We start from the raw sequence: 144,179 nt of genomic DNA, 5'->3' as shown, positions 1-144,179 counted from the left end.
GCTACACGCACGACCGGTCGTACGACCAGATTTCGGTCGTGGATGTTCGTTATCAATATCATATATGCTTAGGACTACAGTAATAAATACCCGGATGTTCGTTTGACCTCGGACACTAAATTTATTCTAGATCGTCTGTCGATCCTAAATTCAGGGGAGACAGAAAAACTCGAACAACTGAGCAAAAATTGGCAGAATCCTCCTTGATTCCTTTCTCGAATGACAACCCGCGTACCCGCTGAGCACCACCGACTGCGAGCTGCGGGCCGCCATTTTGAATAAGAAATCTCGCGCAAAGGATTGTAGGGGCAAAATTAATTCGACACATACACAAAATTAATTCGTGACATACACAAAATTAATTCAGCACATACACAAAGTTAATTCGTGACATACACAAAATAAATTCAGCACATACACAAAATTAATTCGGGACATACACAAAATTAATTCAGCACATACAAAAAATTAATTCAGGACAAATAAAAATAATTCGGCACATACATATAAAAATAATTCGGCACATACATAAAATTAATTCGTGACAGAAATAAAAATAATTCGGCACATACATAAAAATAATTCGGGGCATACATAAATCAATTCTAGACAACATGAAATTAATTCCAGGAATGCATAAAATTAATTCAAGGAATACATAAAATTAATTCAAGACTACATAAAATTAAGACCGGTGTATAGAATTAATCAAAAGACATTTAAGTAATTCAAGGAATACATAATATTAATTACAGCAGTAGTTTTATTATTAGTACATAATTGTGACCAGAACGGGCCCCCATACATTAACACTTAGCCAACATAGAACATTAAACAAATACATCCTCTACTGCTGTTGGTTACAAGTACGACTCGAGTAGGAGATCCAGTACTTTCTTGGTTGTTTTTATAGCATGGCATATAGCCCAGTTTCACTAAGACCGAAAAAAGGTGTTTTGGTTTCGGTTACCCGACCTCACCTAGGATTTCACGTCAACCGTGAACTTGTTTTTGAAAATTCGAGAAAAAATATTAAAATCGCGAAAATTGTGAAGTCGCGCAGGAAACAGTGGATGCGGAAACTGACAGCAACTTAAAAAGACATTATAAAACTCTTATGGCTGTACATCTGATGAGAATAAACTAATAACACAGTGACCATATGGAAAATGATGATAAAAATAACTACCTGAACAACACACACACACACACACACACACACACACAACTATATATATATACATATATATATATATATATATATATATATATATATATATATATATATATATAATAATAATAATAAATTTAAAAATCTGCCTACCCCAATATCTTTTCTTACGATGTCTTTTATCCTTTCCGTAAGATTCAAAGGCTTGTAGTTGTCTGCCGTCTTGATGTCGATTATTAAACAATGGAGTTTTTGCATTTGCTCCGATTTGGCTTTTACAGATTTAGTCATGTTGTTAAAAGCAAGAACTCTTTGGTCACAGTTTTGCAACAATTCTGTTACAAACTTCGGAGCGCTTTCCAGAAAACTCGTCAAACTAACACTTTCATCTTCTAGCTGATCTCCTCTGGTGAATAGCACGATCGCGTGACGATACAAGGGTGTTCCGAACAAATGATACAGCAAACGAAGAGCTGCGATTGCTTCCTCCGTCAGTCGTTCATCGGCGTTTAGAACAAGTATTATGCAAGCTATGCCACCGGATTGGCTTATTGCAAATGCGACTGCTTTACTGATTTCCTTTAACACGAATTCTTGCTCGACCTCTTCTCGCGTGCCAGGCGTGTCAATTACAACAAATTGGTCATCTGAGCTCTTTGCCCACTCAGCATACGTCGTCCCTGCGCCACCAGCTTGGGCCACATAAAAGCTGTCTCTCCCCAAGATTGTATTGGCGGTTTTACTCTTTCCACTTCCAGCCTTACCAACCAAGACAATGTTAGTTGGGTTTTCATCGAATTGTTTGTACGCCATCACCTGGTAATATGTAAAATATTTTGGTTACATTGCAGATATTAACACATGCCTACATGTACATCAACATCTCCTGACGAGTGATTTACTCACGAAACAGGCTTGTAGAGACGAAAAACCCGACTTGATTTTCTTCTACCCTCAATATATATATATATATATATATATATATATATATATATATATATATATATATATATATATATATATATATATATTTGCCAACATAGAAACAATGTTTGCGATAGCTTACCTTTGAAGATCTAACAGTATGTATCACCTAAATTATTCAAGTATTCTTTGTTGTTGTTTGCACAAATACGTTCGGAATGATAACCTTACGAGCCCTTATATATTGTATAATGTTAGACACCCGGTATAGAGCACTATCTTAGCAGATTGATACTCACCGAGTTATATATATATATGTATGATGATCGCACCATGCGTGAAACTCCGAGTTACAACCAAGAAAGAGTTCCAGTACTACCAAAACTATTACGCTCTGCCACTGCGGTATGGAGCACTGTCTTAGCAGATTGATACTCACCGAGTTATATATATATATATATATATATATATATATATATATATATATATATATATATATATATATATATATATATATATATATATATATACCACCTATACTTAAACTGAGCGTAATCGGAACCACACAATTTTTCTTGTTAGGCCTAATGATGTCTATTCATAGTGAAATGAAAAAGACCACAACTCAGTCATCCTTTATAAGCGGAATATCACAAATTCCAAGGCAGTTACAGGCACAATGATTTAACCGTATTTGCCAACATAGAAACAATGTTTGCGATAGCTTACCTTTGAAGATCTAACAGTATGTATCACCTAAATTATTCAAGTATTCTTTGTTGTTGTTTGCACAAATACGTTCGGAATGATAACCTTACGAGCCCTTATATATTGTATAATGTTAGACACCCGGTATAGAGCACTATCTTAGCAGATTGATACTCACCGAGTTATATATATATATGTATGATGATCGCACCATGCGTGAAACTCCGAGTTACAACCAAGAAAGAGTTCCAGTACTACCAAAACTATTACGCTCTGCCACTGCGGTATGGAGCACTGTCTTAGCAGATTGATATATATATATATATATATATATATATATATATATATATATATATATATATATATATATATATATATATATATATATATATATATATACCACCTATACTTAAACTGAGCGTAATCGGAACCACACAATTTTTCTTGTTAGGCCTAATGATGTCTATTCATAGTGAAATGAAAAAGACCACAACTCAGTCATCCTTTATAAGCGGAATATCACAAATTCCAAGGCAGTTACAGGCACAATGATTTAACCGTATTTGCCAACATAGAAACAATGTTTGCGATAGCTTACCTTTGAAGATCTAACAGTATGTATCACCTAAATTATTCAAGTATTCTTTGTTGTTGTTTGCACAAATACGTTCGGAATGATAACCTTACGAGCCCTGAGCTCTTTATATGGAAGGGCTGGTTTATATATTCCAGATCAGGGCCCACGCAAGACCCCCTGCTGCTTTGACCAATCAAGAAACAGCCTTTTATGTCAAGGAGACTCTGAACTTCTATGCTTCATTGTTTTTAATGGGCAAAATACCAACCCATTTGTATACAGGATTATCATTATTAATAAATTCATTGTATAATGTTAGACACCCTTAATGGGATAAATGATACATACACTCGCGCGAAAAAATTTCAATTTATTCATACCTACAGCGTGCGTGGCAAATTAAATAATTTAAAACCATGAAAAAATTCAAATCAACAACGACAACAACCGGAAAAAATAACATTAAGCACGTTTTGAATAGTATAAAATGCATCTGTAACTCAAGTACATGTAGTTAGTTTGCCCCGACCAACAACGCAGATATCCACAGCTGCTCCGGTTTTCTCCCACTTTACCCTTTCAACACTACAGTTGCACTGTAACGACAATGATTTATTGAAACATGGCATGCGAAGGCAAACATGGCTTTTAGTCCACTAATGACTTTGATTAATTTTATCGAACATGACTTATTGTCTTGACATTGACAAACAATTAAAGGTTCAATATATTAAATAGTAAATCAGCTTGACAGTAAATGACAATTACTTTACATTGCAGATAAAAGTGATTACGTTAGTACAATTATTCCTCATTCACTTGGGGGAGGGTCATATTTTGCATTACAATGTGTGGGGGAGGGTCACATTTTACAATCCGTAGTTTTATAACCAAATTGAAGAATCAATTATTGTCAATTTGTTTTGTGTGTTTTGAGATGTAAACGTGAGATGAGCTCTCAACATTTATTTTTACGAGTACTTTAAATGCAAAAATACAAAAATTTAAATACATATATTGTAAGAAAATTGTTTATTAATAAAATGATGCATTTTGTTGAGTGTACCCATCTCACCTTATCACTCACACTGTCCGTGAATGTTGTTGTTAAAATATGATGGTGATGGTAGCAGTGATGATGATGATGATGATGATGATGATGATTTAATTTTGAATGCCATAGAGAACACGGATAGTGATACATGTACTGACTCAAGTAGTACCAGTGAGTCAGATAAGAGTGACACTGATAATGGCAATACTGAAGGTGAACGTGATGATGATGACAATGATATCACGGAGCTTTTACAAGTGACCAAATCAGACAGAGTATGCACAACATGGAAAGCACGTTTTAGATACTAACTAGATTGTGTATGATTATAAGAGAAAGGTGACTAGCCAGTCTTTCACTGTTTGTCACTTTATATGTAGAAATATTGCTTTCTAACAAAGAGTCAAAATCATTTAATTTGTATGTGTCACGGTTGTTTGCCAATAAACTTGGTTTTCAGGCCGTGCAGTATAATGGTCAAACGTAGCTTTATTACATATATCTGAAAATGTACAAAGAGATACGAGTGAAGCCGTGCTGGCCACGTCTGCCATACTAACACTAACCTAAATACAATAAATATAAATATAGTAAAAGTAAAGATACAAATGACACAATAACTGAAAGACATAACTAACCTGAAAATGTACAGAGAGATACGAGTGAAGCCGTGCTGGCCACGTCTGCAGTACTAAAACAGTCGTGCGTAATTATATAGGAAAAGTCATGTGATAGAAAGAAGAAAGTGATTGGATGAAGAGATGTTAACAGATGGAGCCAGGTGATTAGAGATAGAAATGAATATTTATGAACACAACAACAAAGGAATACGTTACGGTAACTCACAAAACGACATACTAATAATGAGACTGACACAAGTAATTTAATTAACGTACTTTTATTATAGACGACTGTGACATATGTATACATATAATGGGAATATTGATTAACGTTCAGTATATGCAATTGTCATGGGGAGGGTCATGTTTTACAAAATAGGACAAATAAAGGGAAGGTTCACTTTTTACAAATGGAGAATGGGGGGGGGGGGTCATGTTTTACTTAACAGACCATGTGTGATTTCTTCCGGCCCTCCCCCCTTGTAAATACTGAAGGCTCCCTAACACTAAGATATTTCTTTATAAATAGACGTGGGCTTTACAAAAAAGGTATCACTTAGGGCTGTAACCTGTACATGTACTTGAAGATGCTTATCCAGCAAGGGTTTCTTTTTCAATCTTGATTTTGGGCATAAATAGCATCCCAATGATAGCTATTTAGGTGGGTGTGGGAGAGGGGTGGCCCCTCCCACGGTGATGAATTGTTTGAAAATAAGGATTTGCAGGATGCCATTTAACCTTACATATTATTGAAAGCCATAGAGTACTTGAAAACTGTCTTCAATACCCCAATTTTACTCGCAATAGTACAATTAGAACAGAGAGAGCGAGAGACAGAGACAGAAACAGAGACAGAGACAGACAGAGAGAGACATACATACATACATAAACAGGGGGTGAGACAACAGGAAGGAGAGACAGGTACATAGACGGAAAGCGTTGGAGAATCAGAGAAAGAAAGACATAGACAGACAGACAGACAGACAGACAGACAGACAGATAGACAGACAGACAAACAGACATACATACATACATACATACATACAAATAGACAAGTCTACAGGTAGTCTAAACCAGCGTATTTGTCTGAATCTTAATTAAGTCAAAATCAACTGTGATCTTTCTTGATGTTTCTTTTTGTTTTGTTTTTTGTATTTTAACTTGTATTGAAGTTGTAACTTTTGATCTTACTTTCGGGGCAAGATCAATGAAGGATAAACAGCAAAATTCTTTTTAGTTAGGACTCAGACTACCATCCCCACCACCTCCCCTTCTGACTAAATGGGCCAAAATTGAAAATGTTTGACACAGCACAATCAATCTCAAACCAGGTATGTACTGATATGAATACAAAGCCAGTATGTAGTGAGGAAAAATAGTTCTTTTCTTGACATTTTATTTTTACTTTTATTTAAAACTTCTTCCATTTCTCAATATGACGAATAATTTATTTAGGGGTACAAAATATTCATTAAAAGTAAAGTAGTTTTTGTAGGATGAGAACTTAAATGGTTCAAATGCCCTCCTCACCCAAAAGTAAACATTTTTATCCTATATTAATACCCCCCCCCCCCTTACTCTATTAGTAGTCTGAGGTTTTATTAGATCAGCCTCAAATTCTTCAGTACAGATAATAACTTATTTACTAGTGGTTACATGAAATCCTACAGTAATTGTAACATAATGGATAAAAGAATGATACTTTGCTATGTTTGTCTCAAAAACATTTGCTTATACTCAAATCTATACTGTTCCTCGACGACAAGCAGTGTCTACTTTACTTTAGTCACTCTCATTCACGCCAACATACGTACAGTCAATTCTATTCACATGTCTGGGATCAATCAAACATTTGTGGGAATTAACCGAGTTTGTTAAACAGTCAAATTTTGTCAAGCCAAAGTTACTTCTCAGACGTCGGGCTCAGATCTTTAACTAGTTTTCAACAGTTTCCATTTAGGTCCACTCTAAAGTCAAGTTCAAATATAGTTCATGTCTAGATCCACTCCAGCCCGATTTCTAGTTCTTCCTTATCATTAATTACGCATAACATATTCAAATAATTTTACCTATCTTAATCTCTAGTGGTTCAATAAAATCATACAGTAATTATATGAAAATGAATGAAATGAGCAATACCGAAAGATAACCATATCACATCTGTCTCGTAAAAACTGTGAATATTTTGTCCCCATAAAGGTATATCATGTTTTGCAATCATAACATAGGAAATGTTGTGGTTTGTTGTCTTAATAAAAGTGTTTGTCACACAAACAAACGTGCTAATTAAACTTGAAAGGAGTAAAACTTAAACTATTATTAAAAGTAATGGGAATTAGCCATGTAATAATACTTTGTGCGATAATAGTCATGATAACATAGCAAATTAAATTCAAAATATGTCAGTTAAAACTTAACAGCGACCGTAAATAAATACGTAAACACTATCCTAGCAATATGACTCGGGGAACTTTTTGATTTCTTGTTTTTAATTTTCTTTAATGGTGGGAACTATCTGTCGGAGCTACTTCGGAAAGTAATGTGCCATTATTTTCGTATCATGTTTACGGGACTAGAACCTTGAAAACTGATGTCGCTATTTTTTTTATACCACATAGCACGGCTTTTATCTTTGGCAAAATGCCCCCCTTCTCATTCTTTACGTCTTCACTCTGGGCATCAGTTCGATGATTTGGATCAATATGAGAGTAGTTTTCTCGCTTATCTTCCTCCACCAAAACTGCTATCCTTTCCGTTAGATCATTGGTAAACGGCCTGTAGTTATTCGCGGTCTTAATTGTGTCGATTTGCCTCATGAGAATGCCCATTTGAGATTTCCTTTCATCTTCTTTCTCGACCTTATTGTTAAACGCAATTACCCTATTACCGCATTGCTTGAGCAAATCGGAAATAAACTGTGGGGCACTACTCAAGAAAGTGTGGATACTAACGTTCTCTTCATCGAGTAGATCTTTTCTAGTGAATAACAGGATAGCATGTCTATACATGGCGTCCCCAAACATTTCAACAAGGAGGCGAAGAGTTGCGATACCTTCTGCCGTCAGCCGTTCATCGGCGTTTAAGACGAGAATAATGCAATCGAGCCCACCAGATTGGCTTGTCGCAATTGTGACTGATTTACTGATTTCATTTAGTACGTATTCATTGTCGATGCTGGTGTTCGAATCGAACAAACCGGGGGTATCGATCACGACGAAACGGCTGTCTTTTGTCTTTGCCCAATCGGTTTTCTTTGTTCCTGAAGCAAAACCTCGATGCACGCCAAATTTGTTCTCCCCTAGAATTATATTACCAGTTCTACTTTTACCACTTCCGGTTTTACCAACCAATACGACACTGGTTGGAATTGCATCATACACTTGGCTAGCCATTACCTGTGATACAGACAAACAGCCTGTCGTAATGTTTAACAAACACAGAAGATCGTAGTGCTGGCCTTATTTACAGTTTCGCCAAAAGTTATAAAAGTATTGTTGAAACTTATGAAAGCTGTAATATTTTGCGAAAGAAAACGACTCAGTATGAAAATGTAATGAACACTATTGATATCAAACCTTTTATCACCAGAGGCACTTAATATCAATAGGTGTATACATATATGTACGTCACTTCTGTAGGCTAGGCTCTTGTGCATTGACGATCTCTCTCTCTCTCTCTCTCTCTCTCTCTCTCTCTCTCTCTCTCTCTCTCTCTCTCTCTCTCTCTCTCTCTCTCTCTCTCTCTCTCTCTCTCTCTCTCTCTCTCTCTCTCTCTCTCTCTCTCTCTCTCTCTCTCTCTCTCTCTCTCTCTCTCGTGTGTGTGAAAACGAACGACGCATAGCTATAGCATTTTTCAATCTATTTTGATGATGTCATTTGACATTTATATATCTTGCACTGAGATATCTATGCTTGATTTGGAAAAAACGCACAATGCATGAAATGACACTTTATAAAAGGTTACTTAAAATAGAATATATAGATTTTGATACACGTACCTTTTTGACTTCAAAGTATACTCAAAATTGGATTCGTGTGACTGTCAGAGTTCTTCTTTAACAGTGAAAACTTCCGTCGCCAATTTTATGTTGGAATGACTACTAGATACGGCAAACATTACACTACTCCAAAACAGGATCGAGGCAATGCTTAATTATAGCTCAAACTGATCATATTGATTACCGAAAATACCGTGATATCATTATGAGTTTGGACAAAACATTGGGTACTTTGGCAAGTATCCAAGTAAATTTCCCTTGGATTCCTTGGATACTTGCCAAAGCATCTAGATTGTTTATGTGGCAAGAGAAGTCTGGTACAGTAATTCTCTGATACTGAACATGTAATAAATTGTGCCATGACTGACCTTTGCATCTTAGTTACACCATTACAATTTCCATGTTTCTTGATGCTAGCTACCATCGAGACACGTAAACAATCTTATTTTACAAGCAGTTAGCTAAAAGCTAGTCTTCCAGAGGGCCCTCTAAACTATCACTTTGCTTTCTATTATCAGGGGCTTAATATGGTAGGATCTTCTCTGTTTTGTAATACAAATTGTGAGGATTGTGCAGTGATCCGTTTTAAATCTGCAACTGAGCAGAAGATATTTCGTATCGTACAGACCTTAACGTATATACATGGGGTGTACGTAAACTCGGTTAAGAAACGGGACAGTACGGGTAGTACTATTCTAGCAACCAGAGCTTTTATTTCTTCCGCCATACGAAATAATGGAACGGCGCGTTAAGAACGGTGCCGTAAAACAGGCCGTGGTTTGCGACGATGGGGTAGCAACAATAGGAAAATTTGACAAATTATTGTTATCCGGGAGTCATTTCATGGCACCAAAATAACACACCGATGTGCGGTAGAGATATTTTTCAAAAGTAGACACACACAACACTTCGAGTGTTCTTTACGAAAATGACCCCACCCCACTTTAATTGACGATTTTCAAAGTTCTATGTTTAATTTTTATTTTATCAAATTATACGTGATTACATACTAGTTATCACCAGAATGTCTTGTGTTGTTAATTCTTATCATATCAGTTGTTTGTTTTCCGTCGTCTTGTATCACCAGCCACGATATTTCATGATATTGAAAACGATGACAACAGGGATTACACGTGCACTGATTTCTTTAATATTTGCGTCATTACTTCACGTAAAAGTAATTGTCAGATTATAGACTTGTACAGACTACATAGAGTCCATGTATTTAGTTTGGAACTAAAATTGTAATATTTGAGACTGTGTTTTGTCTTCTATTTTCCTGTTGGCCACATGCCAAACTATAATACCTCTATCCCAATGTGTCAGTGTACGCAACTGGAATGTTCACCATTGTATGTAAATTAATAGATTAAATTCTTATCATTACACAGTGAAATTTCACCCAACACCTTTATACAGAGTAGTGTGCCTTGTAACTTTTCCATCATACCATTAGATAGGCTTTTATTAGATACGCCGTGTCGCTCTGCCCTCAACGGCCTTTTTATTTGGATTGATTGAGGGCGCTCCGTCATGGCGCACCTTCCAGATCGAACAGCAAATGTAAGCAGTACAATACAACCACTTCGTGAAGAGTCTTTATGGTATTGCAGTTTGCTACACAAATGAATGCAGTAATAACTAAAGCAAAAATATAACTTAAAGTTAGTGAAACGATATTTATGTTGGTGGTTACATAATTGTCTTTAGAAATCTTTTACTACATTACTAAAATCTTATAAATAATACGTTGACGTACAGGCAGCCAATATAATTCCTGTAGAAGTGGCGTGATGACATTTCGAACGTGTAATAATTCTGGCTGCAACATTGTGTACATGCTGGATGTGATTTATAGAGTATTTGATCCTGAAGTTAATAATGTATAATTATTTTGAGCACTTATATTGAGTTATGTATATATAGGTGTAAGCATATTTGTTTGTTTGTTTGTTTGTTTGTTTGTTTGTTTGTTTGTGTATGTATGTGTGTGTGTGTGTGTGTGTGTAATTTGGTTCACTTTTCTTCTGAAAGTTCGTTGCGTCCCATTATCGATTTGAAATGTAGAAAAATGTACGGGCCATGGACAAGACTAGTTCCGCTGAACTATTTCCATGGTCCACATTAGATATTAGTTGTCTATTTCTTTTGTATTCATTTTGTATATTTGTATCATATATTTCTTTGAAAGTGTAGCTTATTTTTGTTATCTGACGAAATAAATTTCATTCATTCATTCATTCAATCATTCATTCATTCATTCATTCATCCATCCATCCATCCATCCATCCATCCATCCATCCATAAAAGTATGCTGAAACTGCATATATATATATATATATATATATATATATATATATATATATATATATATATATATATATATATATATATATATATATATGCAGTGTTGCTGATTATTTCTGATATTGTATAGGTCAATAATTATATACCATAAACGTAAGGTAAATTGGAAATTAACGCGACGTTTCGATCTGTCTACTTCGGACCTTGATCACGCAATGATTATTTAATTAAAACCAAAATTTCGCGTTCGTTTTCAATTTACCAGTTCAAAGTAACTATATTGTCATGTCCATAAAATTAATTTGTTTATATTGTCAATGTCATTATCAAACAATGCGAATAGAGAATGTCAACTTGGCCGACTGAAACACCAATTTAAACGTCTTAATATCAACATAAATTCATACTTTCCCCAGTGTCTGCCGAGCACTTTCATATGTTATGTTACTGTTAATCCATGTTGCTAATTTAAAATCGAAATTTGGTAAATACTACAACCAGATAATTCTGCAAACACAACAACATAAATGTAATCTTGCTAGGGCTGTGGTAGACGAAAAACGAAGGAACCTATCGAGCTAAACAGAGAGTGTGCTATAACAATTTACTTTCGGGGATTGTACTGAGTGTGGATGGGATGCTGCACAACAAAAGAAAGCATGGCATATGGTCAGCCACAAATGAAAAGAATTGTAATTTTTAGATTGAAAATTGGAACTATTATCGCGGTGCTTTTGCTTTGAAGAACACTATCCTTACGACAAAGATGTAAGTCAAAAAGTCACATTTAACCATTCCAGAGTGTAATTCGACTTGAAAAGTTTCCATACCGTTTAAAGTTTATCAGATACAGCATGGAAGGAGACTGCAATCGATGTTAAAAATTTTACATTTTTCAAAAAATATCAATATGCTATTGATTTATTTCCGAACACAAATTTAAAGGTAATTAAAATTATAACTCTTAATGTCACACTAAAACTAATTCGGTTTCAAATTTTTTTCTGTACTGGAAAAGTTTGAGATCATAGTACAGGTGACATTAATAAAGGACTATGCTCAAATATTTTAGTAACGACATAACATAAGAATCATCTCCTTCACCCTAGACTCCACAGCCCTCATTGGCTTCCCTAATTAGTAAACGTCTTTGACCAAAATTCTAGTCTAATCCCGGCCCCTTTGTAGTGTGCTCGCTCATCCGAGATAGGCAATGCAAACCACTAAACACCCTGGACAATCTTGCGAAGCCAGTGAATACTGGGCAAAAACATACAATTAAACGTTAAAACAGACAATTTGGCAAAGCCAGTGAAGGCTGCGAGAGTCCACTTTCACCCAGGAATCAGCATCTTAGTAAACAACGCCGTCTATCGGCGAATAAAGCTTTGCAGTTTACTGAAAGTTCTCAGCTTATAAGAGGACGAGTGTAGTGATTGGATTTCTTAATGAATTCATATTTTACTTGATATTTACTTACCACTTTAAACTTAAAATAACCGAATATTTTGTAAGGAATGTATTATGATATTAGACCACCCTAAATTACAATTGCAGAATGTAGTATTTCATTTGAGTATTTTATATTTTATTACCCATTAATCTCCTCTTAATTGTTTTTTTTCAAAACTTTAAAAAAGTGAAAGTTGGCCACGTGACATTAGAATAATTACTGGAGTTCTAACTTCGCATCAGCTGACAGTGAGCGAAAGAGCTTCAACAGCTGGAACTGACACATGTGCCAAATGAATTACGCCCGCCACGGCCAAAAAAACCGTTCCGGGTTTTGTGTGTGTGTGTGTGTGTGTCACTAATCTTGTTGCATCAAAAAACTTATGGCACCGTCGTAGTAATTCATTGTCAATTGTATATACGGCCACCTAGTTAAACAGACCAAACATTACCTTTCAAAAGCCAAAGTTCGTTTAGGGACCGGTCAGTTTCTTCAGCCTGGGGTGGGGGGGGGGGTGGATTCTTAAATTGTCAAAGTCACTGACCCCCCCCCCCTCTATCTGTAAAACCAAACAGACTGACACCCCCCCCCCCATCACTTAATTCTAAAACATGATGACCCCCCCCCCATATATATATATATAATATTCACATGACCGGTATTTTTTTTATCGTGACTCAGTGTGGACTGCTTGACTGTCTTGCATCTTGCATTTATAAGATCCTGGGTTAGCACTATCATAATTATAATTGACTGCACAGGGTAAATATATTCCAAAAGGAATTTAATAGCATCTTGGCAGTGAAAGGTATGGGAATGCTTTTAGCAGGTAATATGCATATATCTTATAGGGGTCCTAGGCAGTCTCCCCCCTTGAAGTCCTGGAAGTTTTTTACTCTGAAAAGTCAATTTTGAGACTATTCAGACCTTTTCAGACAATAATTTCCAAGCTTTACAAGACAGTACCAATGTAAACAGCAACTACACAGGGTTGGAATACTTTTGAAATATACTTTGATAGCATCTTGACAGTAAGAGGGAAGAGCTTGAGACTGGATGATGTCCACCTCATGTGGGGGTCCAAGGGGGCATCATTATATACATGTAGTAAAGGTCAGCACATCTACTGGTAGTATCATTAGTAGGGGAGATTTGGAGTTTAAGACAATTTTAGACTACAAACATTTCACATCTTTAAAAGACAATATCATCCCAAATTAAAATTGGGTGAAAATATTTAAGGAAATTTTAATACCATTATATGTCCAAAATAGAAAGTGTATTAATCCCTTCTGACAAGTTCACAGTGTCGAGTAGGGAACATTTTAGATTAACTTCTTTTATAAACTATGAAGATTACCATTACGAAACCTTCAAGTTCACTTCTGCCCAAATTGCAATATAAGTGAAGCACTGGTTGTGAAACAGCCAAGTATTTATATGACATGTTCTGCAACTATATGTAGCTAGGTAATACATGTATATGTATATTTGTAGTTATGCTTGAACTAATAAGTAATATTAAAGAATTTATGTAAGAAACAGGGATAAGAACAAATATTTACATGTACCACATTTCAGACAAGGCTATATGCCATTGTAGAGAAAGGATTTTTTCTTCCATCACAATCCAAAACACAATGACCCCCCCTATCCACAATTTTCAAAACAGCATGACCTCACCCTGCCAATTTCAAAAACGGGGTGACCCCCCCCCCCCCGGCCGAAGAAACTGACCGGTCCCTTACTATTTGGTGTGCTTCCCGAATGAATCACCTACTGTACTGTAGGATTCTGAATATCGGTAAAACTGTTTATTGTATTTGGTGACGTTCGGTAGGGGTATTAAACAGAAAGGGTTGACACCCGGTGTTGGTGGACATAAAGCAGTGTACAAATTATATAGACTAGATAGTATTGAAGCATCATGTTTCTCTCACCACCAGTATCGGCATCTCCCCCCCCCCCTCCCCCCATCTTCCTTTATCGCACAGGGCTCCTCATGTAATCCTGTTGTAAAGAGTAATGCCTGACACTTCTCAATCTGAGTATAAAAAGAACGTTAGTCAATGGTACTAGCCTATAACATTGGTCCCAGATTTGCAGGGTTTTTTTAGTGTCACAACATCTATAAGCGCTTACGTGCATACATAAATAAATTGGAAATAAATTGTCTGGTGTCAATAATTTATTCCCATTAATAAAACAGACAAGACGTTACATTTAAAGGAAAAAATTATTCAAAAAGAATAATGTGACAATCTCTTATTCTCTGGTGTCACCATGGTTACAAAGCTTAAATGTAGATGACAACTTTGCATAAAATTAAATCAAATGAAAGCAAATCATACTTGAAACGTTCACAAATTATTCATGAAGATTTTCATTTAATTTATCTATTTTTGTGAGAATGTCAATTCATAAGTACATAAATCATTTAATTTTACATAAAAACATAATCGTTATTGGCCTATACTTGGTCTTTTAGACTGTTTTTTGAATTAATAAAACTTACTTAAATTTCATAAATAATCAACTTTAAATAAACATAATACATCAATGATGTAATAAATAAAAAAAGTAAAAACATTTTCAAATTAATGTTCTAAGTGTCCATTCATGATTATGTTCGCTTTTCATAAATTTGACATTTCCAATTTCTCTTTAATGTACTGACGTTTACCGGATTTCACCCTTCTTCGTATATTGTCTTTCAGATCTTGACGAATCGTCTCAAATCCTATTTTTCTTTTCTTGGTATCTTCGTCTCTATGATTGTCTGTATCTTCCGCTGTGGCCTGTCCGTTGTCAAATCCTGTTTTTGTTGCATCGTGCAATTCGTCCTGCAAGTTATCATTAGATCCGTGTTGCTCCACTTCGTCTCTTTTTCTATGTGTTTCTTTATTTCTCTGTTCTGGAATGCTTTCGTCATCAGTTCCTGTGGTATTGAAAAAGACATGCGATAGTTAGCAGCCAGCCAAATTTCCTATGGTTACGAGCAGTCTAATCATTAGGCCTAAAAAAAATAACTGTCGACCCTCAACGTTTTTTTAACGTATTCAAGAAAAAAATAATAAAATCGCAAAAACTGTGTGAAGTCTCACGAGAAATAGTGGATGTGGAAACTGCCATCAACTTAAAAAGATTATTTAAAACTGTTCTTCCAGTCTGTAATGGCTGTACATCTGATGGCAAGAAGTAACGTTTTCAGTAACTTGGATGTTAATGTTTTAGAAAATGTATATCGGTAATTGTTAAAGATACCATCTTAAGTTGGAGTAATCTACAAGGTGAAGGAATAGTGATTTTTATAAGCTGCATTAGCTGCAACTGGAACTTGTTTTGTTTTGTTAGATGCGATATATTACTCGTAATATCGTACACGGTGAAAAGTATTCCATCAACTGTGGGTAAGCGTATTTTTGTTCAGCTGTATGCACAATAAATCAAATTAAATAGATGTTTTTTGTTCACACCAAAACTTCAGCGCCATCAGGTGACAATGATTTCAACCCGTTTCTGTACTACTTATGGGCAATATTTACCATTGATTAACATTATCTAATTACTGGCATTTTAACAATTTATAGTGAATACATTGTGGTTGTCTGATCGGATAATGAATCTACAGTTGCACCATTAGTTTCAACTTGGCAGATTTAAAACTTGGCTTTCACCCAATATTTAAACTTGTGTCTTTGGTTATTTGATGAAGAAATGTCCCAGTTGTAGATAGTATAAATTTATTACTGACCTTGAATTGATGTACCACAGCTTTTCTCATCTTCACCATTTGGACAATCCAAGACACCATTACATATAACAGTCTTTTCTACACATGTGCCCGACCCAGTACATTTAAACTGTCCCTTTCGACAAACTGGCCCACATAAGTCAATACTTTCATCTTCTTCACCGGGACAGTCAGGAAATCCATTGCAGGATTTCCACAGGGGTATACAACCACCACTCAGACAAGTAAATTCACTGGCAGAACAACCACAGTCTATCTCGTCTTCTCCATTCAAACAGTCCTCAGCACTGTCGCACAGGTACGTAAATGGAATGCATTTTCCATCAGAACAAGCATACTGCGATGTCAAACATTTCTTCACACACCCTTTCTCGTCCTCTCCACTTGAACAATCATTAACATCATTACAGAAATCTTTGAGTGATATACATTCTCCGGTTGAACATTCATAATCATCGCATGTTGGTCCACAGAGGGTTACAGATTCGTCCATACCACCAGCACAATCGATTACGCCATTACAAACTTGCTTCTGTAGGATACACTTTCCCTCTGGACATGTAAACTGCGTTGCTGGACAACCACAAAGCGTCACTGTTTCATCCGTTCCACTAGGGCAGTCCCACACACCATTACAACATTTGGATAGAGGTAAACATTTGCCATTGGCACATTCAAATTCGGTATCTTTACATGGACATCCGTTCTCGTCTTCTCCACTTGCACAATCATTAACATCATTACAGAAATCACTTGGTAAAATGCATTCGCCAGTCGAACACTCATAACCATCACATTTTGGTCCACAGAGGGACACAGATTCATCTGCACCACCAGCGCAATCCATTATGTCATTGCACAACTTTGACTGCAGAATACAGTTTCCTTCTGGACATGTAAATTGTGTTGGTGGACAACCACAAAGTGCCACCGTTTCATCCGAACCACTGGGACAATCCCACACACCATTACATCTTTGAGATAGCGCTATACATTTGCCATTTACACATTCGAATTCTGTATCTTTACATGGGCATCCCTTCTCATCCTCTCCACTTGCACAATCATTAACATCATTACAGAAATCTTTCAGTGGTATGCATTCCCCGGTTGAACATTCATAATCATCGCATGTTGGTCCACAGAGGGTTACAGACTCGTCTATACCACCAGCACAATCGATTACGCCATTACAAACTTGCTTCTGTAGGATACACTTTCCCTCTGGACATGTAAATTGCGTTGGTGGACAACCACAGAGCGTCACTCTTTCATCCGTACCACTAGGGCAGTCCCACACACCATTACAACATTTGGATAGAGGTAAACATTTGCCATTGGCACATTCAAATTCGGTATCTTTACATGGACATCCTTTCTCGTCTTCTCCACTTGCACAATCATTAACATCATTACAGAAATCACTTGGTAAAATACATTCTCCGGTCGAACACTCATAACCATCACATTTTGGTCCACAGAGGGACACAGATTCATCTGCACCACCAGCGCAATCCATTATATCATTGCACAACTTTGACTGTAGAATACAGTTTCCCTCTGGACATGTAAATTGTGTTGGTGGACAACCACAAAGTGCCACCGTTTCATCCGAACCACTGGGACAATCCCACACTTCATTACATCTTTGAGATAACGGTATACATTTTCCATTTACACATTCGAATTCTGTATCTTTACATGGGCATCCCTTCTCATCCTCTCCACTTGCACAATCATTAACATCATTACAGAAATCTTTGCGTGATATACATTCCCCGGTAGAACATTCATAATCATCGCATGTTGGTCCACAGAGGGTTACAGATTCGTCTATACCACCAGCACAATCGATCACGCCATTACAAACTTGCTTCTGTAGGATACACTTTCCCTCTGGACATGTAAATTGCGTTGGTGGACAACCACAGAGCGTCACTGTTTCATCCGTACCACTAGGGCAGTCCCACACACCATTACAACATTTGGATAGAGGTAAACATTTGCCATTGGCACATTCAAATTCGGTATCTGTACATGGACATCCTTTCTCGTCTTCTCCACTTGCACAATCATTAACATCATTACAGAAATCACTTGGTAAAATACATTCGCCGGTCGAACACTCATAACCATCACATTTTGGTCCACAGAGGGACACAGATTCATCTGCACCTCCAGCGCAATCCATTATATCATTGCACAACTTTGACTGTAGAATACAGTTTCCCTCTGGACATGTAAATTGTGTTGATGGACAACCACAAAGTGCCACCGTTTCATCCGAACCACTGGGACAATCCCACACACCATTACATCTTTGAGATAGCGCTATACATTTGCCATTTACACATTCGAATTCCGTATCTTTACATGGGCATCCCTTCTCATCCTCTCCACTTGCACAATCATTAACATCATTACAGAAATCTTTGAGTGATATGCATTCCCCGGTTGAACATTCATAATCATCGCATGTTGGTCCACAGAGGGTTACAGATTCGTCTATACCACCAGCACAATCGATTACGCCATTACAAACTTGCTTCTGTAGGATACACTTTCCCTCTGGACATGTAAATTGCGTTGATGGACAACCACAGAGCGTCACTGTTTCATCCGTACCACTAGGGCAGTCCCACACACCATTACAACATTTGGATAGAGGTAAACATTTGCCATTGGCACATTCAAATTCGGTATCTTTACATGGACATCCTTTCTCGTCTTCTCCACTTGCACAATCATTAACGTCATTACAGAAATCACTTGGTAAAATACATTCGCCGGTCGAACACTCATAACCATCACATTTTGGTCCACAGAGGGACACAGATTCATCTGCACCTCCAGCACAATCCATTATATCATTGCACAACTTTGACTGTAGAATACAGTTTCCCTCTGGACATGTAAATTGTGTTGGTGGACAACCACAAAGTGCCACCGTTTCATCCGAACCACTGGGACAATCCCACACACCATTACATCTTTGAGATAGCGCTATACATTTGCCATTTACACATTCGAATTCTGTATCTTTACATGGGCATCCCTTCTCATCCTCTCCACTTGCACAATCATTAACATCATTACAGAAATCTTTTGGTGATATACATTCCCCGGTTGAACATTCATAATCATCGCATGTTGGTCCACAGAGGGTTACAGATTCGTCTATACCACCAGCACAATCGATTACGCCATTACAAACTTGCTTCTGTAGGATACACTTTCCCTCTGGACATGTAAATTGCGTTGATGGACAACCACAGAGCGTCACTGTTTCATCCGTACCACTAGGACAGTCCCACACACCATTACAACATTTGGATAGTGGTAAACATTTGCCATTGGCACATTCAAATTCGGTATCTTTACATGGACATCCTTTCTCGTCTTCTCCACTTGCACAATCATTAACATCATTACAGAAATCACTTGGTAAAATACATTCTCCGGTCGAACACTCATAACCATCACATTTTGGTCCACAGAGGGACACAGATTCATCTGCACCACCAGCGCAATCCATTATATCATTGCACAACTTTGACTGTAGAATACAGTTTCCCTCTGGACATGTAAATTGTGTTGATGGACAACCACAATGTGCCACCGTTTCATCCGAACCACTGGGACAATCCCACACACCATTACATCTTTGAGATAGCGCTATACATTTGCCATTTACACATTCGAATTCCGTATCTTTACATGGGCATCCCTTCTCATCCTCTCCACTTGCACAATCATTAACATCATTACAGAAATCTTTGCGTGATATACATTCCCCGGTTGAACATTCATAATCATCGCATGTTGGTCCACAGAGGGTTACAGATTCGTCTATACCACCAGCACAATCGATTACGCCATTACAAACTTGCTTCTGTAGGATACACTTTCCCTCTGGACATGTAAATTGCGTTGGTGGACAACCACAGAGCGTCACTGTTTCATCTGATCCACTAGGGCAGTCCCACACACCATTACAACATTTGGATAGAGGTAAACATTTGCCATTGGCACATTCAAATTCGGTATCTTTACATGGACATCCTTTCTCGTCTTCTCCACTTGCACAATCATTAACATCATTACAGAAATCACTTGGTAAAATACATTCTCCGGTCGAACACTCATAACCATCACATTTTGGTCCACAGAGGGACACAGATTCATCTGCACCACCAGCACAATCCATTATATCATTGCACAACTTTGACTGTAGAATACAGTTTCCCTCTGGACATGTAAATTGTGTTGATGGACAACCACAAAGTGCCACCGTTTCATCCGAACCACTGGGACAATCCCACACACCATTACATCTTTGAGATAGCGGTATACATTTGCCATTTACACATTCGAATTCTGTATCTTTACATGGGCATCCCTTCTCATCCTCTCCACTTGCACAATCATTAACATCATTACAGAAATCTTTGCGTGATATACATTCCCCGGTTGAACATTCATAATCATCGCATGTTGGTCCACAGAGGGTTACAGATTCGTCTATACCACCAGCACAATCGATTACGCCATTACAAACTTGCTTCTGTAGGATACACTTTCCCTCTGGACATGTGAATTGCGTTGATGGACAACCACAGAGCGTCACTGTTTCATCTGATCCACTAGGGCAGTCCCACACACCATTACAACATTTGGATAGAGGTAAACATTTGCCATTGGCACATTCAAATTCGGTATCTTTACATGGACATCCTTTCTCGTCTTCTCCACTTGCACAATCATTAACATCATTACAGAAATCACTTGGTAAAATACATTCTCCGGTCGAACACTCATAACCATCACATTTTGGTCCACAGAGGGACACAGATTCATCTGCACCTCCAGCACAATCCATTATATCATTGCACAACTTTGACTGTAGAATACAGTTTCCCTCTGGACATGTAAATTGTGTTGATGGACAACCACAAAGTGCCACCGTTTCATCCGAACCACTGGGACAATCCCACACACCATTACATCTTTGAGATAGCGCTATACATTTGCCATTTACACATTCGAATTCTGTATCTTTACATGGGCATCCCTTCTCATCCTCTCCACTTGCACAATCATTAACATCATTACAGAAATCTTTGAGTGATATACATTCCCCGGTTGAACATTCATAATCATCGCATGTTGGTCCACAGAGGGTTACAGATTCGTCTATACCACCAGCACAATCGATTACGCCATTACAAACTTGCTTCTGTAGGATGCACTTTCCCTCTGGACATGTGAATTGCGTTGGTGGACAACCACAGAGCGTCACTGTTTCATCTGATCCACTAGGGCAGTCCCACACACCATTACAACATTTGGATAGAGGTAAACATTTGCCATTGGCACATTCAAATTCGGTATCTTTACATGGACATCCTTTCTCGTCTTCTCCACTTGCACAATCATTAACGTCATTACAGAAATCACTTGGTAAAATACATTCGCCGGTCGAACACTCATAACCATCACATGTTGGTCCACAGAGGGACACAGATTCATCTGCACCACCAGCGCAATCCATTATATCATTGCACAACTTTGACTGCAGAATACAGTTTCCCTCTGGACATGTAAATTGTGTTGATGGACAACCACAAAGTGCCACCGTTTCATCCGAACCACTGGGACAATCCCACACACCATTACATCTTTGAGATAGCGCTATACATTTGCCATTTACACATTCGAATTCTGTATCTTTACATGGGCATCCCTTCTCATCCTCTCCACTTGCACAATCATTAACATCATTACAGAAATCTTTGAGTGATATACATTCCCCGGTTGAACATTCATAATCATCGCATGTTGGTCCACAGAGGGTTACAGATTCGTCTATACCACCAGCACAATCGATTACGCCATTACAAACTTGCTTCTGTAGGATGCACTTTCCCTCTGGACATGTGAATTGCGTTGGTGGACAACCACAGAGCGTCACTGTTTCATCTGATCCACTAGGGCAGTCCCACACACCATTACAACATTTGGATAGAGGTAAACATTTGCCATTGGCACATTCAAATTCGGTATCTTTACATGGACATCCTTTCTCGTCTTCTCCACTTGCACAATCATTAACGTCATTACAGAAATCACTTGGTAAAATACATTCGCCGGTCGAACACTCATAACCATCACATTTTGGTCCACAGAGGGACACAGATTCATCTGCACCACCAGCGCAATCCATTATATCATTGCACAACTTTGACTGCAGAATACAGTTTCCCTCTGGACATGTAAATTGTGTTGATGGACAACCACAAAGTGCCACCGTTTCATCCGAACCACTGGGACAATCCCACACACCATTACATCTTTGAGATAGCGCTATACATTTGCCATTTACACATTCGAATTCTGTATCTTTACATGGGCATCCCTTCTCATCCTCTCCACTTGCACAATCATTAACATCATTACAGAAATCTTTGCGTGATATACATTCCCCGGTTGAACATTCATAATCATCGCATGTTGGTCCACAGAGGGTTACAGATTCGTCTATACCACCAGCACAATCGATTACGCCATTACAAACTTGCTTCTGTAGGATACACTTTCCCTCTGGACATGTAAATTGCGTTGGTGGACAACCACAGAGCGTCACTGTTTCATCTGATCCACTAGGGCAGTCCCACACACCATTACAACATTTGGATAGAGGTAAACATTTGCCATTGGCACATTCAAATTCGGTATCTTTACATGGACATCCTTTCTCGTCTTCTCCACTTGCACAATCATTAACGTCATTACAGAAATCACTTGGTAAAATACATTCGCCGGTCGAACACTCATAACCATCACATTTTGGTCCACAGAGGGACACAGATTCATCTGCACCTCCAGCGCAATCCATTATATCATTGCACAACTTTGACTGCAGAATACAGTTTCCCTCTGGACATGTAAATTGTGTTGATGGACAACCACAAAGTGCCACCGTTTCATCCGAACCACTGGGACAATCCCACACACCATTACATCTTTGAGATAGCGCTATACATTTGCCATTTACACATTCGAATTCCGTATCTTTACATGGGCATCCCTTCTCATCCTCTCCACTTGCACAATCATTAACATCATTACAGAAATCTTTGCGTGATATACATTCCCCGGTTGAACATTCATAATCATCGCATGTTGGTCCACAGAGGGTTACAGATTCGTCTATACCACCAGCACAATCGATTACGCCATTACAAACTTGCTTCTGTAGGATACACTTTCCCTCTGGACATGTGAATTGCGTTGGTGGACAACCACAGAGCGTCACTGTTTCATCTGATCCACTAGGGCAGTCCCACACACCATTACAACATTTGGATAGAGGTAAACATTTGCCATTGGCACATTCAAATTCGGTATCTTTACATGGACATCCTTTCTCGTCTTCTCCACTTTCACAATCATTAACGTCATTACAGAAATCACTTGGTAAAATACATTCGCCGGTCGAACACTCATAACCATCACATTTTGGTCCACAGAGGGACACAGATTCATCTGCACCACCAGCGCAATCCATTATATCATTGCACAACTTTGACTGCAGAATACAGTTTCCCTCTGGACATGTAAATTGTGTTGATGGACAACCACAAAGTGCCACCGTTTCATCCGAACCACTGGGACAATCCCACACACCATTACATCTTTGAGATAGCGCTATACATTTGCCATTTACACATTCGAATTCTGTATCTTTACATGGGCATCCCTTCTCATCCTCTCCACTTGCACAATCATTAACATCATTACAGAAATCTTTTGGTGATATACATTCCCCGGTTGAACATTCATAATCATCGCATGTTGGTCCACAGAGGGTTACAGATTCGTCTATACCACCAGCACAATCGATTACGCCATTACAAACTAGCTTCTGTAGGATACACTTTCCCTCTGGACATGTAAATTGCGTTGGTGGACAACCACAGAGCGTCACTGTTTCATCTGATCCACTAGGGCAGTCCCACACACCATTACAACATTTGGATAGAGGTAAACATTTGCCATTGGCACATTCAAATTCGGTATCTTTACATGGACATCCTTTCTCGTCTTCTCCACTTGCACAATCATTAACGTCATTACAGAAATCACTTGGTAAAATACATTCGCCGGTCGAACACTCATAACCATCACATTTTGGTCCACAGAGGGACACAGATTCATCTGCACCACCAGCACAATCCATTATATCATTGCACAACTTTGACTGTAGAATACAGTTTCCCTCTGGACATGTAAATTGTGTCGATGGACAACCACAAAGTGCCACCGTTTCATCCGAACCACTGGGACAATCCCACACACCATTACATCTTTGAGATAGCGCTATACATTTGCCATTTACACATTCGAATTCCGTATCTTTACATGGGCATCCCTTCTCATCCTCTCCACTTGCACAATCATTAACATCATTACAGAAATCTTTTGGTGATATACATTCCCCGGTTGAACATTCATAATCATCGCATGTTGGTCCACAGAGGGTTACGGATTCGTCTATACCACCAGCACAATCGATTACGCCATTACAAACTTGCTTCTGTAGGATGCACTTTCCCTCAGGACATGTGAATTGTGTTGGTGGACAACCACAGAGCGTCACTGTTTCATCCGTACCACTAGGACAGTCCCACACACCATTACAACATTTGGATAGAGGTAAACATTTGCCATTGGCACATTCAAATTCGGTATCTTTACATGGACATCCTTTCTCGTCTTCTCCACTTGCACAATCATTAACATCATTACAGAAATCACTTGGTAAAATACATTCTCCGGTCGAACACTCATAACCATCACATTTTGGTCCACAGAGGGACACAGATTCATCTGCACCACCAGCACAATCCATTATATCATTGCACAACTTTGACTGTAGAATACAGTTTCCCTCAGGACATGTAAATTGTGTTGGTGGACAACCACAAAGTGCCACTGTTTCATCCGAACCACTGGGACAATCCCACACACCATTACATCTTTGAGATAGCGCTATACATTTGCCATTTACACATTCGAATTCCGTATCTTTACATGGGCATCCCTTCTCATCCTCTCCACTTGCACAATCATTAACATCATTACAGAAATCTTTGCGTGATATACATTCCCCGGTTGAACATTCATAATCATCGCATGTTGGTCCACAGAGGGTTACAGATTCGTCCATACCACCAGCACAATCGATTACGCCATTACAAACTTGCTTCTGTAGGATACACTTTCCCTCTAGACATGTGAATTGCGTTGGTGGACAACCACAGAGCGTCACTGTTTCATCCGTACCACTAGGACAGTCCCACACACCATTACAACATTTGGATAGAGGTAAACATTTGCCATTGGAACATTCAAATTCGGTATCTTTACATGGACATCCGTTCTCGTCTTCTCCACTTTCACAATCATTAACATCATTACAGAAATCACTTGGTAAAATACATTCTCCGGTCAAACATTCATAGCCATCACATATTGGTCCACAGAGTGTTACAGATTCGTCTATACCACCAGCACAATCGATTACGCCGTTACAAACTTGCTTCTGTAGGATGCATGTTTCTTCTGGACATGTAAATTGCGTCGCTGGACAACCACAAAGTGCAACTGTTTCATCCGAACCACTAGGGCAGTCCCACACACCATTACAAGACTTGGATAGAGGTATGCATTTGGTGTTCGCACATTCGAATTCTGTATCTTTACATTGACACCCTTTCTCGTCCTCTCCACTAAGGCAGTCGTGAATACCGTTGCAGAAAGCCCTTGGCATGATACATTCTCCTGTTGAACATACATGACCAGTGCAGGTTGGCCCACCACAAGAGGCTACAGCTTCATCTGCTCCACCAGGACAGTCATCAATGCCGTTACACACTTTATCCTGAGGGATGCAATTTCCTGTAGGGCACGTAAATTGTGTGGCAAGACACCCACAGAGATCTGAGGTTTCATCGGAGCCACTCGGACAGTCCCATACTCCATTACAGCTTTTTACCATGGGAATACACAAGCCACTTGCACATGTAAAATCGGTATGTTTGCATGGACAGTTAATCTCGTCATTTCCATTCTTGCAGTCTTCAATGCCATTACACATGGCACTATTTGGAACACATTCTCTAGATGAACATTTGAATGATCCAGGTGAACACTCGCACGATGTTTCATCATCACCATGGTGGCAATCAATTATTTTATCGCAAACAAAAGCAAGTGGAATACATTTTCCTTCTGGACACTTGAATTGTGATGAGGTACATTCAGATGGACATTTCATCTCGTCCTCGTTGTTTGGACAATTTTTAACCCCATCACACTTCTGTGAAAGTTGAATGCATTCACCACTGTCACATTTAAAACCGGTACACTCTTTACAATTTTTTTCGTCAGCTTTATCAGGACAGTCTTCGATGTTATCGCATACAAACGTTTGGGGAATACATTTACTAGATGTGGGACATTTGAACTCGTTTGCATTACACGAGCCTTTGGTACAAAGCACTTCGCTCTCATCAGCTTCTGAGGGACAGTCCATTATTCCATCACATTTAAAAGTCACTGGAATACATTTACCGTTTGGACAGGTGAACTCGCCTGTTTTACAGCTCGGATTTCCTGCACACACTGGTTGAGTTTCATCTTCTCCATCACCACAGTCATTTGTTCCATCACATAGCAAGTCCCGCGAGATACATATACCGGAAGAGGGACATTTGAACTCATTTGCGTTACATGTTCCGCTGGCGCAAAGTGAAGGATCTTCATCATATGCGGATGGACAGTCTGTTATCCCATCACATTTAAAAGTAATAGGTATGCATTTGCCATTCGGACAGGTGAATTGATTAGTATTGCAACTTTCTATACATTCTGGTAATTTCTCGTCCGCCCCATCACTACAGTCTTCTGTTTTATCACATAGCAAGTTCTGAGAAATGCATTTGTTTGTCGCGGGACATTTGAACTCATTAGCATGGCATTGTTGGCAAAGCGACAGACTTTCATCAGCACCTGAAATACAATCATTGACTCCATTGCAAATATATAACATTGGGATGCATTTTTCACCAGAACATTCATATTCGTCTGTTTCACAGTTTAGACAGGTTGGTGATTTCTCATCTGCACCATCATCACAGTCCTCAGATGAATCGCACACTGACGTTTGCAGAATACATTTACCGGATGGGCATTTAAACTCACCAGGTAAACATCCTCCATTTGCACAAGTTGTTCTACTTTCGTCTTCCCCTTTACTACAGTCAGACTTTCCATCGCACAGGGTTGATTTTGGAATACACGAATCGTCCACGCAAGTGAATTCTGTACTAAAACACGAGCAACCAGTTTCGTCATCTGGAAACCTCTTGCAGTCAACAATGCCATCGCAATGGTTTGTCCATTTGATGCAATCTCCATTACGGCAGGCGAATTCGTCATATTCACAGTCTGGGTCTGGGTCACAGTATTTGGAGTCTTCATCTATTCCGTCTTTACAGTCTTCGTTGCCATCGCAAACAAAGTCAACTGGGACACACTCATCTGACTTGCCAGTGGATTGACAATCAAAGAGGCCAGTGATATCACCACATGTTCTGCCACAAGTGTTCGTACTCTCGTCTTCCCCCATGGTACAGTGGGGCACATCATCACAGAGGTCTTTCAGGGGGATGCATGTACGATCGAGACAGGTAAATTCTGTATTAGAACATTTACAACCGATTTCATCCTCTCCTGATTTACAGTGTTCTATTCCATCACAGTGTAGTGTTGCTTCTATGCACTTTCCGCCAGCACATTTGTATTCATCGGCTCTGCATAGCCGTCTGCCAGTAAGCAAGTCGCAATCAGTTTCGTCACTTCCGTCTTGGCAATCATGGGTAAAATCGCACAGTTGAGATTCGTCTATGCATTTTCCATCTCCACAGTTAAAAGCAACATCGGGACATAATCCTTATGGAACAATTGACAGGGTATCCTATTTAGTTTCATGAATAATTGTTAATATGTATTTAACTTTTAAACAAATACTACATAGTTCACGTATGAAATGTTTTTTTCCCGACGTTGTTGACGTTTTTTTTAAAATTGGAACGATATTTGTTATTATGGACAGGTAAAAAGTCGTTGCCAGAACTAGGAAACTTAACTTTATATGGTTGAAACAAAAATTCGACTCATTTGAAGAAGTTGTCACATCAACTATGAGAATAGCAAATGGGAATGGATATGCAAGAAATGTTTTTATGGATTTGATGGACGCCCAATCGTGTGTTATATTGGCCAAATATTGTTTCTAAGAAAATTTAAAGACGTGTGCCAAATACAATCTCATTTTTTAAATATCTTGCTGAGCACGGATGGTAATTGGTATCTAACAGCCATAGGGAGGGTGACTCTGTTGAGCAGACTTTTCGTACCTTTGACGTTCTTGTAACATGAGGCTATAAAATGATATATTTGGAAGTAAAAGACAGGTCTTGTTAATTTATTACAGGCTGCGATACCACCAGAAAATAGTTGCCCGTCCCAATATACATCTCGGACAATAATGTAGAGTTGTGGAGGACTGTACAATAGGTATTTGTATTCAAGCGTGGGAGTAGAGAGTGTCGAGGAAATGTTGAATCACTAGATAAGACGAAATAAAAAACATTGTGTTTTTGCCGATAATCCGAACGACCCTGAACATTTTTTAAACATATATAACTAACAAAAATATAAGAAATTCTTGGTCTCCTTGACCTTCTCATGCACGCGTCGTTAGTGATGTATGTACAGATTTCATCAAAGTACCACTAACATGAGTTTTCTGACCGACATTTCGTTTGTTTTTGGGTCGAAGTAAAAAAATCTCGACCTACCTACCCTATTTTCTGAGGCCATGTTATCGGAAATACACAATTATTTTTTTCCGACTGATTTGAAGACAAACTCAACTGCACTTCATTATCATAATTATGCAAATAGCTGTAACCAATCAAGTGAATATTGCATATACATAGTTTAATCATACTACAGAAAAACGGACTGGTTGGATTTGTTAAGGTAATTGTAAAATGAGGCAAGAAAATGGTGTAATGAAAAAGAATACGGCTACCATGGTTCTCATCAAATGGTCCCTATTGTTTGCACCATAAAGACATTAACATGCCTTTACCCATGAAACGATTAGAATTAAACATTGGCCATGGATGCAAAACAAGTGCCCATGCTTTGCAGAATATACAAATCCAGGTTATGCTAGGGAGACTAATGAACTTATATCCCTATAATCAAACCTCATAACATTAACTCCTTAGTTTGAATACAAATGTGTAACTATTGCACAGGAAAGACGTCGCGATGTGAAGCTATTACAAGGTTTCGATCCACTGAAAACATACATATATTATCGCTCATTAATAATACAGCCAACAGATGTGCTTGTTTCCTAGCCGATCAGAATGAACCTTACAATGTTTCACATTATCTGGAAAGTCCACTGTTTTACATTACTGCCGGATGTAGACTATCAAAATCTACCGAATTCTACAGTTTGATACTTACCACATAATTCAAGGGATTCATCGTAATTATTATCACAGTCGTGAAGGATTCCATCACAAATCTGGTCTGCTGGTAAACACGCATCAGGCGAACATTGCACAGAACCAGGACTACAACCTACAAAGAAAGAACCACATTCATTAGAAAAACTATGCTATAAAGAATAAAATTTACCTACTCTTCCCAACTCGGGGATGGGGAGGGGCGCTTTTTTCTCATCTATAACAATTTGTATATGTAGAGATTATTTTGTGATCCATTCACAGAAATGATTGAAGACAATATGCAATACTGACAATACTAGTTCATGTTACTGTGCTAGTATTTAAGAGTCCCGGTCATCTAACTAGCCGTGGAGCAGGGGTGTGTTTTGGCTTTGAAAATGGGAGTTTCTTGGATGGAAATCTCTGGGTCCGATAACCAAAACCAAAGTGACCCCCTGTAAAATCATAAAGTAGTAAATGAAACAGTTCAGGGATTAAAATTCCTTAACGAGGCCTGGACTGTTTGATAGTTAACAATCACACTCCACCAGTGTCCAAACATTGTCTCCATGATAACATTCACTGATAGATACTATCTTGACCTACTCTCTACTTTACCTAGACCCAATGATGGAAATCCACAATTACAAAGCATAGAATGTACCCCATCGCCAAACATGATTTTTTGTGCCAACTTTCATTGACCTTTGATGTAACGTACATGTTAATCTCAGTTACCCAGGCTTGTCTTTGAGGGGCTCCTTCCCTGCAAGGAGGGGAGGTGAACCCCTCGGTTGCAAAAGTCTGAGTAACAGACTGTATATATATGTATCAGTATGTATCACATAAAACCAGGGATGTATACACAGACGTCCCTGATAAAACAGATAATCAGATTGAAAATAAGGCAGACTTTGAGATATTCTTATTATTACACATGATGTTACAATTGTTAAATTCTAACAACTATTACTACACATGTTATATCACCCACTGAATAACCTTTGACCTATTTATCTGGAACACATTCACCTCAACATGACATCTCAACAATAATCGTTTATCTTCAGGGACAAATATCCCAAGATGTTTTGTTCTTATTAAAAAAAAACTTCACTAAGCGAAGCTTTTTTCAGTAAATTCTTGTCCTAAACATATTGTAATGGTATATTTCAGTTGTGCATCCTGTGTTATCAATAAATACTAAAACTGTACGAAATGTGACTACTTTCCCATATATGAGGGTCTGCCATCTTTTTTGTTTCTCGTGTGCAACATTCTAAAAGTGTCTGCAATTGGCAAAACGTTTTTACTCTTGCATACACCCAGCATACGTACAAAATAAAATGCCACCAAAAATGTAATTCCTAGATAACAGATGGCGAATTCCTGAGAAATATAACCTGAAAACTAATATAATGATCTTTGGATCTCAACGTGAATCCATTAAAATATTCAGTCGAGACCTGATCTGGCCTGACCTGGCCTGGACGTGTTTTGTACCGACCGATCTAGTTGCAATATGTTTAAATGTTTTATTTCATATTAGATAAATGTAGCAAGAAATTGCAATCTTGCTATCTGAATGTAGAATATTCACTTTCTTATTGGTTTCTGTGCCGCCGTATCAAACAGAACCGTTGAACGATAATTTGAAAAGAGTTGTATGTAACCGACCATTCATAAATGCTATATACCAAACATTGTTTGTATTGATATTTTTAGTATGCATATTGGGAGTGTGCATATATAGTGTGCATATTGGGAGTGTGCATATATAGTGTGCATATTGGGAGTGTGCATATATTGTGCGCATATTGGGAGTGTGCATATATACTGTGCATATTGGGAGTGTGCATATATACTGTGCATATTGGGAGTGTGCATATATCGTGTGCATATTGGGAGTGTGCATATATAGTGTGCATATTGGGAGTGTGCATATATACTGTGCATATTGGGAGTGTGCATATATCGTGTGCATATTGGGAGTGTGCATATATAGTGTGCATATTGGGAGTGTGCATATATAGTGTGCATATTGGGAGTGTGCATATATACTGTGCATATTGGGAGTGTGTATATATAGTGTGCTTATTGGGAGTGAGTGTGCATATATACTGTGCATATTGGGAGTGTGCATATATCGTGTGCATATTGGGAGTGTGCATATATAGTGTGCATATTGGGAGTGTGCATATATAGTGTGCATGTTGGGAGTGTACATATATAGTGTGCATATTGGGAGTGTGCATATATACTGTGCATATTGGGAGTATGCATATATAGTGTGCATATTGGGAGTGTGCATATATAGTGTGCATATTGGGAGTGTGCATATATAGTGTGCATATTGGGAGTGTGCATATATAGTGTGCATATTGGGAGTGTGCATATATACTGTGCATATTGGGAGTATGCATATATAGTGTGCATATTGGGAGTGTGCATATATAGTGTGCATATTGGGAGTGTGCATATATCGTGTGCATATTGGGAGTGTGCATATATAGTGTGCATATTGGGAGTGTGCATATATAGTGTGCATATTGGGAGTGTGCATATATAGTGTGCATATTGGGAGTGTGCATATATAGTGTGCATATTGGCAGTGTGCATATATAGTGTGCATGTTGGGAGTGTACATATATAGTGTGCATATTGGGAGTATGTATATATAGTGTGCATATTGGGAGTATGTATATATAGTGTGCATATTGGCAGTGTGCATATATAGTGTGCATATATATGTAAACAGAGAGGGAGGGTACGGGATAGGGGTATGGGTACTGAGTGGCGTGAGGGGTACCCCCTCTCGCGGACAAATTTGACAAATTAAAGTTAATCCTAGTTCATTTCATGGCACCAAAATGACACTGATATTCTTTTTTGTACTTAAATTATATTACCTGTTGAGAGTTTTTTCAAAGATGAACGGAACACCCCCACCCCCCGCACTCACTTCTAGGATATTTTCCAAATAACATCCCCACCCGTTAAAATTGACCGGTTCCCTACACAGGCAAACCACATTAATATTGTACGTATAGTACCAGAGTGCATAACTTACTTCAGAAGAAGTGTTCAAATGTCTTACTAGTATTAGTTAAAAGAACGTGACCCCTTTTTGTAGCAAACGCTTCGTAGTTTGGTAACGTTTCGTAAGGGACAATCGCACAATTATAGTTCGTTTAGAAAAAACCCGCTTCCCCAAAACGTGTGGCATCACACGTTCAATTTATATACGATGTAAATCATGATGGAAAATGTAGCGGTCACAAAATTACGGTCGATAATATGTAAAAACACGATGGTAAACACGAAGTTCCAACCTGCTGAACCTGTTTACTGAGATGATGGTAAACACATCAAAATACTACCTGAATCCCAGCCATGCATCTCACATTAGGGACCGGTCAGTTTTTTTCGGCCGGGGGGGGGGGTGGATTTGTAGGGGGGTCACCCTGTTTTCGAAATTGGCAGTAGGGGGGGGGGTCATGCTGTTTTGAAAATTGTGGATAGGGGGGTCATTGTGTTTTGGATTGTGATGGAAGAAAAAAAATCCTTTTCTACAATGGCATATAGCCTTGTCTGAAATGTGGTACATGTAAATATTGTTCTTGTCCCGGTTTCTTACATGAATTCTTTAATATTACTCATTAGTTCAAACATAACTATACATTTACATGTATTACCTAGCTACCACACTAGTTACAGAACATGTCATGTAAATGTTTGGCTGTTTCACAATCAATGCTTCACTTATAAAGTTATATTGCACTTTGGGGCAAAAGTTAACTTGAAGATTTCGTAATGACAAAAAACTGACTCCCTCACCCCCAGATGTCACTCATGCATTCAACCAACAATCAGATGCACCAACAACCTTTTTACTGTCATAATGGTATTACAGTTTAATTCTTAAATATTTTCACCCTATTCTAATTTGAGATGATATTGTCTTTTACAGATGCGAAATGTTTGCCAACTTGAAGATAGTCTAAAACTCTATTAAACTCCAAATCTCACCTACCTACCAATGATACTACCATAAGATGTGCTGACCTTTACTGCATGTATATAATGATGCCATTTAACTCAGTTTTTAAGAACATATTTCAACCCTGTGTAAGTTATAAAGAATAGTTTCTGATACTTGATGGTGCTGTCTTGTAAAGCATGGGTTAAGTTATTGCTTGAAATGGTCTGAATAGCCTAGATATTTAATTGGCTTTAAGAGTAAAAATCTTCCAAGGTTCTAGAGAGTGACCCCCTCGGATCCCCCACATGAGGTGGACTCCATATCCCAGTCTCAAGCTCTTCCCCTCTTACTGTCAAGATGCTATCAAACTATATTTCAAAAATAGTTCCACCCTATATGTAGTTGCTTTTTACATATTGGTGCTGTCTTGTAAAGCTTGGAAATTATTTGGAAATTGACTTTTCGGAGTTAAAATCCTCTAGGGTTTCTAGGGGGAGACCCCCCTGGGACCCCCCCCCCCCTCCATAAGAGTTTTACATATTCTCAAGCTTTCTCCCTACCTTTCACTGTCAAGATACTATTAAACTCCTTTTGGAATATATGGACCCTGTGTAGTCAATAATTACAATTATGATAGTGCTAACCCAGGATCTTATAAAGTAGATGCAAGATAGTCAAGCAGTCCACACTCAGTCATGATAAAAAAATAACGGTCATGTGAATATTATATATATATATGGGGGGGGGGGGGTCATGATGTTTTAGAATTAAGTGATAGGGGGGTTAGCCTGTTTTTGGTTTTATAGATAGGGGGGTCAGAGACTTTTTGTCGGCCTGATTTAAGAATATAAACCCTCCACTATTTGAGTAACTGAGACATACTTACTGCCACATATGTCGTCTGACTCGTCTCTGGCGGAATCAGAGTCACTACAATCTGAAATATCATCACATACCCAATGGTTAGGAATACAGCGACCATCCGGGCACGGAAACTCCTTTCTACCACATTGTGCTGCCGTCGTGATAAGGAAAAAAAGACGTAATAAGTAAGTCCTCGTTGTCGTAAAAACTATGCCTCTTTGCGGCAACGATAGAGCAAACGCCCTAGAGACTTTATAGTTCGGATTAACGGTAACATTACTGTGGTTCACGAAAATGCAAGTTTGGGATTTGTGTTTATAATAATGCAAAGAGTCTGCAAAGTGCACATCGTGATGGATTGTTCCAAGTTACTGATGTATGCAGTGTTACAAGATCTAAAGTTCAAATGCATGAAATGGCTGCTAACGAAGCAAGACATTGAATTTCTGTCTTGGAAATGATTTTTTTTTGTTAATTGTTGTTACTTTGTTCATGAAAATTCGACCCACTTAAGTGAAGATCACGGAAAAATCGAGGGTGAAAGTAGTTTGGAATAAGTCAAAGATATTAAAGTCGTGCCATTTCAGAGTCCAATATTGCCTCGGTAGCTTATGACTACCTGTGGGGAAAATACATTACAAAAAATCTCGAAAACAACTGTGAACCAGAGTTCAAAGGGACCAGAGATATGGCAAATACTGGGGAGATTTTAAGAACTGGTTTTCTGAGACATTGGCCCAGACTGAGGTCTGACGGTCCAGAGTGGCATTCTTACGTCATACGGTTACACGACAATTGATTGTACAATGTCATCACCTCTAGCACGACTTTCGTGTCTGCAATTGTAATTCACTCAAAACAGTAACATTGTCAAAAGTATCCTCGTGGTGTCAAACCACAGAAACTTTTTAGCGGATCATTTGTTGACGTAAACACTTATCTTTGACTGTCGTTGAGGGCGACCCCACATGGGGGCAAAGTTACAATTCGAATACTTACAGCCACACAATGCAATCGACTCGTCATAGTTGTCTGGGCAATCATACTCGTAGCCATTACAAACAGCCAGGGATGAGAGACATTTACCGTTGGGTTGGCAGACGATGTCACACTTGTCACATTCTGTAAAGTCAAAGGGACAACTGATTTAGAATTGGAATATTTATATTTACCATGATCTCTACCTAAATCTCTACTAACCAGATGACATGTTAAAAGCGGATAAGTGGCGGTCAGTGGGAACGCACATTCGTTCTATATCCGTTGTTGAGGGCTAGTAGGAGCGATAAGCAGAACACTTATTAGTTTTGTTAAAAGTGGTGAACATATTGTTTTACTCAGTCTACCAATATATCAAGACATTTTGCTTCGATTGAAGTGATATTTGGCGAATTCGTTTAAAAATATGTAGTCAAAGCTAAATGTGACGCTGATGTGGTAAAAATATCGCGTTTTATGGAGTTACCATACTGCAAACAGCACTGGTGATTATGGCTAGCCGTTCAGGCCAAAAGTATTTTATTTTAGCTGTAGTATTTTATATTTTTCGTACTTACAAACTAATTTTAACCGTTTATGTACTTTTATTCCATGTTCACATTTTAATTGAAATAGGTTTTCATTTATTTGAGAATATTGTTTTATTTTTCGTCAAACCAGAATTTTTTTAAAAGATTGCATATAATTGAAAGTCAAAATATAGCGCACATGTTGTATACAGTGTAATTACATATAAATCTAAACCAGCATTTCTATATCACAATTGTAACGTTGTTATTATTGTTGTAAAGATTCAGTTTACTTCATCGTACATTGTAGTATACATTCTTTTAGTGGTCTGTACACATGTATCATGAAAAGTTAAGAACACCACGTCTACGTATGTAATACAGCAGGTCGACGTCAACATGTGCTAGAAGTAGTACCCTGACTGACCCATTGGAAATACGCGTTCACTTTTCCTAGATCCTCACGTTTTTGTTCCTAAAGCTATTTTGCTCACGCTCACAGTATAGTGTACCATCTTATTTCAGTTCTGGCCAGTTTCACAATAATGAATGTTATTGATGCAACAAACTTTAGTCGTTTTAGATTAACTACCTTTACCCGTTGCACATGGATCGTGTCCTACGTACTACATCATGTAATACATCATACATGCGGTCATGTGTGTACGTGGCTGAAGTCGTGGTTGTTGGAAAAACAGATACTATCACACGTAAATTAACAGTTTTGAGAACTGATATGTTTGAGCGATCAATTTCGAAATACGTCGTAATGGATGTTAGAGGTCACGCCTGTCACGAGCACGACGTACTCGTGACAGGCGCCGGGTACGAGCACGACGTGCTCGTGACCGGCGCCTGTCAGCAGACTTGGCCGTGAAAAAAAAGTTAGGGTGAAAAAAACACGTTTAACAAACAATTTTGACTTTCAAAAACAATTTCTGGTTTGACGAAAATTAAAACAATATTCTCAAATAAATGAAAACTTATTTCAATTAAAATAAAAGTACATAAACGGTTAAAATTAGTTTGCAAGTACGAAAAATGTAAAATACTGAAATAAAATCGAAAATAAAAGCTAAAATAAAATACTTTTGGCCCTAACGGCTTGCCATAGGTGATTGCTGGCTATTGCGACCTTTGTCAATGTGCATTTTCGTCTAGCTTGAGATATATTTTCAAATGACTTGCAATAACGTATTTACCAATAATATAACTTCATAATTATAATATCTGAAAATTGTAGAGGAGCTCTAAGATGGAAAGCTTAACACAATGTTTTCAGGTTGATATAAATGATTGAATTTCTGCTTTATTTTGGATTTGGCATTCATCAAGTCATGTCATTGTACGATATATCGGAGGGGCAATGTGACTTTTGGGCACATTTTCTGCGCATGTGTTTTTTTTCTTTTCATACATCACAGCGAGTTCCCGTTAGCACGTTGACTCCTTCACTGCGGTATTTCCTGAGCCAAGTGCACATAGGGGAAGATTTCGGCCGCTCGTATAAGCGTTTCCGTAGCAACAAGCCAAAATCAAAGTCAAAATTTCGCACCGATTTCGCACGCGATTTTTGTTAACCTTTCCGTCTTGAGCCCCACGGTATCAAAGAACACCGCGACCTGGGAGATTAATTAAGATGCCATCAATAGATGACAATTCAGAGAGGGGTGCGCTCCAAAAGTTCGCGTAATTGGGGAAGTTAAAAAATCAATGGTTTATCATACGATCGTGGGATTTCGTTTCTGAGCACAGATATCATCCAGAAAAAATCGTACCCGTGTGCTTTTTTATATGTGACAACTTAGTACGAGTCTAATTTATGTGAGGACGTCTTCAGATTTTCACAACGCAACGAACTCCCCCCCCCCTCCCCTCGGTGTATGGATGGAGAGAAATGTGCATGCGAATACCCACGTTGTGCGCAAGGAGAAGAATGGGATGCGCAACTGAACCATTCGTTCAATTCAATAAAGTATCGTTAAAATTAAAGGCCAACAAACGACAAAACTTAAGCCAGCATCCAATACTTGATTGTTTCATTTGCTGAGAGGTTATATCATAATTATAGCTAATATTATACAGTTACCATGGTAACATTGTAACTCAAGCGCACTTACCAACAAAGTTGCAAATCTGGTCAGATTCGTCAAATTCATCTTCACAGTCAACGTTACCATCACATAGAACACTGTTAGATAAACATCGACCACTGCCCGGACACTCGATTTCCCCTACACCACAGCCCCAGAGCGTTTTCGGAGTGAACTCCTCGTCAAAATTCTCGTTTCCAAAAGCTATTTTGAAACTGGCAGAACTTCCTTTGGAAAACTAAGATAAGAAAACAAGAATGTTACCTCTCTTTTCGGAGAAGCTTGCCCAAACTGTTAACGAACTATCAAGACCAGTGAGCTTGATCACAAGGTTTCAGGTCAAGATAGACGCAATATAAAGATAACACACAAACATCATGCCGGCAGTAATGCAAGAAACTGACTTGAGCAAAATGACAATATTCAATCGTAGAAAAATCTATATAGCGAGATATTATAGCGGCAATAATTGTAGCGTTTGATGTCATTATGAGGGCTTGTTCGTCTGTTTTTAACCCTAATCAAACGCTACAATCCCTCTTACGCAAATCATTAAAATTACTACCCATGTATCATCTGTATGGCCACTTTTAGAATTTAGTAACAATCGTGAAAAACTACAATATGAGCGAGTTCAGGATAAATGTTTTTTTTTCGATCCGTTAAGCCTAAAAAAATTGTTTGGTTCCGGTTACCCGACCCCACCTAGTTTTTTCACTGCCGACCCTAAAGTTGTTGTTTACGTATTCGACAAGAAAATCTCAAACTGTAAAGTCTCGCGAGAAATAGTGGCTGCGGAAACTGACATCAACTTAAAAAGACAATTTGAAACTGTTCTTCCAATCTGAAATGGCTGTACATCTGATAGGAAGAAATAAATAACAGATACCATTTGGGAAACAATGGGAAAACCAGAACTAAACACTCGCACATAAAAAAAAATGATAAAATAAAATGAAAAATCTACCTACCCCACCTAGTCCCTATTCTAAAATTGAGCGCAATGGGAACCACACACTGTTTTTTATTAGTCCTTAGCTTGAATGTCCACGGTGCAGTGCTGGAGCCGATTGTGCTAGCCCACGTCTACTACGAGAGCTAACACAGTTACAGCTCCAGTGACGTAGACATGCTAACTAACGGATACCAAGCATTTTTTTATCCTCAACTCGTCCAATAGCGTGAAGTGTCAGTACGATAATAGCTTAGAATCAACTTGGAAATGTTCTCGTGGAGCGATGACGTCACAACCACCTTGCGCAACATATAACGCGTGGAGAACCGTGTCCACACGTACCCATGAACGCGATGTAATAAGGGCGTCTGTTCCCCTTCCCATTCTACTACAAAGCCTAGTCCCCACTCCCTGGCTTGAATAGAAATGTGTATAGTCTGCCCAATGGTAATATTATGCATCATTGCAGGACAAATCTATAAAGTAAAATATTAAAGTTTAATCTGCCAAAGAATGGACTCGTCAAACAAATACAGAGGTAATATTGTCGACGGAACACACAATAGTAAATAGTAACATTGATAAAACGAGGGGCTTGGTTTCCATGTTTGATATATAACTGCCAAAGCCGCCATTTTAAAAGCGTTATTCATTACTTGAGTCGACAAATGTTTGACCAATATTTAACGAGTTTTGAATAAATTGCTGCTACGAATAAAATGTTGGAATGAAATTCAAAAATGGAAATACAATCCGTTCCAGAGCACTACGTTCTTACTTAGGAATTTCAGGTAAAATTGATAAAGGTTTTAAATGCTTTTCGATGACCAGTCATTAATGACTTTCAAATGACGTGGCAGAATGCGATGGAAGTAAAATTGCAGTGGATGTTCAAAATATAAAAGCGAAAAGCTAAGTTCGTTGCAAATATCAGTTTCCATCGGTCCAACTTTCAGTTTACACATTTACGGTAAAGGTTCTTGGCGGATATACATAAGATTCGGCCCATATCTAAGGCGAGTAATTGTTAGAACAGTTACCGCGTGTTTCATTTTGTTACTGTCCACTACTCTTTAAAAATAAGTAGTAAACCAGAAAGTATCATAATTAACAGGCTAAAATTATAGTGCTGTAAATCGCTTTTTTTAAACACGTACTATTCGCCTAACTAACGGGCATGTCTCGCAAAACTAAAACAGAAGAAAATGTTCACTGTCTTACCTGTCGTCTGCCATTATTCAACGTACGTAAACTTGTGTTCGACGTCTCAGTTTGCTGCTTTTGGGGCAATGACCTTTCCATTGGCCTCGACAATAACGAGTTTTCATGGTAGGAGCTGGCCACTAACACCAGAAATACCATCTGCAGAAAGCAAATTGCAAGAATTGACGGCATTTTATCCGCCAATTTTGTTCGCCTACCAACTTTCTGGAATTGGTACACTGATGCTTGTACACAAACGATCCGTACACGTCCACGCTCCGTCCTGTCTGTCTGCTGGGTGTAGTGGAAATGAGTGACTGTGTTCGGCGTGGTCTGTTCATAACTTGGTTTAACACGTGTTAACAGCAACATGTAAATCCGTATACATCATTTCAATTCGTCCATTGTCATCGTCTTAAATCGGATTGGAGCACCTTGTGTAAGATTATGTTAATTGCACCAATGAGGGTGAAACCTATTTTTCATAATATCCTTTTACCAGATGATGAATGAAGGAAGGAGAATATGCACCTTGTACGCTTTGACTACGTGCATAAAATCTATTTTCCGGCATACACATTGAGCTAGAGGTTCTCGGTTTGCGTTTGCATGTTCCTCACTCTCATTCTCGCAAACCAAATCTGATATTTCGTTCACACCACTGCGAAATATCCTTCGTCTTGAAGTGTGCCGTAAAAGAGGCTGTGGTTTACGACGATGCTCACTCTCAGAGTCCATTATTTTGGTGAAAGCTGGCTAAAGATTAAACGTAAACTAGTATTTCGAAAGGTTGATGAAATATAATAACATATATTCATTATTAGGCAGCATATCAAACTCTTACCAAAATTGTAGGCCTACCTTGAATACATAATTTTAGTGAAATAATGTTTGAAATGTGAAAAAAAAGATAATGCTACCAAATTTGAAAGTGATTAAGCAGTGATACTAAGTTGTGAACTAGACCATTGTATTAACAATACACAAACGCATAATATATTCATGTTTTAAGACCAATTAAGTCACACAGAGAAAATATTACATGTTAAACCTACACTATAGCTGTAAATGGGGTTGTATTTTTTTATCACACAAGTAACAATACATTTAATGAAAATTGTTGAAAGTCAAATAATAAAATGTTGTATATATTGATTGATGGTCGATTTTATCCATAAATAGTACAGTAAAAGGTTGAAATCGTGATTGCACTGCGTAACTGATTTTTTGGTGCGGACCACAAAATCAACTTGAATTTGATTGGATTATTGTACCATATTCACAGGTAATTGAGTACTGTTCAGGGTGTATTCTAAAGTATATTCTGAGTGAGTCATTATATCAGCTTTAATATAGAGAAAAACACGTTGTAAACTATTAGGAAAATATCAAGTCAAACACAAAATAATGATGCGTTAGTATTATTTGAATTGAACAATTTTGACATAGCCAAACAATGTAGGCCTAAACGGTTTCGTGTTATTGTACAACTGTACACTATTGAGCCTCGCCCAAAATAGATTTTGTAGAAAATATCGTAAAATTGAAAGCAGAGTGTCTTTTTCTTGTAAGTCAATGATTGAATTGAGTCGCGTTTTAATTTTCTTACAAACGCGGACGAGGATGGGTAGAACTTCTATATTTTTCTTTGCGTCGTTCGCGTTCTGTGGATTTTCAGTTTAAAAGCTTTGAACGAGGACGATTAGAACTTATTTTTTGTTCCAATCGCGTTTTGTTTATTATTCTACGGATGTCAACACATTGGTTTCTGTATCTGACAGAAGTGTTCTACACTGACTTAGATGTGCATGCTCTCCGTTCTCTTCTATGCAATAATCGTCAACATGATCGCAGGAAAAGTCGATAAGTATGACGACGGTGTCGAGGTTATTGACCTCAGTAAGTCACGTGAAACAAAGAGTTTTCCAAAGCCGAGCAGTTCCACCAAATATCGTGCATTTCAAAGCAGCAGCGACGTAAACTCAACAGAGACATTGATCGATGATTCCGGGATAGGAAGAGAACGTGAAGCTGTTACGAAAGACTTGAATGATAACAGAAAACATCAAAAGAACAGAAAGAGAAAGAGCAGACGAAAGGAAAGTTATGTAAATAAGAGAGAACATTTGACGAAAAGGGCCTTAGGGATTGAACTAGAGAAGAATTTGAACTTGACAAAGTCTTTGAATGTCACTGAAAGTTTCGAAAGACGCAGTGATGATGGAGATGAGCGACCATCTACTGGTTATGTAGGTTGTTTTAGAGCAATCGGTCAACGGTTTGCTGCACTGAAGGAGTGGTTTCATCTCAAACGTGGTCACGTAGTACCAATCGGTGATATATATCGTGATCATCATGATCGTAACCCGAAGAGATGCGGTTCCATGATCACTCTTGTAGGATCACGCCCTCAGTCGCCAGCACTCGGACATTTCGTCACCAAGACTACGCATGATAGTGGAGCCGGTGATCATACAAAACGGGCTCATGGTAGGCAGATGTTTATATATTTTTTTTAAGGATTTCACCTAATACAGACTGTGTAAGGAACACTTAAATGTAAACCTTGTGTGTGTGTGTGTGTGTGCTTTCATTCCTATCTTTTCATATAGTATAGCAAACGATGTAAAACAGTACTACAGTTCGCATTTCGAGCAATAATTCTTTATCAAAAATAAAGGTTACTAGATAGACAGCTAAAAAGACAACCAATCCTAACTTAAAATGGCCATATGGATGAGGATTGGATTTTTTTTAAATTATTAAACAATTTGATTATGGCCTCCTAACTTAAAAAATCAACGTGAAATAACATTGACAAAGTATGCGCTTGTAACTCAAATGCATTACAAAATGCTAAAAAGTGTGTAAGGAGGTTTGTTATTGTACGTACAATAACAACTATTTTACACATTTATTAATCTGTAACCAAATCCTCATCCATATGGTCACTATAACGTTCATGTTTGACCCTTCATGATACTATAATAGAAGAGAAGGATATATATATGATTTCTCGTTATTATCATATTTTGATTCCAGGTGACGACTATAAAACTAATCCACAGAACACTGCCGTCAACGGAGACCACAAAAACATTGCCTACAAAATCGACTTCGATATTTCAAAGCCTATCCGATTACCACCTTTGCGTGTACGCCAATCAAAATGTGCACCACTTCCACCTGTGAACGTCTTCGAACTAGAAGCCAAGCTTAAACGTGTAGAAGAAAGCCGGTTGGCAATGATTGCTCGGAAGAAAGAAAAGGCCGTTTCAATGCGTCAGCATCTGGATGAGTCTAAACTCAAAACTAATTATGTAGACACTAAGTCAGGATTGGAAGGTGACCAGACACAAGCTGCAGTGCGTCGCAGAGCACATTTTCAGAGTATCCGCGATAAAATACAACAACAAAAGCGACTTCGGAAAGTAGAATAGACAATCTACGTATGTGACATGGGGGATGGCAGAGTTCGGCGCCCAGATAGAAGTGGTTCACCCTTACAAGAAAATGAAACCAACTTGATGTTCCTCAGATGTATTGCAACCTGTTGTGACATTTTGAACTGTATATCTACAACATAACATAGTTCCCGTTGTTTTATGGAGACTGCTAAACCTGCATGGTACAACGAAAACGTATATATACCGATCAGTTATTAAGGCTAAGAAATCGTGATTTTATTACAAATTCCACAAGACAGAAATCAGACTTTAAATCAACATACGCACCGATAAAAAGCAGTTGAAAAATAACGAGATAGGGAAACGACAATATATTTATATCAAATGTAAACATAATAAATTATTGTGTTATTGATATGTAAATGAAACGCCATGGTCATACCGTCTACCGGTCTATTCCTGTATGTATTTGACAGTGAAGTAATTAAATGGATAAGAAAAGTATTTTGAAGCCAAATTGTTGTTCTCCCTTGTTCATACGTACTGGTGTGTATTTATTAACTGTAATAACGAGTAATGCAATCCAAATATCGAAAATAAATTATTAGTGTGAAGAATATGACACCAACGTCAAATTAATAAATAGATTTTACATATATGACTGATAACAAATTCAGGGATGTTTATCTATAAAATGTATATTCATCAGACCAACCGCAGATAATATATTGCCTTGGTTACTCAATCACTTTTTAAAATTTCTACAATATTTTATTGGCTGACGGACGGACGGATGGGTGGAAGGATTGATTGGTTGGTTGGTTGGTTGGTTGGTTTACCTGGCTGGCTGGCTGGCTTGTTGGTTGGTTGGTAAGTGATAGAATTGTAAGGAGGCGCTAACGTGTCTTATAATTCCTGCTATATACCGCGCCTCTGTGATCTGTTGCTATGACGACGAATCGATATGAATTATACATTCAACTGTATCCTCGTCTTTTATCAATTTTCACGTATACACTCACATTCAGGTCCCAGTGGTTGGTTGCCAGGAGCGACGTGGTATTTGGCATCTTATACTTTCTGCTGTACATGAAAATGGCTAATTAATACCTGGAGCTTGACTTAAAGCATCATACAATTGTCAAACGGAACTCGGTAAACTGAATCACTAATTGAAGAAAGTGACGAGATTAAATATCTGACGGTATTCTGAATAATTGTCAACCAGAAACACAGTATTGATTAATTATTAAATCGATGTTTGTTATTCAAATCTAACAAAGTAACCATACATGTTGTCATGTGGGCTGAATTTTAAACAATCAATATTTTAACATGTGACGGACCAAACTCAAACAACAGGCATCACAGAACAAACACACAGACACAGACACAGACACACACACACACACACACACACAAGGACAGCATACTGAAAAATCTATGATATCGATTTTCATATTTTTTGACAATAAACTGAAAACGATCGCGAGAGATTTGATTTCAGGACTATTTGATATAAGAAATAGGCTTATGTACAATTTTTTTTGACTTCGAGCAAATTTGTAGAAATTATAATTATAATTATAAGGATATTTGGCTCAACGAGAAATGTCAACATGATAATTTACAGACGTACGTTGTGCTCGAGTCGTTCAGTATTGCTATTTTCAATAAATGAACAGCTCAACAATGGACAGGCATATTGGCAATATGTTAATCTGGTACTGCACAGACTCAAACTTCAGACATGCGCTCCAGACAACGGTACCACTTTAAACACACCGCCAGACCCTGAAGTAATAACATTCTTCTTCGGGGGGGGGGGGGGGGCTTTATATTCACTTAACTGGAAAATTTCACAATATATAAGAAATCAATGCTCTACGTACGTATATTCATAATGGTAGGCAATGTGATTCATATACAACCTCTCTTCTTCAACTTGGGATCTAGAAACACATGTTTCGAAGAGACAATCTGTCCTTCTTTCGTGTCCACAATAGGTCTGACAGAATAATATGAAAAACATACATGTAATTCTATCAGATCTATTGTGGACAGTGTAGATGGATGAGTGATTTGTTGTAACATGGCTTTCTAAATTCCAAGTGGAAGAAGAGAATTTGCTGAAGTAGTCATGATTTTTAAGTAGGTGCTTCTGTCTCCATCCATCACCCAGACAGTGAAACAGGAACATCATATCTGTTTATTTTGAATTAAAATGACATAGGATAAAATAGTCATCGCAAAATACATACATTTAGGAGAAATAAACAATTGAATATAGCACCCTTAGTCTAAAATAGCGAGATGAATTAATGTCCAAAAATGAAAACAAGATGCGAAGGATTGCGAGGCGATGCGTGGCGAGAAAAGAAGAAGGGAAGGGAAGGGCAGAGCAGGGAGGGAAGTGGAAGGACAGGGAAGGGAAGTGGAGGACAGGGGGAGAGGAGATGAGAAAGGAGTGATAAAGAAGATATGAGACAAACAGACAGACAGACAGACAGACAGACAGACAGGCAGGCAGGCAGACAGGCAGACAGACAGACAGACAGACACACACACACAGACAGACAGACATACAGACAGACAGACAGATCGATATAAGCAGAGACAAAGATTTATTCATATTTTGTAGAATTGAACGCACTGTTTTATGTTTATTTTAATCATAGAAAGGTCCATATCTGTTTCTTGTCAGTATCATTACATATTGTTAATTTTATGTCACCACCTCTCTGGGCAGATACTGCTACCATACACTTTTGCGTCATGGTGTGAGAAATCTTGCCGTTCTGAAATGAAAACAAAACAGAACAATCGTACTTTACACACATTTGTAAATCATATAAACACAATTTCATAATGACTTAATCTGAATATGCACCTTTTTAATTTAAAGGAAATGACCGGATTCAAAATCGACCCTTCATGTGTTATCACTTGAGTGCAAAAAACAAACAAACGTGGTAAACATTCCGAATCTGTCAGCACTACGTGAGGAAGGGCACGTTTCCGAGTCGAGATGCCTGGTACATGGTTGGCTCTCCGTATGATTTGTAACTTTCGGTCCAAATTTAATACCGCCCCTGCTAGGTTCTAATACTGTCTTCCTCGTAATTGCGAGGACGTTAATTTGAGTCCCTATTAGACAAAGACTTCTTTAAATATTTTTAATCATGCATAATATAACTGTAAACAGTAAATTAACAATTAATTTGATCATTAATGATACCGAATTCTCACCTTGTATTGCCACTTTTGTGTTGATGGTACATTTTCGCCATTTTTTGCACAGTCATTAAGAACAACGTACATTTCCCCAATGTCTGGCTGCAGGCATAACTCGTCATTTCGTATCTCTCCATCTTTGGTCAGTTCAAAATACTGAAAGCATAAAAACGAACGTTGACATGAATTTAACATGAATGTACGTGCGTTCAGCTTGTCACATCAACCTGGTTTTTTAAACATAAAAACAGTGTTGATGAAACAATGCAAATATGAGATGATATAGAATAAGTCGACACGACACGAATATCTTTCCCGCTAAAAATATTTGTCAATTTGTTGTTGATGGAATGTTTCGCCGACCGGGGATTTTTTTAGGTAGATGGTCAAGCGATAGTGTTTATTTGAGAAAAGTGATGTCATGTTTTTAAAGTATGAACACCCATTATAAACTATGAACTTTTCACAAAAATACATATTTAAATTTCTTGAAATAAACTTAAGTATTCCAATTCAACTTTGTGTATTGCAATGTCATCGCTTTCCTCTGTACAGAATATCTTCAGTAACAACACAGAGAAGATGCCATAAAATAACAAACCAAAGTTGGGCATTTATGTTTTCGAATATATAGTGAAATATCATGTGACCACAAAAACCAGTAATAATGTTAAACGCATAATCACCGCGATACTTCATAGTCATGCGATATTTCACTTTTTATTCGAAAACTTATAGGAAAGATCACAGAAATTTGAGATAAAAACCTTCTAAAAAATTGACTCTGCTAGTCTAAGAATGTAATACATGAATTATGTACCTCATTGCCTCCTAAACCATGGCATGGCCACGAAATAAGACGTTTACCAGACTGTCCATTCTGGTCGTTAGAATCAATGCACATATCGATTCCCTCATTTCGTACCTGAAAAAATTAGAAAGTTTGCAATTTGAATTGGAGTATAGATTGTAGATAGATTACAAGAACAACAAACAAACCAAGTAACAATGGAAACACAGTATACTCAATAACACATGTTATATAGATTCGGGTATTTTATTTCACTATTCGAAATCCTTCGGTTGTATTGATATTTGTTCCAACTCCAGTCTGACATTTCAACAGTGCCAGCCTTACACATGTATACATGTCGCTCTCAATTTCATAAAAGTATCAAGTTGTTATTACCAGTGTATAATGTTTCAGAGCTTCCTGTTTGTGTCTTTCATGTCGATATTTTGCTTCATTCAGCCAGAAAATACTAATGGCATAATGTTTATTATCACTACTCGACTTTGACTCAGAGTACCAACACCCCTTAAGTCACTCATTGTCATCGTTAACAACGAAATCTACTTGGTATCAATACCTAAATATAACAACTTTTGTCTTACCATCGCAGAACTGGCGACGATATTTTCCTCCCTAGGTACATACATCTCGGGATATGCATTGTGCAGGTACCATTCGAAGCTTTTACACTGAAGGTTCTCGAGCAATTTCTTACGTTCTGAAACGTCCCCGTAATCTATATTTCGTAAATGAGGAAGCCTTTTGTAGAATTGTTCTTTATAGTCGTCCAGCCAGACCTGATTGATAGAATTACGAGATTAAAATGTGGGCATATCTTGTTGTACTTCATACTATAGAACGAAAAGTGATGAACAGCAGGTGGAAATATCGAGAGGGTCACTGCTGCAGTACAAACGTGTTTTATAAGAGAGTTACAATGAATAAGACAGGGTTATATCAATGTTACCTTCGTTGGTTTATTTCGACTATGTATTGAGAGAAAGAAATCAACCAGCTATGGTCTTAAGCTACTGCTAGAGGGAGGAAACTGACAACGCCTGCAAAAATATGTACCCCAAACACAGTACATTTACATCTTTGTCATGACCAGTTTAAGCTACTCTAACCGTGTCCATCATGATACCAAAGATCAAGAAGTATATTTGGATGAAGAACATCGATTAGATCATTTTTTTTACTCATGGTGATATGTGTCATATGAATGGATATATATTAGTATTAAGATTTATTTTCACTCTACCTCTGCGACCCGTGCTGCGTTTCTTTCAATGACATCCATAATGTTTTCATTACCAGGGAAGGAATATGGTTGAGTGTCTCGATAGACATGACCTACTCGGGAACACGGGAGGATTTCAATGGAGCCGTTACACCGCCATATCTATAAAAGAAATTTAAAAAAAAAATATATCAGATGATGATAGTGTACTGCTCTTTTTAATTGCCATAGAGATTTGACGTATTTTTGTACGAGTTGCCTAGACAACACATAACGTAGACTGGTAAAGGAAAATAAATAGATATAGCGAGACAAGTCACGTGGACGAGGCTGAACGCTATCACGTGACTAGCTACCACGTCACATTACGGGTTGATTACGAGGCGATTCATCTTTACTTGGTTTTTCACTATTTTCCATACACTACTATTATTATGGGTAATCTGTTCAAAATATAACCTAGATAACTCATGGTATCTGCTTATGATTTACCTCTAGGGACTTCAACTTACTAATCTTAGGAAAATGATGAAAACTCCAATATTACCACGCTGATGATGATGATGATGATGATCATGATGATCATGATGATCATGATGTGTCCTGGTCTCCCCCTAACACTTGACAACGCTAAATAAGTAATCTGACGTTTACATGTAATTCACATACATTCTCTGTTCTACACTGGACTGGATGAGACGGCCAGTAAACGAGTGTCTTTAAGTACATACAGGTGTTAAATCTTAGAGTACAACATTGTCAAGTTACATGTAGGTACATAAACGATTTTATCATACCAACCATACCTTAATGGATTCTTCTAAATTTTCACCTCCCCATATTTTCATTCCAGTGTCAAAACCGCCCAGTTTTAAAAAGAATGTTTTATTCACAGAGAAAAGTCCTCCGGGCATCGCTGGTGCTCTGTATAGTAAAAAAATACAGAAAAGTTTTCTCGGTTCTTGCATGGTAGTTTACATGCATCAGCAAAGTATCTTCATAAAACTGTTTTAGTATTAAATATGTTTAGTGTATGACGTGCACTGTGCTGTTGTATTGTTACCGGTATCTGTATTGTACAGTATCATAAAGTTTACACAGGTACATATGGCTAGCTCGAACTCGGGCACGTGACTCCACACACATACACGCACGTACGTACGCACTCACACACATACATACATACATACATACATACATACATACATACATACATACATACATACATACATACACATATACATATTACGTAACATACGTACATACATGTACATACATACGCAGATACGTACGTACGTACGTACGTACGTACATACATACATACATACATACATACATACATACATACATACATACATACATACATACATACATACATACATACATACATACATATAAAACAAACAAATAAACAAGAACATGCGCGCGCATATAGTCGAAGTGAATAATTTGTTATCTTGTGCATAAACTACGATGTTCAATAATTTACAGGCTATAATTCCACTTCGATTTGTTGTACGGGTCTCTGACCAATCCACCACACCCTTGAAATAAAAGTTACGAACCTAATCGGACTTGTAGGGTCTTTTCGTTCATTGTAGTTCGGCACGGGTTTCCATCTATACAATAATCTCCAGTTAAATCCACCTCGTTGGAATGGTTCTCGAAGTACCATATACTCAAAATTCTCTTTGTTGATTTGGTCTACAACAGGAGTGACTATGACGGTTGGATCTTCTCCTATTCTGGCCAGTTGAGGTTCCAACCAACCTACCATTACCTGTAATACATGAATGCGGTCTCTCTCTGTCTCTATGTCTGTCTCTGTCTCTATATGTCTGTCTGTCTGTCTGTCTGTCTGTCTGTCTGTCTGTCTGTATGCATGCATGCATGCATGCATGCATGTATGTATGTATGTATGTATGTATGTATGTATGTTTGTTTGTATGTATGTATGTATGTATGTATGTATGTATGTATGTATGTATGTATGTATGTATGTACGGTATGTATGTATGTATGTATGTATGTATGTATGTCTGTCGCTCTCTCTCAGAATAAGATCTTATTTATTGATATTCGATCGAAGGGTGAGGGTCATAGTCTTTGGCTTACGTTCATTTAGTACGTGTTTCACTAATGTCGCATAAGTGTTCTGTCATTACAGAATTTATGTAACTATTCGTGTGTTAAAAAATTATTTTTCACACAAAAAGTAAAATTATCATGCTCTCTAAGTATCTTTACACTTGGAAAAAACCACATTCAAGCTAAAATACAAATAGGTTGATACTATAGTGTAATATTTTAGTTTGTCCCACATTGGTCTTTCCATTGTACCTGTAGACCTAGTTTGGTACAGTTCTCATTAGTGTACAGAGAATACAACACCGCAAACAAGAAACACACACCACTTCGATTTGCTATCGATCTAAACTACACTGACTGAAAAGAACACTTAGTTTCATACATTTTGGTTCCGTCAATATTGAGTCTCAAGAACTGATGACATCGAAATAATTGCCATTATATAGCTGTACTGAAAATGTGTATACTTAGGAATAGGTCATATCCACTTTACAAAAATAGACGAATACCCACCTCGCAATGCGAATCCAAAAACGTTACCACATCAGCTTTGGCTACATCCACACCCAATAGACGGGCGCGTATTAAACCAAGTCTTTCTGGAGACCTCACTATTTTCACTTTATTATAGCTTGTCATATGTTCCTCTAACTGTATATGAAGATGATCTGAGACAAACTGGTGTCGAGTTAGAAGGTGTATCGTCATATTGTAACATTATCTTTTATGATAATGGCTTATAATACTTGTTTCTACTTTAAAGAGACCGTTTGAGAACTTCGATAAACGTGTTTACTTTATTAAATCAATTCCATTTATGGAAAACTAAATGCACTGTCACGTCTACTCACCGAGGCTTATTTAGCTATCGCATGAATGACGACTGTCATACCAAATAGCTTATATGTGAATAACGTGTAACCAAGTCAATGACATGATATATGGATGTTAAACAATTACGTCATTGAGGATTTTACCAGTACTAGATAGAATGTGATATGCATGCAACTAGCAGACAGAGGCAGATAGATGGATATGAAATTGTTATGGATGGATGGGTGAGTGGAAGTTCACAATACATGTGTAATGTTAGATAGATTTTGATGGATGGATGGACGTATAGATGGATGGATAGGTGGGTGGGTGGGTGGATGTACGGATGGAAAAACACATCAACCATGTCATGTATAAAAGACGAGCGAGCACCTTTAACCCATTGGACGAAGACAGTTTTAAACTTACGCATAGTACTTGCATCATCAATCAATAGTACTTCCAACAGAATATCATCAGGTGTTCTATCAAGTACACTGTGAACTGTACGAAGTAGAACAGACCAGGCTTCATTGTGAAAACATATAACAACACTACTGGCCGGCAATTGGGCTGTATAATTCATGTCACGACATCTACAAATAAGAAAGAAAACTCAAGACTTAACAACATGGGTTAAAATCTACAAACTGCTCTTTATTTCAATTCTCCCTTCTTTTCTTCATTCTAATACACAGTGTATAACTCATGTTAGAGAGATACAGTTCATAACTGTATGGATTGTTTATTGTTACGTCATATACATATTTAAATATTGTTTTGGATGCCAAATAGTGAATACAATTATGTAGAACCATATATTTAGCACTTGGTAAAGTTCTAACCCGACAGACTTTAAACCTGAATCAGCTGCAAACTGGGAAATATTTTCCATCAAATAACGAAAGAAATACAAAATGTAGTTATCGCCATTGAGGGTTCTGATTTTTTGGGTGCGGTTCCAAAATCAACTTGATTTGATTTATCGTGTATACAGCTACACAAATGCGTTTACCCCACAGGTGATGCACTCACAGTTTACGATATTATAAGTACGTTATTTTACATAAACAAAACATTTTTCCAATATCATCTCAGTTGCAGTTAGTGCAGCTTTAAATGGTATATTTAAATGATATATTACCGGCATAGATTGTTATGTTAACACAAACTCGACAAATGTCCAATCCTCATAGCTTACTTTAATCACGTCACCAACTCATATTCACTGCTTAATTAATAAGTTGGCCTTTTAAATTAGTAATACGTTTGAATGTGTGTCATATTCTAGCTTTGCTCACAGGTTAGAGTAGTGGTCTGAATTTAGAGTACGGTGGGTCTACAATTTGTCTATGAAAGAATATACTTTACAGAACTACTTACAGTTTATGTCGTCCGTCTGGGAGACTCCTATGCACTGATATCATATCACTAATATAGACATTGAATGAATGGTCTTTGTAATCCTTCTTTGCCTGGCTGTTTTCCTCTGCCGTTAACTTTGGCAAAGCGGGTTTTCCGTGTTCTCCAATCCCGTCCAGTTTTACATGAATGCCGATGTCCCTATTGGCGTATCTTCTACTATCAGCTCGCTGCAGTTGAATTTGGTCCGAAAAATTATCGTGCTTTGGCAAAGGTATTTGGAGTAAAGACTCTTTCCCGATGTCATCCGGGTCGTCATATTTCTTGGGTTTGGGATTTTGCGTCTGTTTTAGATGGAAACTGTTATCAAGTTCAATCCCACCATGTCTAGTTTGCATATCATGGTTAAAGCTGTCATCGTATGGTTGGCGTGAGCAGATGTTGTCCTTAAAGGATGTGAAATTGATAAAAAGACAAAACAACCCGATGATGGAGATGAAGACGTATGCTTTCTTAAATCTTGGCATTACTGACAATTTCTGTCTTTGATGAAGCGACAATGGAAGACGTTGATGAACACACAGGTAATTTAAAGCTCGCCAATCAAAGCTTGTTGAAGGTATTTGAAGTATCGTCTATAACACAGGCATTTTGTTTCATACAGCAGTATACAGGATCAGATGGAGGTAGAGTAGTTTCTCCGACCAGAACACTGTAGGAATTCGTCACATATGCATTCGTTATCAGCACGATGGGTTCACACAAAAGGGTTATTGATCTAGCAACACAATCACACCCAAAAAAATTTGATTTTTGCAAGTTGTGATTTAACACAGTTTGCTGTATGGATGTAGTCACGTCAAAGTACAATAAAAATCCCTTTGCATTTCAGAACGAATTTTACGGACTTCCTGCGACTGCGCACCTAGTGCACACAACAGATGTAGTCGTCAAAAATCCAACAAGTGTTAAACAAACAAAACCGGCAAAAAATGTACAAATCAGTCCTAATAAATCACTCGTGATCAGTTTCTTTTTAAAACCCCACTAACTTCGTAAGGTCCTAAATACTGACATTGTTGAGAGGTTCAACGCCTCAACGATGGCCATCCGTCGATGCAGCGGATGCAGAGAAAAAGTGATACAAAAAGGCTTTTGAAATTGAACGAAAAGTTCCAATTCCGGTTCAGTGAATACACAGTCATCGACCACTGGAATGTACAAACGAGAGGAACAAAGGCAGAAAGTGGGAAAGTACAGAATAATCGAACCTTACTATATGTTTTCTATAGCTCCCTAGCGATAGGCGTGGAATATAAACCCATCCAGCTGCATGGGAACGCTCATCCACGGAACATTTGTGTGTTTGTTTTATAATCAATCTTTCTCCCCACACTCTTTACAACGCGTTCCAAAGCAATGGATAGTGATCGATCGGTAAACATGTTTTATATACAATCGGTGTTAACGTTCTTGTTGAATATCCTTGAACGTTGACAGGTGGTGTGTTATTTAAAGACAGAAAATGTATGCAACTAGGTGGCCCTTCCTGCATCTTTTTTTCTCTGCGGAGTTCCATTGATTTGTCTATGTTATCATGTTTAATCATGCAAATGTCTTATCAACACGTGCTCTCTTTTTTCTCTCTTTTTTAAATAACGATATATTTTAACGGTATATTTTATATTTCTGAGAAACCGGTGTGTTATTTTTCGTAGAGATGTCAAGTACCGCAAATCCAGGTCAACTGCTTCGACGTCTGACGTATCGTACGATATCCACGAGCCACAGAACATCGCATAGGGTTGTCGGTGACCGAGTGGTTAATAAATCACTTGCCTCTTAGTCTTATCACTGCGGTCGGGGCTCGAACCCATGGCCATTCTGTAAGTAAAAGAGTGTCGGTCAGTTTGACTATCGAACAGTGCAAGTTTTTTCCCGGGTACTCCTGTTTCTTCCAGCACCGTACATTGAACCCTTTCTTCTCCAGTTATTAATTATGGAAGCTTAATGAGGGCACAGAAGTAGTATTTTTTTACTATGTGAGTAAATCTACTCACATGAAATAAAACTACTCCAATGGTAAAAAAAAAAAAAAAAAAAAAAAAAAAAAAAACTACTCCTGTGTCCTCATTATGCTTCCGTAATTGGACAATGCCTGTTGGATGGTAAATAAATAAAATAAAAAAACAAAAATCTGTTTTATGGAATTGTAGTGTCATTCAACAGAAAATGTTTTTCAATGAATACTTTTGTGTCCTTATATCGAGGTCACGGTCAGTAGATCAAGGGAAGAGCGGGTGAACACCACAATGTCGATGTCATATTAACAGATTTGAGGAAAGAAACAACAACGCGTGTATTAGTGATTGGGAATGAACGTAAGAAAAAGTTAAAACAGCGTGTCAAAGTAAAAAGAAATCACTTTCCTCAGATTCTTTTTTTTTTTAGAAACGATAAGTATTAAGCTCATTAGAATAAGCTACGAGACACACAATAGGGAACTTGCAATCCAGACTGAGCATGCTCAGACGCAAAGGACTATGGGATTATCTGTGGTTATCGTAATATCTAATCTGGAGCTACAGATAAAATAAACCTCCCACAAAGATCAGGGTGACTATGAATTGATTATTCGTGGTTATAAACAATGTAACAATATCGTTTACAATGCCTAACGATTAGTATTTATTATCATATTTCCCATATGACGCAACATTCAACATGGCGGGTTTGCAAGTTCCCTATTATTGGGTGTTTTTGTTGTGTATTTTTTGTTTTGTTTTTTGTTTTGTTTTGTTTTGTTGGTTTTTTTTTTTTGGGGGGGATTGGTTATTCTTGCGCGTCTTTTTTTCCATGCCACCCCAACCCCAACAAAAGCGGAAAAGTTTTGAATTTTAACAAATTTTATCTTCAGTATGTACGTAGCTATTACCTCAGTGTCACGACATAAATTCTGTATATAAGTATGTTCTTCGGTTTGTGCACCCTCTTTAAGTTGATAGCACAGACTTGTTTGAGTCACCCTTCCATGCTATGCAAGCATTACACACCACCCCATAGTGTACCAAAGGACTGTACATCGGAAACAACCAACGCATAAACAGACAAGTCCAATCTCATTTAATAACAAAAAATACTTGAAGGCGAATATGCCAGACTTCAAAAATTGATTTATTATCATTCACTTGAGAAAAGTAAGAACATACAATAACATTTGTCAATGAGAAAGTCTAGTACACGCATATACGGTTTGTATTCAATGCTTTCATATATCAACAAGCGGTACTGTTCAAATGAAATGGTTTCATCCAACATCTTCCGCATCCCTCTGTGTCGTCATCGTCATGGTGCGAAAGTATCAAATTTAAATAATAGAGAAAACTATATAAAAATATCCTTACATAAATACAGCGTGCCTTTGTCGATAACGTTTGGCATTGGTATTGAACTCGACACACTGACGTATAGTACATTTTTTTACGATCAAATTAAACATAAAAATTCAAAATCAACTCATTTGAATAAAATTTGTACTCGTGGTAACCTGCTGCCCTCCTTACCCCACTTTGTGAGAAGGTTTCACCCATTTTTTCATGTAAGCTTTGTTAGTCCATATAAACTTCTCGTTAATAGCCAAGAATGCATAAATAACATATCGGAGACGATACACGAAATTAATTAATTCTACATTAAACACTTGATAAATTAATGTACAGTCATTGAAACTTTGCCGTAACGACGATATTTTCAATTTTTCTTGTGGTGTCCTTCAAAGTATGAATCAAGTGTACAAGTCTGTTGTGCCTTTCCTCTGCATCGTTCATTACATAATTTGGATGGTGTTCTAGTCCGATATTTTCTTCTGCCTCGTGGTCTGATTTTGATAAATGTCTCTGTGCAGATTTTAGTTCATATCGACGATGTTTAGAAGTTCCATCGTTGCTGGCCTGAATGCCATTGGATCTGTGACCGTTTACTATAGGTCTCCGTCTGTGGTTTTCTCTCCTCGTGCTTTCCCGTTTGCTTTTGTAATTGCCTTAACAATGAGAAAGAAGAGTGTTTAATACAAATACTAACTCAATATTTTAAAGAATGGTCAGAACACGAAATATTGGTTTTGTGAATTCAGAGCCAAATTGCTAGAATTGTCAATAGCAAAAAATGTCCTGCAGTTTATTCAAAGCAACGTGTCTTTAATTAAAAAGGAAATGTTAGGGTTTCCTTGTGGTTTCCAAAGAATGTTTCCTTTTTAGATCAGATGAATAGTTTTCAAGGTATACACATGGAAAATGATTGGGCGGGGGTGGGGGGCGCTCATAGACAAAGCCCACACTTGTAGGGTCATCATGGTAGATTTATAGTATCGTGACATTTGCTTACTACACAGGTGCACAAATACTTGTACACGGGACTCCCTGGTTTGGTAGTTTGAGAAATTATATTTCAACCAAAGGGTCGATCCAAAGTAGGAGACACTGTACATGTGCTTGAGGCTGTACAGAGGCACTGAGCACAAATTAAGGGGGATATATATATATATATGGGGGGGGGGTTAACACTCATTTCAACATGGGTGTGTTTTTTTCTCGAAGACATAACTTAAAAACTTACCTGTTAGCCCGTCATCAAGTGCTGATATGGTTCGCTTTGTAGCGTGTTCATCGAAGCCCGTCTCCGCTAGATTTCTTGTCAGTAAGTTTAGTTCAAACTCATATTTCTGGATAGCATCCGAAATGTTCTTAGCTGAAAGAAATAACAGAATGAGGTTAATTGTGAAATCAAATTTTTGAACCTATTTGCAACGTGTTGGGAATTTCCCATCGTATTGGTTGTATAATATGCACTTAGTTCTTAGTGGTGATCATTATCAAATTACGTCAACATTTCTCCAGTTAACCAGCAATGATGGCTCAAGGAACTATCTGGGGCTTTCGTGTGACAAAATGCAATACGATTTGTAGCTTTTGGGGTTTTTTGAAGTGTGAAATATCGCGTCTCTTGTTCATGATAAAGACAAAGGCGATTTTAAAGTATGTAACCTATATAGCATTTTGCACAGGTAAAATTATTTGACGATCAAGCTAAAAATTCCAGACTAACCATTAGAAAAACATGCAGTTTTTCATCTTATCAGGAAATACATTTCTAAAATGTTCACATTTGATTCAGCTTGAGTCATCTCTCCATAACGGTTCATCTTCAACAATGTGTCGATTTGATCTCGAGTTCGAGTTTAAACTGTCGCATTGGTCGATTCAGATTGCTAATTTAGAAAGAGTTCGAAACTGATAGTAAGAGTTGACCACATGATATCACTTCACAATAATATGATTTTATCATCAAAGCTCACTTTTTTTATCATGAAAAAATTATGGTTGTAAGTAATTCGTTATTTACCTTCTTCAGCATCAATTGGCGCATCAAGTTTGTCAACTGCGTCAACTAGCTCAGCAACTTTGCTTTCGAGGGCGGACAATCTATCCTCGAAGTTGGAAACGTCTTCTAAATCAATTTCTACAAAAAAAACAAGGACTGCGAGGATTGGTTGCAATGGATAATCAATAGGGCAATTTGTCAGTCAAAATAGTCCCTCTCTCAACATCTACCATATTAAGGAGAGTACAGAATACAGTGTAGACATTAAATTTTGTAAATTTTGTGACGTTTTTTCTTCCAACAGTTTATCTTAAATTAGATAGCTAATTTGGTACCATCTGGCACCAATCCTACCATTCAGATATATACTGTAATTACTTTTTCACTATGTCATTTATAAGTGCTTAGTTAAACTTAGTTAAACTCAGTTAAGGATTTGACGACTGGTCAGCAGTGACATTGGACTTGGATTCAGCGATAAATAATGCGCAAAAAAGACTTCATGTGTTATCCGCCATGTATACTTACACATATGACTGTGTACTACAGACGCAATGTATAATGTCTTATTTTAAGGAAACTGTGTGAAAATTAGGTCTTCCACGGAAAAAAACAAAGAGTGTCTAAAACATAAACAAGTCAATGGTACCTCCATCGCGATACTTGAAATATGGAAGGACAGTTATTAATATAAGTTAATATATACCAGACTTGCGATTTCCTTTTCAATGAATTTGATGGAATTTGAATTGCATGATATCTAATCTGTTCCTAATTTTCTTACCAGGAGTTTCTAAGCTGGACAGACCACATTGAATCTCATCTTCACCGTTAGGACAGTCCTTGGTACCATCACATACTGCAGTCTTCTCTACACATGTACCTGATCCAGAACATTTGATTTGACCCTTTCGGCAAACTGGACCACACAAGTCAGCACTCTCATCCTCTTTACCAGGACAGTCGGGATATCCATTGCAACATTTTCTCAACGGTATGCAGTCACCAGTGAGACAGGTGAATTCGTTTGGGGAACATTCACAACCAGCTTCGTCTTCACCGTCCACACAGTCTTCTACATAGTCACACACGTATGTGAATGGAATGCATTGTCCGTCACTACATTTGTGTTGTGACGATAAACATGTTTTGACACACCCTTTCTCATCTTCTTCACTTGCGCAGTCACTGATACCATCACAGAAATCGTTCGGCGAAATACATTCTCCGGTCGAACATTCATAATTAATACACTGTGATGGACAAATACTTTCACCTTCATCGGCACCACCAGCACAGTCTATAATGTCATCGCAGACTTTCGTCATTTGGATACAGCTACCGCTAGGACATGTAAATTGTGTCGCTGGGCAACCACACAGTTCAACCGTTTCATCTGCCCCACTAGGACAATCCCATATACCATTACAACGTTTTAAAATCGATAAGCAGTCTCCATTAGCACATTCGAATTCTGTTTCCTTGCAGGGACAGTTTATTTCATCCTCTCCACTTTCACAGTCATAAACATCATTACAGAAATCAGTTGGTGAAATACATTCTCTGGTTGAACATTCATAGCCATCACAATCTGGTGCACAAAGAAGTTCGGTCTCATCTGCGCCACCGGCACAGTCAATAACATCATCACAGATTTTATTCATTGGAATGCATTTACCTGTAGGACATGTAAATTGGGTTGCTGGGCAACCACACAGTTCTACAGTTTCATCTGACCCACTAGGACAGTCTACCACACCATTACAAGATTGTGATATTGGTATGCACTCTCCATTGGTACATTCAAATTCTGTATTCTTACAGGGACACCCTTTTTCATCTTCTCCACGTTCACAGTCATTCACATCATTACAAACCATTCGCAGTGGGATACAGGTTCCACACCCACACTCGAATTGTGTATCTAGACAACCACAAAGTTCAACTATCTCATCAGATCCGCTAGGACAATCCCAGACACCATTACAACATTCTGTGATTGAGATACAGTCACCATTCGCACACTCAAATTCTGTATCCGTACATGGACATCCTTTCTCGTCCTCTCCACTTGCACAGTTATTAACACCATTGCAGAAATCTTCAAGTGAAATACATTCCCCGGTTGAACATTCATAACCGTCACATTTTAAAGTACAAATACTGTCAGCTTCATCTGCACCACCAGCACAGTCGACAACGCCATTACATACTTTCTTCAACGGGATGCACTTTCCTTCAGGACATGTAAATTTGGTTATCGGACATCCACACAGTTCAACTGTTTCATCTGCCCCATCAGCACAATCCCATACACCGTTACACCATTTTATAATCGGTAAGCAGTCTCCATTGACACATTCCAATTCCGTTTCCTTGCAGGGACAATCTTTCTCATCCTCCCCACTTTCACAGTCATTCACATCATTACAGAAATCAGTTGGTGAAATACATTCGCTGGTTGAACATTCATAACCATCACAAACTGGCGCACAAAGAAGTGCGGTCTCATCTGCGCCACCGACACAGTCGATGACATCATCACAGATTTTATTCATTGGGATGCATTTACCTGTAGGACATGTAAATTGGGTTGCTGGGCAACCACACAGTTCTACGGTTTCATCTGATCCGCTGGGACAGTCCACCACACCATTACAAGATTCAAATATTGGTATGCACTCTCCATTGGCACATTCGAATTCTGTACTCTTGCAGGGACACCCTTTTTCATCTTCTCCACTTTCACAGTCATTGATATCATCACAGAAATCTTTTGGCAAAATACATTCTCCAGTTGAACACTTAAAACCTGAACATTTTGGACCACAGATGATCTCTACTTCATCACCACCACCAACGCAGTCGTTTACATTGTCGCACAGTTTCTCTATTAGAATGCAGTTACCTTCAGGGCATGTAAATTGATTTGTTGGACAACCACATAGTTCGACAGATTCATCAGACCCACTTGGACAGTCCCATACACCATTACAAGATTCTCTTAAAGAAATACACTCTCCGTTGGCACATTCGAATTCTGTATTCTTGCAGGGACACCCCTTTTCATCTTCTCCTCTTTCACAGTCATTGATATCATCACAAAGCTTGGCCAATGGGATGCAGGTTCTACTTAGGCACTCAAAGTGTGTATCTAGGCATCCACAAAGTTCTAACTTTTCATCAGACCCGCTAGGACAATCACGGTAGCCATCACAAGTTTTGCTTCGTGGTATACAGTCACCATTTGAACATTCAAATTCGGATTCGTTACATGGACATCCGATCTCGTCCTCTCCACTTTTACAGTCATTAATATCATTACAGAAATATTTTGGAGAAATACATTCTCCAGTAGAACATTCATAACCTCTGCATCTTGGACCACAAATACTTTCATCCTCATCTGCTCCACTTGTACAGTCCGAGACGTCATCACAAACTCTCTGAAATGGGATACAGTTACCTGCAGGACATGTGAACTGCTTGTTTGGACATCCACAAAGTTCAACAGTTTCATCCGACCCACTAGGGCAATCATTTACACCATTACAACGTTTGGATGCTGGAATACATTCTCTATTTGCACATTCGAATTCTGTTTCTTTACATGGGCAATAATTCTCATCCTCCCCACTTGCACAATCATTAATGTTGTTACAAAAATCAAAGGTTGAAATACACTCCCCAGTAGAACATCGATATTCTTTACATTTGGGTTCACACATAGACTCGTCTTCATCGTCACCACTAGGGCAATCATCAATATTATCACAGAGTTTCTTCTTAGGGATACAAGTACCACTACTACATTTAAACTGTGGTTTTGGACATCCACATAGTTCCACGGCTTCATCCGACCCACTCGTACAATCTACTATCCCATTGCATTTATCCACTAATGGTATGCACTTTCCATTGTCACATTCAAATTCATTTTGCTGGCATGGACACTCTTTCTCGTCTTCTCCTTTAACACAGTCGTTGACCCCGTCACATTGCTTTGAAGATGATATACACCTCCCATCAGCACATGCGTATTCACCAAGACTACACATTTTGTTTCCTGACATACAGCTTTTTCCTTCATCCTGTCCATTGAGACAATCCAGGGTGCCATCACATACTTCAGATTCGTCAACACAATTGCCATCTCCACATGAGAAAGTACCATAAGGACATGTTTGTCCTGATAAAGGAGAGAAAGACATTTTTTTTAAATTTCATCTTGCTATTGTGATGGGGAACTCGCTACTAAAACTATTTGACGGGAAACGAATGAGTGAATTTATACAACCGTGTAATTAGCAATCATTCAAAGTGTACTTTTTATAGTTAGTTTCTTTTTATGCACGATTGTGCGGGGGGGGGGGGGCAGATAAGATGTTAACTGCTAAGTCATTGATAAAAGAGCAGAACCAATACAAACACCTTACACACTATCACGACAAGCTAACTGAACAGGTATATCTGGTCAAAATATGACACGAAGCCACAAATGTAATGTCTATAACCTCCTTATTCCTCAAGTTTATTGTGTAAATAATTGGTGTATTTCTTTTTAATATGGCGTAACATACGTGTGGTAAAATGTACCAGTGTGCAAGACTCGTTTACGGAAATCACACTTTCTATACTCTCTGTGTTGAATATTATTGAAGTTGATTTTCATGAAGAGGTTTAACTTAAAATGCGAAGATTGTCGCTGGGCTTGGCCTGAGCTGCTAATATATTTTGCCTCTAGGCTTAGACAACTAGAGCATACTAAAAGGTCATGTAGAATAACAGCCTAGATATCAGTAGTTTCTGTTTACCTTTCCTCAAAAGCTAACACTTTCTACAGGAACGCATGTAATTTCATTGAAGTACATATTGCCAAATCCGCAACAAAATTTACGACTATGAAGGCTGGAGGGGGCTTTCGGTACAGTTCACGAAAAACGATAGTGACGACAAACCATATCAAAAAACCTATATTTTTCTATTTATGCCTAAAAAAGCTCCATTTACGATTTATGAATAATTTCATCTTTATTACTGTTTGTGTGGTGATATTAATTTTACTTTGAATATGCTTAGAATCACTTATACACGATCAAGTCACACTAAAGCCACCGCTCCAGGCCGGCCCATTTGTCACTTCACCAGACTATCAATATGCACTTGTAAATGACTGGAAATGTTTTGTACTTACGGCATAAGTCAATGGATTCATCATAGTTGTTACCACACTCGTCGGCAATACCATCACAAATCTGATCCGCTGGTAAACACTTATCAGGGGAACATTGCACAGAACCTGAACTACAACCTTAACATAAGCAGAATTGAAAACTTTAGTAAAACTGATGCTTATCATAGTGATGAACATTTGTTTGTTTTTTTCTGAATCCTGACAATTATATTACTCACAACTTATAATGTACAGTTCAGGACAGGAAAGACAATCTCAGAAATATACATGTTGAATGGTACACTTGCTCTAAATGTGAGACACCAATTTTACTAAAAGTCTTCCTGTTTAAATTTATGTTCCAAATGAAATCGAACATGTGATGATTCAGATAAAGTCGTTATGGTATATAATAGTTATGGTATATAATAGTCTCTGCTTTTAGAATGAGAAAGTTTGAATAGGAGTTTGACACGTCACGCAAAACAACTTTTGAATTTTTAAAACATTTTAACTTGTGATTTTTGCTTATGGGGAGTAGTTTTATGAATTTATCGATTAATTGTTCAGATACCAAGCCGGCAAACACAAACACCTCTTTTGGAAAAACCCATATTGACAAGTTGTCTATATACATAGTAGTCTAAGAGTTCTTTTACACTTATGTCGGTGTTATATGTTCAACAAGAGTGGCCAATGACAGTGAAAGTCGCCAAACAATCTATGGAAATGTAGCCATGTGTTAAGACTATGCCATCAGAAAACTAACTTGAGATCAGCCTCCAGAGTTTTTAAACGTTACTGTGAGACGTGTGTGTGTGGGGGGAGGGGGTTATTCCTGAAAAATGGTGCATATACTACCAAATTGAATCTTTCTATCCATCTTCTGCAAAAGTAAAACGTGCACCTCTGACAAGCTTATCATTTTATATCAATACTATTTTGACTGAAGTATTTAATACATGATTACGTATACAGCACGTGAATACGTACCTCCACAGACTTCTTTCGATTCGTCTATGCTGTTGACGTCACTACAGTCCGATTCACCATCACATACCCAATGCGTAGGAATACAACTACCATCTGGACACCGGAACTCTTTTCTACCACATTGTGCTGACATCACAGAGAAAGAACAAAGTGATCTTGATTATATCAGTATGTACAATAAGGAACACACTTTATTTCTACTTTAGACACCCTACTGTGTTAGCATGTATTTAAAGACTGCTAAGGGAAGCTATGCTCAACTAATTTCTCTCGAAACAGTAATGATTTAGTCCACAGAACCGTCATACGGAAACAATTTTAACGAGATAAACTGTGGAAGAATATCTAGGCACAATAACAGTGCTTGCAGTGTATGATGAAACCTGTGAAACTTTTTGAAACTGGTTTCATTATTTTCAAACTCTATCTTTTCGGGGCAAAAAACTGAATAAACTCCCATGATTCAAGAAGCGTGAAATGTTGAATTTTGTGCACCAGCTGCAACTAGGAATTTTTTTCAACAAATAACCAAAAATATATCGCTAAAACTTGGTCGATTACTTTTTTTTAAAAGACGTTGTACGCATTTTTTAGTGGCAAGTTTAAAACTTGATTGAAAGCACGGTTTTGAATCTGTTACCATGTTAAAACTGTACTAGGTGTAACTGGAGTATCATCTTTTGATCAGACAAGCACAATATATTCACTGAAAGTTGTTATATACCCATAATTAGACATTGAACATATTAATCAGTGGTCGATATTATCCATATTAAAGCAGTAAAGAAACAGGTTGAAATCTGTATTACCGTTGGAGGCGCTGATTTTTGGGGCGAACCCCAGAATCCATTGCATTCGTGTGATACAGCTTCAAATAAAAACGTTTACCCACATGCAATAATGTTCACTGTGTACCATGAGTAAGTTATTGTACCTAACAAAACATTTTCAAACAAAGTGTCCTTGTTGCAGCTAGTGCAGCTTCTAGTAGTATAGGTTTTCATCGTGCATTTGTTTTCTAATAGATAATATTAACCTGTACGTACCGAGCAATTCGCTATTTACAATTATTCATTCAATTTGTTATCTATTTGTCATTGTTAATGTTGCCCCTTTCATTTGCTTTAATTACCACACAACTACACAGCAACTCCAAGCTTCTTGACAGAAATACAATTATAATCTGTCACATTGGTATACTGGAAGGAATAATACGTTTTGGAATTTATACGATACATGATAAGTCCCAAGTTTACTCGCAAAAAGTGCAAAGATCTAAAGTGTTGTTGACTTTATTTGGAGATAGAAAGGTTTAAAGTTCATAAACTTTGTGTATGCATTTCTTCAACACAATTTCACAGAAGATTCGGTCATTTCGAAAAATTGGCAACGAGCTTCGACAGTCGGTGCTAAATAACACAGCTCCTCCCGATAATGTGTATCCTTACCAGTCGAGAGAAGGACAAACCCCATTTAAAGAATACTTACTTCCGCATAATTTAGTAGACTCGTCGAAGTTGTCGTCACAATCCGTTTCGTAACCATCACAGACAGAGAGGGATGAGATACACGTTTGGTCCGATCGGCAGAAGATTTCACCATAACCACATTCTGAAAATATACGGAAAAAACGGGAAATTGCGATCGTAAAAGTAGATATGAAACTTTATGTCGACCAACTTCATGTCGTAGACAAGGTCATGCCATCTAACAATACAACCACCTGTTGTGGTAGTCTAATAAGACTACTTCCGCTGGGAATGTAAGCTCTTGTCGCGGTAGCAAATCTTCCTTGAAATCTCAAACTCTTTGTTTAAAAACAACCTCCCTTGGATAACACGAATTGATATCCGTGAGAGGTTTTTTAAAAAAAAATAGTATTGTTGTAAAATAATTGCACTATTATTTTGTATGAGGACATCCGTGGAATCGATTGAATCTTACTTTGTGAGTCATTGGTTTCATCCAAGTTGTGGACAAGCAGAAAAACAATCGCCAAAAATTAATTCACGCTAACATATCATTTTTGCTAAGTCGGCGAAAATACAGGACAGTGGTATTAACTTATTCCAATTTGCTTTATGCATGTTTTCGAATTGGTTGCGAATTGGTTGTACGATGTAGAACTTTATTTATAGCATTCAAAACTTGCTTACTTACCGGTAAAGTCGCAAACCTCTTCTGATTCATCAAACAAGTCTTCACAGTTTGAATAACCGTTGCAAAGTACACTGTTTGAAAAGCACTGACCACTGCCTGGACACTCGATTTCACCTACACCGCAACCCCAGGATGTTATTGGAGTGGACTCCCAGTTGGTAGAATTCGGGATCAGCCTCCCGAGGGCAACTGAGTCATTCTCGGAGTCAACACGAACTTTACCTCGTGTTGAGTCCTGTAATACACAAGATACAAGTGGGATTATTTACAGACGGGGTCAGGGGTCAGAGCTAGACGTGGCTCACTGGAAAATCATGCGTACGAGATTGGCCTTTGAAAATTTTAAAATCTTACGCTATTTTGCAAAATGCGGATACTATACAAAAACGGTATGTTCTCATGAATTGTTCCACGAGTTTCTAATTCCAAGAATAGTATCCAATGTGAATAAAATGTTCCATTTTCTTGAAGAGAACACGTTTGTCACATTTGGTTACGTGTGTTCATAATTTCTGATAAAACAATTAATAAACCCAAGATCTAGTATCTGAATCGCGACCCACATAAGTGAAGCATTTTTTAGCAACACGAGTAAAAGTGGCATAACAGTTACACCTTTGGCTTTTGTGAGTGACGAATCCAATTATGTCAGCCCCAGAAATGTTTTATATGGTTCATCAGTTTACCAAAAAAGCTAAAATGTCACTTCTCATATTTTCGAGTAGTCAATAGTTTGATTAATGAAAAAGTCTGTTTTTAATTAAATCGGCGTCTTTTGATTTAAAATTGTGGATGAAATACCCTCTAGTTAATTAAATCGATTTTTTAAAATAATTTTTGGAACGCTGAGAAATTTAATTAAATTGCAGTTTTAATTAAATCGACGTTGATTCATCACCACAACCAAATATTACGTATGAAGACGCCAGTGTTTTTCGTGATGTCTACAAATCATCAGAGTACCATAAGTTCGCCAAGTATCTTGCAACGTCATCAATATATACAGAGCGCGCTCTTAAAGTGAAAAAGTTCGATTTCATGAATGCTTATACAGTTTAAGTTTGAGTTTTGACGATTATTCTCTACAATTATACCAAGGAAATAAAATGTAATATTAAATCGGCCTTGACCTATCTCAACTACAGAGTGTGCATAAAAAACATGATTTGTATTACACATATCAGCAATTATTACAAATGTCGGTTGTACAGTGCGCTCCATTTGAGCATACATGTACATGTATACCTCGTCCAACGTTCTATGATTTCAACTCGTAGGTTGATGCTAGTAATTTGACTTCGTGACGCAAAGGTTAATAACTATCTAGGTTACTTACGAATAACGCCATGGTATAACGCATAACTTGAGAACTTATACCCAACACACCCATCGTCTCCAACATTAACTTCGATTAACTTCATACGTATACATTTTTTAAAGCCAGATACATGTGACAAGATGGCCGATGCAGCTTGGGATGGATGTACATCAATTTGATTAAAATTTGGTGTAGTAACACGGTTCGAATTCTTTATTTACCTATATTTCCATCATGTGGTTAAATCAAACTGGTTTTTGAATGCGCCAGAAAATGACCAAGTAAATGACATTTTAACTCAACATATCGGCTATAAAAATATATATTAAACATTTGCCGTTTTGCAACAACAACAACAACAACAACAACAACAACAACAACAACAACAACAACAACAAGTAAACAAACAAACAAACAAAACCACACTCCCAAGAAAAAGAATCAGAGGTCACTGGAGAAATCCTTGAAATATGTCAAATTTTATCAATATTGTTAGTCATTTTAGATTCCAATATGGCCGGCTAATACTGCAAAAAAAAAACGTTCATAAAGGGCAAAGTTTGGAAGCTAGGATTTTAAGATCTTTACTTCTAAATGACATTTGTCCCCAGGGCGCATTCTAATTAGTGTTCCTAATTATAAAGCTAAATGTAAATGTATGTATGCATTTGTGTATCCTCAGCTAACAGGTGTGTCTAATCTCCCCACCCCTCGTATATGACACCATATAACTTAGCCTATATGAATGACTATAAGAACCTACGCACAAGATGAACGAAGAGAACGAAGTCGTACCGACCACATATATCCGACTCCGTACTCAAGTCATATTTGCCTTGGACTAAATTAACTCAAAGTTGAACTTCTTTCTTGTCATATCACCGACAAGAAAGTACATTAATTAATTAATTAATTACCCTGCTGTCCATCAACGTTATAAACTACAATGACAAGAACGAGACTAAACATTCTTACCTGTTTGTACTTTTCCAATGTATTTAACATCGTGTTTCGCGTCGTACTCTTCCACCTTTGAGGCAAAGTCCGGTCAACGGACTTCGAAAAGAGAGAGTTTTCGTGGGAGGAACTGACCACAAACACCAGAAATACCATCTGTAGAAAGCAAAATGCAAGTATTGACGGCATTTTATCCGCCAAAATGAGTTTGCCTACCAAGATACTGGCAATATTATTCCGATGTTCCTACAGAGAAACGACGCGTACTCAGACCTAGAGTCCTGGGTGTAGGGTGACCACGTATAGCGTGGTCTGTTCATAAGGCGGTCTCACACCTGTTAACAGTTATATGTAAATGTTACCATTGTCTTTAGTTAGATATCACTGTCCTTTGTCAGATAAGATTCAATAGTACAGTATTCAATTTAAGTCTGTATAGTTCACCACCCGTACACAATTTTCCCTTTTTATGAAACAAGTGTACTAAACAAGTACCTAAAAGATGTAGAGATGAAACACAAAAGTTAATGTTGTCTTTCATTTTGTTGATGCCAAAATATGAAAACTAAATAAAATATATACATCATTCAAATCAGTTGTTTTTCAAGTAAAAATACAATTCTTGTTAAACATTTATAGTTAGTATATCTAGATAATTTTATTGAATACACTCGTATCTCAGATTTCACATGTATTTAAAATTTCTAAAGTCCGTTATCTAAAATTAAAGTTTCTTTGAAGTTTATAATAAGCATTTGATTTAAACGACGAATTTATTTCACGTGTTTTCATTATCATTGTAGTTGAAGTTATGAAAGTTCACATACCAATTAATTATGAACCCATGGTTGAAATTCATAGAAGTGACACGTCATTTGACTGAACCACGTGACCTAAACTTGTATTTTGAACGGTAGTATTTCATTGGATGTTCGGATAAATTAATGAGGTACGTACGTGTATCCTTATTGGTTCCCTGTTCACTTCCAAGCATAGTTAATTACAAGGTTCCCCTTTACAAAAAAGGTCAGTAACCAATCCTAGCTGATAGTCACGATCTTCTGCAGAGTTGTACACCTGGTTGGCACGCTTTGTTCAACCAACGAAACAGGCACAGAGTATGATTGTCTGTCCTTTCCCCACAGCTCTGTCTGAATTACACCGGCACCTAATAAACGTTCCAACAGACGGACGATGAATTTGGTACGTGAAATCAGTCTTACACTTTAGGAGGGACTGCCTCAGGTCATCACGTAGAGTTTCGGATATACAAATTTAAAGTAATTTCCAAAGTTAACTCTGACTTGATGCAGGTATCAATTAACCCAAAGTCATGTCGATCGGAGCCTACAATAGGCTTAGCCTGATATATCCTATATTTTCCGCCCTATAACACTAATTTATATTCGTGCATTATTACTTGTCTTTTGTGAGATAATAAATTAATGCATTTGGGGTATGGGTGAGCACGAGTTCTTAAGATGAATACTTGAGACATGGGGAAATAAAAAAAATATACCAGCAATAAAATGCATATGATGTTTTGTTTTCAAACCCAAATACATTCTTAAGAATAGGTCATTTCTTTTCATGTCTTTCATATTAGTTAGCCAGTCAGCGTCACTTAGATTGATATGTAACTTTTTATTGACATCGGGGTGTATATAACCTCTATACAAGGCTGGGGGTTGACCGGGCAAGCATTCTTTCAACGACGGTTATTTTGTTTGCAATAATAGGGACCACTGAGGGGGCGTGTTTACAAGTCACAACTGTCATGCTCATATACTAGTATTACATGGTTTCAACAACAACTGACAATTGTTAGTGATGCTTGTAATGTTCATGGCAACATTCTAAATCAGGACAATGACATAGAGCAATTCATGAAATTCCAACTGCTGATGGGAAGATATTTCAAGATGACAGACGAATCGACAGAAGTGGTAGACTAAGGCTACCGACCGCTGGTACGTGTCGTTCTTCGAAATCTTTCATACCACCCACAAGCAGTTAGACTTTGTAATGCCAATATTAAGTGTGCTACTTGAATAATTTCCACTGGTTTTTATTGTATCCAACTTTTTGTCAGACCTTGCCTTTATCTGTCAGAACTGTAAATATTCATTGTGTTATTTATATTTTCATTTTTAGTTTGTAAGTTGTGTCTTTGTTTTCATCATTAATTGCTATTGCATTTTTTTTTACAGCAGGCGTTATAATTGCCCTTTTAGGGATTTAATATAAAGTATTACCATATCTTACCTTAATATATAACAAATCTGCAGTAAAATACAATAATTTGCCCAATTACATAAAGGGTACAGAACCTTACTTAGTAAAATACAACTTAATTATGAAAATGAATGATGCTCAAAGAAGGGAGATATTTTTTCATTAATTTTCTGTTCGTTTTAGTATTCCAAAGAAGGCTTAAATTTCTTTGTAAAGCTGAAGCATTGAAATCCTGATTTTATCTGAATATTTCACATCCATGGAATGAAAGCTGTCTTGCTCACCAACAAACCTACTATATTCCTCAAGACCTACTTTTACAAAATGTCACCACTGTACCTTGCTTAATAGTTTCCTAGTTACAAAGTCAAGAAGTGATGTATGAGGTATATTAAAAGACAAAAAAAAATAAAAGACATTGCAACACCTAAAAAGATTAATTTCAATTTATTAACATAATCTACCATGGAAATGCTTATTTTAAGCACAAACATCAAAATACATACACAAGTACAAAAATGTGATAATTATAGAGTATTTCATACTCAGAGAGATATCAAATATACACAAATGTAGACTGATCAAAATTTTCTTTTAAGAAATTTACAACAAATGAGCACATATACTTGAAAACTTTTCAAAGATTTCCTGTCATTTTCATTTATTGCACATTTTTCCTGAAATAATTTACTGTTCATCAATAAACTACTCTGTTAAGAAGAATATACCTCAGTATAATAGTCATTTTGCCTGAAAATCAAAGATAATCAAATCTTTCCAGGCTTAGCCATGTGAATAGATTAATTTCATGATCTTTTTGAATACAAGAAATTTTGGGATTCAACGTGTTCTCCTGGAAACCAACAATTTTTATAATCCCATAGAGTTAAAATGGTATTCAGTGGCCATATTAGATTGAATGGATTAATTCTGATATCATTTGGACTTGCACTTCAAAAACTTGCATTGTGAACTCTTAGCTAATTATTTTTCTTGATTTAAGGGAATGGATTGCAGTTTTCTTAAACAAAGAGAAATGCTGGCTATGACTTCACTTGAAGGTAGCAATTAATCAACACAATACAGGATTGTGTTTGAACACTGACTATATGGTTGTATGCAGGATGTCTCTATCACATCCCTACAATGCTGCACTTGTCTCCTTGGCCACCATCTTCTTCATCAATTCACTAGGTTGCCAGTGCATTATGTCAGCTGGTGAAAAATAATAATTATGTTTTATGAGTAATTTAAAAGATTAGACATTGGTATTTTTACAGTTATACTAATATGATATACAATATTGCCATATCACTTTAACTTGATACTTTTTTTTTCTTCTTTTTTAAAAAAAATTGCATTTAATTGATACTTACGATGTTTAGACTGATAGTAACATATCCTTTCATACACTTTTGGTAGTCCTACCATTTTGGTTGCATAGTACATAGGGCCACCTGTATGTCTAGGCCATCCATAGGCATAGATCCTAGGAGAGAGTTATTATAGAACTATATTACCAGAGTATTGGGATGAAAGACACTGTTGGTGGTGTATGTCTACATTAGTCTCCACTTGGCAAGCACATTATACAATGTAAATGTGTTCTGTTCACCCCAAAGAAAAAACACTATAAAGAAAAACGTTTTCAGAAAACCTAAAATCACCACTAGTGAAAGATAACCCAGTTGTATATCAATACCATATAGCATAACACAATTAATTGTTACAATATCATATCAGGTTGTACCAATATCACCTCATACTGAGTCATTATCACCCTATACTTAATATCACCTTTCACTATATCAATATCACATGTTTATCTCAAGATTACCCTACATACTGTGTTACTAATTTCCTTGTATTTTTAAACCTAACAATGTCATTTATATCAATGAGTATCAGAATATATGTTATTAATTGCTAATTCATTTTATCGTATATTCTATATAATGACAATACAAATCCTAAACTATTATCCTACCAGATTGTATCAATGTCTTCCATCCTGGTAGCAATACCATCTTCTAAGATTCTGAATCCTTCATTGATAGCACTGTATAGTAAACGCTCCATGATTTCCTGTAGTGAAAAGTAATGTTGATCACTTATAAATTATCAGTAATTAAAATAATTAATACAATATATACTCTTACTGTACATGTTTGTCTGTTTTTATACATAGATTCTAACCTTTCTCATCTCACCTCATAAAATATTTTGTCTTCATGAGACAAAAGCTTACTTCATGTTATTTACTACATGCTACATATAACTACAGCCCCATCCTACATGGAGAAGGACTTGATATGTCAAACTTATCTGACCTGTCAAATTATTTTGCCTTCATTTGAGAGAAGCTGACATGTCTACTTGCCTAAAACACAACTCATCCTACATGGTGCAAGACTAAGTTTGTCAAGGGCTCGTTGCTCTCCTACCTGATAAGGTATTTTTCTTCTCTGTATGCCATGTTCTCTACAGTACATGACAAGCATATCTTTCATATCAGGATTAGTTGTTGTCTTGTAGTCTCCTGGTCTTTCATATCGATAGTATCCTTTTCCTGTTATTTGGAGAAACCAATAAATACAAATACAGTCAAAACACAGTTATGATAATCATATGACCTTAATCCTGTCATGACAACTACAAGTTTTACAGGCATTTCACCAGTTAATGCACTAAATACTAAATGATATATGGTGTGTGACTGCCAGTGAAGCATACAAGAACCCTTTATACTGCCAAGACTAATGTACTTTTGGTGTTCTTGGTAGTAATATATTAACAAGCGAAGCAAAGTGACTGAAAGTGCAGCAGAAAACACTGCAAGCTGTAGGGTATGTAGCCAAATTATACCACATGTCTAAGCACGTATACTTCATGAAGTTTTATGATTATCATTATTATAAAGTTTAACCAAAACAATAAAATACTGTAAAATAACAGTAAGTTGAAGAAATGTGATGTATGTGATGAAACGATCACCTGCTTATTTGCATACTGGTATGCGATAACGTTTTCTGTATATGCAGTACAATGCAAATTCAAGCAATGTGGAAACACATCAATGCAAGTAATAACTGGTACATAATGTAATAATTTGAAAAATTTAATTTACATTTGGAAATTGTATTTATACCTAATTCCTTTTAAAACATGTCTATTTCAAAAAGTTTAAAATTAAAGGAAACCCAGCTTTTCCCTTTATGATCTTCTGAAAGTGAAATCTAAAGTATATTAAACACACCATTTAGACTAATGAAAACTGAATTTTTTGATAATTATTTAAAAAAATTCACCTGCTTTTTGTCCTAGCAGTCCTTTTTCAAACATCATATCTGGTATTGGGCAGTAACGTTGGCCATTACGGTAACGAGGTGGAACTCCAGGAGGGGCGTTTTTACCAACCAGACCTGCTTCTTCACGTATACGCCAAGAAGTATCAGCACCTGTAAAGCATCAAGCAAACTGAAAGTTTATGAAAATACATCTATTGCCAGGTAGCATTCCCATTTAAGGTAATGTATGAGAAAATAAAGAGGAACTACCATATGTTTGACTTTGACATTGAAAACAGTGCATGACTGACTAAATGAGTTATCTTTCTTTAATAAAGACAATAAGGTCCTCTAGTATATCAAGATTTATATTCCCTACTTACTTATCATATCAAACACTTTAAATGGACCAAATGGAAACCCATAGTCTTCCATAACACTGTCAACTTCTTCTGGTAAACATCCCTCCTCAACCAAGAATAAGGACTGAACAAATAACAAAAGATCTCATGAATAAAGATATGCATGGTGCTCCTAATGTAAATTGATATATATTCATAACTGGTTTTTAACATAATTTGATGGATAGGACTATACAGATAATATGTATTAAGAGATTAAAGCCAATTTTGAACTTGTTTACTTTAGAAATATAGAAAGGAAAGAGTATATAAAGTTAACATTACCTCAAAGTTCCTACAATTGAACATCCTATTAGCAACAAATGCATAACAATTACCAACTAGTACTGGTATCTGGATGAATGAAATTGAAGAAAAACCCAGTTAAATGTATCACTAGATGTTGTGGAAGCACAAATATAACTGAATTCTGATGTACACTGTTTCGATAATTATTTTGTGGCCATGAGTAATTACATTTGTTTGAATTTGTTATAAATGAGGAAAGAAAAGTGACACATAGAAATTGAACCCACATCCCCTAAACACTAGTCAGAGTGTGCTAACCAGCTAAGCTAATGTGCCAACTGGTACATAACATGAATTTATCCTGATGTGTACTTTCTTTTCTCTAGGAGGTGAGAAGCCAACTCATTTTTTTAAGCTTACACTTTTCAACTTAAAGGATGTAAATAGATTCACAGGTCTGCCTGCCTACATTTGTTCTTTGATCAAGAAGTGTACAATACATTCATTCATAAAATTATAACAAAATTTAACACCAAAATAAATGAATTCTTTAAACATGAGTAAACATGTGTTGAGAGACAGGTAAAATGACATCAATATTATGCTGAGAAAGAGTACAAAAATTCACAAAAACATCTGGTTTTGGGCTAATTTTGTTGAAAAATATGTAAATATCATAAGACAACAATATTGTGCAAGGAGAACATCAAAAAATTATCCTTACCTTACCCAAAGTTTTACCCATTGTCATTGCTGTTGCTATGGTTTCTGGGGAGGTTTGTTTGCCTCTTACAGTCTCCAACATTTTCATGCGATGGGCAGGAACAAAGAAATGAGTACCAATGACTTTGTCTGGTCTCTTGGTGGTGCTAGCAATCTAGGTAAAAAATATGAAAAGAGAATATAATAAGCATTAGATGACAAAGCAATTTTGAAAATTATAGTGTACTTTGAAGTTTATTAGAATTGTTTGAGTTCGCATAAGAAACTTATCAGAATTGTACTTCTTTTAATGAAAACAGCTGCTTCGATGAAAAAAGTATTATGTGTCCAATTATGTTATGTTCATTTATGAAATTGTTTAGCCTACCTTTAGTCTTGAAGGACTAATGCTACTTCACTATCCTAACTGACATTTAGATTTTTTGAATTTTCACGATTCCTTCTGAAGGACGAGTGAATATTCAAAAAATCAAAATGTCATTTACGATAGCAGAAAGTGTAGTAGCATTAGTCCTTCAAGTCTGCAAGTAGTTAGAACCTCTGGAAAGAGATGTACATATAGATAATATATAATACCCTTTATTGTATAACATTGTGTAAGGCCATACATAAAAATTCTTTCAGTGGGTTTTGTGTCATGATTGTTCAGATCATTAATATGGTAACAAGATGGTCCTTGATGCTAATGCAGGACAAGTGAAAGGGGGAAAAAATTTATCAACTTCAAATTTCTCTGTAACATAAATGAAACAACCCTATAAAATAACTTTGTATAACTCATTTCATATGAAAGTATCTTTAATTCCTTTGTACAGGCTCAAGGAATTGTTTATTTTAGAGGTGATTATTGAACATAGTTATGAAAATTGGTATTTTGTTATGAAAATCCATACCTCATCAATATTCAATACAGATGTATTACTACAAAGTACAGCTGATGGTTTACACACACTGTCCAACTTGGCAAACACTTTTTTCTTCAATTCCATATTCTCATAGACGACTTCCACAACAACATCAACGTCTTTGAAACTGTTGTAGTCTAAAGTAGGAGTAATCAATGCTAATCGTTTCTTTGCTGTTTCTTCAGAAATACGTCCTTTCTCAACACTGCTTTGATAGACGTATCGTATACGATCCATCCCTCGATCCAGTAACTACAATTGTACAGGTGACAGGAAAAAATTAAAATTAGTCATGCTTGGTCTCTAGATTTTTTTTCACCTTAAAACACAGGCATTAATCATCTAGGGCACAGTGTCTCACCTTAAAACATGGTTTTGGTGAACATTTTGGGGGTTCTTGACTGTCAATTTGATTGATATCAACAAAGGTTAATATCACTAATCCATAATCAAATAAAAATATAGATTGTTTGTATGTATGGTACTAGGAATCTACATCTGTCTGTAAGTCCAAGCCAAAATGGCGCTATTACCTGAAACACTTAAAATTTCTTTAATTATAATCAAGTTTAACATTGAACACAGCTTTTGTTCAATAATTGCTACACAAATCAATATAATTGTTTGGTCATTTGGTTTTCAAAATGACATACGAGCTATCCCTACATATATATATATATATATATATATATATATATATATATATATATATATATATATATATATATATATATATATATATATATATATATATATCTAATATATCTATAAGAACAAATTTCTATCATTACAAACTACAATTCATTTTTGTGAAATTATTTTTGAACATGTCAATTTTAGGAAATTCTGCTATGCTAGACATACCTGTTGATTTAACTCCAGTAAGTAGATGGGAATATTATTGTCAATGAATGACATAGCAATGCCATTACCCATAGTACCACATCCAATCACAGCAGCTGTCTTCATTGGTAATGGCTTGGCTGATTTGTAAGTGATTTTACCACCTGGTAACTCCCACTACAACCAATCACAAATAGACATTGATGACTACATAATACAAAATTCAAAGTCTGATTTGTTGTATCCAATCACAGGGAGCTGTCTGCATCATAGAGTTGATTTTACCACCTGGTAATTAATTCCCACTACAACCAATCACAAATAAACACTGATGATTACAGATGCAAATACAGATCCCACTACAAGGAGGTAGATTTTACACTCATTATTCAGAAGTGACTTTACCACCTGGTAACATTCACTCGCAACCAATCACAAAATATAGTTTGATGGCACAATTCCAGTAGTCTGTGCCAACGTGATTATTCTACATTGTACATTGTAAACCTTACAAGATCTCATAACTTCCACCACAACTATGGAGATTTTAGATATCTCCTTGTTACATACAAGACTCAACAGACCTACGCCTGCTGATATAGTGACTCACTTTCTGTGCTTTTCTTTCAGCAAAGAATGCATACTGCAAGGCTGCAGCTTGTCCACCTGTCATTAACTGTAAGGCAAGTTCTCCCTCTCTGTAAGAAAACCAACAAAATAATTATAATTAAGGACACAGTAAGCCCTTCCCCTTAGCTTGGACACTTGGGGACGATCGCACAATGTCACACATGCTCAATAAGCAAACATCTTTCGCTTAGGACAAAACCCCTCCTCCCTCCCTCCCCTAAACAAACATCTGTTCGCTGGGAAAAAACCCTCCCTCTAAACACAAGTGCGACATCACATTTATATATGAATTGTAAACCATGATGCAAAATGTAGCAGTCACACCACTATGAACGGTGCGATGTAAAAAGAATTTTCAAGCTTATGACCCTGTTTACTGAGATGATGGTAAACACATCAAAATACTACCAGAAACCCACCACTGTATGTCACATCAGAGGTAAAATTTTTATCAACTTATCAACATCTCAGTAGTAAATACACAAGCTGTTATCATTGATGTCATCCCCCCCCCCCCCCCCCATAAACAAAGTTCACTTATTGAGCTTGTGTGATATTGTGCAATCATCCCTTGGGGTGTTTTAATACTCAGAGAGGGAAAAGTTACAGACATAATTGTACTTACACAAGAAGGCCTTCCATGTAGCTTGGAGATTTCACAGCAGCTTCTACTGCCCTCACACAGTGCATTGGTGCAATGGCTCCACAGGCTTTCTGCATTACTCTCTTTCTGATCTCTACAATAGATAAAAACAAAATATGTTTATTTGTGAGTCCTACAATATACCAGAAATCTCTGCTATGGCAAAAGTCTTCCTCTTATTTTCGATAATTTCCCATAAGTTACATTTTGCAGTTACTGTAGTGGTTTACTGTCTTGGACTGGCATCAAAGAAGTATGACCAACATATTAAAAATTATAAATGTATGATATCATTTTTAATGATTGCATTCATAAAACAATCATTATTAAATGAAAAACCAAGCTGTAATTTTAAATATTCATCTTTCTCATTCACTTCCCAAATCTTACATTAATTACAACATCTCTTCTGTCTTGGTTACTCAGTTTATGAAAGTATACAAGACATGTAGTAGGTGTCCATCTACCATGTCCTAAATTTCCATTCTGCCAGATTGTTCATGTACCATTATGACTACAGTTCTTATAACCTAGTATCATATGAAAATGCAGCTTGGATTATTTTATAATCACGGAGAAAAGAAATCTCTAACCTGTAAACAACAGATCAGCATATTCCGTATCTTTGACTGGCATATTTTTCACACGCCGTGGAGCAACTGGTTGCTTAGCAACAGACTGAGCAAGCTGGATTGCATTTTTGACGACATCTCCTGATGTTAACTACAGGATTATAACACATACAGATCACTGGCTATGACATAATTATAATTTTCACACAAAATGTTTATGACAGATGTTTGTATTATAATAAAAACAGTAATATGAGTAACTATATTTGCATCAATTGGTCAAATACATTGTACATCATTTTAAGGTCTGAGAATACATGAAAATATACGTCTATGATCTAGACTTTAGATAACAAACTCAAAATGTTCATCTCTCCATGTCCTATGGTTATTGCTGGTTTTACATTACAAGTAATCTTGCAGAATGTATCAGTCAAAGCCAACATAAGTGTTCTGTCTCATGACCTTCACATATCTTTTTAATAATAATAATAATCTTTATTTATTTATTTATTTATACTGGATAATTCTTTATAAATAAATAAATACAGATTATTATTATTAAAAAGATATGTAAAGACATATCTCTTCCAAATATATAATTTCTGACACTCAAGCCTTACCATTCTGTCACTAGCTTATTATGACACAACTTGCAGCACTGATTGGCTAGAAGTTTGGTGTAATTATATATTTTGGTGCAATGGGCATTTGTTAAATATTTTATTGGTTAAAATTGACAGGTGTAAACCTGTGCCATTCTTTCCTGCAGAAATCTCCAATAGAGGAAATAATTTCAATTATACCATATTCTGATTACCTAACTTGGGAAAATAAGGGCGAAAGGTTTTATCATGTATACTAAATGTAGGAATGTATAGGAGAAATAGTCAACAATATTTGGCAAGTTACAAAAATTGACATACAAAGCCTTTTGACCCCGTTTGACCTCATTTGCATTTTTGTTTGTTTTCTCCCCATCTCTCTCAAACCTAGGCACGCGCTGACGTCAAACACAGAATTTGATTTGCGCAGCCTTAAGTAAAAGAAATTGAACTTATGTATTACTAAAACCTAAACCATCTAAAACGGACAAAGCAAAACTATCCAAACATGTATTTGAAATAATCTAGAATGCTATAGGCATTTGCATGAAATGTTGGGGTGGGTGATTTTGAAAATTACAAAGTTTGACTTGTTCCATATATCTGGCCAAAAATTAACTTTCAGGTAAAAAGGTAAAATGAAATACTAGTATGTTATGACTAAATTAGGTAATATCGGGTTTGATAAAAAAAGTGGACATGTCAAGGACTTAGGTCTCCGTTAAAACTTTATTATTAGCAATGTTTCGACCTCACACAGGAGGTTTTCTTTGAGGTAAAAGCGGGTAAATCTGTGTTCTAAAAGCAGGCTAGGTTACTAATATACATAGTTAACTCTTTAAACTGCAACTCGGACTCAATACAGTACATTACCTTGTCCAAGATACCAATTCTGTGAGCTTCTTTGGCTGAAACATGTCGTCCAGTTACAATAATATCCAGTGCACTAGCAATACCAGCCACCCTAGGTAGTCTCTGGGTTCCTGTTGCTGCTGGTAGTAAACCAATCTGACCTTCAGGAAATGACACTCTGAACAAAAATACAGATATTACAAGTCATATTTACAACAAAGTACAGAAAAAACTCACAACTCAGCATACCTGTCACTGTACATATTATCTGAAGTTATTGCCCACTGTAGGATTAGGATTAAGAGATCCAGGAGTGAAATATGGTTGTTTGGCAGGACTTAATTTAGAAAGTTGCTCCATAGCAAAAAATTATCCCATGTTATTCTTATTATTAAGATAACATTAATATGATGACCTGGGATTGAAATATAGCCCTCTAAGCATTTTCATTTTTGTATGACATCATTTTTTTGCCTAAAAGAATGTACATGAAGACACAAAAAGATAGTGGGAAGGGCCATCTTCAGCATTTGTTTTTAATGTTCCTTTTAAGCTAAACAAATCAGGGGTTTGAAATTTGAAATTTCAAAGACAATACTTGACAACAAAGATAACTTTCACATAATTATCCATGGCATGGTTTAAGATTTTACAGATTAGTACCAACTTTCTCCTCTGAGGTCTTGAGATGATTTACATACACAGTACCTTGCCTTTTCATCACCAATTCTATAATGACAACCTAATGCCACTTCTAAACCTCCTCCAAATGCCAGTCCTTTGATAGCTGCTACTACAGGTTTATTGCAGTCTTCAATACAGTGGATCACGTCAGTTAAACCTGGATCTATTCAGGAACAAGACAGATACATGATTAATTGAATATAAAGACCACGTGAGATCGGAAGGAGTAAAAGAGAAAGATAGGATGGCGTAAGGAAAGAAAGGTAGAGAAAATGCAGGGGGATGTGAGTGAGAGGGAGGGAGGAGAGAGAGAGAGAGAGAGAGAGAGAGAGAGAGAGAGAGAGAGAGAGAGAGAGAGAGAGAGAGAGAGAGAGAGAGAGAGAGAGAGAGAGAGAGAGAGAGAGACGTGGAGATTTAATTCATCTCAGAAATATCAAATTATGTAACGCAATACTACTAGTGTCTTTGATATGTTTACATTTATGCATTTTAATTATTATTTATTTCAGAAAGTACGAATCTAGTTGCCTTTTGGCCTCTGGATAAAGACTTTAACTTACAAGTGTGTTATGTTTAGTTCAGAAATAATCAGTGAAGATTTGACTAAACTTACTATGAAGTCAGTACTATCTTCTGATTTAAGAAAGAAATACCTTGAAAAAATTCGCCTGTTTTGAATTCTTTGATGTCAGCACCTGCACAGAATACATCACCATGTCCACAGATAACAACAGATGATACATTACGGTCACTTTCAGCTTTCTGTATCAAGAAACATACAAAACAATCCTATGAATGAGGCTTTCTGAGGAGACATACATGTACTGATCGAGCTACCGCCCATCCCAACCCACGCATGCATCTATCCTAAGTTTAGGGTGTAAAGTGTATGTAAATAGGTTTCCAAAGTTTCCGACTTTTTGCCTGGAAATGACGTAGTTTTAATGTAATTCACTGCACATACATTTCTGTTAATGTCACTTCCAGTCCGGGTGTTCTCACGATGAGTGAGGACTTTCACAACATGATATAACTATAGTTTTATTGCGAGAGAGGTTTAATTTGCTCATGGCATCATATGCAAATTTTATTCATGATAATTGGGTTTTTTTCTATCCAGACAAAATTATTCCATGTACCTTTTGTGTGTTAGTTTGAGTGTAACGATTAATTCACTTGACTGTAGTTTATTAGCTTAAATTCTTTCTGTTCTCAAGCCAATCTATAATTCATTGATATTCATACCTAAAATATTAAAAATCTAACAGCCAGTATTTTACTACTTACCTGTATACCATCAACAACAGCAGATCTTACATGATGACTGCATACAAAGAGGAAAAAAAACAATACTAGATTATGCACCAGACTCATGCAGTTGAAGATATTTCATGCAATTCTTTATATTGGCATTTTTAATGTGGTGAAGTGGAAGGGTGTATTACAGCTTATGATAATGAGTTTAATTGATATTTGAGTAAGCCTTGTATTAAATTGCTGCATTTATACTTTTTCCATACTTGCTTCTTTTTTTCCTATTTAGAAACATATTAAGGCATACTTGTGTTTCTGAAATCATATAAGACCAAATTGCTATAATTGTTGTTGTTGATGCCAATTTCAAAATGTAACTTTAGTTATCTCAACACATCATGAACATGGGCAATTTGAATTAGTGGCTATATACACACTTTGCTTTGCACTGAAATACAAACAGCTATTGGTTGTTGTTGTTGTTGTTTCAATTGTGTTGTACTTCCCAGTATCTTCTGTGTAAACAGTTTACTTGTAGTTGATTACAAGGTTGATCGAGTTATCAACACTTCCGGCTGTTGGCCCAGGTGCCGTCATGCGTCGATCACGATCACTGCAGAAGCGTTTGCCTCTCACGACTATATCAGTGATTAGCTCAGTAGCTGGTAGTCCTGCTTGCAGACGGTGCACGTGACGGGTCGATATTACTGGCACAACCCTAAACACCGTCCTGGAGAATAGGAGGGACAATTGTCAGAATCGAGGCCCGGATTTCTCCGTATGCAAGCAGGACGAAGTAGCTGGTTGTTCTGAATGGTGGCCACACTTACCTGAGTGCATTAACAGGAGGATTTTTCAAAGTAATTACGGCTACCGACCCTTCTTTATGATACCCAGCCATGTCTAGTCTCACTCCTATCAGCTGTAGCCTAAAAGACTTACATTGACACGGATCAGCTGTGGTAAAATATAAGAGTCCGAGGTACACAACCCCAGCTTCGTGAACTGGCACAAAGTTCAAAGGTCACACAGTCAACAAACTTTTCATACCACCTATCCTTTCAGTTGTTACAAACAAAGAGCTCCCTAGGTACATTTTGATTGTGTGGATTTGTTATTCTGGGTTCTGTGACTTTCGGATAGAGGGACCTTGGGGGAAAGGGAGAATAATATCCCAGGATTAATTATTCATTTATTCTCTTTTGTAATTGGACCGAGTTTTCTTGAAGGTATACTCGCAGTTAGTGCAGCTTTAATATTCAAAAAGGATTATTTCAGCTTTTGAGTTAATAAATTATGGAAATCAGCAGTGGTAATATGCAGTAGTAGTATAAGCTATAAACAACACCAAGATTTATCAAATGCAACTTTCTAAACAAAGCACGTCACATACACATATCCACATTCACAAATATAATCATGTTTATAGATCGACACACACAAACACATACATGTACACAATAGAATTTGTAACATACATATCATTGACACTTTTATTCAATTTTTTGGCATAAATTTTACAAAAATTTATATCACAAGTTAAAATTTTTATTCCCAGTGGGCACATACATATCGTTACCTTTATTAGTGGTGAAAGACACAATTTTCACTTTTTTAATTCATATTTCTGTATCATTTACATTTTTAATAAATTCCAACTTTAAATCATGATTGCACCTTTCAGTAGAATGATTGGATGTAAAACAATGTCTGGGCTATCTCTGTCTTCAAATACTTGCTCTAGGTATACAAATGTACTTTTACATGTTTAAATGTTCTACAAGCATAGTGTCTACAGAATTGTCATACTTGGTCATTCTTCTAAATAATTTCTGAAATAATTGTCACATGATAATTGTGGTTTGTGTAATTTACTTAAAAAAGTAACAAAAAACTGGTTGATGGAACTACATCAGTCTTTCCTAGGCTAACAACCATGTAAATTTGCATATGCATTAATCAACACATTACAAGATTGTGTTGAACAGTGACTATAGAGTGAGCTGCATGCAGGATATGTCTATCACACCCCTACAATGATGCAGTTGTTTTCTTGGCTACCATCTTCTTCATCAAATCACTAGGTTGCCAGTGCATTACATCAGCTGGTGACAAAAAAGAGAAGATATTTTTTTTATGAGTGATTTTCACAATTCTGTTGAGTTTTATTCACCTGTTGACTATGCTCGTCATAGCCTTAGTGCTAACGAGTACTCCTTATGATGTCACAAAATCCCATGGTATAGGTGGGACCGGAAATACACGAAAACTCTCGCAGTAAATCCGAAGGGAACTGACTGAAAAAGGGTCATTTTAAGGTGTTTGCGGACGCTTTTTTAAAGTTTTAAAACCAGAATACGTTTCACTGACATGTCTAGCAAAATACCAATAATGAATGTGAGCATTTTGAATCACCTTTAAGGCAACACAATTTTTACAATACTAATATGGTATACAGTATTGCCACATCACAACAACTTGATACTTACGATGTTTGGACTGATAGTAACATATCCTTTCATACACTTTTGGTAGTCCTACCATTTTGGTTGCATAGTACATAGGACCACCTGTATGTCTAGGCCATCCATAGGCATAGATCCTAGAAGAGAGTAATTATAGAATTATATTACCAGAGTATTGGGATGAAAGACACTGTTGGTGGTTTGTCTACATTAGTCTCCACTTGACAAGCACAGTATACAATGTAAATGTGTTCTATTCACCCTAAAGAAAAAGCATTTCCACAGAAAACCTAAAATCACTGCTTTTGAAAGAGAAAGCTAGAAGCCCAGTTGCACATCAATATGATTACAGCATATCACAGCTAATTGTTACAATATCATATCAGGTTGTATCAATATCACCTCATACTGAGTCATTATCACCCTGTACTTAAAATTACTCTTCACTAATATCCATATCACATGTTTATCTCAACATTACCGATTATACTCTGTTTAGACCGTCATATTTTAAATGCTATAACAGTGTGATGTATACATCAAAGAGTATCAGAATATATGTTATTAACATTTAAGACATCTATATGTATATTTCATGGCTTTTCATTTATTTATTTATTTATTTATTTATTTATTTATTTATTTATTTATTTATATTCATTCAATCATTCAACATAAAGATCAGGAGCTGTCTTATGGTGGCCAAGTTAAACAAAATATGATGACAGGCTTGCCTAAACAATACAAAATCCTAAACTATTATCCTACCAGATTGTATCAATGTCTTCCATCCTGGTAGCGATACCATCTTCTAAGATTCTGAATCCTTCATTGATAGCACTGTATAGTAAACGCTCCATGATTTCCTGTAGTGAAAAGTAATGTTGATCACTTATAAACTATCAGTAATTACAGTACCTAATCTTACTGTACATGTTTGCCTGTTTTTATACATAGATTCTAACCTTTCTAATTGTCATATGACATGTGGGAAGGGTAAATGCAAATACATGTATGTCCTGCCCAAATCATAATTATCGATATGCCACCTGGACATCTGACAGGCTGATATTACACTCGACCACCTGAATATGCTTCACGTAAGACTTTCTATTCAACTATCTACTAATCTTCATGTACCTTCCTTCAAGGAGCAAAGGACCAGAAACCAAGAATAGTGTTGACAGGGCTGTTACCTTCTTATGTCATAAAGTATTTTGTCTTCACTTGAGAGAAGTTCACTTCATGTTATTTACTACATGCTACAGGACATACAATCACAGGTCTATCCTACATGGAGCAGGATTCGATATGTCAAACTTGTGGACAGGGCTTGTTGTCATTTTACCTGATCAAGTATTTTGTCCTCACTGGAGAGAAGCTAAGCACTACTTGTTATTTACTAACATGCTAAATATAACTATCATCACAGCCTACTTGATATGTCAAACTTATTGTGAACATGCATGGATTGTTGTCATCTTACCTGATAGAGTATTTTGTATTTTTGTATTCATTCATGAGAAGCTAACTTGCCTACAGATATACATAACTCATATCCTACATGGTGCAAGACTAAGTTTGTCAGACTTAACATAGACAGGGCTTGTTGCCCTCCTACCTGATAAGGTATTTTTCTTCTCTGTATGCCATGTTCTCTACAGTACATGACAAGCATATCTTTCATATCAGGATTAGTTGTTGTCTTGTAGTCTCCTGGTCTTTCATATCGATAGTATCCTTTTCCTGTTATTTGGAGAAACCAATAAATACAAGCAAGGTAAAACTAGAGTAATAATAATCATAGTGTATTTTTAACCGACAGTTTTATTTTTTTTTAAAGAAATTACATCTTTCATTGGCAACCACAATGTACTGAAAAATTAATATAACTGAAACATATGGTGTATGAGTGCCAGAGAAGTGTATTGAAACTCTTAATATTTCCAAGACTACTTTTGGTGTTCTTGGTAGCCATATGTTCATGAAACGAATAAGTGAATGAAACTTAAGGACAAAACACTGCCAGCTGTGGGATAAATAGACAAATTACACTACATGTCTAGCATGCATACTCCATGGAGTGTTCTTCTTCTTCTTCTTCTTCTTCTTCTTCTTCTTCTTCTTCTTCTTCTCCTCATTATTATCATTATAAAATTTAACCAAAGCAAAAAAAATCTGCAAGATAACAGGAAGTTGATGAGATGGCATTTAATTTATTCATGAAATGATCACCTACTCATCTGCATACAGGTGATAAAATGTTTTCTGTATTGCAGTGCAATGCCAATAGCAACAATATGGAAATTCTAGTTGTACCTAATTCCCTTTAAACATGTAAATTTCAAAAAGTTTAAAATTAAAGGAAAAACAGCTTTTCCCTTTATCATTTTCTGAAAGTGAAATCTAAAGTATATTAAACAAACCATTTAGACTAATTTTTGAAACTGAATTTTAGGATAATTATTTCACAATTATTAAAAATTCACCTGCTTTTTGTCCTAGCAGTCCTTTTTCAAACATCATATCAGGTATTGGGCAGTAACGTTGGCCATTACGGTAACGAGGTGGAACTCCAGGAGGGGCATTTTTACCAACCAGACCTGCTTCTTCACGTACACGCTGAGAAGTATCAGCACCTTCAGAGGGTCAAACAAACTGAAAGTTGATGAAAATACATCTATTTCCTGGAGTGGCATTCCCATTTAAAGTAACGTACGATAAGATAAAGAGGAAATGATAAAAACAAGATGATATTCAACTTTGGAAACAGTGAATCACTGACTAAATGCATGCTACTGAGCTACATGTTGAGAACAATGTTTCTTTAGATATATCAAGATAATTTTTCATACTTACCTACCATATCTAAAACTTTAAATGGACCAAATGGAAACCCATAGTCTTCCATAACATTGTCAACTTCTTCTGGTAAACATCCCTCCTCAACCAAGAATAAGGACTGAACAAATAACAAAACATCTCATGAATGAAGATATGCATGGTGCTCCTAAATCTGAGAATTGTCAATTTAGTAAATTTATATTCATAAATGGTTTTAATTTGTTTGGCATAATTTGATGGATAGGGCTGCAGATAATATGAAACTATTAAGAGATTCAAGATATTTCTAAACTCACTTACTTCAGAAAAAAAAGGAAAGAGTATAGAAAGTTCATCTTACCTCAGATTGCCTACAAAGATACATCCTATTGGCAAGAAATGCATAACAATTGCCAACAAGCACTGGTATCTGGATGAATGAAATTGAAGAAACAGAATTGTTAAATGTATCACTAGATGTTGTGGAAGCACAAATATAACTGAAATCTGATGTACACTGTTTTAACAATTACTATCCGTATGTCATCACTTTATATAGAGTAATACATGTAACATATTTTCTTTGAACAAGAAGTGTACAATACATCCATTTATGAAATCATTTAATTCTTTAACCTTGGGTACTAGCTATATATAGTGCATTGAGAGACAGATAAAATAAGATTAAACTAAAACAGTCTGGAAATATCACAAAAAACCTACCTTATTTGGGGCTATTTTTTGTTGCCTTGTCAATTGTTGAAAAATATGTATATATTATAAGACTAAAATATTGTACAAGGGGAACATAAAAAATTATCCTTACCTTACCCAAAGTTTTACCCATTGTCATTGCTGTTGCTATGGTTTCTGGGGAAGTTTGTTTGCCCCTTACTGTCTCCAACATTTTCATGCGATGGGCAGGAACAAAGAAATGAGTACCAATGACTTTGTCTGGTCTCTTGGTGGCACTAGCAATCTACGGAAAAAATATGAAAAGAGGTCATAATTAAAATTAGCTGACAAATGCAATTTTGAAAATTAGCATATATTTGAATTGTTTGAATTAATATCGGAAAATTTTAAGAATTGCACTTTTAAAGAAAACAGCTGCTGTGATGAAAAATGTCTATGTCTCTCATTTATGTTATGTATGATTGTGAAGTCGCTAGAAGTACATCTGAAAAGTGATGTAAATATAAATAATAGATAGTACCCTTTATTGTGTATCATTGTGGGAGGCTAATGATCAAATTTCTTTCAGTGGGTCTTGTGTCATGATTGTTCAGATCGTGAGTGTTGAAGTGATTCCAGGATATGATCAATGATGGCTCCCTGTGACAAAAAAGGACCAGTGCATGGTGGAGAAAACTGAATATGTATCAATTTCATAATTCTTTGTATTATACATAATGAAACAAGTATAAAATCACTCAAATCATTTCATTTGAAAGTAACATTATTTCCTTTACACAGGGGTTCAATGAAAACGAATATTTTAGATGTAGCATAATTACGAAAATTGGTATTTTGTGATGAATTTCTGTACCTCATCAATATTCAATACAGATGTATTACTACAAAGTACAGCTGTTGGTTTACACACACTGTCTAACTTGGCAAACACTTTTTTCTTCAATTCCATATTCTCAAAGACAACTTCCACAACAACATCAACGTCTTTGAAACTGTTGTAGTCTAAAGTAGGAGTAATCAGTGCTAATCGTTTCTTTGCCGTTTCTTCCGAAATACGTCCTTTCTCAACACTGCTTTGATAGACATATCGTATACGATCCATCCCTCGATCCAGTAACTACAATTGTACAGGTGATAGGAAAAAGTTAAAATTACTTTGTGGAGTTTTTAGCTTAAAACACAGACATCAATCATATAGGGCACAAACCAAAGTACAACTGCTGACATCAGACCGTGGACGAACAGAACCTGTTACAAACAGAGAAAGTAAACAACTGAATTGGATTAACAACACTTGGCACAGCATGTTGGAAGTACAAAGACTTGTATTGCATTCCATCATTTGATGAGAACAGTTTTATGGCCACTTCAAAAAAGTACATAACAGTTCACATTCACAAACAGATTTCCAGTACCCATGCCAACTAATGAACACACAAAGAGGCAATAAAACTATTCTATCAAACCAGGCTGTGTAATATAAGTGTCTGCTGTTCCAACATGCTGTGCCAAGTGTTATTAATCTAAATTAATTTGTTTACTTTCCTGTTTGTAACAGGTTCAATTCATCCATGGTCTGATTTTGGCAGTTGTATCTTACCTTGAAACATGGCTTTGGTGAATATTAAATTTGGTGTTCCCATCTGTCAATTTGATCAACATTGGAAAGAAAAACAAATCTTTCTAATTAATAATCACTAAAATTATAGATTTATGTCTATGTATGGTAATAGGAATCTACATCTGTCTGTACATCCAAAATGGTAATATACCTTAAAACACTTCAATTTTACATTTATAATCAAGTTGTTGATATCTTTTTATGAACAGTTTTCTTCAATAATTTCCATACAATGTAAAAATTCGGTACTATGGTTTTCAAAATGACATATTTTCTATCCCTACATCATTAATATATCTATCATTACAAAGTACAATTCATATTTGTGAATAAAAATTGCAGAAATGTCATTTTTAGTAAATTCTGCAATAGTATACATACCTGTTGATTTAACTCCAGTAAGTAGATGGGAATATTATTGTCAATGAATGACATAGCAATACCAGTACCCATGGTACCACATCCAATCACAGCAGCTGTCTTTACTGGTAATGGCTTAGCTGATTTGTATGTAATTTTACCACCTGGTAATTCCCACTACAACCAATCACAAATAAACACTAATGACTACACAATGCAAATACAGATCCAATTATATGTGCCTAAGTGATCATTCTACATTGTAAACCATTTACAAGATCTCATACTGCCACCACAACTTATGTCAACTACATGTAGATGGCGATTTTAGATATCTCCTTGTTACATATCATAAGACTTGTCAGACCTAAGCCTGTTGATATAGTGACTCACTTTCTGTGCTTTTCTTTCAGCAAAGAATGCATACTGCAAGGCTGCAGCTTGTCCACCTGTCATCAACTGTAAGGCAAGTTCTCTCTCTCTGTAAGGAAAACATCACAGTAATTATAATTATAGGACACAGTAATAGCTAGGCCTTCCACATATAGCTTGGACACTTAGGGTGTTCTAATATACATGTACTCAGACAGGGAAAAGCTACAGACATATACTTTAATACCAAAGAAGGCCTTCCATGTAGTTTAGACACTTAAGGTGGTCTATAGTACTTAGAACAGAGATTAGTTACAAACATATGTACTTACACAAGAAGGCCTTCCATGTAGCTTGGAGATTTCACAGCAGCTTCTACTGCCCTCACACAGTGCATTGGTGCAATGGCTCCACACGCTTTCTGCATTACTCTCTTTCTGATCTCTACAATAGATAAAAACACAACTTGTCTATTTGTGGGTCCTACAATGTAACTGAAATCTATGCTATGGCAAAAGTTACATTTTCCGTAGGGGTTCATTGCCTAGGACAGGCATCAACGAAGTATGGCCTTGCAATTATATATCACGTTTAATGATTGCATTCATAAAACAATCATTATTTCATCAAAATCCACCTGTAAATGATCATCTTTCTCATTCATTTCCCAAATCTTACATTAATCACAATTGTCTGTTGGTTACCCTGTTTCTGACAATACACAATCTGTCCACCACTAAATTAAAGTGCATCTGACACATCCTAAATTGCCGTTGCGCCAAATTTTTCACATGCCAAAATAAATATGACTACAATTATAATAGACTAGTATCTTATGAAATTGTAGCTTATATTATTTTATAATCATGGAGTAAAGAATACATATTATTACCTTGATTTTAGGTTATATGCCTGGGGCGCAAGGATATGTAATCAACACGATGTGTAGTGGAGTGCCAAAGTATCTTTGCACCAAAGGCATATAACCCAATTTTAAGGCTATAATATTTTGATTATATGTCTCCATAGATATATTATTTTCATACAAGAATTCTATGTCAGGAAATGTAAAAAAGAATAAACCTTGACTTTTGAATGTCCTTCTTAATTTGATATTCATTGGTATAAAAACAATGCCAGGATTACTATATTTAGATGTGCTGTTATGTGGTCAGCTTCATTTGCATAACTTTGAGAAATATAAGTTTTATGCGTCAATCATCGTGCGGTCTTATTTGGACAATAGGACAGATTTACATTGATTTGATAAACTGTTGCGGTATATTTGCTGTATGCAAATTCAATATTCCAACACCATATGCATGAGTAGGTTTAGGACAAAATTTCCACCCACAAGTTTTAACAGAAATAAAGTTTGAGTTTGATGAAAACAAAACGGCTTGTGTTTTTTTAACTTATTAAAATAGTTCCAAGTTGATTTCAGTCAATATAGAGAACTGTTCTGGGTTTATTTCTGTCAGTACCATAATATATGGACCGCTATGTTATCATCACTTTCTCCATAGAAAACAATGAAGGTGGTCGAATATATAATATAGTAAATCTATAACCTGTAAACAACAGATCGGCATATTCCACATCTTTGACTGGCATATTCTTTACACGACGTGGACCAACTGGCTGCTTAGCAACAGATTGAGCAAACTGGATAGCATTCTTGACGACATCTCCAGATATTATCTACAGGATTATAATACACACAGATCACAGGCTATGACATAATTAATTATAACGTTCACATAAAACGTTTATCACAGATGTTTGCATTATAATAAATACACTATTTGCATCAATTGGTCAAATACACCATTCTAAGGTCATCATATACAGAATACATGAAAATGTACATCTAGACTTTAGATAAACTCAATATATTCATATCTCCACTTCCTCTGGTTATTGCTGGTTTTACAAATTAAGTTTACAAAATATATCGGTCAAAAGCACACATAGCGATAATATGGTTCATAATCTTCACATATCTCTTCCAAACACTCATATATTTTCCTACACTCACATACTGTCACTACTGTGTTACAACATTGCAGTGCTCTGATTGTCTAGAAGTTTGGCATAATGAGATACTTTAGTGGCAAGGACATGTGTCCAATGTTTGGATTGGTTAATGCAGAAAGGATCTTGGAAAATACATTTGCTGTTACTTTGTTCGTGAAAACTTCAACCTATATTGGTTTATTTTCAGTTAAAATCAAGAAAAATAATCTAGGGTTTATCATACACATTTTTGAAATAGTGGTCAAAATTGTATCAAATTTAGTCTAGTTAACTTGAGAATCCAATATGGCCACCGAATACTATGGGGAAAATGAAAGATTGATGATTTCCTTGAAAACAAAATGGAGAACCCCAAAATGTCTTTACTTGTTTTAATGTAAATAAAGAGTGTCATCAAAAATTAGGTGATTGAATATAAATGAAAATAGTGTTACCCAATTATTAAAGTGATTTAATGACGAAGCAACAAGCTTTACTATGGCAAAGTTTGCTTGAAATATTTGGGAGGATGATTTTGAAAAGTAAGATACCGTACAGAGTTTGACTTTGGTCCATAATATCTGGCAAAAAATAACCTTCAGGTAAAATAATAAAAAAATATTGCACCAGGGTGACAATTGACCAAATTAAGTATATCAACTTTAACTTGATTCTTTAAATTCTAACTCGGCCTCAATACAGTACATTACCTTGTCCAAGATACCAATTCTGTGAGCTTCTTTGGCTGAAACATGTCGTCCAGTTACAATAATATCCAGTGAACTAGCAATACCAGCTACCCTAGTTAGTCTCTGGGTTGCTGATGCTGATGGTAGTATACCAATCTGAACTTCAGGAAATGATACTCTGAACAAAAATACAAATATGTAATATTTACTGACAGGTACATTAAACACTAACTCCTGTTTAGCTTTAGTCTAGTTCCTATACACTGTATGGTATTGTTACGATTTACACCTCTACTCACAGTATAGTCAAAGTCGTTACTATAGAAGTCTGATATGCATGAGATGCAATTTAAAATTCATCCACAGCCACCCACACAGTCATTAACATCATGGCTTTCTTAATCAATCACAAAATTCTTACAGCACAGTCCCTCATAAATTTAGTGTTTATTGGGGCAGTTATGTCCTCAGGATGCTACTTATACACTATAACTGTTGGGGTTCACTGATTGGATGAACAATTTTATGTGCTGATTGAGGGACTTTGATCAAATGTGGTTTAGTTAGAAATCATGTTGGTATCCAGACTAAATACCAGTCCAAATACCGGTTACTATATTACTATATTAAAGCAACTGTACATATCATCTGAAGTTATTTAATTAATTTTATTGGATTATTGATTAACATCTAGGTGTGAAATACAGTTGTTTAGTAGGACTTAATATTGAGAAAGAGTTAGTCCATAACGAAAGAATGATCCCATGTATTACTTGTAAGACTATGTAACACATTAGTGATTGACCTATTTTCCTTTATTTGTATGATAGCATTTTTCACCAAAAGAATGTTCCATGAATTAAGGCACAAAAAAGATAGTTGAAAGGCCCATCTTAGGCATTTTTTGTATGCTCCTTTTCAGCTAAAAAAAAGCGAGAAGAGATTTTCAGTACTGAAAGTTGAAAATTCAAAGGCTTGATGATCTACACATGTGTAACTTTGAGATAATTAATCCATGGCATGAATTTAGATTTGACACATTGAAAAGAAGCACCAAGTCAAATTCTTCTCTAAGGTCTATTAGAGTTGATATCAATTTACATCATTATACACACCTTGCATTTTCATCACTAATTCTATAATGACAACCTAATGCTACTAGTAAACCTCCTCCAAATGCCAGTCCTTTGATAGCAGCTACTACAGGTTTATTGCAGTCTTCAATACAGTGGATCACGTCAGCTAAAACTGGATCTACAGATGAACAGGATGAAGACCGTGTGAGATTGGGAAGTGGGAAAAAGAGGAAGGATGGGGTAAGGAAAGAAAGGAAGAGAACAGGGGAACGGGAAGTAGGAAGGAAGGGGTGGCAAGAAAAAAAGAGAAATAGACAGACAGACAGACAGACAGACAGACAGACTGACTGACTGACAGACACACACAGACGGAAAGAATGAAAGAAAGAAAAGAGAAAAAAGAGAAAAGAAAGAAAGAAAAAGAACGAATGAATGAATGAATGAATGAATGAATGAATGCAGGAGAAAAGGAAAGAAAGCAAAGAGACAGATGAACAGACAATCTGTCAGGTTGGGGTAGGGGGAGCAAAAGTGTGGTGCATGTGTGTTATAGTTCAAAAATAATCAGCAGAGATTTGAGCAAATTTACTATAGAAGTTACCTTGAAGAGAGTTGCCTGTTTTGAATTCTTTAATGTCAGCACCTGCACAGAATACATCACCATGTCCACAGATAACAACAGACGATACATTACGGTCACTTTCAGCTTTCTGTATCAAGAAATACACAAGACAGTCCTACATGTATGAATGAGGCTTTCTGAGAAGGAGACATACTGAGCCAATGCCCATCCCAACCCACACATGTATCCATCCATCCATCCTAAGTTTAATTCACATCACTACAATTACATGTACTATAATTACAATAATGTGCAGGCCCAGTCTGAAAAAAAAAACCCTCACAATCATGACTATGGCATAAAAAAATGGTGTGGTTCCGATTATGCTCAATTTTAGAATAGGTAGGGTAGTTTGTTTTTTGGTGTTTTTGTTTTGTTTTTGTTTGTTTTGTTTTTTGGTGTGTTTTTTTTTTTGGGGGGGGGATTATATTTTTTCATATGTGAGTGTCTAGTTCAGGTAGCTATGTTTTCTGTTGTTTTCCATATGGTCTCTGTGTTAATGGTTTCTTTCCATCAGATGTACAGCCATTACAGATTGGAAGAACAGTTTTATATTGTCTTTTTAAGTTGATGTCAGTTTCTGCAGCCACTATTTCTCACGTGGCTTTATAATTTTTGCAATTTTATTATTGTTTGAATATGTAAAAAAAAAAGTTTAGGGTCAGCAGTGAAAAACTAGATAGGGTCAGGTAACCACGGAACCAGCCAATTTCTTTTTTTGCCCTAAAACAATTACTGTCAGTGAGTTCTACTGTTGGAGAAATTTTGCTAATGATATCACATGCAAATGAAATTTCTGATAATTTTTTTTTGCAAATTGTCAAACCCGTGCAAGTACCAAATCCAGGAAATGTTATTGAATCATGAATCGTGTGTTGGGGTTTTTGAAATTAATTCACTTTTAAGACAATATTTTATTACTTTATGTTGTCATGCCAACCTATAATTTATTGGTTTACAATATTAAAAATCTAACAGCCAGGATTGTATTATATTAATCTTACCTGTATACTTTCAACAATAGCAGACCTTACATGATGACTGCATATTATAAGAAAGAGAAAGAAAACAGTAATAGTTACACAGGTCTAGTTGAAGATATGTGTTATTATAGCATTCCTAGACACTTTTAATGTGATTAGGTGGAAGGGTGACTAGTATGCTCATGTGTTTATTTGATATTTGAATAAACCTTGTCTATTAAACTGCTGCATATGTACTTTTCCATGTTTGCTTCTTTCTTCCTGTTTAAGTGCACACTTGTATAATTATTTTGTTGTTGTTGTTGTTGTTGTTGTTGTGGTCATCACTATCAATATGTAACTTTTATATTGCATATTATCCGAACCTGGGCAATTTGGATTCGTGGCTTCTACCTAAAATGATACACAAAACAAATGTTGTTGTTGTTGTTATTTCGATGTTATTGTTCCTCACAATTTATCTTCTTGAGGTTTACTTGTAGTTGACAACCACTTTGATCAATGCTATCAATACTTGTCTTCAATCATCTACCATTTCCGGTTTTCAGCCAGCAGGTACCGTCATCACAGTCATGTGTCGATTGATCATTTTCACTAATACATCCATGCATTGATCAAGCTTTTGCATCAGACTTGTAGGTTGTTTTTGAATGCGTACCTGAACTAATATGCATTTTAATGCCCATGTGATATGTGAGGATGTGGCTTACGTACCTTAGTACATTAACAGGAGGATTTTTCAACGCAATTACGGCTACCGAACCTTCTTTATGATACCCAGCCATGTCTGACTTCACTATTATCAGCTGTAACCCTCCCTTCTCTTACATTGACACGGATCAGCTGTGGCCAAACATAGGGTCCGAGGTACGGGTAGGGTACATTGCAAAACTGACACAAAGTTCAGAGGTTACACAGGCAACAAACTTTTCATACCACCTATCCTTTCAGTTGTTGCAAATAAAAAGCTCCCTAGCCTACATCGTAAGTACATTTTGATTGTGTGGATTTGTTATTCTGGGTTCTGTGACTTTCGGAGAGAGGGAAAGAGAGAAATGTCCCGGGATTAAATATTCTTTACTCTTTTTTTGTAATTGGACAGAGTTTTCTTGAAGGTAGTCACAGCTAGTTCAGTTTTAATATTGAAAAAGGATTCCGTTTTTTCAAGACTTTGGATTTGATATGTCCAACTGAAACAAAATATCATTTCTCCATAACATGATATGCTTGTATCTACAATTTGTGATATTTCAGCTCATTATTGAAATGTTTTGAGTTTAAAAAAAGAAATTAAGCTATTTAATTATGGAAATCTGTTCCATGCAGCGGTGATATACAGTAGCAGTATAAGTTATAAACAACACCAAGATTTAACCTTCAACATTTATCAAACACAACTTTCTGAACAAAACACATACACATTGACAAATATATATCTCACACAAACACACAATATAATTATCAACCTACAGATCCACTTTCGAATAGAATTGACACTTTTATTCAAACTTTGTGCATGAATTGTACAAAAATTTTATACCCTGAGGAGAAATGTTTATTTCCAATGAGTACATATATTGTTACCTGTAAGACACAATTTTAACTTTTTTATTCATATTTTCATCTTTATGTATTATTTACACTTTTAATAAATTCCAACTTTTATCATTGCACATTTCAGTATAATAATTGTATGTAAAAATGTAAGCTATCCCTTTCTCCAAATACTTGCTCTAGCTATAGCTAGTATATGCATACTGTCTACAGAATTGTCATCCCCAATCATTATTCTAAAATAATTCTGAAATCGTTCTCACAACTCTGCCTAAATATCTTATGTCACAAAATAACAAGAAAACACATACTTAGCATTCTGTGGTTTGCATAGAACTTCAAAAATTAACAAAAACTGGTTGACAAGTTTTTCAGTTTTTCTTAACCATGTAAATTTGCATATGCATGAGATGCTGATGATGTCACAGCATGATGAACACAAAGATCATGCAAGGCTATGGTTTGTATGCAATTGAAACATACCAAGATAGAAGATCAAAAAAGTAAGAATATCATTACTCTTATGTTTGATTCTTATTAGGCAAAACAGTAATGTAATCATTTTATCCTGCCCCTGCATGTAGAATGGAATTCTTAATGATTTGTAACTTAGTTGAAACATTACGAAAAGTGGCAGTTCTACAAATTGATCATTACAATAAGAAGCACGACCTTAACAGCAACAGAGTTTTTCCCGAAAAAAGATAAGTAAGAGAGTTGTTGATTGTTACAGTAGTAGTAGTAGTAATAGTCCATAACAGTGAACCGTTATCACAATCATCTGTAAATTTATATATACATTTAGTACTGATTAATACTCCTTCAAATATATTTGCTTGCTAAATTTCACCCTAAACTTCAACTGTTAACTGTCATTATTTTTTGATGTTCAAACTTTGGTTTCATATGATTTCTCCTGTACTTTTAATACGCAGACATTTAGCATCAAATTATTACAGCAGTCAAAATTATCTAAGGCACAAGAAAAAAAATCTAGAGAAACAATCCATTGGCTGATTTCAATAAATTCAATCAAAGTCTTTCAGTTGCAGTGAATGCACGTATGCACCGACAGAAGATGCTATACCACGAGCAAAAGATTTGTGTAGACTGCCCTCTAGTGTTGAAACTGTAGATGAAGCAAATGCTGTTGTTTTTACAGGTGACTTGTTGCTCCTGCACTCTCTTTCATCACCATCTTCCTCAACAAATCACTGGGTTGCCATACTATCATATCAGCTGAGGAAACAAATGAGAAATGTTGATATTCAGGTACACTTTATTGACTTGACTGTTTTGATTCTATCAACATCAAAAAATACATATTTCATGTTTTGTTAATCAGATTTACCTTTGTCTTTGAAAAACTAAAATGAAAACTGAACTTTTCTTGTTGTATTACCTTGATATCAATAACTAAATGCATATTTCATATTTGACTTTGACTATGGATTTTATAGGGTGTGGTTTTCATATTACATATGATACTTTATATTAGGTGCAACTGTTTTAATTGGGTGAAAGCTATTAAGTTCACACATTTGTTGCCAGGTAATTTTTATTGCAAATTAAAGTACATTGTAGTATTGTGATTCTTGAAGAATTCTTAATCATCACTTGCTATAGACAGAAATCAACCTATATTCAAGCATAACACATAAATGATTTGATGATCTAATTTATTATATAATTCTAAAATCTCAAGGATATCCCTGTTATGGCAACAACCATGTGAACAATGACAGAAGACAATTTGTGAATTTATTAAAGAAATATTTTCACCAAAGTCATGAAGCTTACAAACTCAGTCTGTGGCACTTTGTAACATACTGTACTATCATAGGAGGGGGGGGGGGGGTATGGGGCAATGTGTTACACACTTACAACAATTTTCAAAAAAAATAATCAATAGGAAATTTAATTAAAGTGGCACAAGCTGAGTTCATAAGCTTTTTTACTCAAGTGAAAATAGTTACATGAAACTACATTCCAAAATAATGTTAATGGGATGAATCATGTCTTCTACAATGTTATGATCATCTTCTGGCATTAATTGTAAGAACAGTTGATTGCATAGTATAGATTACTTGAACATTTTTTGATACGTATCATAAATTAACTCAGCTGATCATTTATGAGCTATATCTTAGTATGAGGTCTGACTTCAGTCAATTTTAAGTGGTGGTTAAGTATGCTTCAGTACTGTGAGTACATTTTAAATATGCAGCCAAAACTACACCCAAATATGTAAAAAAAAAAAAAAAAAAAAAAAAAAAAACACCTCAGTTTGTGCCCCTGTAACAGATCAATATTTTCCTGGTATCCTACTTTGAATGAATGAAAATTTCACTACTTACGATGTTTGGACTGATAATAACATATCCTTTCATACACTTTTGGTAGTCCTACCATCTTGGTTGCATAGTACATAGGGCCACCTGTATGTCTAGGCCAACCATACCCATATAACCTAACAAACAAAACAACATAATTCAGCCTGGCTGCAGTAAATAAAACTCAATGATTGCCTTGCTTGTTTTGATAAGCAATGACAGATGGAATTAAAATTATCATTATAGTACCAGTATGTAGTAAGGTACATTATTAGGTGACAGAAGTGCCTTGGTGAGGCAGATTTAAGCACCCTATACATGTATTGAAGACAGTCTTAACTAAGGAAATTCTTGATAATGTAAACTGGAAATGTACACATTCAAATAAAACATATTACCAGTATTGTTTTTTGTCTACATTTCACTTCATTACTCTCACACTTAACCAACTTTTAAAGTTGTCCATGTCAACATAAATAATGTAACTTCTAGTTGGCACCCATCCCTGCTGTTATCGTGGCAAAAGACTGTTCTTTGAATGTTGCTATGGGAACGGCTATGATTGCTATGCACTTTAGAATGTTTCACTTTTCTCATTGCACTCAAGACTGTTCATTGTAAGACTTTCATTGATTGGTCAAGTACAATAACACATTTACTAATTGGCCAATAAACAGGACTGTTCCACAGCTTGATTTGAATACCCTACCTACATCTCTGAAATTCAAGACTCACCAAATTGCATCAATATCTTCCATCCTGGCAGCTATCCCATCTTCCAGTATACGGAATCCTTCATTGATCATTCCATACAAACAACGTTCCAAGATTTCCTGGAAGTGAACAAAAATACATAGCATTGCTATTATACTAGGCATGTCATGTACCATATTAATTAACACAGCATGAAGTCTTGTGAAAAATGTGAAAACACTGTATTAGTATTCATAATTGTACATAAACCATGACACAGTTACTTGAACTAAGGCCAAAAAAAAAAGAGAATTGTTTCTAGTCAGGACACTCTGTCTAAAGTGGTGTGATGAATTTTTTTCCCAACAAACCTGTCACTCAATCTACTATTTATGGCAGTTATTGTTCTTTTTATTTAGTACTTTAGAGCAAGTGTGTATGTGGGGCAGATGTCATTTGCTTGTTCATAGTTATCTCTGCAATTGTCTTACTCTGCAGAGTGTTATTTTTGTGTTCCTCCAGATCTGCAGACTGCATGAGCTGGACAAACACACACAAAAAAAAGACCGACGTGAGGGTATTTAAGTGATGCGTGCACTAACCAGAAACAATTTTTTTAAAAAAATTTTTGGCCTAAGTATACAATTTCATCAGTCCTCTATGTAACTGTATGTGCAACAGACTTATATTCATTTTTGGTACAAAAATATTGGTGGATAGGGGCAACACTTCAGACACCCCAACTCTTTACATAATGAAAACACAATACAAGTAATGTGACACACACAGACTACTGTAAATAAATAATCAAAGTTAGGTATAAATACATGCATAAAGTTTACACAATATAAACGAATATGCAAAAGGTTGCATCAACTGTGATATTTCAATAAGTTAGAATACATTGTATCATACCACATGCAAGCCGAGTTGAATGTGTTCAAACACAAAGTATAGGATTTGTACCCTGGTCGTTTTACATTATGAGAACATGCATCTATTTCATTACTTCTATGGTGCTAGAAATGATCAAGGGTCAAAAGTCACCAATTTTTCATAAAGTATACTTACACAGATGTAATACTCTTCCCAAGTATTTTTCTTCATTTATTCAGCTAGAAAATATTCATGATCTTAGGGTGTTGCCACTTCTCGTTTTTGACTCAAAGTGACAAGGCCCTTTAGGTCACTCATATTTCCATTGGCTAATCGAAGAAGAATGTAAAAACAATTCATAATACATGAAAATATCATGCTTCATTACCTGATATGGAATCTTCCTTCTCACAATACCTTGTTCTCTACAATACTTGATTATCATATCTTCAACTTCTGGGTCATTCATTGCTTCATATGCACCGGGTCTTTCATATTTATAAAATCCTTTACCTGTCAAGTAACAAACAATAACTTAAAACAGGTGGAAATAGTCCATTTTCATATGAAGGACATACACAGTGTACATGTACACTACATGCCAAAACATTCACACTATGTACATTGTAAAGTGTGCAATACCTGAAATTCTTCATTAGACTCTTTAATTTCTATGGGTTGTTTTACATGCGATTGTAGAAGGAAGCGGTCATTGTACAAGTGAAATATGTGATACACTATTCAAACTAGAACTATTGAGTAGTCTAAAACATTACCTGATTTCTGTCCAAAACGTCCATTTTCACACAAAATGTCACCCAGTGGACAATAACGTTGTCCATGACGAACACGGACTGGTGTACCTGGTGGTAGATTCTTTCCAGTCAAACCTTGCTCCTGACGAATACGCCAACCGACATCTAGACCTAAAATTTCAAAACATTAGAACATTTTTAACCCCCAACAATTCAAATACTGTATGCACTACAATAGAACATTGTAGTTGGTATTAATCTGAATGGACAAGTGGTTGGTCCACGTAACTAGTATGTATTAACACTCATGGTATAATAACATGTACATGTAAGTGAAAACAACGCCTGGATCTTTCAGAGTAAGTTGGTATAACACATGAAGTACCGTATTTGAGTGATCTTCATACCAATATTAATGTTCAAAATTCAAAATTCAAAATTGGAACATTTGGGTGGAGTTAAGGAAAATGTCAATATGTGATGTCAATATTTCTTCTCTATTTTATCACATCTACAATTTTGTGAATTAGCATGAATTATCAGGAGTTAGTTGCAAAACTTAGCATATACGCCAGTACCTGATAAATCGGACACTTTGAAGGGTCCCATTGGGAAACCAAAGTCTTCTAGTACCCTGTCCACTTCTGCTGGTAAACAACCCTCCTCTAATAAAAATGCAGCCTGTAAGAAAAATAAGACATCATTTGTTTGATTTCATTTCAGTGTTATCAAGATAAATTTTTCAAACTTTTACTTATCATGTAATTGCAAACTTGTCAAGTTGATAGTAAATTAGTTTTATTTTTTATGTTTCCCCTTTGCCAGTTTTATTTATTGATTTCTACAATGATATAATTAAAGCATTTAATATAATAACCTAATGATGCATGTGTGACAGTGTGACGTACTTGGGGTAATTTGAATCAGTGCATAAAAACTATGTGACATGAAGCATACATCCCAAGTATCGACACAGACACTACCACATCGTGTTATTCTGTTATCATTACCCATACTATTCTTATCTGAAACAGCAACTTTCATAACTATATAACACTGCATTCAAATCATTTTGTGTATACAAGGAACAGGCATTCATTTGAATATAGGTATGCAATTTTTTTATAATAGAGAGTTTAGATACATGTTAGAACGTGCACACGTACACATAATGACGCATACAAAGCTGTGTTTAGTTACGCGTTCAGAACAAAACGTCAACTGTGCTTTATCACTTTGTTTTCTAAACATGTCGGTATTTGTCAGTATTTTACTATCTTTCCTGCAACAACCCAAATGAAAAAGCGAACAGTTAGTTTACAGTTCTGCTTCCGAAACTTTGATATTAAAAATACAACATTTAATAGAAGAAAATGATAAAAACTTAACACATATTTACAGTTATGTGTAGATAACCATTTTGACATAGCAGCTGAATCTGATACAGAATGCATGGGTTGCTTTGAATCACATGACTATGATGTCACAACGTATTGAACACACGTAAATATGTGCATCCACTGGTTCATTATATTATATGTTGTAACACGCATAACTCATTATATACATGTACCTGCATAGCCTGCAAGTGTTTCATTCTGTTGCCACAAAATGCAGGACAGTTTCCAACAAGTATGGGAACCTAGAGAAGAGAGAATGATGAGACAAGATAAAACTGTGATTTGGTAGAATGATATACTAAAACCTACCTGCGACGTGTACTGAAACATTATTCTATTACCAACAAAGCCATGACAGTTACCAACAAGAACAGATACCTAATATGAAAGTCAAAAATAACATTTTACAATTTTCAAATTAAATTACACATTCAAGAATCTCTGTAGTCTTGTTATGGATCATAAGTAGGTTCATGTACTGAATTTTCCACCAGTGTCTCAGTCAATACTTAGGTAAGAGTTTCAAATATGGCCTAAGAAAGAAATTGTGTGTGGTTCAGCTAGATTACATTTTCTTAGTGTTACTAGGTAACAACCAGTGCTGCTCGGTATGGGAAGCACCCTACAAACTGACGACAAAACAATGTACACGCTTCTACCTTAAATAATGAATAACTTTCATAAATCATTGTTTCCTACCTTGTTAATTTGTTTACCAAGACTCATTACTGTTGCTATGGTTTCAGGAGATGAGTGTTTTCCTCTTATATTCTCCAGTAATTTCATAACATGAGCTGGAGAAAAGAAGTGGGTGCCAACAACTTTGTCTGGTCTCTTGGTGGCGCTAGCCATCTACAGATGTGAATAGAAGAATGGTTAGTGAGTGAATGGTTTGAGAAAAAGGACGGGATGACATGATGTGAAGGGAAACAGTGTCATGGCTGATGTTATTTTAGCTGTATTTCTTTATGCCTAGAAGACCCAGAAAAGTCATTTTCATCAACTCTGAATCATGCAACCACTCTAAAATAAAGTAATAACTGTTACAAAAAATTTGTCAGATCTGGCTTAGAGGAAGCCTACTTTACACTAGGGAACAAAATGCATATACTCTTAGGGGCGAGATCAATAGTTCAATGTAGGATAAAAAACTAAATATTTATACTTAGGCCTCAGACCCCCCCCCCCACCCCCCACCCATTCCTAACTAAATTGGCCCAAATTGAAAAATGTTTCAGACAACACAATCAATTTCAAATCTGTGTAGTAGTATGTAGTGCTATGAATATAAAGCCGGTATGTAGTGAGAAATTAATAGTTCTTTTATTGACATTTTACTGTATTTTAGTGCCATGTACATCCTATGGTATAAATTCTTCCATTTTCAATTTGACGCCATTTTTTTATCAGGGGACAAAACAGATTCCGTTGAAAGTAAAAATGATTTTGTAGGATGAGTATAACATGGCTCACCCCACCCCACCCCATCCGCACCCCCAGCTGTAAACAGTTTTTAATCCTCCATTGAACTATTGAGTAGTATTATATAATTAAATAAATAAACCAATATAGCTACTAGAACCCTTAACACCCTGTAAATACAAATTATTATATACCTGATCAATATCCAGACTTGAAGTATTACTACACAGAACAGTCTGTGGCTTGCACACGGCGTCCAGCTTAGCAAAGATTTCCTTCTTTAGTTTCATGTTTTCATAGACAGCTTCGATGACAAGATCCACATCTTTGAGTTGGTTGTAATCTAAGCTTGGTGTAATCATTGACATCTGTTTTTTAGCCATGTCTTGACTCATTCTCTTCTGTTTGACGTTCCTTTCGAAGATTTGTTTGATGAGTCCCATTCCTCTATCTAAAAACTTTATTATCATACAAGATACAATATGACCAAAATATGAAATAGAAGAAGTATTGTTTCTACAAAGTTTACTTTGGGTAACAACAACTTTGGCATGCTACTTGTATGTGTATGTATATCACATAGTTTGTTAGTTTGTTCGGTATTACACCAATAGTGGTGTGTATATAATTGTTTGTTTGTTTGTGTATCACTCCAATGCCAACATGATTGACATCTGTAGGTGACGTCTTGAATCCTGTCATCAAAATTACTCACTGAAACAGAGTCTGTTAATTTTCATTTCTCAGCAATTAAATTTTGCATTTGATGAAATACACACTCTAAAGTTTGACCAAAACAAAATTCTCTTCAAATGTTACACTCTTTGAAAATACAGTGATAAAATATTGTAGTTATATGCTTTGGATTTGTTTAAATTTTAAAGCTTTTTGAAAGAACTCAATAGGAAAACTTGTGCCAAATGAAAGATTTGTTTAGACACAAGAGACTCATTGAACAGCCCCCTCAGTGGCAGAAAATATGCATTTATCAATTTCAGCCCAATCACAGTCCAATTCAGTTTTTGTTACTTACCTTCTGATCAGCCTCTACAAGTATGACTGGAATGTTGGCCCCAATTAGACATATTGTAATACCAGTACCCATGGTACCACAGCCAATCACAGCAGTTGACTTTACTGGTAATGGCTTGGATGACTTGTATGTGACTTTACCACCTGGTAATTCCCACTACAACCAATCACAAATAAATATTCATGATTATACAATGCAAATACAGATCCAATCACAGGGAGGCAGTCTTTACACCTAATGATCTGTAAGTGACTTTACCACCTGGTATCTCTCTTTACAACCAATCACAAATAAACATTGATGATTACAGATTGGAAACACAAAATTAATAGCATCCAATCACAGAGAGGATGTAACTACACTTAGTAATATCAAGGCCAAAGAATAAAGATGAACAAGTCATTGAGAATAACATAGTCCCCTATGATTGGGTTTTAAGGAATTATCACTACTCTGATCACACAACAACACTTGTGAACCTAAATCAAACAGACTTAGATATGTTGTGTCTGCTTGTTGGACATGGAACATGCCTACAACAATAAAGGATGGGTCAGGTATGGGGGATCATATCACAATGAAAATGGATATGCACATGTATGTCATAGAACACTGTCCTAATACCAACTTTGAATGTGATCTGTTCAAGCATATCTGAGTTATGGCTTTGGACATGGAAAATTCACAAACTAAATGGCTGCCAGGCAGCCATATTGGATCGTATCACGACGAAAATGAATATGCACATGTATGTCATAGAACACTGTCCTAATACCAACTTTGAATGAGATCTCTTCAAGCATGTCTGAGTTATGGCTTTGGACATGGAAAATTCACAAACAAAATGGCTGCCAGGCAGCCATATTGGATCGTATCATGATGAAAATGGATATGCACATGTATGTCATAGAACACTGTCCTAATACCAACTTTGAATGGGATATGTTCAAGCATGTCTGAGTTATGGCTTTGGACATGGAAAATTCGCAAACAAAATGGCTGCCAGGCGGCCATATTGGATCGTATCACAACAACAATGAATATGCACATGTATGTCATAGAACACTGTCCTAATACCAACTTTGAATGAGATCTGTTCAAGCATGTCTGAGTTATGGCTTTGAACATGGAAAATTCGCAAACAAAATGGCTGCCAGGCGGCCATATTGGATCGTATCACGAAACAAATTGACGTGCATATGTATGCCATTGTATGTTGCCCCTGTACCAAGTTTGAAAAAAATCAGTCCAGGCATCTCCAAGAAAGGACGGACGGACGGACGGACGGACGGATGCACGGACAGACGGAACTCAATCCATAAGTCCCCGTCCCGGACTTCGTCCGACAGGGACTAACAATACTCACTTTCTGAGCTGTTCTTTCAGCAAAGAATGCATACTGCATTGCAAAAGCTTGGCCACCAGTTCCAAGAAAAGTGGACAATTCTCGTTCTCTGTTATAACAAGCATATTTCATCATAAGTATTAGACTGCACAAGCAGAGTTGAATGTATTCAGACAAAAAAAATGATTCCTCGATCATTCTTCATCAAAATTCCCAATACATGTCTACATCATTAGTTTTATGGTACATGAAATACTGGCATTGCTCTACCCAATTTTTCAAAAAATGCACTTGTACAGGTGTATATTATTCCCCAATATTTGTATGCAGTCAGCCAAAAAATACTGGTGACCTATGGGTTTTGTAATATCTTGCCTTTGACTCGAAGTGGCAAGGCCCTTTAGGTCACTCTTGTTTGAACGACAAAAACTTTGGTGGAATAAAATCTTATTATTTGCATCAAATACATATTATCCATAACCAGTTAGAAATCTAAGACTAAAACTAATTCTTCTTAGTCTGACACCAACTTTTGTAAACACTGCCCTTTATTTGTACCTTCTTCTTTTTTCCTCGAAGTATATATATTTTTTAAACACAGGCCATCACTGCCAGTGCTACACTAATCTTACTTCTGGGTAAGTGTACAACGTTCATCATTTAACCCCAGCATACAATTCAGCTTTATGTTAGGGGGTCTAACACTAGATGTATCCCTAAACTAACCATAGCTACCTAGCTTGTATATAAATAGGCAATTTTGTACAGCCTGTCTGTGAAATGAGAACCCCACTTCAGTAAACATAGCCCTAGGCAATCACTGACCAAACTTTTGCAAGTGTGAACCTAGCTTCTGTCAACACAGCCCCATATTAACTTTTAACTCTATACATAGATGCATAACCACTACACTGACCAAATTTTTGTAAATGTGAACACAGTTGTTGATACATACTTTTTAACTCCTTCTTCATAGCTAGGTGACGTGACTGAGGCTTGTATTGCCCGTAGACAGTTGATTGGTGCTATGGCCCCACGGGCTCTCTTCATTACTCTCTTTCTGGCCGCTGAAATGTAGTATTTTTACATGACAGATTCAGTGCACTAGGGAACAACATGGTATGCCCTGTTATCTGGGTTTGGTGGGGGCTAATTAAAATGAACCACAAATGTTGTCAATAGATGATGTAATAACAGCTTACAAATTATTGTATTGACAAGTTGTTTTAAACATCATCAATCAACTCCTGGCTCCAACTTCAGTTTGAGCACTGTTGGCATCAGAAGAGATTTGTTTGGCCATAAATGGGGAAATGACTGATATGCATGTTATCATAAGGTTGTTATATTGCCTGAGTATATATGAGTTGGTTTAATTCTAAGATAAGACAGGTGGGGTTTGAATACCATTATTTTGGTGGAGTGGTTTTCTAATGAAATACTGATTAGATGGTAAATGTACAAACAACAAGATAAATTGTGACTGATCAAATTTCCCATAATGCACCATTCAAGATGGTGACTTTGAAAGTATACCTGATAGAATCTTGTACTAGACACTTGTACCACCCTTCTGCACATATTTAGTTGTATCTATTGAATGTTTACTATAATAATGACAAGATTTTGAAATTTATGTAAATTCTTACCTTCAAATAATACATCTGCATGCTCAGCACCTTTAACTGGCATATTACAAATCCGTCTTGGTGCAACTGGTTTCTTAGCAACATCACGAGCCATGACAATGGCTGCTTTGACAACATCTCCACCTACTACCTAACAAATCAAAAACAATTTTTTTATTTTTTTATTTTACAATTATTTTTGTAAGCTACATGTATAATTATAGCTAAAATGATGTAGGTTTGGTGTTTCACTCATGTGACATGACATTGTTGCACACCCTCAAACAACCTCTAATGCAAAAGAAACAATTTTGTGCTGTGTACAGTGGGGATGTAGAAGTAGTCAGGTTGACTGTTGATTATCAATATCAATATAAGTTAGAAAATAAACAATTGCAGCTATTAAAATCATCAAGTCCATGTGTACTGTTTTCATTAGAAGCCTGTTTCTACTGCAGTGTGAAAGAATAACAATACTTATCAGTGTTCAATGTGATTGGGCAAAGGATCCTGCTGTGTTTATTGTTGGTCTAGAGTTGAAATACATGTACATGTATGTCTATCTTGGTGTCAATAATGTAATGTCCCATGAGTGAAACACTAAGCGTACATTTTAGCTATATATATTATATAAAAATTTGGTAGCACATAGATATATATATATATACATATCTATTTGCTACCAAATTTTTAATCTGAACTACCAAGATTGTCTGTAAAATTATAAATTCATCTCAATAATAAAAACATAGAAAAGAAATTATTCATATTGATTTGTCAGTTTTGTCAATATGTGTTGGCGTATCTTTTGCTGCTCCATACTTCATTCTCAATACAAACTATTATTGCATATTATGTTGTCATTTGACGAGACTACGTCATTATACCATGTACAATAACAGCTGAAAAAAGTGTAGTAGCCAAAATATACATTCAATGACAATTACGAACTACACAAGCTACAATAAAGTCTATTTTGAGTGTATTTGGATTAAGGTCACAGGTCACAGGTCAGAGGTGAAAACATCAATAACTTGAAAAATAAAATACATTGTAAATTGTTCTGTATACAGCTGAAGAAGCAATGTGATATTAGACTAAGTCAAAGAAACATGGTAAATCATTGACACTTTTTGAGTTCTGAAATACAGGTCCTTCAGGAAGTGTATTCTAGGTGTGAATATCAATACAAGTAGTAATGTGAGAACAGAGAGGAAAAACATCTATACAAAAACATATATACTGTGTTCATTTGAAAAAATCTATGTAACTTTTCCGTAACAATAACAAAGGAAGAAGGCTATTAATAAGTAATTTAATCATAATGTACAACAAAGTAAATTTGCTTCAAGTTTGGAACTTAACAACAAAAATACTACATATTCTTGCCCTACCAAGTCAACAATACCCATCCTAAGGGCTTGTTTTCCTAAGACATGACGTCCACTCAGTATAAGGTCGATGGCATTAGTAATCCCAGCTACTCTAGGCAGTCTTTGGGTTCCGGTGGCACCAGGAAGAATTCCAATTAAAACCTCTGGAAATCCAATTCTGGATAAAGGATAGAGGAGGATAGAGGTGAGATTGATTTCATCTTAGTAGTAGTTCTTTTATTTATATTTTGGGACCCACAAAGGTCAATTTCACAAATACTGCATTGCAAAAAAAAAAAAACTACGTACATTGGCATGTCATTATCATACGGCAGTTAACAGGAAAGCTCAGAAAATTGTCAACGATCATATGCATCCCTTACACAACTCTTTTGATAAGCTCCCATCTGGATGCCGTGACAGAATGCCTCTTGCAAAGAAAAAGCTCTTCAAAAAATACTTTGTTCCAACAGCTGTGTCTATTTTATACTCATTGTAAAGACCATTTTAAACTCATAGAATTGTATATTGTACTCTTGTAAATTATTTTGTAGAATGTACTTTGAGCCTAAAGACAAATTCCTGCATGTAGATACGGACAATAAAGTTATTGAAACTAAATCGAATTGGAAATCTGTCTAAAATTATAGACATTGGTAAATGTGGCTGAGAAGTGGCCTGCTATAGGCATGTATGGGACAGGGTGACCAAGAATATGTCGGGACTTTCCCCAGAACATGTACGGTATGTAGGGTCCTTTCCCAGGGCCATTGGGTGATTCTTGTCAAGTTTACATATAGTATACAACACAAGAAAAGCAATAACTTTACTTTCAACCAGTAACCAACTTACAATTTTTCATTTGTCTATTTTTGTGTTCAAACGTTTCTTACTCAGAGAAAAGACACTATTATCATCTTTGTAAGATCTATTTTATTTGTCACTGTGGTCCAAAACTTAGTGTATTATTTATCCTCTTAACTGAATGATGGACAGACTTACCCTATTCTTATGAAATCAAAATCAAATTGTCAGATAAATTCAAAGATTGCAGTGTTTCTGTACAATGCAAATTTCCAAATGAACCTTGTATTCATTTCTGACATTAAAACTGACATAAAATGAAAAGATAAAACAATATGTACCAACCTCGTTGGTTTGTTGGCGACCCTGTAATGACATCCTAAAGCAAGTTCTAAACCACCTCCTAATGCCACTCCTTGCAGTGCAGCAACTACTGGTTTACTACATGCTTCAACTTCATGAAGTAAAGTCGATAGATTGGGTTCTATTAAAATACAAATATGACATGGTATTAGAAGAAAGATACATATATGAATGTATGTATGCACTGTAAAATCATGAAAATATTTAGTCCAGCTCCTATGGTATCATTAAGATTTACACCTCCACTCACAGTATAGTCAAAGTCATTACTCCAGAAGTCCTGAGATGCATGAGATGTACCCACACAGTCATTAAGTTTACATCATGTTTTTGTTAATCAATCACAAAATTCTAACCAATACCACAGTCCCTCATAAAGTTAGTGTTTATTGGGGCAGTTATGTAATGTCCAAATATGGTATATTTGTCAGCTGGGGATGCTCCTTATACATTGTTTACATCACTATAACAGCTGGGGTTCACGGATTGGATGAACAACTTTTTGTGCTAATTGAGGGACTTTGACCAGACGTGGTTTAGCTTGAGACTACATTGGCCTCGAAAGTAGAAAATATTAAAAGTAAGAATTGAAGGACACTCCACGAAAAGATTCAAAAACAAATTATTTGTATGGTGCCAGCTTCAAGTGGTATATATACTTTAAACGTGAATGCCACTCCTCCAGGAAATAATAGTAATATTATACACTTTGGGTTCTGAAGATTCAATCATAGACAGTGGAGAAGTTTCTTCTCCAACATCTATGATTCAATTCATATTTTCACTTTACATATATTTTGCACAATTGCCAAGCCAAGAGACACCAAATTCTATTGCTCAAACAGGACTACACTTTTGTCTCATGGGAATTAGCACATAGGGATATGTGTTAGATGAACATTGAATATTCATAACTCCTAAGTGCTTATTACCTTCAAAATAAATAGTCATGAATATCCCCATACTATATCCCCCATAACCCTATAGTTATCAAGTACAACCCTTTGTTGGACCCCTTAGGTTTTCAGTTAGATATTGGTTCAGACTCCCTAACACACAATGTAAACTCAGATTTTTATATTGTCAACCAAGAGGCTGTCATGATTTTATGACAAATGCAAATTTCAGACACTGACCTTTTTTATGAGATCCTTGGCTGAATTCACTGATATCAGCTCCAGCTGAGAATACATTACCACTTCCACATATAACAACAGCTGATACATCACTATCACTGATAGCTTTCTATGTGAGATATGACATCATTATACATGTATTACCAATCATGGTCATTGCGTACAAAAAAACAAAAAACAGTCAGGCAAGATACATGTAAATATCAATTATCATATAAACATTGTTCCTACTGCTGGATGACTTTCCAGTAAGTTTCTTTTTATAGTTGTTATATGATAAGGAATCATACATCTCGTAGATATTAATGTATGGCAATTATTACCCCCATCCCCACCCCCTTCTCTACTAGTCTAGTACTCATTCTGATCTCTCTTAGAAACAACGTTGGCATCCAGACTACTTCTCTACCAACCCCAATATTTTCTATTTGAGTGTAATGTAGGGATACAGTCAACACCTTAAAAAATATGGCTACATATATAAGACAACATATCCCTTACCTTAATACCTGTAGATACACCAAGTCTTACTGGATAACTATTAGAGGAGAAAGAAATAAAGGAATGTTTTCAACAATTTTAATCATGGAACATTGGATTTTTTTCACAAATTTATATATAACAAGTAACCTGTATACATGCACATTAATGTTGTTGTTGTTGTTGTTGCTGCTGCTGTTGTTGTTGTTGTTGTTGTTGTTGTTGTTGTTGTTGTTGTTGTTGTTGTTGTTGTTGAAATGAATTCTCTGGGCAGTCACACCTGTCCTACAGGACCACTTTATTCTGCAGGGATATCACTATCAAGAACTTCCTATGTGATTTATATATATATAGAAATATTTTTAAATTTAGGCAAATATCATTAATTTTTAAATCCTGCAAAAAAACAAAACTTTAAAGCTGTCCTTTCAAATTTTGTAAATACTACATTTTTAGTGACTTTAGAGCAAAAATTATAATTAACAACATTTGAGTAAACAATGAAATAACTAAAAACAATGAGTTATTTCATTACAAAATTGGCAAAAAAAAATTAAAAAAATCATCGGAACTATTGTGCAATTTTGCCATTAATGCTTGTACTGTTTCTGTACCAGAAATATGTAGAATTCACAGAAAATATATGCATTTTACAAATACTATCAATTCATAGACTGCCTGCCTGAACTTTGAACAACAGCAACCCTTGGCTGAACTCAATGGGGTCAACAAACTTTCACATCATACTGCCCTGGTTACATGGCAATCCTTGCATGTCTGAGATTTGGTTAATTTTTTTCAAAAATTAATTGGATAACTATAGCAATGAAACTAATGTGAAGTTCAAAGTCTGTTATTTACAAAGATGCCATAACCCTATTACTTCAATAAGGACAGGAAATAACACCATCTTGGTGTTTGAAAAACGTTTGTATCGATCATCACACCTGAAGTAGAAAGTGGAAGGTTTGAAATGACACAAGGTTGATTGGTGAAAGGAAATGAGACTGGTGGTGGTGGTGGTGGTGGTGGTGGTGGTGGTGGTGGTGGTGATGGTGATGATGATGATGATGATGATGATGATGATGATGATGATGATGATGATGATGATGATGATGATGATGATGATGATGATTGGTGGCTACTACACAGAAACCATTTTTGACCTATACTAGACGCCTACGTTAATAAGGAACTATATATAATTTACTTTTTCTTATCTAAATCGATCTGTAAATGTAAGACTCTCTGAAAACGACCTGTTGAATACTAGTATTAAAACAAAGCCACGGCAGGTACGCTTGTGATTCTATGTGAAGACTCCCTGAACTGGCGGCACTTCTTTGGTCGAATATTCTACCGCAGGACCGACCGAGTACCTTACAACACCTATGTGTAACGCTCTTGGAAAATTCGAGGCCATATAAAATGCAGTTTTACACCTCAGACGGTTTACATAAATTTAAGTGCTGCAACAGTGCAAGGACTAAATAAATGACAGCCCATACAATGTACAGATTTTGCATACATACCCAAGCGCATTTACAGGAGGGTTTTTCAAAGTAATCACCGCAACATTTCCTTCCTTCCGATAGTCAGCCATTTCTGTTTCTTTCTGCGTTCTGCCCCGTACAAAGAGGATACACTGCTACTCCCAGTCCTAAATTGCAAGGGCTCCAGGACAGATCACAGTACGAAGTTCAAAGTTTTGATTTAGGCGCCCTCACAGTTAAATTCAGGGAGAGGATTTGAGGTCAGAGGTTATCTAACCGGTACACAAAAACGAAGCCGGAAAACGGAGAGTCGGAACTCGGCAGTTTGGTATTTTTGCTCTCGATTTCACTCCGCACAACGTGTCGCATTACACAGAGTGTATGTGCGCTATGGAAACAAAGGCATGATTACACATTTTCCACTGTAAATCAAACGAGAAAGTCGTAGAACCGAATCGTAGCAATGGTTACCATTCAACAATTTGCGAAGGAGGTGACGAATTTCAGTTCACAGTACGGCAGTGAAGATAGCGTATCGTACACTGTATCAAATGTAGCTGGTGGACCCAACATCTATCCCAACTATGGTGATTTCACACAGGCACTTGTATTTGTGAGTATTAAAACTTTCTTTTTTGTGGAAAAGTAAAAAATAAATTATCATGCATTGACAGCAAAGAAAATAAACAAAACTGTAACTATGGAATTCTCAGCATTTAGTCTTTTAGATTCACAAATGAACGTAAACGAAATTATTTTTATATCAATAATGTATATTTGGCATCAAACCATTGCTTGTATTTTTGTACTGTGTGTGTGTGTGTGTGTGTGTGTGTGTGTGTGTGTGTGTGTGTGTGGCGGTGGATGGGGAGTGGGGTAGGTCTTTGTCAGCAAGTTATAATTGTTCGGTTAACTGAAAAAGTGTTCATTAAATGAAATTGAGGAGATGAGATGGAGAAGAGTTTAATTATTGGTAAACATATTTGTGTAGCTGTACACTTAATATTGTACAATAAATCCAATCTAAGTGATTTTTGGGTCTGCAGCCCACCCCACCCCACCCCCCAATGCGATCACGATTTCAACCTGTTACTGTACCACATTATGGTTAAAATCTATCTCTAAATAACATGTACAAGATCTAATTATTGGCATTTTAACAATAGTCATGGATATATATTATTGGTTGTCAAATCAACTCTTGAAAAATTTATGTTATGTATTAATCCCTCTGCATTCAGGAAAATGGAGTACATTTCATATAGCTTTATTTCAATGCTTCCAGACAATGACTGCATTGATACAGAGGAGTAAAATGTGGTCAAATTTGCATATATATAATAGTGGTACATACATGTATGGACACAGTCACTTGTGGGCTAATATTCTATTCAAGGATGGTCGTAATACAAAATGATGGCATTGTAGGTACCGGTATTTACGAATATTCAAAAAATACAGTCATTAGTGGGTTTTTTAAGTGAAAACACTTGTGATGGTATTTATTTGAATATTCGTAAATACCTAATAATGGCATTATTTTGTACTATGACATTCCTTGAATAGAATATTAGCTTACAAGTGAGTCTGTGTTCAGCCATTGTGGATGCTCTTATCATCACTTTCCACAAGGGAAGGGGATGGGATGATAAGGACGCCCCCTGGTGATATATATTTTACAGTCTACATTCCATACCATGGATGCTAATTTTGAACTCTGGTACATGTACAAGATCAGGGATCTTATATATTGTATCAACTTTAATACTAGCCTTTATATTGAAAACATGAACTGAATACATATTGTATTGTGTTCAAAAGTGAGTTTCATGTTACATGTACAACTGATAAACAAATTTACACATAAAAAACAAGAAATTTAGATGTCAAATTAATCCAAAGATAGTTCAGCAATAAATTAGACCATAACCTATAACAAAATGTTTTTATTGTGAACATTACATGTGTATGTGAATATGGACTTACTTGCTAGGGTCCATGCCTTGTACGAAACAACAAAGTGACCACTTGTTCATGTGATGCCCCTCAAACTTGTTACATTGTATTCCAAGTCAGTACATACAAATGTACTTGGTATAGGGGACACTTCATTAAACAAACATTTCCCATCTCCAAATGAGTTCAGTAAAAATAAAAACGTTGTAGTAAACCTGATGCATGTAGTCCCTGCTCACATGACTCATGCTGAGGTCTCTCATCGATGCTCTGTCAACATGATGTACGGTAGTATGTACATTATATGTATCCATGGGAAAAATTGTGTTTGTGTAGAATTTTTTCTTCACAAATCACCATCACAAGAACACTTCAATGTTAATATTATAAATGTTATTATGTACAGCGTACATATGGTCCATGGTGGCAACAAGCTCCATCAACTCCACAACCATTCTCTAGAACCAGTGATTCATTCATCAGTCAAGACTTTGTTGGTAAGCTATCATTTCACTACATATTATACATTGCCCACTTCAGTTTAGGAATGAAATGTGAAAATATAGTTGTCTGGCAGAGCTGTACAAAAAGTTGGCCGAGGACATTTAAATAATGATCCCATATAATCCTTGTGACTCCACTGATAAGATAACACTAATTGGATGACCCAGCATTGAAACATGCCCCTTTACAGACTTGATTCATACTCTGTTGTTTAATGTTTTATATGAAATTATGTCAACTCTCTATATTATAGTATAGCAGTGGTTCCACTTAAATTATTTTTAACATGTCCATTTTTGTTATTTATTGCAAATTTTATTTTATTTTAAATTAGTGATTGGCTTTTTGATAATTTTTTATCATGATCTTAATAAACATATCTCAAATATCCCTGATATTATATTTGTGGGTTTTTTTTAACCAGAACTTTGGTACGAAGACAAAGTTTACCCTCAAGAAATAAGAATTTATGAAACATATCACCCCGGAGCAGTAGTTCGGATACTGGCTTTAAAAAACAATCCTTCAACTTCGAGTTCAACAGCATCAGGAGAAAACCCAAGGTTAGTTTATAGTCACACCAAATGTATATGTGTGCATTGTAATTGTTGTTCTAACAATCTGTCTGTCTGTCTGTCTGTCTGTCTGTCTGTCTGTCTGTCTGTCTGTCTATCTGTCTGTCTGTCTGTCTGTCTGTGCATGTGTCTTTGTCTGTCTGTCTGTCTGCCTGTATGTATGTATGTGTTTGTGTCTGTCTGTTTGTGTATGTGTATGTATCTGTCTGTTTGTGTATGTGTTTGTGTATGTGTGTATCTGTCTGTATGTATGTATGTGCGTGTATATGTATGTATATGTGTGGGATTGTTGCATGTCTGTTTGATTTTACTACTTTTTTGTGATTGTATTACTTTTTAAAGGTTGTACATTCTTTTGCACACTTTAATTACTTACAAGTGCTTAGATCATGCATTGTCACATAATGTGTATGTGTGTGTGCGGCTTATGTTTTGTATAATCCCAGGTGGTATTAGAAAATATAATCCCAGGTGGTATAAGTGCAAGCAGTTGAATGTCTTGTGTGACCTTTCATCCCAGGTGGTGTGAACTTCATTCCTATATGACTCATAACATTGCATATTATTTAACTTAATAATATTTGTTAACTTAGGTGGTATGAACTATGGTCAGGAGAACCAGAATCAGGACCCCCTCAGTCAAGGATATTTTCACCACCTCTCAACAAAGTAGATTTTCCTACAAAGTAAGCACATTGTACTGTAAATAATTAAAATGAGTAGATATTATGTACTTTTAGAATCATAAACTGAGTTTTGACTTTTTGGGACAGTGAGAGGTGTCATATTGAAATGTACCACATAGTTTTATGTAAATGAAGTCAGATTTTCATGATATGTTAACGCTTTCCGGGGTAAATGGACTGACTGCCTTTGGTGTTGAAAACATTATTTTTAATTCTGCAACTTTTTTTTTTAATTAACAATCAGTATCTACAATCCATACCTGCGGTTTACAGAATGTCTTGATGTCCACTTTTTATTACAAAATTGTAAATTAATACCCAGATACTAATGATGTGATAATATGTGTTATTTCTTGAACATTTTAAGTATTAACAGGTGTGGACAACAACTTCACACAATAGCAGACCATTTCTCCATTTTGCCTTGTCACCAAGATTTACTTGCTTTCCTTTCAAGTTATTAATATATTGTTCCTTCTGACAGTGTGATAAGATTGGAATTCAATCACAGCCACATAGAGTACTACACAGAGTTAGATGCAATAGAGTTAATTGGTAGCAAAGGCAAAGATGATGAAGGAACAGGTAGGTGTTGGATGTAAAGTGGTCTACCTTGATTGAAAAAAACAAACAAAAGAAAATGTATTACTACCACTAGAGGGTGCAATTAGCCCCTTCCTATGCTATCTATGAAACCCAATGTGTTCTCTGTTGCTGTGAAATAGTCCAATGAATAAGTAAATTAACAAGGATTATTTCTCTGATGGTAGTTTGAAATGAAGTGGAAATGTGCTAAAATCAGTGAATAATGTTTTTGGCGTGTTTGGGTGTTATAGTAATACTACTTTGGAAATCAAGCTATAGGCAAAGTAAAATTAAATATATGCTATAAATATACAAAAAAAAATGTATTATTTCAAAAATTGTTGATTTAAGCTATTAATGGATATTAATGTAATTACATTCACAGGGGGGGGGGGGGGGTTATATCTGATTGCAAGTATTCCTCACTTGACCTCACAATCTCGCCTCCAGTGTTCACACTGTGACCATCTTGACTACACAATGATTATATCCACATACCCATAGCACCACTATCAATCACCCATTTGTGTAATCTACCATATGCAACAACATTTATATGTTTTTGTTTGTGTCTTTCTCAGTTGGCCTATAGCGTGATTTCCATAGTAGTACATCAAACAATACTTTTTGTATGTGTCTATCTCAGTTTGCCTGTACCTTGATTTCCATAGTAGTTTGTGAATGATGAAGGGGTTAATGTTACACTACAAATTACAGTGTGAGTTGACAGTCAGACACACTCTGAATTTTGAGTTGTCATACTCCTAACACAATGGGTTTGTAGTTGATGTTTGAATGATGAACTGCAAATATTACACTTTTCACTTGCTTCAACAAACGCATGCACATTTGCAATATAGCCAGTATTTCAGGCAATAATATACCTATAGGGCAGCTAAATGGTATATTAGCACTGGCAATAACATACCTATAGGGCAGATAAATCTTATATTACCCATAGGCAGTAATATACCGGTACCTATACGGCAGGTCAATCTTATATTACCCCTAGGCAATAATCAAGAAAAAATGTCTAAATTGCAATTTTTATCACCAGATTTGATGGTTTAAAATTTTGACAATCTAAATGTGTGCAACTCTTGTAACAGTTGTGTAGAAATGTCTCTGATCAAAACATTATTTTATCTGTAGTGGACAACTAAAACTGACTTTGTAGGTGCAGGAAAAGTCATCTACTTATCACACTATCAAGTGGACATGTATTGATACATATTATTAACATTGGGTGTCTCTGATATACATGATTGTACATGTACATGTAGGTTCCTGCTGTTGCTTTGTGTCAATGCATGTTAGTTTAATAGTGTGGTAAGGAGATGACTTCGGCACCTACAAATTTAAAGACAGTTTTAATTGCCCACCACTGATAAAACAACCATGCTGATCAGAGGCATCTCTTGACAACTGCTACAAGGATTGTATATATTTCATATGTGTATGAACATTAGCTCAGTATGTAATAAAAGTATGACAGCCCAATATTGATATTATAGTCTTTGGATCAGGATGACTTCCATCCTCTTCACATACAACAGATTACCATAATGAACCTGATGGCCATTTTGGAGCAGTAGCACCTTTCAATTTTAGCATACTAGTATTATCTTGAACACCACCAACACAGATGTATCTTGTTTGTGTTACAACGTTGTATCTGTATTTGAGCTTTTACTGTAGACATGTGCAGATAAAAATATTATATAAAAATTTTGTAGTTCCCCAAAATAATACAGTAAAAAAAAATGTTTTAGCCACTAATATCAGTAGCACTATATTACCAATGTATATGTCGTGGTTCTATCTTCTTTGCGTAAATCTGAAAACGATGGCTTTGCATAAATGTCGTCCATTTGACAATGTCTTTTAGTTGTGTCTGCACTGTCCATTCATTACCATGGTTGATATTGATATACCTACTGTAAAGAGCCGGCGTCACTAAAGCATCAGATCTCAGCGTTTTGAAATTATTCAAGAATGCAAGAGTACAATAACTATTAACTTACTAAGTAAAAAACAATTAACAACAAATTGCTGCAACAAGGACACACACAACAGTTCAAACATATACACTTAAACTCAAGAATAAAAAAACACACATTAAATCTTTCCCAAAAATAATTTAGCCATCCTGTTTATGTCGGATAAGTACATTGTATTTCAATCATTCTCTTTTACAGCGCACAGTGATTACAGTTCCCTTGTCTGTTGTACCCGATATTTTACAAAGTCAGAAAATAAATCTGATAAAGATTCAAAGCCTAAAGGTACAAAATTAAATATATATGAGTTCATCATTCAAATTACAATCAACACAACTCACTGTTTCAGGAATACTACTAGTTTGTATTTTCCATCCTAAGATTTTCATTCCTTCTCTTATCTCTTCTTCTCTGTCCACTCCTATTATCTATTTTAGTGTGTGAAAGATCTAGACTTATCCTGAGTGAATTTCAGTTGTTAAAATACTTTTACTGTAACTGGCCTATGTCTTTGCATGCTGAATTTATAAAATTGAAATTCGATTGACCCCCCCCCCCTGCACACACAGACACACCCTCAGTGATTTCAGCCCCACACTTTCCAAATGTGTGATATGGACATATACATAATACATTCTCTCATAGGGGATTGCAGTGTAAGATTTTCAAGTGCAGTCTGTCTGGAAATAATGATATATAGTCATATACATAGACAAAAGTGAACTAAATAGTCAAATTTAAGATTTGATTTCACAGGTGAATCACCAAATTAATTCTCTCTTTTGGTCTTGTCTCTTATTTCATCTTGTGGTATTAATAGCCAACTTATAACAAGGACAAGAATATTGGTGTATCTGTATGTGATCCAATATGACATCATTAACGCAAAAAGGCCGAAAAAATATGGGTGTATTGTTGTTGTTTATTGTTGGTCTGTGTTATGTTATGTTATGTTATGTTATGTTATATGTTATGTTATGTTGTTATGTTATATCGGTATGTTAAATTATGTTATGTTATGCTATGTTATGCTATGCTATGCTATGTTATGTTATGTTATGTTATGTTATGCTATGTCTTTTCCTGTCCACTTTTTGTCATGCCTGACTTGTATTATGTTATGTTATTCTGTAGTGCTGTGCTGTGCTGTGCTGTGCTGTGCTGTACTTTACTGGTTCTTTGCTGGTTTTTCACAATCATATATGTTGACACAATATGTTACATGTGCATGTATTCAGTACTTAATTGCAGTTTGTACTCTTCATGCTAACATTATGTCAATTTCACTACATGTTGTATTCATTTCATAATGTCTGATTTCAGACCTTGACGCAGCCTATGCAGCTCACATGTTGAAACAGATGACCCTGAATGACCCTGTCAGTTCAAAGCATCAAGTGTCAGGTGATGATGACTCACCTGTAGGAGATAATGGTTTCTTTGATATTTTACCTGTAAGTTAGATTCACCTATTTTATCAAGCTATCAATCAATTTATCAATCCAGTTATCAGTTATCAACCAATCAATATATTAATCAATCTATACATTTAGCAGTCAATCAATCAATCAATCAATCAATACAGTTATCAATCAATCAATACATTTATCGATCAATCCATTTATCAATCAATTTATTAATCAATCAATCAATCAATACATTTATTAGTCAATCATTCATCAATGATACCATCATTATTTAATCATGGACTTAAGAATCATCGATCAATCAATCAATCAATCAATCAATCAATCAATCCAAGTATCCAAGTAACTATTCATCACTTTATTTTTCAATCAAACAATCAATGTATCAATTGCTCAATCAATCATTGTTCAAGCAGGAAATCAATAATCATCAATCAATTAACCATAGATCTATCAATCAATCAGAGACTTGTACCTTTACTCCAGTATTATATGTATAGTATTTGCTAACTATATGATATTGTATTTAATACATTGTATATTACAGAGTGAAGTTATACAGCTGTTATTCAGTTATTTAGATGTACCTAGTTTGTGTAATGCGGCACTGACTTGTAAACTGTTCTGCAAACACTGCTATGACCCATTACAGTACGTAGAATTAGATCTACAGCCATACTGGTCTCAGGTATGTTATTTAAACAGACTTACCTACACTTTCTCATTTCTCTATTTCATCATCCCTCAGTGAAAACAATTCCCTGTAAGCACTATAATGATGTGTGGTGACCTTGGACTAGAGGGGGTTACCTGAACTTAGAGAATTTGTCAGTAGACATCTCATGGTTAAATGATCGTAAGAAGAACACGTTTTGGATCATTTTAGGAAATATAAGTGCAAAATATGAAATATAAAATATAAAATATAAAATATAAAAAAATATAAAATATAAAATATAAAATATAAGTGCAAAAGAAATTGTGAATAATTCACTCTAAGTCTTGTGCATGCTGAAGTTTTCCCTTCTCTGTTACCCCTTCTTCACCTATGTTCTGAAAACTTTCACATTTGTAAAAATTAATTCATTTTACAGATTGATGACAGTGCACTCGATGGTCTCCATTCAAGATGTCGACATTTACAGAGATTAAACTTATCTTGGACTGGAGGATGGGGTTTTCTCACGCCAGAAAGTTTTTGTAGGTAAGTCATTGTAATGTAGCTATCGGTAGTGTTAGAAAGTTTTTGTAGGTAAGTCATTGTATTACCTAGCTATCGGTAGTGTCAGAAAGTTTTTGTAGGTAAGTCATTGTAATGTAGCTATCGGTAGTGTTAGAAAGTTTTTGTAGGTAAGTCATTGTAACATACCTATCGGTAGTGTCAGAAAGTTTTTGTAGGTAAGTCATTGTAATGTAGCTATCGGTAGTGTTAGAAAGTTTTTGTAGGTAAGTCATTGTATTACCTAGCTATCGGTAGTGTCAGAAAGTTTTTGTAGGTAAGTCATTGTAATGTAGCTATCGGTAGTGTTAGAAAGTTTTTGTAGGTAAGTCATTGTAACATACCTATCGGTAGTGTCAGAAAGTTTTTGTAGGTAAGTCATTGTAATGTAGCTATCGGTAGTGTCAGAAAGTTTTTGTAGGTTAGTCATTGTAATGTAGCTATCGGTAGTGTCAGAAAGTTTTTGTAGGTAAGTCATTGTATTACCTAGCTATCGGTAGTGTCAGAAAGTTTTTGTAGGTAAGTCATTGTAACATACCTATCGGTAGTGTTAGAAAGTTTTTGTAGGTAAGTCATTGTAACATACCTATCGGTAGTGTTAGAAAGTTTTTGTAGGTAAGTCATTGTAATGTAACAGTGTTAAAACTTAGATGAGGAAAAATTGAGGGCTATATCATCAATCAATCAATCAATCAATCAATCGAGCAATCGATCAATCAAGCAATCAAGCAAGCAAGCAATCAATCAATCAATCAATCAATCAATCAATCAATCAAGCAATCAGAAAATTTATAGAGTGCCTGTATCCAAAATGAAGTAAAGTTCAGAGGCACTGTACACTTATGTAAATAAAACTTTTGTGAATAAGTATATTTTAAGGTTCTTCCTGAAGGCATTAACTGTGGGTGTCTGTCGACGCTCCAGTGGCAATTTATTCCAGTGTAGTGGTGCGGCACATGAGAAAGCACGGCCACCAAAGAAATTAAGTTCTGTAATCATATGACAATACATGAAGTAGTCAACAAAATGTGGCTAAAAAATATCCTGAAAATTACTTGCTCTGTTCAGAGGAGGGTACAGTGCTGACCCTCTCACATTTGGTTTAAAAGCTGCTTACAAACAGCACTCCTAGTGGCCAAACAATAAAATCTTTTGTTTTTCTTATAACCAACTTATGGCATATTCTATTAAACATTATTAGTTTTCAGAGATTTGGTTGTTGTTTTTGTTTTTTGACAATCCACCAACTGTCTGATACAAAGATAACAGTCTGGGGGGGGGGGCAAGGATTTTCAATCATAAAGGCAATTTTTATTAAAGATATTGTAAATGACTGATAATAACTGATTGACTGAGTAATTTGTTGAATTACATCTGCTATCTAAACTGTTTTTTTTAAAAATATTTCCTGACAGATTTATAGAATATTGTGGTAGTGAACTAATTACTCTCAGACTAGGATGTTGTGACTTTCTAAGTACAGACTGTATTAAAGTCATTGCCGATACCTGTACATCATTACAAGGTAAGGTATAAAATATTGTCATTTGTAATGTTTCTATATTTTATCTTCCTAAGAATGCACGTCAAGGACCAAGTCATTTCAAAATGAAAGCTAACTTAAAATGCTTCAAAACTTTGTAATAATCAAGTTTCTTCCTGGTCCTTTTGTTGATCACCATCTTGTTTTCAAGTGTTGGTAAATCATCTATCTACAACCCATAACACCAAAGTAAAGCATTTCTGTATGTACCACAATTGTTTATAGCATCCATATCAAGTACAACCCATAACACCAATAAAAAAAGTGTTTGCTGTATGTACCACAATCATTTGTAGCATCTATATCAAGTGTAAAAGTATACTGTTACATTTGCTAATTGACCACATTAGAAAAACCTCATGCTAGGCTTGTAAATAAACTAATTGAAACAGTATATTTTTACACTTGATATGAATCAGAATGCTATAAATGAGTGTAGCACAGAGAAAGTGCTTTACTTCACTGTTACTCATTGTAATATGAATGTTGTAAACGAGTGTAGCACATAGAGAAAGTGCTTTACTCCACTGTTACTCATTGTAATATGAATGTTGTAAACGAGTGTAGCACATTGAGAAAGTGCTTTACTTTAGTGTTACTCATTGTAATATGAATGTTGTAAACGAGTGTAGCACATAGAGAAAGTGCTTTACTTCAGTGTTACTCATTGTAATATGAATGTTGTAAACGAGTGTAGCACATAGAGAAAGTGCTTTACTTCAGTGTTACTCATTGTAATATGAATGCTATAATGAGTGTAGCACATAGAGAAAGTGCTTTACTTCAGTGTTACTCATTGTAATATGAATGTTGTAAACGAGTGTAGCACATAGAGAAAGTGCTTTACTTCAGTGTTACTCATTGTAATATGAATGTTGTAAACGAGTGTAGCACATAGAGAAAGTGCTTTACTTCAGTGTTACTCATTGTAATATGAATGCTATAATGAGTGTAGCACATAGAGAAAGTGCTTTACTTCAGTGTTACTCATTGTAATATGAATGTTGTAAACGAGTGTAGCATATAGAGAAAGTGCTTTACTTTAGTGTTACTCATTGTAATATGAATGCTATAAATGAGTGTAGCACATAGAGAAAGTGCTTTACTCCACTGTTACTCATTGTAATATGAATGCTATAAATGAGTGTCGCACAGAGAAAGTGCTTTGCTTCACTGTTACTGATTGTAATATGAATGCTATAAATGAGTGTAGCACATAGAGAAAGTGCTTTGCTTCACTGTTACTGATTGTAATATGAATGCTATAAATGAGTGTAGCACATAGTGAAAGTGCTTTACTTTAGTGTTACTTGTTGTATTATTTTCCCTTACCATAAACACAGTATTTGGTGGCCATTTTGAAATATGACACAAATAGATTTTTAGATCATTTTGTTCTTAACTTTTAACAAAAGTGTTCAATTGCCACTGACAATATTTTCTTTTTAATCCTATTTTCCCCAACTTGTAGTTTTTAGTGTACAAATAAATACCCCCACCCCTCCAGCACCCCCACCCCCACCCTAATCCCCAGTAGAGGGTGGGTTAATTTTAACTGAGACTGGGTTGGAGTTTGCCGTTCAAAATCTTCTCTCTCTTTTTTTTTATCTTTCATATCCCTGTCCAATGTTAACTTGTTTCTGATCCTGATCTTCAACATTTCTTTCACAGAGTTAGATCTACAGTCTTGTGTCGATCTGGACAACTCAGCATTTGAACACATCTGTAAACTGACTAATTTACAAACATTGAATCTCTACCGCTGTCGTATTGAAGACGAAACACTGATTAATATCTTAAGGTAATAGACATACTAGTCCTGTTGTCATGGAGACATAGTTCCTGTGTTGTTATCTTTGTTTCTTAAAGCTGGGCTAGATTTAAGAAACTGGACCAATTTTTTGAAAGTGTTTAATTAGACATAATGATAGTATTATAGCTAAAATGATGTAGGCTTAGTGTTTCACTCATGGGACATTCCATTTTTTAAAACAAAGATAGACATATTTCAATTCTAGGCTAACAACAACTGAGACACAACACACACAGCAGGATCCTTTGCCCAATCACATTGAACACTGATAGGCATTGCTATTCTTTCACAGTGTGTACAGTAAAAACGGGTTTAAGTTCTAATGATAACATTACACATGGACTTGATGATTTTAATGGCTTCAATTGTTTATTTTATAACTGATAATCAACATTTCAACTTGACTACTTCTACATCTCCACTACGCATGGCACTTATGTGATTATTTCTTTTGCATATAGAAGTTTTCAGAGGGTGTGTAATAAATGTCATGTTATACATGAGTGAAACACCGAGTCTGCATCATTCCAGCTGTATAGTTTTGAAAGTGTTTTGTTAGATGGTAATGACTTCCTTCTGACTATTACAAACTCTGAGGTGTAGTCAATCATTTGTAGTTAAACTTGTGTGTGTAGCTGTGCACACACAACACGGTACAAATGTGATGAATTTATAGTTTACAGTATGGACCCTAAACTCAGTGCTTCCATCAACCAGAACATGTTGAATTTGCATATAAACTTGACATTCGTGAGACTCACCATGAAAAAATACATGACATGGCTAAATGTGTCTGACCTAGTTTTTTCATTGATATTGAATATTTAATTAGCATTACCATATATAGGCATCAAGGAAAATCAAACTAATATGCAACCAGATTCAAAATCAAGCTTTTGCGCACTATGTAAACCTGTCAGTACACAACCTACAGATAAAATTGATTATATTATATCTTTTAGTTGCTTGATGAAAAAAAATGTCTTAGTTGCAGCCAATGTAGTTCTAAATGGTCAGTCGAGATTCAACATTATGCATCATACTAAACTATACTAACTTAAAGGCTTTATTATACATATATTATTCTAATTTGTATTTCAGGTGTCTTCCAGACCTTGAGTATTTAAATATTGGATCCTGTGTTGGTATAGAAAACTGTGATGATGTCTTGATAGCATTAGGCAACAACTGTAGGTAAGTATTGTTTACGTCCACTATGATAGTTAGGCAACAACTGTAGGTAGGTATTGTTTACATCCACTATGATAGTTAGGCAACAACTGTAGGTAGGTATTGTTTACATCCACTATGAGAGTTAGGCAAGAATTGTAGGTATGCATTGTGTATGTCCACTATGAGAGTTAGGCAACAAATGTAGGTATGTACATGTATTGTGTACATGTATGTCCACTATGAGAGTTAGGCACAATTGTAGTCAGGTATTGTGTATGTCCACTGAGGAGGTATGTAATTCGCCCAAAACTGACCAAGTACGGGCAGAGTTACGAGCTCGTAAGTCTCAAGTACGAGTGACGTCAGAAGTCATAATTTCCATATATGGGTGACGTCATACTCTTGCAGTTGGCCTAATTTTCGATGAGTACGCAGAGGACTCACGCTTGTCGTATTCCGCGAGTACGTGGCGAATATCTGAATTGATCGGTCATCCGAGCTGACTACGTGTCCCACGAAAAAATTTGTTGTTCTGATATCAAAGTAATGTTTCGGTAAAAATTTGAAGTTTGATGAATGACGATCGACTTGTGAATGAGCGCGGTTTGTCTTGGAGCTACAGTGTGCATAAAATCACTGTCCACCACTTGAATGACGTGAGCAAAAGACGACTGCATCGGGTGCATTGGAACGATCACACCTTCAATAACATCTCAATAAAGTTGTTCTCCTATTGACCGCCCCGTTGTCTTTTGTATGATTCATAAAAGATTTGAGATGATTGTGAAATGGTGAGAACGGCATGTCACACTCTGACTATAGTGGCGACTTTCAAACAACTTGTCGGCATGAGATGTAACGCAACCATTGATGATTGACTGCGATACCGAAAAGATGATTGTCGGTCAGAAGTGAAAGGAGTTTCGTTTCTTTTTCCAATAAAGATTTTCAAAGGTGTAAAACTTTTTCAGCTTCGGCCTACCTATAAATCTGCGATGTCTATGAAGGAATCCTCATTCGATCGTGAACCTAAAAAGCCGAAAAAGATGTCCCGTGTGAACCAGTACCATTGCACGGCGAAGCGGCAGCTATGCTTTCTCCGTGTTTGTTATGGCTAGAGTCGCAGCCTGATTGTGAACCTACCCAGTTGTTATTGCTCCGTAGTTTACCCAGAAAAGCAGCAGACAGCCGTGCAATGAAACAGAAACCCCTGACTTCGTTTTTCTGAACTTTATTTTTTCTTCTCATTGAGTGGCTAAATTGCGGACACATCGTTTTATACACATTGGTACAATTTGATTACATTTACATGTCAGTGAACACTATTTATAGATGCAACCATGACAACAATACGTTCTTATCAGCTGTCCACCACGTCGTTGTCTTTCTTGTAAATACGTTTTTTGATTTATTCTACACATATTCAATTCAACAATCTTATATTCAACTCTGTATTTAGTTTTAGTATTAAATAAGTACAATTCATTAAAAAGGGTTTCTATGTAGTACGGTACGTTTCATTTGTCTGAGAGTGCATGTAACATGTGTAAGTGTGATATGCAGCGTACGTGTACGTTCATTCTGTATGAGTGACGTCACTCGTACTTGAGACTTGCGAGCTCGTAACTCTGCCCGTACTTGGTCAGTTTTGGGCCAATTACTTACATGCACTGAGAGTTAGCCAACAACTGTAGGTAGGTATTGTTTACGTCCACTATGAGAGTTAGGCACAATTGTAGGCAGGTATTGTGTATGTCCACTATGAGAGTTAGGCAACAACTAGGTAGGTATTGTTACATCCACTATGAGAGTTAGGCAACAACTGTAGGCAGGTATTGTGTATTTCCACTATGAGAGTTAGGCAACAACTGTAGGTAGGTATTGTTACATCCACTATGAGAGTTAGGCAACAACTGTAGGCAGGTATTGTGTATGTCCACTATGAGAGTTAGGCACAATTGTAGGTATGTATTGTGTATGTCCACTATGAGAGTTAGGATGTTTTTCCAAAGAAAAAAGAACCCATGACTAAGGTAAATATAAACACTGCAGACCTTTGAATAAAAATTGTGTGGCTCTTCAGAGAATAATATACAATGTACAATGTACAGGTCATTTTTAATAGCCAGGAACACTTAGATAATTCTTAGGCATCGAACAAGCACACTCAGCCCCAGTATTAAAGGGCAAATGGAAATGTGGAGGACTCGTGCTTAAAACATTTTCAATAAAAAGTGGCCCATTTTGGCAGTGTATCCTACTTCACCTTACATGGTAGTATCACTCCCAATCCATGTTAGATATTTTTCATTAAAAAGTGACCCATTTGGGCAGTGCATTCTACTGCACCATATAATGGTAGTATCACTCCCAACACATGTTTAGAGATTTTTCTATAAAAAGTGGTCCATTTGCACAGTGTGCCCTACTTCACCTTACATGGTAATATCAACCAACCCATGTTTGCAGATTTTTCTGGAAAGATGCATACTCACCAAGATCAGATTTCAGACCAATGAAAGCCATTACAGTCATGTAATTTTCTATGGTCAGATATATTAACTCTCCTTATTAGAATGTAATCTACAATGACATTTTTTTTCCCACTCTAATTATTTCTTTGTAGGAATCTAAAATCTCTAGATGTCTGGAGAACAAGAACACTGTCTCACATAGGACTGAGGGCATTGGTACATAATTGTCATCAACTCCTTGAACTTGATGTTGGATGGTGGTAAGTCAAATGTTTCACTTATAAGGCAAACTGAGACAAAGGTCGATAGAAGCTTGTAGAACTGGATTTTTTGGCACATGCAGCATTTCTGTGTTGTGTGATAACTTGCTAAGAATGACTTTATATTGTTCTTCTGCTCACTAAACCATGTGTCAATATTCAGTTTATTAATGTACATGTATACAGGTTTTGTTTGTAAGGCTGTCACAGATATAGTCAAGGTCAAGGGTCAAATGATGAAATGAATACATGTTATTACTTGAAAATAACAAAGTGAAGTAAAAAAGGATAAGAATGGAGAACAATGGACAAACAGTGCATCAAGGACACTTTTTGTTTTCAAACTAGGGAGTTGGTGTTTGGGTTAAGATCGGGGTAGGGATAGAGACAAAAAATGTATCACTGGATATTGTCATACATATAATTGGTGACAAAATTGCTTATCAGTTTCTTTTAAATATAAATCTCACCATGCAACTCTGGTGGATGCAAACTCAATCATTATCATATTGTATTTTGCAGCACGGAATTGAACTCCAGTACACAGTGCTTTGTAAACCTTGTACGTCATTGTAAGAAGTTGAAGAAATTGTTTCTAACAGCTAATCGGTAAGTTGTTTATTTTACAGATTTGATTATGTTTGAGACAATCACATACAACCGACTTGCATGCTGTATGCTGTTTTTAAATTTACCGTTACTGTTGTATCAAAGAAAAAAAGTGGATGAAATACTTGACTGTGTCATTTGTCAGTCCGTATCTCTCTCTCTCTCTCTCTCTCTCTCTCTCTCTCTCTCTCTCTCTCTCTCTCTCTCTCTCTGTCTCTCTCTCTCTCCCTCCCTCCCTCCCCCTCTCTCTTGTTCTAACCTGTACATGAATTGTAGTTTCACTATTAGCTAAGTAGATTCTCATTCATTGTATATTTCTCTTTATGAGAGCATACTGGATAAATGTTATCAGTATTTTCACAATATATATATTCTCACTCCATATTTGCCAGGTCTGTTTGTGACGCTGACCTTAATGCAATTGCTGAATTTTCTCATGACATGGAACAACTAGACATACTAGGAAACCGAGTGGTAACACCTACTAGTGTCTCAAGGTTTGTAAATCTGTCACATTGATAAACTCTTATAAGGTTGTCGGTGGCCAAGTGGTTAAACTACTTGCCTCTTAACACTGTGGTCGGGTTTTGAACCCCATTCAATATGAGTTATGTGGCAGAAAATGCTGCAAACATGAGGGCAAATACCCAAAATACCCACACTTGTACTCGCACAGCATTGAGTTATGCTGTTATCTCATAATTTCTGTCTTTATTATATTTACTTAATTTCATATAAATACTTGCATACTGATTTACATACTGCAATGCCAATATTTTGCATGTGTATCAATAGCAGTATTCACTGGTGCATATTAACTCAGTCTGAGATATTAAGTAATGATGTACATTTAATGTAACAAATTTATTATGATATTCTATATTCCTTTCTTTTTTTCTCAGGGTATTGGAAAACTGCAAGCCCCTTACTCTGTTTGATGTGTCTTTCTGTTTACTGCTGGACTTGGTCACTGTGTTATCTTTGAAAGAAACCTTCCCACAAGTCGCACTGAAAAAGAGTTTTACACATTGATAAAAAAAAGACAGTAGCAGCGCTAGCATCTTGGAAGAAAATGGGTTGGAATATCAAAAAGAGTTTTACACACTGATGATGACAGAAGACACTAGCACCATCTTGAAAGAAAATAATTTTGGAAAGTCAAAAGAGAATTGTGAATATTGGTGTTAGCAATTCTTATCCAATAATAGCTCAAATATGTTTTATGTTTAAAAACAGTTTTAGAGGGAGTAACGTACTTGAAAACAGTTTTAGTGAGGGTAATATACTTGAAAAAATGTTTTATTGAAAATGTTTGTGAAGTTTGTATTTTCTTAAAGTCATACACTCACTATGAAAGGCTTGAAAAGTAGTTAATTACATGACGTTCTTTGTATTTATTATTTTTTTTGTCAGGAAGCAGGGATTTAAAAATATATATATTTTGTATATCTTTGAGTTTGTCTCAACCTTGGACATGTACATCTTGGTAAAACAAAAACAGTCATAATTTGCATATCACAACAAAGTTCATAATTCTGAAATATTACCAAATGAACCATTATGATTATCCATTTTATTTTAAGTTCAGATTTTTACTTTTATTTATTTTTATTTTATTCTGTTTTTGTTGAGTTTTTGTAAATCCTTTTTTTTACACTGTTGTTACAGTCACACACAATTTTGAGAATGGAATATCAGAAGAAGAAAAACTTGAGTGAAAGGGTTTTGGGGGGTTTTTTTTGCTAAAAACATATTCATATTTTAAACCATAAGTTTGATATGTGCAGTTTTATGGTAGTATTTTAGAATGAATTTTATGTAAAAAGATTGCAGCAATATATGGTTCAACCATTGGACTAAAGGGAAATTTTTAAAGCAATACTGATTCTGGTTCCCCACTTTCCAGTTATGTTCAAAATAACTGTTACAAGAGGGCACGCCAGATATGGCAAAATAGGGCCCGGCGTCACATGGCAGTATATTAGGCAGTCAACAAAATGGGAAATGGGACTAAAACATTCATGAAAGTTCATGAAATTTACTTCATTTGAAAAATGTCCACAATTTTTCTGACTGGTTGAGAATGCAACCAACATTTGCTGTGAAACACTTGGAAATGTTGATTTTGTGGACTAAGGCTATGATAATACAATGTACAACTAGAAACAACCCTCAGGCTTCTGGTCTCTAGGCTGTTGAACAGTGGCCAAACTAGTAGAATCTTTTGTCTTTCTGGCAGAAAGACAAAAGATTCTACTAGTTTGGCCACTAAACTGCTGATGACTGGCATATTCCCAACTGCAGTATGACATCACATTCAGATAGCTTCATATATGTTTACATTTTAGCGTTTTCATTTTTTTTAAATTAAGTTTGGCGCTGCATTATCTTTGACGACTGATGTTGCTCAATTCCAAGGAAATGATCATTTGAAAAAAAAGTTGCATAAATTGTTAAAAAGAGGATTTTTTTTGTATTTTAGAAAAATGCAGGGTATTTAAGTATTTACAGGTTAGAGGCAGTGTGCTGTGATTTTAATAGATTTGTTGTATTAATTGTATATATATGATAGATATATTTACACTATTGAAATATGTTTTAATCTGATGTATGGTTTTTAAATCAAATATGTATCATGTATGTAATAACGAGAATGTAGTGTGATTTTTTGAAAATAGTAATGAAAAAAATTTGTAATTTTGAAATATGCAAATATACGTTATACATATTGTTAGTAGTTTTTGAATGTAAGGTATTCCAATATACAAAGACAAAGAAATTACTTTAGTCAAGGTGTAAAAAACTCGTGTTAAACCGTGTTAAACTGTGATAAGCTCAGCTAAGTTTATTCAACTTATAAAGATCATAACGGAGCGGAGCTTTCCAAGTGCGCCCTCTAGAGGTGTAGTAGAACAGTCAGATGAATGGATGACGAGGTGATTTGATGACTAATAGGTACATTATTTACTTATACAGATAATGATTATGTTATATATATTATCATAATATATGGCAGTATTTACAATGATATTACAATATATGCAAACACAAAGATTCACTTGGTAATGGGAAATCTAATTAGAACAGTAATTGTAGTTAAAGGCTGCGTCACCACATACAATGTTTACTTAGTGACCAGTTGTAACTCTGTCTATAGAGGTGTGTATAATTGACTAAATTACATAACAGATGCCTCATCATTCTGTGCACTTGAAATGTTGAAGTAAAAAAAAATGGTGTCTTCTTGATCACTTCCATGTTAACAATCTAGTACATGAGAGTGCTGAAAGCTTTAATTAGGGTTACTGATTAATGGGCCACAGTCTGTAACTCTATAGATTTCAATGGCTACTTTTGTTTCACATATCCTTAAATTAGTTCAACTAATAACACATGTTGAAAATAGCTACAAAGTTGCTTCAAAACAAGATTCCAAAAAAAGGTAACTTTATCACTACTTTGTTGAAAATTGTTTAAACCAATTTTACACAACTAGAATCATGAAAGCATTACTGAGAGCATTTGATTAGAACCTCTCTAGACTGTGTTCATTAACTGCCACTAGATGGCAGTGAAGTAGCAGGTGTATAATAAAACATGTCAAATCAGCAGTAGAGGTCTCACCAGGTATTTATATTAAATGATAAATAATAAAAGACAACATGATATCATTTTTGAGCTACCAAAAATGTGAAAAAAACATCAGTCCTCGTGACCTAGCTTCATTTTATTTGCTTCACTCTATCATACTGTGCCAAAGCTGATTCACTCTTAAATTAATTTCGGTGTGTATTTATGAGTGCAATTGAGCTGAAAAGTTACAAGCTGTGCCACTCAATGTCTTGCTGTTTAATAAAAAACATTTTTCATAAAGTAATATGAGTTATGCGAGAAGTTCTATGTGTTCTGTAATTTCTTATTTGAGAAATATTAAGAATATGAGACCTGTTACTTTAGTACAAGTCTATATATAGTCCACAACAAGTGTACTGCACATGGGGTAGTATTTTATTTTAACATTATTGTATTACAAATGGGCATTTTCTTTTAGATAGACAATGTTTTTCAGTATATTTATAATATTTGTACTTTAGTACAAAAATAAAAAGCATTTTTCTAAAGGAACACGTCTATCTGTATGTATTGACATGAATATGTAAATAATCAGATGTTTATCACAAAAGGTGCCAGAGACAGGCCAATGTTCATGCTATATATAAACTATATGCAAGAAGTTGTATGAGAAAATGTAATCTAATATATCATGACTTACCTTTCCACTTGTTTCTTGCTATGGATGTCACAGCTGTTCATTCATTAGATCCCTTTGTTGAAACCAAACACTCGTGAATTGTAACCAAAATATCAAAATTGTACACCTGTCACATTGTTTAAGCTTAAGAATGAATACAATTATCACAATATCACGATCATGCATACTAATCAGCTCATTTGCATGGAAATGTATACTAATAAGCTCATTTGCATGAAAATGCATAGTAATCATCTCTAATGCATGAAAATCTATTTTTCAAGTTTCTTTATATAAATCACGTGATTATTATGTTTTTGTTTCTAAATTTATATGATTAATATATACATGTACTTCCTATGGCCTAAACAAGTCACATACAGTCGATCTATGTACCTGCTTCGATCAGCAGTGGACAAGTCATAATCTGTCGCAAATTAAGATGGAATGTCGACTTCAAAACTATTGCACGTTCAAAAAGTACTCTTCATTCCCACCCACCCATACCCCACCTTACTCGTATTACATTTCATATACATATATGTCAGTATTCTGCAACACATCCAAAGTTGTCATGGCAACAAATCTAAATGACGCACAAACCTTAAATATTAAACACAAAATCACCACTTCTCTATGTAAAGCCAACAATGAAAGAGCATTTTATTACCATGAAATATACATTGTAAAATACTTTTAAATATTTTTTCACAGTGAAAACACCAACAATTTGATAATATTAATGATCATAATAAATAGATAGAATGCAATAAAAGATCACTTCATCTATCTAGAGACTGTCAGTTGATTTAATAACTCAGGACCTAGGAATGCTGACAAGGACTTCTACAAATTTTCATATGATACCTCGTTTCATATTATACGCAGCATGTGTATGATATGCATACAATATTGTATTCTAGTCATGTATCGAACAAGCTAGATCACGTGCACTATGACTTAAAAAAATACAGCTATCGTATATATACATATATATAACTGTTGTTATATGTAAGTAAGTATGTATGTATGTATATGTGTGTATGTATGTATGTATGTATATGTATGTATGTATGTATGTATGTATGTATGTACATGTATTTATGTGTGTGTGTATGCGCGCGCATGCGCGCGTATTGTAAACAAATAAACGTTTAATATTAAAAGAGATATAAACCGAAGGGACCACAACAATCCCTGGTAAGACTGAACTAAATTAATGTTTTTTTTCTCAACATTGCAATGAACACACACTTGAATAACTTTCAAATAAACGTACGAGATGTAATCATGACACAAGGCGTACAAATCTCGTTTACATGTGTACCACGTCCCTACTACACTATCAAGATCCATCACAAGACATATACCAATCCATAACTGTCAAGATGGGGGATTGTCTCCATTAGATTCCAAGATTCGTTGACCTGTGAGACGTCCTACTGATACTGTAGCATAAACAACCACGTATTTGGTCAACTGTCATTCATATAAACACAATAATATCTAGTATGGCTTTTAATTCACTGATGTATTTTAGTAGTCAGTTGTATATTATCAAATAAGCAATCTAGAGGACCGTCTCTTCAATCGCGTTAAGTTTGTATGAAGCAGTAGAGGTACGATCAATCTGACTAAAATCCGATGTAGATGTCGGCTAATCGTTCATTGCTATATTACCTTCGTTATTTTGCCTGCATTGACCTTCTTGGTACATGTTTACATTTTTTAGCCTGATGCGTAGAGGAGGCGATCAGGCTAAACAATGTAAACATGTACCAAGAAGGTCAATTCAGGCAAAATAACGAAGGTAAAATAGCAATGAACGATTAGCCGACATCTACATCGGATTTTAATCAGATTGAGGTACGATTTACATGTATACTAGTATTCTTGTAGTTAGGTAGGTTCTAGGTGGGATGGATGTAGTACTAGTGAGCGACTTTCCAAAGTCTAAGGTGAGAGAGACTAAGTGTTCTGATAATGTGACTATCAAAACATGGTCCAGACAAACAACTTTCTTATTGTCAAATTCTATTTTCTGTAGATAGTTTAATGTTTGAGTTTATGAAAGGAGTTGGATATTCAGTAAAACTATTTCTAAACTTACTTATCATTGCCAGATTGATATTTATCACGACTTGTTAAAGTTAATACCATGGAAGATATCAGCAAGTAACCGGGTACATTTAGCAGATATGTAAGGGAGTAACCCACTCACTCACTCACTCACTCACTCACTCACTCACTCAAATCAGTTAGTTAGTAAGCTAGTCAGTCAGTCAGTCAGTCAGTCAGTCAGTCAGCCAGCCAGCCAGCCAGCCAGCCAGCCAGCCAGTCAGTCAGTCAGTCAGTCAGTCAGTTAGTTAGTTAGTTAGTTAGTTAGTTAGTTAGTAAAGCTAGTTAGTTAGTTAGTTAGTTAGTTAGTTAGTTAGTTAGTTAGTTAGTGGTTAATTAATTGATTGATCGATCAATTTACTTGGAACATTGGTTGAAAAACACTTAATTGTGTTAGGCGTGTACATAATGTTAATTAGTCATTCCCGAGCATTCATAGTATCATGTCATATATATGTACATACTTATTTGTATTACAAGACACATGTACAACATTTCCTAACATCAGGATGAAAAATGAGATATGATACACATAAATATCGAACCCTAATGCCGTCATATCGACACATTGATGAAAAGAAGACAAATTTACAAATTATTTACATTATCAAACCTGCACAGAATGGTATCCTAATATGCCCAAATATGGCGTGCTTAAATGTATATAATATTTACATTGTTTACAGCAGATGTTCCATGGTGATCAGGAATGTAAACATTTAGGTAATTAATGTGTATGGCATCCGACAGTTCGTAGCAAACCATGATTTAGACCCAAATCACAAATAGTTGACTTAATAACGATTTTTTACAGTGCTTAACACAAATGTAAAGGACTCCTCTACGTTACACACTCATTTTAGCATTCGTGTCAAGTGGTATATTATAATAAATGTACAATCTTTCAGTTATAAACCTAATATGTGGCATTTCTAACTAGCTATAGTCCGTTTGTAAACGGTGTTTTCTGTTAATAAACTACAGGCTGATTATAGTGAGTGATAGCCAGACAACCATGATTATTTCAATTAGCTCTCAATGTGATCTGGACAATACCAGGGTACTTTATAGCATCTACGTTTACACTCTAGTCATTGACTATTTACTTGCTCTGCACTATGGACATTGTTAACATTCTAGTCAATGACTAATTACTTGTTTTGCACTATGAACATTGTTTACATTCTAGTCAATGACTATTTACATGCTTTGCACTATGAACATTGCTTACATTCTAGTCAATGACTTTTACTTGCTTTACACTGTTAACATTGTTTACAGATTGATTACACTGAGAGACACCACATACTAGGATGACAAATAAAGCTACTACAGTATACTTTTACGTTTGATATACATGTTATAAACAATTGTGGTAACATGCAAAAATTTTACTTTAGTGTTACGGGTTGTAAAAGCAGCCATCGTTAGAATAGCTTGTGATAGAATATATAGAAATGGTTACTTTGCAATGCCAGAATCCCATTTACACGGTAGATTATAGGTCTGAAGCATTCCTGTCCCAATGCAATCTCCTTCGAATCTTCCTTTTCTCAGCAAACTATTTGTTGTTGAGCACAATCATGTATAACATGTTCCAAAACGTCGATCCTCTGTATAAAAGTGGGTAATGAAACGTAAATCTGTACAGACATTAGTGGTATATTGAAATTTACAAAAACAACGATGCCACTGTTGTAAAGTATAGGCAACTAGCTGAACGGTCCTGTCCTGCCCAGATGGGATTCGTTACGTCTTTACGTATACTGATCACGAAAGCAATTATCTGCAATGCTCACTGCGTCATACTCCATGGGCTATGATTTTCGAATTCACAGACGGTCCCGGAAGTCGCTTAATCAAAAACTATTTGTCTGTTATACTAAATTGATGTAATTTACTTGTACGTTGATATCTCGGATCGTTAACTATAAAGGTCACAGAGCAGTCAACAGTGTACAATCATAAGTTTGTTAACTCCGTTTTTTTATTTCTACGTATAATCCTCGCTGTGCACCCACATCACACGCCACCACGAGATCTAGAGACTGTCGTTTAACGGAGAGAGAACCGTGAAACCATTGAATCAGGACTGGTTCAATTTTCCCCTCTATGCTATGACCTTCCGTAAGCTTCTCCTTTGAAGCAAAGATAGCACGCTAAAGTGAACAACGCTAAACCGACGAGAAGTCCCAGGGCAATAATGACGTATGTAGAGGTGGCTCCCGATATCGAACTGTCGTCATCGTCGATGTAATAATCATCGTCATCATCGCCATCGTCGTCACCAGTTTTAGTATCACTACCGAAGTCTTCATTTTCAAAATCACCAGTCAAACGTAAATTCACATTATTTCCAAGATCGGGTGAATCAATCTGTTCCGGTAAAAGTGATACGGCCGAAGAGCTTACGGTGACAATGGACAAAATTATTCCCATAATAGTCACAATGGGATAAATAGTCAAATAGTTGCAGCACGCCATCTTGAACAGACACGCAATCTCACTTATCCGGGATGAAACCAATTAATTGTGTGTGACGCAAGAATATTATACGTCGCGGCATGCAATCACAGCAAACACTCGTGGCAACTTGAATTGAAATACCACATCCGATGGATGGGTTGATATTTGTAATGTCTATATAAGCTGTTGGGACAGTCTCTACTCCTCAAATCTAAGTTAATGAATTAAGATAAATGATGATAATATTGAACAAGCAGGCTTAGTCTGACAACGATCGATATTTCTGTATTAATCTGAAGCCGAAATATGACAAGGAGAACTACCAGTAATAAAATAAAATTATTTCAGCTAGGACTGAGTCGAATTCCCATTCTTCATTCAATTCTTGGCGTTGTCTTCGGATTAAAGAAAACCGCACACCAGCTGCGTACTATAGTGGTATTGAAAAACAAACTGTAGCTGTCAGCTGTAACATTGAAGATGGACTCCAGGATCATCACAGATGAGGTTTGTCAAGTGTGATAGATGACTCAGCCACTCCGGTTCAGTCACTGGCAGCTCTGTAAATGAAATGAGAACAATCTGTGTATATTCAATCACGATGTTTTTTGTTGTCATTTGTGCAACAGATTGGGGGATTAGCGGTTGAGAATATAGACCTCCCGGAGGACTTAATAATCCCTAATGAAATGGCGGAGAAAATAAGTCATCGTACTTGTAACGTGATCCACATATAACACATCAAAGAAAGACGAGGTGGGATTTCACGAGGTGATATACTTAGGAACCGGTCACAATCAGAGGGTTCAGAGGCATTCAACTTGGGGCATTGGGAAAACGTACGGGAGGGGTTTTAACTAATTCAAGACAGGGGAAATAATTAGATATTATTCCCTGTTATTTTTCTTTATTCAGCCAAGGAAAATGTGATCAGTTACTGGCACTGTCGCCACAAGTCGCTAGACGATTAATGACAATATTTTTGATCAGGAGTGTTTTCCGGCTAAACAAATTATTGGGGAATAATACATTGTATAATTGTACCTCAAGTATAATTTATGAAAAATCGAGGTGGGGGGGGGGATAATTAATAGCCATTTTGTTCGTTTTGGCGCATATTTCGAGCACCGTAGAACTAGTGACATAGACACGGGTTGTCATGAGGCAGTACAACCAGGTTATCCATATTTTCTGTTTATAGACAATAATTTGGCTTGCGTATCACTGGTTAAAATATTATATATTTAAAATAAAGTTAGTTGGGAAAAAACATGTTCCTGATTATTGTTTGAGGTCTAACATTTAGATGTTATTTCCCAACACTTTTCTTTGTCACTACGAGTCGCTAGATCAATAGTGACAGCCTTTAGGTTTCGAGTATTTTCCGGTTGAATGAAGATAATTATTGGAGAATAACATAATTATACCACCGCCAGTAATATCAACGAAAAATTATGGAAAGTAATGGCAATTTTGAAGATTTTGACTCATGTTTCGGAAACAGCAGAAACAGTGACATAGAATGCGTTGTCGTGATATAGAACGACAAGAGTATATATTCCATATTGTTCACGGCTTGGCTTGTGAATAGTATAATGACTGTTAAATGAATTCGTAGTGGAAACCTGACTACTCAGTAGTCAGTTAATGTTGACAATATTATAATCATATCATGTTGAGTAGATCGCTTTCATTTTATGTGACCATAAAGCAGTTGCAAACAAATGTATCCATTTAGCTAGCGCTCATCAATTTTGACATCCCCCTGCTATCAGGCACATGTGTTAATGTAGAATACTTATCGGAATAAACTCTATCAAATCTACAAAAAAAATTTGGGGTCACGGGACAAATTTTTGAAAATAGAGGTCAAACATTATTAATATATGTCATTTTAGAATCCAATATGGCCGTCAAATACCAAGTTACGTCTATGGGAAAATATTAAATTAATGGTTTCCCTGACACAAGACGTTGAATCTCTTTATTTCTTTAATTATTTCAAAAGAACCATACATACTTCCACAGAGCAAAGTTTGGAGAATTGAAGTGCTTTGGTTTTCAGGACAATTTGTTTTCAAAACAATTTATCCCCGAGGTGCTTGCTACCTTAAAGTGATTTAAAGGAACACTTTAAACACAAGGTAAGAGGTACACAAGTTTTATGAGCAACACTTTCATATTTAAAGAAATATAAATTAAACATATTTTAGATCTTGACCCCCCCCCCCCCCCCATCCTATCTCACTCCACGCCGAGAAAGGTTATGGTAGGCCCCTTTAAGTATAATTTCAGCATAGGGTTACGTTTAACAGTTGTAAGAAGATTACAGGAAGTACCAAACATATTTGTTTATGGGATGTCTTTAACACTAGATTGACATTAATTTCTTTTCGAAATAGTTGTATGTATATTCATAACATAAAAAAACTATAATATATTTCCAATACCTTACAAAAAAGTAGAAAGGATCCTTTTGAGATTTAGAGAAGAGAACATGCAGATATTTTAGGAGCTAAATGTATGCATTACTTAGTAACCAA

At 36.0% G+C, this 144,179-nt stretch overlaps 6 protein-coding genes across 6 annotated transcripts in view; 1 reads left to right on the top strand and 5 right to left on the bottom strand.

Annotated features, from left to right (window-relative positions):
* The window catches only part of LOC144434089 (GTPase IMAP family member 8-like), a 10,927-nt gene extending 2,481 nt beyond the window's left edge, over positions 1-8,446 (bottom strand). The window contains exons 1-2 of the mRNA XM_078122545.1: positions 7,718-8,446; positions 1,325-1,987 (exon numbers count right to left, since the gene is read on the bottom strand). Of these exons, the coding sequence (XP_077978671.1) occupies positions 1,325-1,987; positions 7,718-8,446 (1,392 nt within the window). The remainder of the gene's footprint in view (positions 1-1,324; positions 1,988-7,717) is intronic.
* Positions 8,447-46,828: 38,382 nt separating this feature from the next.
* Positions 46,829-54,229, bottom strand: LOC144434088 (polypeptide N-acetylgalactosaminyltransferase 4-like). Its single transcript, XM_078122544.1, has 10 exons — positions 53,724-54,229; positions 52,770-52,936; positions 52,041-52,195; positions 51,005-51,219; positions 50,246-50,363; positions 49,461-49,601; positions 48,802-48,996; positions 48,227-48,331; positions 47,422-47,562; positions 46,829-46,970 (listed from the first exon to the last, which is right to left on the bottom strand). Exons 1-10 carry the CDS (start codon positions 54,227-54,229, stop codon positions 46,845-46,847), a joined length of 1,869 nt encoding a protein of 622 aa, XP_077978670.1. The 3' UTR covers positions 46,829-46,844.
* An 18,557-nt stretch (positions 54,230-72,786) lies between these two features.
* On the bottom strand, positions 72,787-84,552 carry LOC144434012 (peroxisomal bifunctional enzyme-like). Its single transcript, XM_078122449.1, has 18 exons — positions 84,396-84,552; positions 83,599-83,635; positions 82,965-83,073; positions 82,336-82,474; positions 81,649-81,805; positions 80,192-80,321; positions 79,581-79,692; positions 78,936-79,023; positions 78,347-78,502; positions 77,471-77,734; positions 76,579-76,731; positions 75,891-75,959; positions 75,588-75,690; positions 75,226-75,375; positions 74,362-74,486; positions 73,905-74,002; positions 73,294-73,406; positions 72,787-73,132 (listed from the first exon to the last, which is right to left on the bottom strand). The coding sequence occupies exons 1-18, from the start codon at positions 84,464-84,466 to the stop codon at positions 73,059-73,061; spliced, it is 2,148 nt and encodes a 715-aa protein (XP_077978575.1). The 5' UTR covers positions 84,467-84,552; the 3' UTR covers positions 72,787-73,058.
* A 1,000-nt stretch (positions 84,553-85,552) lies between these two features.
* On the bottom strand, positions 85,553-98,170 carry LOC144434072 (peroxisomal bifunctional enzyme-like). The gene is made up of 18 exons (XM_078122527.1): positions 98,003-98,170; positions 97,310-97,346; positions 96,285-96,393; positions 95,723-95,861; positions 94,629-94,785; positions 93,474-93,603; positions 92,235-92,346; positions 91,924-92,011; positions 91,552-91,707; positions 90,403-90,666; positions 89,680-89,832; positions 89,215-89,283; positions 88,890-88,992; positions 88,520-88,669; positions 87,652-87,776; positions 86,799-86,896; positions 86,055-86,167; positions 85,553-85,670 (listed from the first exon to the last, which is right to left on the bottom strand). The coding sequence occupies exons 1-18, from the start codon at positions 98,071-98,073 to the stop codon at positions 85,597-85,599; spliced, it is 2,148 nt and encodes a 715-aa protein (XP_077978653.1). The 5' UTR covers positions 98,074-98,170; the 3' UTR covers positions 85,553-85,596.
* A 1,763-nt stretch (positions 98,171-99,933) lies between these two features.
* On the bottom strand, positions 99,934-116,199 carry LOC144433946 (peroxisomal bifunctional enzyme-like). Its single transcript, XM_078122357.1, has 18 exons — positions 116,016-116,199; positions 114,505-114,541; positions 114,004-114,112; positions 112,850-112,988; positions 111,722-111,878; positions 110,349-110,478; positions 109,655-109,766; positions 108,721-108,808; positions 107,355-107,510; positions 106,516-106,779; positions 105,599-105,751; positions 105,209-105,277; positions 104,078-104,180; positions 103,521-103,670; positions 103,133-103,257; positions 101,911-102,008; positions 101,200-101,312; positions 99,934-100,081 (listed from the first exon to the last, which is right to left on the bottom strand). Exons 1-18 carry the CDS (start codon positions 116,084-116,086, stop codon positions 99,999-100,001), a joined length of 2,157 nt encoding a protein of 718 aa, XP_077978483.1. The 5' UTR covers positions 116,087-116,199; the 3' UTR covers positions 99,934-99,998.
* Positions 116,200-116,283: 84 nt separating this feature from the next.
* On the top strand, positions 116,284-133,832 carry LOC144434087 (F-box/LRR-repeat protein 4-like). Its single transcript, XM_078122543.1, has 15 exons — positions 116,284-116,589; positions 118,339-118,429; positions 118,861-118,999; positions 119,605-119,697; positions 120,182-120,282; positions 123,606-123,736; positions 124,257-124,397; positions 124,804-124,913; positions 126,344-126,453; positions 128,143-128,272; positions 129,386-129,478; positions 132,084-132,191; positions 132,714-132,800; positions 133,193-133,297; positions 133,703-133,832. Exons 1-15 carry the CDS (start codon positions 116,440-116,442, stop codon positions 133,830-133,832), a joined length of 1,719 nt encoding a protein of 572 aa, XP_077978669.1. The 5' UTR covers positions 116,284-116,439.
* The last annotated feature ends 10,347 nt before the right edge of the window (positions 133,833-144,179 follow it).

Source organism: Glandiceps talaboti, chromosome 4, assembly GCF_964340395.1.
Source record: "Glandiceps talaboti chromosome 4, keGlaTala1.1, whole genome shotgun sequence".
In the NCBI taxonomy this organism is placed as follows: Eukaryota; Metazoa; Hemichordata; class Enteropneusta; family Spengelidae; genus Glandiceps; species Glandiceps talaboti.
The sequence above is the reverse complement of the archived record's forward strand: the minus strand, read 5'-3'. Positions and strand labels throughout refer to the sequence as shown.

Coding starts and splice junctions, on each gene's coding strand:
- LOC144434012 (XM_078122449.1), bottom strand. CDS start 84,466: ATGGCTGGGTATCATAAAGAAGGGTCGGTAGCCGTAATTACTTTGAAA. Junction 75,691..75,890: donor TCAATTGTAGGAACTTTGAG/GTAATGTTAACT, acceptor TTATTTGTTCAG/TCCTTATTCTTGGTTGAGGA. Junction 75,376..75,587: donor TAAAGTGTTTGATATGATAA/GTAAGTAGGGAA, acceptor GATGCTTTACAG/GTGCTGATACTTCTTGGCGT.
- LOC144434088 (XM_078122544.1), bottom strand. CDS start 54,229: ATGCCAAGATTTAAGAAAGCATACGTCTTCATCTCCATCATCGGGTTG. Junction 50,364..51,004: donor GACCCTACAAGTCCGATTAG/GTTCGTAACTTT, acceptor TTTACTATACAG/AGCACCAGCGATGCCCGGAG. Junction 46,971..47,421: donor CACAAAAGTGGCAATACAAG/GTGAGAATTCGG, acceptor TTTTCATTTCAG/AACGGCAAGATTTCTCACAC.
- LOC144434072 (XM_078122527.1), bottom strand. CDS start 98,073: ATGGCTGGGTATCATAAAGAAGGTTCGGTAGCCGTAATTGCGTTGAAA. Junction 96,394..97,309: donor CTATTGTTGAAAGTATACAG/GTAAGATTAATA, acceptor TTCTTGATACAG/AAAGCTGAAAGTGACCGTAA. Junction 92,347..93,473: donor TGCCGATCTGTTGTTTACAG/GTTATAGATTTA, acceptor TATCTATTGTAG/AGATCAGAAAGAGAGTAATG.
- LOC144433946 (XM_078122357.1), bottom strand. CDS start 116,086: ATGGCTGACTATCGGAAGGAAGGAAATGTTGCGGTGATTACTTTGAAA. Junction 110,479..111,721: donor GGATGGGTATTGTTGACTTG/GTAGGGCAAGAA, acceptor TTGATTTGTTAG/GTAGTAGGTGGAGATGTTGT. Junction 105,278..105,598: donor TTGGTAAACAAATTAACAAG/GTAGGAAACAAT, acceptor CTTTCATATTAG/GTATCTGTTCTTGTTGGTAA.
- LOC144434087 (XM_078122543.1), top strand. CDS start 116,440: ATGGTTACCATTCAACAATTTGCGAAGGAGGTGACGAATTTCAGTTCA. Junction 116,590..118,338: donor TCACACAGGCACTTGTATTT/GTGAGTATTAAA, acceptor TATTATGTACAG/CGTACATATGGTCCATGGTG. Junction 119,698..120,181: donor AAAGTAGATTTTCCTACAAA/GTAAGCACATTG, acceptor TCCTTCTGACAG/TGTGATAAGATTGGAATTCA.